This window comes from Macrotis lagotis, chromosome 1, assembly GCF_037893015.1.
Source record: "Macrotis lagotis isolate mMagLag1 chromosome 1, bilby.v1.9.chrom.fasta, whole genome shotgun sequence".
Classification (NCBI taxonomy): Eukaryota; Metazoa; Chordata; class Mammalia; order Peramelemorphia; family Peramelidae; genus Macrotis; species Macrotis lagotis.
The window spans coordinates 345,576,956-345,721,134 of record NC_133658.1 but is presented as its reverse complement, the minus strand read 5'-3'; the positions used below and the strand labels follow the sequence as shown (position 1 = coordinate 345,721,134).

The 144,179-nt window shown below is 35.9% G+C and overlaps 3 protein-coding genes and 1 pseudogene across 4 annotated transcripts; 1 reads left to right on the top strand and 3 right to left on the bottom strand.

Moving 5' to 3' along the window:
* Positions 1–32,430: 32,430 nt before the first annotated feature.
* LOC141505762 (BPI fold-containing family A member 5-like) lies at positions 32,431–40,085 on the bottom strand. Its single transcript, XM_074211900.1, has 9 exons — positions 39,957–40,085; positions 38,736–38,885; positions 37,221–37,350; positions 36,638–36,745; positions 35,639–35,782; positions 33,988–34,063; positions 33,554–33,617; positions 32,827–32,901; positions 32,431–32,648 (listed from the first exon to the last, which is right to left on the bottom strand). Exons 2-8 carry the CDS (start codon positions 38,881–38,883, stop codon positions 32,867–32,869), a joined length of 705 nt encoding a protein of 234 aa, XP_074068001.1. The 5' UTR covers positions 38,884–38,885; positions 39,957–40,085; the 3' UTR covers positions 32,431–32,648; positions 32,827–32,866.
* Positions 40,086–72,845: 32,760 nt separating this feature from the next.
* Positions 72,846–73,751, bottom strand: LOC141517686 (U2 small nuclear ribonucleoprotein A'-like; annotated as a pseudogene).
* A 19,214-nt stretch (positions 73,752–92,965) lies between these two features.
* LOC141517675 (BPI fold-containing family A member 3-like) lies at positions 92,966–103,779 on the bottom strand. 2 transcript variants are annotated; one of them, XM_074228954.1, is made up of 6 exons: positions 103,341–103,779; positions 101,193–101,328; positions 98,974–99,045; positions 97,419–97,568; positions 95,127–95,197; positions 92,966–93,168 (listed from the first exon to the last, which is right to left on the bottom strand). In XM_074228954.1, the coding sequence occupies exons 1-4, from the start codon at positions 103,573–103,575 to the stop codon at positions 97,421–97,423; spliced, it is 591 nt and encodes a 196-aa protein (XP_074085055.1). In that variant the 5' UTR covers positions 103,576–103,779; the 3' UTR covers positions 92,966–93,168; positions 95,127–95,197; positions 97,419–97,420. The 2 variants fall into 2 exon arrangements, with proteins under 2 accessions (XP_074085055.1, XP_074085045.1); XM_074228944.1 differs by having other exon boundaries at positions 98,974–99,081; positions 103,341–103,778.
* A 23,588-nt stretch (positions 103,780–127,367) lies between these two features.
* LOC141498498 (uncharacterized) lies at positions 127,368–141,777 on the top strand. The gene is made up of 9 exons (XM_074201737.1): positions 127,368–127,471; positions 129,976–131,330; positions 132,984–133,116; positions 134,625–134,723; positions 136,763–136,900; positions 138,798–138,867; positions 139,261–139,324; positions 139,996–140,070; positions 141,662–141,777. The coding sequence occupies exons 1-8, from the start codon at positions 127,368–127,370 to the stop codon at positions 140,028–140,030; spliced, it is 1,998 nt and encodes a 665-aa protein (XP_074057838.1). The 3' UTR covers positions 140,031–140,070; positions 141,662–141,777.
* Positions 141,778–144,179: the final 2,402 nt, after the last annotated feature.

Here is a 144,179-nt window from a genome sequence, read left to right as displayed (position 1 = left end):
AGTAAGGCTCACTCACGTCCCCCTCAACTCCTCCCTCTCCCACTCCACTGTAAAAACCTTTTCTTGTCTTTTTTATATAAAACAATTTACCCCATTCTACCTCCATCTTTCCCTTTCTCCCAGTATATTCCTCTCACCCTTTAACTCTTTTTAATATATTATCCCTTCATATTCAACTCCCACCTAAGCCTTGTCTATAAAAGCTCTTTCTAACTGCCCTAATAAATGAAATTGTTCACATGAGTTATCACTACTATCTTCCCATGCAGGAATATAAGCAGTTCAACATCATTAAGTCCCTTATAAAGCCTTTCCTGCTTGCCTTTTTATGCTTCACTTAAATTTCATATTTGAAAATTAAATTTTCTGTTCAACTCTGATATTTTTATCAGGAAAGTTTGGAAGACCCCTATTTAATTGAATGTCTATCTTTTCTCCAAATGAGTATGTTCAATTTTGCTGGGTAATTGATTCTTTTTTTTTTTTTTTTAGGTTTTTTTTGCAAGGCAAAATGGGATTAAGTGGCTTGCCCAAGGCCACACAGCTAGGTAATTATTAAGTGTCTGAGACCAGATTTGAACCCAGGTACTCCTGAATCCAAGGCTGGTGCTTTATCCACTATGCCACCTAGCCACCTCTGGGTAATTGATTCTTGATTGTAATCCAAGCTCTTTTGCCTTCCAGAATATCAAATTTCAAGCCCTACAATCCCTTAATGTAGAAGCTGTTAAACCTTAGGTCAACCTGACTGTGACTGCCCAATAATTGAATTGTTCCTATCTGGATGCTTGCATTATTTTCTCCTTGTCCTGGGAGCTCTAAAATCTGGCTATCACATTCCTGGGAGTTTTCATTTTGAGATCTCTTTCAGAAGGTGACCAGTGGATTCTTTCAATTTCTATTTTTCCCTGAGCTCCTAGAATATTTTCCTTGATAATGGCTTAAAAGATGATGGTTCGACTTTTTTGTTTTGATTATCTTCTTTGTTAAGGTGGGGCTCTGCTTTCCAAGGTAAAGGTGATAAACTTTTGGAGATTTTTGTAGCTGTTTTAAAGGTTACTTCAAGGGATCTCCAAGTTTTCAATTCTTCCAAGATGGTATGATCTAATGAGAGGGTTTTTTTTAACTATCTCCTGACCTGTGAGTGGCCACAAGCACTCCTTTTTGCCCTGGAGCTGTGAAAAGGGTCCCCTCTACTCCCCTACAGCAGCAACCTCTATTGTGCTAATGTTTCTCTTCTTCCTGGGTCTGCAAAGTGGGACTTTGATTCAGATCAGAGTATGGGCAAAGCAACAAAGCCCTGCCTCAAAGATAATAAAGAGACACCTGTATTCTCCTTCTGACCCTCTTACTATCTTTGGACTAAGAGTTCTGGAAGCAACTGCCTCTACTGAGTCAATGGTTCACAAGGACTGCTTCTGGTCAACTGAAGCTAGGTCTGCTCTGCTGAGGCCTGAACTGGATTATACTCCATTCTCACTCTGGTGTAGCATACTTTTCCTGCTGACCTTCCAAATTGTTCTTGTCAGTCTCTGAGCTGAGGGGTCTGGAAACCACCACCACTGTTATAGCCCTGCTTTGGTTCCTGGATAGCTGGCTCCAGCCCAGCCTGTGTGGCTCTGTGGTCCCTTCTTACCCTGGTGCAACATACATCAATCTTCTAAGTTGTCTTGGGCTCAAAAATTGTTTCACTCAGTTTTTTTAGTGGGTTCTAACACTCTAGATTTTGTTTAAAGTCATTATGTATTTGGAGTGGATTCGTGTAGGGCTCAAGTGAGTTCTTATTTTTACTCTGCAATCTTGGCTCTGCCCTCATTTATGTTTTCCAAGAAAACCTCAAAAGGAGTCTCAAAGTCAAACCCAACTGAAAAGCAACACAGATTGTTAGGAACCCTCTCCCCAAGTCTAAATTCACTTCTTAGCAAGTTTTACTTATTAGATTATACCTTTTGAACCAAACAGAAAAATCTAGTCCCTCTTTTGAATGGGAGTCCATCAATGATTTGAAAATAATGATCATGTTCTCCCACCCTGAATCTTTTTTTCACTATGCAAAACATATCAAGTTATTTTAGTTCATCTTTATATGGCATGGTTCCTTTGCCATGCTGATTGCATGCCACTGATCATTTGAACTTTCTTAAACTATAAAACTGAGAACTTAACAGAATGATATAGATGTGGTTTGATGAAGTAAGAGTACATAGGGAATATAATCTCCTTGTTCATGAAAGCTAGGACTCTCTTAATACAATCCAAAATTTCATTTGCTCTTTTAATTAATACATCAAATTGTTAAATCATAGTGAGCTTGGGGTTTATTAGACACTTAGCTGTTTATACACACAAACTCCTGGCTAATCATGTTTCTTCCATTTTGTTTGCCAAGTTGATGCAAGGTTGCTTTGGTTTATTGGTACCAAGGTGTAATTCTTGACATTTACCTCTACTGAATTTCATTAAATTCAATCCACTGATTGGATATCAATGTACTGATACATCAAGATGTTTTTGAATCCTAATTCGGTCACCCCCTGTCTTTGCTATACCCCAGCTTTTTGTCACTTGCAAATTTCAAAAACTAAATATCTATACCTTTATCCAAGCTACTGATTAAAAATTCAAAATAGTAGAGTACTGGATCCCTCAGATGATACAATGGAGACCTCCTATGACAATGACATTATATGATTACTTACTATCCTTTAAATCCAAGCAACTAACTAGGTCTAAATCTCTCTATTTGTATTATTATGTAGATGATAGTTCTCCATTTTTCTCCTCATGAATAGAGTGACATTCTTTAGAAAAGTTTTTTTAAATACACACACACACACACACACGCACACACACACACACACACACACACACACACACATATATATATATATATATATATATATATATATATATATATATAATATTTATATATGTGAGGTAGAAGGTATGCTTAAAGAAGACCAGGACCTCTACTATGAGGACTTCTGAACCCTTCCATTTGAACTACCTTTGGCTTCAAGAAGTTATAGCTTACCTAGAGCCCACATCCTGTAAACCTTTTCAGAAAAAAAAGGCTAAATCAGGTAGAAGGTAATCAAGAGATCTCAAGTCCATCAGTGAGTTAAAGGGATGTCTATCCCAAGTATATGAAGACTTCCTCTATAGGAATGTACAGATAAGTGCAATTTGCTCCAACATCCATGAAGACAGCTGAGGCAGGCACTGTGGAGCACTAGAGTTTGATTAGATATTAAAGACTCCAAGGTCATCCACTGCATCTAGAGCCATCACCAGTTGTCTTGATTCTGTCTTGACATTAGACTGGGATGACTCTAGAAGAGAGAGTGAGGCCAATGACTTTGTGCCTTACTTAAATCCAATTCATAATTCTTTTTTTTTCAAGGCAAGTGGGTTTAAGTGGCTTGCCCAAGGCCACACAGCTAGGTAATTATTAAGTGTCCGAGACCGGATTTGAACCCAGGTACTCCTGACTCCAGGGCCAATGCTTTATCCACTGTGCCACCTAGCTGCTCCAAATTCATAATTCCTTTTGCAGAATTTCTGAGTCTGCCTTGGCAGGTAGACTCCCAAGTATTTTATATTGTGTACTATTACTTTGGCTCAAAGAGGGAATAACATACATTCCAAATTGGATTTAACAATTTTTCCTACCCTACAGAGAAGTAGGGAGAAAGGGGAAAGAAATAAGAAGAAAGGACTGCTAAATGGAGAATTAAAGTAAAAGTAAAACCAAAAGTAGAGTTAAAGTTAAAAAAAAAAAGTTAAAGGGGAAATGAAGAAGCAAAGGAAAAGGGCTCATAGGAAAAAAAAATCATTAAGAGACAGAAGTCAGAAGCAAAACACTGATGAGGAGGGATAAGGGGAAAGGAAACAGAAAAATATAAATAGGGAAAGATAGCATGGAAGGAAATGCAGAATTAATAATCATAACTGCAAATGTGAATGGGATGAACTCTCCCATAAAATGGAAGTGGATACCTAAGTGGATTAAAAACTAGAATCCTACAATATGTAGAAAAACACACAAGGTAAAGGTAAAAGATGGAAGCAGACAATATTATTCTTCAAAAGAAGTAAAAAAAAATCAGGGATAGCAATCTTGCTCTCAGAAAATGCCCAACCTGTGGTGGAGCATTCAGAGCTCATGTTGGTCTGATCAGCCACAGTCAAACATAGTATACTTTGTCTCAAACATAGTGATGTTTCGGTCTTCTTCAATAACAAAGTACAAGAAACAATAAACCAACCAACCAATCAATATTGAAATATATTTTACATGATTGAACATGTACAATCTATATCAGACCACATAGAATAACTTAAAAAAGAATTTAAAAATCAAAGAAGAGAGGAAAAAGAAAAATGGAAAAAAGAAATGAGAACCATGCAGGAAATTTATGAAAAATCAACCAAAGATATCAACTCCCTTAAAAGTAAAAATAACCAACTGGAAAAGTAACTCTTCAAAAAATAAAATTGATCAACTGGAAAAGGAATGCAATCATCTAAAACTCAAATCAACCAATTGGAAAAGGAATGCAACTCAGCAAAAAGTAAAATTAACTAAATGGAAAAGGGAAACAGAAAAGTAAACTGAAGAAAATAAAACTTTAAAAATTGGAACTGGATTAATAGAAACCCATGAATCTATGAGACACCAAGATTACATGAAACAAAGTAAAAAGGATGATAAATTTGAAGAAAACATAAAGTACCTTTTAGGGAATGCTAACAATCTGGAAAATAGATCCAGAAAAGATAATTTACAAATTATGGGTCTACCAGAAAGCCTAGACCAAAAAGAAAAAAAAACCTGTAAAATATCTTTCAGGAAATTATCAGAGAAAATTATCCAAATATGCTAGACCAAGAAGACAAAATAATAATTGAAAGAATACATAAATCTCTTTCAGTAAGAGATTCCAGGATACAAACTTCAAGGACTATCATAGCCAAATCCCAGAATTCTCCAATAAATAAAGGAGAAAGTACTGTAGGCAACAAAAAAAAGAAATAATTTAAATAAAAATGAAACACAATCAGACTTACACAGAATTTATCAGCTTCATCCTTGAAGGATCTGAGAAACTAGAATATCTATTTTGGGGGGCAAAGGACCTTGGATTACAACCAAGAATTTACTACCTTGCAAAATTCAGCATACTCTGTCCACAGAAAAGATAGATGTTCAATGAAATAGATGAATTCCAAAATTCCCTGATATAAAGGCTGGACAGAGAATTCAATCTTCAAATACAAGCATCAAGAGATGCATAAAAAGGAAAATGGAGAGAGGAAAAGATAAAACAAATGTTAGACAATAGCATTAAACTGTATACAATCCTACATGGGAATATAACACTTGTAACTTTTCCTTTCATTGAAGAAGACCAAAATAATTTCACTATGTTTGAGACAAATTACAGAGCATCTGATTGTGACTGATCACATTAATATGAGCTGATAATGCTCCATCAGTTTTTGCACAAATAGTCCAGGTGAAAAGCCTGTCTTTTTCTAAACTTATGCAACTCACATTTCCTTTTACCTACTTTATTTCTGTCTTGCTCACAGAGTTCAGCACTTTCTCTGATTAGGGCATCCTATGCTGACTTTCCCATGTTAGTGTCTCCCATACCTTACAATCAGTTGTAAAGTTCTTAAGAGAGCCCTTCAGAGTGTCTCAGTACTTTAGAGACTCTATACTTAATTAAATCAGAAGTTAAAATGTAAAAGAAAAATTAAAGGGGAAAGGGAGCAAAACATTGGTGAGGAGGAATAAGAGGAAAGGAAAGAGAAAAGTAAAAATGGGGTAAGATAGCATGGAGGGGAAATACAGAATTATTAATAATAACTGTAAATGTGAAAAGGGATGGACTCTCCTCCAAAATGTAAGCAGATAACAGAGTGGATTAAAAAACAGAACCTTGCAATATGTTATTTGCAAGAAACATTTGAAGCAGAGAGATACACACAGGGTAACGATAAAAGAGTAGAAAAAATATATTATGCTTCAGCTGAAGTAAAAAAACCAAGAGTAGCTATCCTCATCTTAGACAAAGTGAAAGCAAAAATAGATCTCATTAAAAAGAATAAGGAAGGAAACTACATCCTCTCAAAGTACCACTGGCAACAAAGTGATATCATTATTAAACATATGTACACCTAGTGGTATATCATCCCAATTCTTAGATGAGAAGCTGAATGAATTACAAGGAGACATGGATAGGAAAAAACTAATAAAATAGGGGGCCTCAAATTCCCTCTCTCAGAACTAGACAAATCTAACCATAAAATAAACAAGAAGGAAGTTAAGAAGGTGAATAAGATCTTATAAAACTTAGATGTGATAGTCCTGAATGGGGTTAGAAAAATATACACTAGGGTGGCTAGGTGGCACAGTGGACAGAGCACCAACCCTGGATTCAGGAGTACCTGAGTTCAAATCTGGCCTCAGACACTTAATAATTGCCTAGTGTGTGGCCTTGGACAAGCCACTTAACCCCATTGCCTTGCAAAAAACATAAAGGAAAAAAAGTATACCCCTTTTTCTCTGCAGTACATGGTACCTCTACCAAAATGACCATGTACTAGAGCACAAAAAAACTTATAATCAAGTGAAGAAATATAAAAATATTTATATAATTTAAAAACATTCATATAATTTATATATAAATATAAAATTTTTAATATAAATATAAAATTTATATAATTTATAAAAATAATAAATAAATTTTTTCAGATTATGATGCAATAAAAATTGCATGTAATAAAGGACCATGAAAAATAAACCAAAAATTAATTTTTTTGGTTTTTTTCCTAATTACACACAAAAAGAATTTTCAGCATTCTTCCTTTTACAAGCTTTTGAGCTCCAGATTTTTCTATCACCTTCCCTTTCCTCCCCAATCCACATGGCAGGGAGTAATCTGATATAGTTTGCACATATACAGTCATGCTTAACATATTTCTACATTAGTCATGTTGTGAAAGAAGAATTAGAACTGGGGGGGGGAAGATGAGAGAGAAATAAACAACATAAAAGAAGTTTTAAAAAGTGAGCATAGTATACTTTGCTCTGCATTCAGACTCCATGGGTTTTTATTTAGACGTGGATAGAATTTTCCATAACAAGTATCTCAGTATTGTCCTTGATCACTGAACTCTTTTTTTAAATTTTAAAACACTGTGATTAAAGTTTAATTTGGGTATTCTATTCTTTTCTATAAAGATTTTTTATTTTGAGTTTTGCAATTTTTCCCCTGATCTTACTTCCCTCCCCCCCCACCCCCACAAAAGGTAATTTGTCAGTCTTTACATTGTTTCCATTGCATACATTGATCCAAATAGAATGTGGTGAGAGAGAAAACATATCCTTAAGGGAAAAAAACATAAAGGAATAGCAAGATCAGACAATAAAATATCAGGTTTTTTCTAAATTAAAGGTAATAGTCCTTGGTCTTTGTTCAAACTCCACAGTTCTTTCTCTGGATACAGATGGTATTCTCCATTGTAGAGAACTGCAAATTGTCCCTGATTGTTGCACTGATGGAATGAGTGAATCCATCAAGGTTGACCATAGCCACCATGTTGCTACTAGGGTATATAGTGTTTTTCTGGTTCTGCTCATCTCACTCAGCATCAGTTCATGCAAATCCATGCAGGCTTCCCTGAATTCCCATCCCTCCTGGTTTCTAATAGAACAATAGTGTTCCATGACATACATATATCACAGCTTGCTAAGTCATTTCCCAATTGAAGGACATTTACCTGATTTCTAATTCTTTGCCACCACATACAAAGTCGCTATGTATATTTTTGTACAAGTGATGTTTTTACCTTTTTTCATGATCTCTTCAGTGTATAAACCCAGTAGTGGTATTGCTGGATCAAAGGGTATGCACATTTTTGTTGCCCTTCAGGCATAGTTCCAAATTTCTCTCCAGAAAGGTTGGATGAGTTCATAGCTCCACCAACAATGAAATAGTGTCCCAGATTTCCCACAACCCTTCCAATAATGATCATTATCCTTTCTGGTCATATTGGCCAGTCTGAGAGATGTGAGGTGGTACCTCAGAGAAGCTTTAATTTGCATTTCTCTAATAAGTACTGATTTAGAGTAATTTTTCATATGAGTATGGATTGCCTTGATCTCCTCATCTGTAAATTACCCTTGCATATCCTATGACCATTTGTCAATTGAGGAATGGCTTTTTTTAAAAAAAAAATTTACTCAGGTCTCCGTATATTTTAAAAATGAGTCCTTTGTCAGAAACATTAGTTGTAAAGATTGTTCCCAATTTACTGCATTTCTTTTGATCTTGGTTACAGTGGTTTTGTCTGTGCAAAAGCTTTTTAATTTAATGTAATCAAAACTATCTAGTTTGTTTTTCATGATGTTCTACATCTCTTCCTCAGTCATATACTGCCTCCCTTTCCATAGATCTTCTCAATTTCCTCGTTTGTTTATATATTGTCTTTTATGTCTAAATCCTGTATTCATTTTGATCTTATGTTGGTATAGAGTGTAAGATGTTGTTCTAATCCAAGTTTCTGCCAATTTTCCATACTTCCTAACTTCTGATTTTTCAAACAGTTTTTATCGAGGAGAGAGTTTTTATCCCCAAAGCTAGACTTTTTGGGTTTATCAAACAGCAGATTACTATAATCGTTTCTTGCTATTGCACCTACTCTATTCCACTAATCCACCAATCTATTTCTTAGCCAATAGAAGACAGTTTTTTTAATTTATTTATCTTGAATTTTACAGTTTTCCCCCTAATCTCATTCCCCCCTCCACAGAAGGCAGTCTGTTAGTCTTTACATTATTTCCATGGTATTCATTGATCTAAATTGAATGTGATGTGAGAGAAATCATATCCTTAAAAAAAAAATAAAGCATAAGAGATAGCAAAATTACATAATAAGATAACTTTTTTAAAATTAAAGGTAATAGTTTGTTTTTTAGTGATGTTCTCTATCTCTTTCTTAGTCTTAAACTGCTTCCCTTTCCATAGATCTGATAGGTAAACTAGTCCACAATCTTCTAGTTTGCACATAGTATTGTTTTATATGTCTAAATGCTGTATCTATTTGGATCTTATCATGGTATAGGTTGTGAGTTGTTGGTCTAATCTAAGTTTCTTCCATACTAACTTCCAATTTTCCCAGAAGGTTTTATTGAAGAGAGTTATTTTTTATCCCAATAGCTGGACTCTTTGGGTTTATCAAATGGCAAATTACTATAATCATTTCCTGCTATTGCACATAGTCTATTCCACTGGTCCACAACTTTATTTCTTAGCCGATACAAGACAGTTTTGATGACTGATACTTTATAATATAATTTTAGATCTGATAGGGCTAAGACACCTTCTTTTGCATTTTTTTCATTAAATCCCTGGAAATTCTTGACTTTTTATTTTTCCATTTGAATTTACCTACAACTTTTACCTACAACTCACTAATGTAATTTTTTGGAATTTTGATTGGCGGGGCACTAAATAGATAGTTTAGTTTTGGTAGAATTGTTATTTTTATTATATTAGCTCTACCTATCAAAGAGCAGTTGATGTTTGCCCAGTTATTTAAATCTGATTTAATTTGTGTGAGAAGTGTCTTATAATTGTTTTCACAAAGTTTCTGAGTCTTCCTTGGCAAATAGACTCCCAGGTATTTATATTCTCTAAGGCTACTTTGAATGGGATTTCTCTTTCTAGCTCTTCCTGCTGTATCTTGCTAGTCATATATAGAAAAGTCGAGGATCTATGAGGGTTTATTTTATATCCTGCAACTTTTATGCTAAAATTGCTAATTGTTTCCAGTTGATTTTTGGATGATTTCTTGGGATTCTCTAGATATACCATCGTGTCATCTGCAAAGAATGAGAGTTTTGTCTTTTCCTTCTCAATTCTAATTCCTTCAATTTCTTTTTCTTCTCTTATTGCTGAAGCTAACATATTTAATATGATATTGAATACTAGTGGTAATAATGGGCATCCTTGTTTCACCCCTGATCTTATTGGGAATGCTTCTAGCCTCCCGCCATTGAATATAATGCTTGTTGATGGTTTCAGAAAGATACTACTTATTATTCTAAGGAATTTAGTAGGAATGCTGCTGTATTTTGTCAAAATCTTTGTCAGCATCTATTGATACAATCATATAATTTCTGATAGGTTTGTTGTTGATATAATTGATTATACTGACATTTTTCCTAATATTGAACCAACCCTGTATTCCTGGGATGAATCCTACTTGGTCAAAATGTATTATCCTAGTGATAACTTGTAATCATTTTGCTAAGATTTTATTCAAGATTTTTGCAGCTATATTCATCAGGGAGATAGGTCTATAATTTTCTTTCTCTATTTTAACTCTTCCTGGTTTAGGTATCATCACCATATTGGTGTCATAGAAAGAGTTAGGCAGAGTTCCGTCTTCCTATATTTTTCCAAAGAGTTTATATAGAATTGGAACTAATTGTTCCTTAAATGTTTGATAGAATTCACTTGTGAATCTATCTGGCCCTGGAGATTTTTTCTTAGGGAGTTTAATGATGGCTTGTTGAATTTCTTTTACTGAGATAGGGTTGTTTAGGTATTTAATCTTCTCTTCACTTAACCTGGGTAACTTATATTTTTGTAAATATTTATCCATTTCACTTAGATCATCAAATTTATTAGCATAAAGTTGGTCAAAATAATTCAAAAATATTACTTTAATTTCCTTCATTGATGGTGAGTTCACCTTTTTCATTTATGATACTAGTGATTTGGTTTTCTTCTTGTTTTTTTTAATCAAATTGACCAGAGGTTTATCAAGTGTACTGGTTTTATCATAAAACCAACTCTTGGTTTTATTTATTAATTCAATAGTTTTTTGCTTTTGATTTTATTAATTTCTCCTTTAATTTTTAGAATTTCTAATTTGGTATTTAATTGGGGATTTTAATTTGTTCTTTTTCTAAATTTTTTATTTGCATATTTAGTTAATTGATTTCCTCTTTCTCTAATTTATTCATGTAAGTATTTAAAGATATAATATATCCCCTGACAGCCACTTTAAGTGAATCCCATAGGTTCTGATATGTTGTTTCATCATTGTCATTATCTAGGATAAAATAATTAATTCTTTCTATAATTTGTTGTTTGATCCACTCGTTCTTTAAAATGAGGTTATTTCGTTTCAAATTAGTTCTGGGTCTATATCTCCCTGCCCCAATATTGCATATGATTTTTATTGCATTGTGATCTAAGATGAATTCACTATTTCTGCCTGTCTGCAATTGATCATTAGGTTTTTATGCCTTAGTACATGGTCAATTTTTGTATAAATGCCATGTACTGCAGAGAAAAAGGTATATTCCTTTCTATTACCATTCAATTTCTTCCATAAGTCTATCATATCTAATTTTTCTAACAATCTATTTACCTCCTTAACTTCTTTCTTGTTTTATGATTCGATTTATCTAGATATGAGAGTGGGAGGTTGAGGTCTCCCACTAGTAGAATTTTGCTGTCTATGTCCTCCTGTAGTTCTTTCAGCTTCTCCTCTAAGATTTTGGATGCTATTCCATTGGGTGCATATCTATTCAGTATTGAAATTACTTTATTGACTATGGTACCTTTTAGGAGGATATAGTTTCCTTCCTCATCTCTTTTAATGAGATTTATTTTTGGAGATGCTTTGTCTGAGATAAGGATTGCTACCCTTGCTTTTTTCACTTCAGTTGAAGCAAAATATATTTTGCTCTAACCTTTTACCTTTTCTGTGTATGTATTTTTCTGCTTCAAATGAGTTTCTTGTAAGCAGCATATTGTAGGATTCTGGTTTAAATCCATTTTGCTATTCACTTATGTTTTAAGGGAGAGTTCATCCCATTCACATTCAAAGTTATAATTACTAACTTTTTATTGCCCTCCATGCTATCTTTACTCTCTATTTTTCTCCTTCTACCCCCATTTATCCATTTTCCCCCACTATTTTGTTTCTGAATATCACCCCCTTCAGTGTGTTTGCCATCCTTTATCCATCCTTCCCCTTTCTTTCCCCGTTCACTTTTTCCCTTTCCCCTTCCCTTCCTTCTGTTAGTGCCCCTTTTTTCTCCCCCTCCCTGTCTCCATCCCCCCTCCCCTTTTCCCCTTTTAATACTTGAAAGGTAAGATATTTTTTAAGTTAAATAAGTATATTTATAAGTTAACTTTAAGCCAAGTCTGATGAGAGGAAGTTTCAGGTATTTCTCATCTCTGCCCTTTTTCCCCTCTATTACCATAGGTCTTTTGTACCTCTTAATGTAATGAGATTTACCCCATTCAATCCCCTCCCTCCTCCTGTCTCCTTCCTGTCCCTCTTTTTAAGGAGGAGGTGTTTTTAAATCATTATGAATCATAGAAAATTCTGAGTATCCATCACTTCTAGCTAAGTATATTCTTCTAATAGAGTTACAATTCTTGAAAGTTTAATATTAGAGTCTTTCTCCCAAGTAGAGCTATAACCAGTTTCATCCCATTGGAGAGCAGTCTCATGGATAAGTCATGTGTGTCCATCATTTCTGACTAGGTATAATCTTTATATTAAAGTTACAATTCTCAAGAGTTATGAGAATCTTTTTCCCATGCTGGGATGTAGCCAGTTTCATCTTATTGGATAGCAGTTTTTTCTTTATCCCCCCCTTTTTTACTTTTGTATGTGTCTCTTGAACCTCCTGTTTGATGTCCAAATTTTCTATCTAACTCTAGTCATTTCATCAGGAATTTTTGAAATTCTTCCATTTCATTAAATGTCCATCTTTTCCCCTGAAATGAAGGCTCAGCTTTGTGGGATAGTGGATTCATGGCTGCATTCCAACTCCCTTGCTCTTCAGAATATCTTGTTCCAGGCCCTTTGATCTATTAATATTGATGCAGTCACATCCTGCATAATCCTTACTGTTGCTCCTTGGTATTAAAATTGTTTCTTTCTTTCTCCCTTCTTTCTGATTTTCTCTTTTATCTGATAGTTCTGGAATTTGGCCACAACATTCCTAGGATCTCTTTCTGGAGGGGATTGATGTATTCTTGCAATAACTACTTTGCCCTCTGATTCCATGATATCGGGGCAATTTTGCATCACTAGACTCTATTATATTAAGTCCAGGCTTTTTTAAATCTTCAATGTTTTCAGGAAGTCCAATAATTCTCAGGTTGCCCCTCCTCGATCTATTCTCAAGGTCAGTGGTTTTGCTGATGAGGTATTATGTATTTTCTTATATTTTTTCTATTTTTTATTTTGTTTAACAGGCTCTTGCTGTCTCATGAAGTCATTAGTTCCTAGACTCCATTCTTTTTTTTAGAGAGGAGCTTTCTTCATTTACCCTTTGCAACTTCTTTTCAAATTCATCAATTCTATTTTTGAAAGAACTTTCCATTTGGCCAATTGAGGTTTTTGAGAGAATTATTTTCTTTTCGCATTTGCTCAATTGAGGATCTGAGAGAATTAGTCTTATTTTGTATTTGTCCAATTGTATTTCCAATGATTTGTTTTCTTGTTGCAAGATGATAATCTTCTCTTGGGTTTTTTCCCCCAAATTTTCCAATTGATTTTTAAACTCCTTCCTTATTTCTTCAAGGTAGTCTTTCTGTGATGGAGACCAAATCATATTCTCCTCAGATGTTCTAGGTCTCTCTGAGTTAGGGTCTTTTCCTGCCAAGAATTTTTCTTTGGATCTACCTTTCTGCTGACCTTTCTTCATTTTGCTAAGACCTTGAGTTGTGGAGGGGCTGGTTCACAGAGGTTTGGTGTTGGGATCCCTAGAGCCTTTACTCACTGAGTGCAATATATCCAGCTGGCCAGTAGTCACTGGTTGCTTTCTCTGGAGTGTCTTTAACCTTGATTGAGGTCTTCTCCCTTGACCTGGAGAGAGTGGTTGAAGTTGTTAAATACTTTTGTTTTCAATCAATGGTGGGCTTTACCCTGGGGTGAGGTCATCACTCTCCCTATTGTCAGCTGAGTTCGTTCTTCTGCTCACACACCTGTGCCTGGGGCAGAAGTAGCCCGAAGTAGCCCATAATTGTGTTTGTTTTAGGAAGAGGCTTCAACCTTAATGGAGGCTGGGCTTCAAGTTCTTCCTGACCAGAGGAGCCCAGGGATGATGTCTGCAGCTCTCCTGCACCAGAACTCTCCCCCCAGCCCTGTCGGCAGGCTCCAGATGGTCAGCACCAACACCAATGCCTCTGCTCCCTAGTTGACCCAAGCCCCATGGTCTAGCCCCACTGCTGATCAAGCAGGTTTGGTTCTCAGATCCTTAGGCTCCTGAACTCCAATCCCACTATAAATCAGGCTGATCTAGGGCTGATCCACCCTCTGTGCCCAGACTCACCCATGACTGTGGAAGACAAATGCTGAGGTGGATGTTCTTTCTCCTGGCTTTTCTTTCTAGGTTTTGTGGATTGGATTTCTCTTAAAAGGTTTGTTTCATATCATAGATGGGGAAAGATCAGGAGACTTTAGAACTGTGCCTGTCTTCTCTCCACCATCTTGGCTGGAAGTTGTCTGATCACTACTCTTGAGAGGAGTTACATGCACAATTTTCCAAGCTTCTCTAAAGTCTGACCATTCATGATTTTTTATAGAATAATAGCACTCCATAGCATTCAAATACCATAATTTGTTAATCCTTTCCCCAATTGATAGGCATTCTTTCAATTTTCAATTCTTTGATACTACTAAAAAGAGATTCTTTAAATATTTTTTAACATGGGGGCCTTTTTTCCCTTTTTTATGATCTCTTTGAGATTTAGACTAGTAGGAACATTGTTGTATGAAAGAGTATGCAGTTTTATTGCCCTTTGGGCATAGTTACAGGTTGCTTTCCAAAATGGTTGGATCAGTTCACAACCCAACCAACAGAGCATTAATGCCCTAATTTTCCCACATCTTCCTCAATATTGATCATTTTTCTTTTTTGTCATCTTAGTCAATCAGAGAGTTGTGAAATGGTACCTCAGAGTTGTTTTAACTTGCATTTTTCTAATAAGTTTGATTCATTTCTCTATATATTTTAGAAATAATCCTTCATCAGAAGCACTTATTGTGAAAGTTGTTTCTCAGTTTTCTTTATTCCTTCTAATCTTCATTGCACTGGTTTAGTTTGTGCAAAAACTTTTTTCCTCCAACCTGTTCCCTGTATATATATATATATATATATATATATATATATATATATATACATATATATATATTATTCCTTCTTTGAGCTAAATATGTTGAGAGCAAGATTTACTCAATGTTTATACTCTTGCTATTTTTCTTCTTCTATAATAGGTCTTTTGTGCCTCTTTATGTGGTGTTAATTATCACTAATGCTCCCACCTTCATCTCCTAGTACCATCTTTTTTTCCAGGTCTTAATTGCTTTACACTTGTCTTTTATTCATACCATCTGTCAAGATCTTATCCTTTCAACTATCCTGATAAAAGCACAGTTCTCAAGAACCACAAACATCATAACATCATAATCTATTTGTACTAATACTCTCCCTCCAATTGTCTCAATAGAAATGCCACCCTCATATAAGTGGTACAATGGGTAAAGTGTGGACCCTGGAGTCAGAAGGACCTGAGTACAAATCGGACCTCAGAAACTTAGTAATTACCTAACTATGTGACTTTAGGCAAATCTTAACCCCATTACCTTACAACAACCAAAACATAAAAATAAAAATAAAAATACAATCCTCATGAACAATTTATACCCACAGCTTATACCTAATTATGTACCTTGTTACATTTTATTAACTAACATTTTATTTTTCCTTAGTCTTCCTGACATTTTTTTCTTTTTTTACCTTTTTATGCATCTCTTGAGTCTTGTATTCGAAGATCACAAATTTTCTGTTTAGTTCTAGTCTTTTTATCAGGTAATTATGAAAGTCCTCTATTATGTTGAAAATCTTTTCCCCTGAGAGAATATACCAAATTTTTCAGGGTAATTGATTCTTGGTTGTAATCCAAACTCCTTTGCTTTCGAGAATATCATATTTCAGGTCTTCCAGTCCTTTAATCTTGAAGCTGATAAATCCTGTGTAATCCTTCCTGTGAGTCCCTAGTCTTTAATTTGCTTCTTTTTCATAACTTGCTATCTTCTCTCTTTCAGCTGAGAATTCTGAAACTTAACTACAATATTCTTTGGAGTTTTTATTTGGGGATCACTTTTAGGGGGTGATTGATGAATTGATAACAATTTTGTCCCCTTCTTCTGAATTATTAAGGCAGTTATCCATGATAATTTCTTGCAATATATTTTCAGGCTAGATTTCAGGTAGATTTCAGGTGGATCAATAATTTGTAAATTATCTCTTCTGGATCTATTTTCCAGATCAATAATTTTCCTCTAAGTAGTACTTTATATTTTCTTTTTATCTTTTGCCTTTGCTTTTCTTTGATGGAATACTGAAGTCTTATAGAGTCATTACTTTCCATTTGTCTTATTTTAATTTTTAGGATTTTGTTTTCTTCAGTTAACTTTTGTTTTTCTTTTAACAAATGGTTAATTCTACTTTTAAAGGAGTTTATTTCTTTTATCATTAAGTCAATTTTACTTTTAAAGGTATGGTTTCCCTCAGCCAATTTTTCATAATTCTGTAAGACTCTCATTTCTTTTCTCCATTTTTTTATTCTTCCTATATTCTTTGATTTTTTGAATTTGAGAACAATTAAAAGTTCCTTTTGAGGTGTCATATGCGGTCATTTTGTCACTTCTGAGGTGGCATTTTTATCATCTTCAGAACAATAGCTTTTAGTATTAGAATTTTTTATTACTTTTGGAGATTTTTGGTTCATTTTGATAGGTGAGCTCTGTTACTGGGGCAAAAGGGGCACACAGTGTCAAACTTTTGTGCTGATGCCAGGGGTTTGGTCCCTAGCTTACTGCTTGTCTATGGAATTGCCTATTGTGTTTCAAGTGCTAGTGGTTTGTTCCCTATATTTGGGTAACCCAACTCACTTTCACTTATTGCACCAGCATTCATGAGGCTCAAACTTTGCCTTCCAAGTTGAGGTTGGGACCCTCACTATTGGCCTGATGTACTGTTGGCTTGCTGAGCCTGGATCTTAGCTATGCTGTCGATAAGAACCTCTTGCTGGCTTCCCAGTTCTGCCATCCATACTGTGCTATACTCTCCTTGTACCCACATGAGACAGGTCTTTACTGAAGTTCCTCCATGATATCTTGTGTTGAGAACTTGATTTTACTCTGTTTTTTTGTTGGTTCTATTGCTTTAGCATCTGTTTAGAGTCTTCATTAAAAGTTGTTTTAAGAAAAACTCTAGGATTTTCTTAGCTACTTAATTGACTGTGTATGTTATTCCCTCTCTGAGTCAATTCCAATGAGAATAAGGCTCACTCACTCCTCCCCACCTTCCCCCTTCTTCCATTCGATTGCTAAAGATTTTTCTTGCCTCTTTTATGTAAAGTAACTTAGCCTTGAATGGGATTTTTTTTAAAAAGTTGCAAAATATAAAATGAGGTCCTCTGAGCAGGATGGGTTATTGTATAATGTAGGTGGTTTGAGGATAAAAAGTGAGAATAGATGGATCCTTTTAAAAACTTTTTTTAAAGGTTATTATGTGAGAGATTGTTTTAAAGTGTTTTTCCCTAGCAAATTCTTAGCTTCTTTAACATGAATATTTGTTGTAAACTGTCATTGCTGATGGACCAAGAGAAATTCCCTCTCTTCTGTCTAAACTCCTGCTGAAAATCCAATAGAGGAGAAAGTTGGAAAAAAAGGAAAAAAGATACAAAAGGATAAAGTCATTTTCAAAGCTCACTCTTGCAGACCATAGGGGGAGATATTCTTCTTATAAGTACATATATCCTGATTCTCAGTTGACAATCACGTATGAGTCATTTCCAATCATTGGAGAACAGTCAGTTTTTCTTTTTTTTAATTTATTTTTATTAAAGATATTATTTGAGTTTTACAATTTTCCCCCAATCTTGCTTCCCTCCCCCTGCCACATAGCACTCTGTCTGTCTTTACTTGGTTTCCATGTTGTACATTGATCCAAATTGGTGAGATGAGAGAGAAATCATATCCTTAAAGAGAAGAGAATTCTCAGAGGTAACAAAATCAGATAATAAGATATCTGTTTTTTTCTAAATTAAAGGGAATAGTCCTTGCACTTTGTTCACTCCACAGCTCCTTATCTGGATACAGATGGTACTCTCCTTTGCAGACAGCCTAAAGTTGTTCCCAATTGTTGCACTGATGGAATGAGCAAGTCCTTCAAGGTTGAACATCACTTCCATGTTGCTGTCAGGGTGCACAGTGTTTTTCTGGTTCTGCTCATCTCACTCAGCATCAGTTCATGCAAATACCTCCAGGTTTCCCTGAAATCCCATCCCTCCTGGTTTCTAATAGAACAATAGTGTTCCATGACACACATATACCACAGTTTGCTAAGTCATTCCCCAATTGAAGGACATTTCCTAGATTTCTAATTCTTTGCCACCACAAACAAGGCTGCTATAAATATTTTTGTACAAGTAATGTTTTTACCCTTTTTCCTCATCTCTTCAGGGTATAGACCCAGTAGTGTTATTGCTGGGTCAGAGGGAATGCACATTCTTGTTGCCCTTTGGGCATAGTTCCAAATAGCTCTTCAGAAGGGTTGGATGAGTTCACAGCTCCACCAACAGTGTAATAGTGTCCCAGATTTCCTACATCCCTTCCAACAATGATCATCATCCTTCCTGGTCATACTGGCCAATCTGAGAGGTGTGAGGTGATACCTCAGAGAAGCTTTAATTTGCATTTCTCTAATAATTAATGATTTAGAGCATTTTTTCATATGGCTATTGATTGCTTTGATCTCATCTGTAAATTGCCTTTGCATATCATTTGACCCTTTGTCAATTGGGGAATGGCTTTTTTTGTTTTAAAAATATGACTCAGTTCTCTGTATATTTTAGAAATGAGTCCTTTGTCAGAATCATTAGTTGTAAAGATTGTTTCCCAGTTGACTACATTTCTTTCGATCTTGATTACATTGGTTTTATCTGTGCAAAAGCTTTTTAATTTAATGTAATCGAAATTGTCTAATTGGTTTTTGGTGATGTTCTCCAACTCTTCCTTAGTCATAAACTGTTCCCCTTTCCATAGATCTGACAGGTAGACTAGTCCTTGATCTTCTAATTTGCTTATAGTATTGTTTTTCATGTCTATGTCCTGTAACCATTTGGATCTTACCTTGGTAAAGGGTGTGAGGTGTTGGTCTAGTCTAAGTTTCTTCCATACTAACTTCCAATTATCCCAGCAGTTTTTTATCAAAGAGGGAGTTTTTATCCCAATGGCTGGACTCTTTGGGTTTATCAAACAGCAGATTACTATAATCATCTCCTACTTTTACACCTAGTCTATTCCACTGGTCTACCACTCTATTTCTTAACCAATGCCAAACAGTTTTGATGACTGATGCTTTATAATATAATTTTATATCGGACAGGGCTAAGCCACCTTCATTTGCATTGTTTTCATTAAGCTCCTGGCAATTCTTGACTTTTTATATCTCCATATGAATTTACTTACAATTTTTTCTAACTCATTAAAGTAATTTTTTTGGTATTTTGATTGGTAGGGCACTAAACAGATAGTTTAGTTTTGGTAGAATTGTCATTTTTATTATATTAGCTCTACCTATCCATGAGCAGTTGATATTTGCCCAGTTATTTAAATCTAATTTAATTTGTATAAGAAGTGTTTTATAATTGTTTTCAAAAAGATTCTGAGTCTGTCTTGGCAAATAGACTCCCAAATATTTTACATTGTCTGAGGTTACTTTGAATAGGATTTCTCTTTCAAGCTCTTCCTGCTGTTTCTTGCTAGACATATATAGAAAAGTTGAGGATTTATGGGGTTTATTTTATAACCTGCAACTTTGCTAAAATTGCTAATTGTTTCCAGTAGTTTTTCAGATGATTTCTTGGGATTCTCTAGGTAGACCATCATGTCATCTGCTAAGAGTGAGAGTTTTGTCTCTTCATTCCCAATTCTAATTCCTTCAATTTCTTTTTCTTCTCTAATTGCTGATGCTAACATTTCTAATATGATTTTGAATAGTAGTGGTGATAATGGACACCCTTGTTTCACCCCTGATCTTATTGGGAATGCCTCTAGCCTCTCCCCATTGAGTATAATGCTTGTTGATGGTTTCAGATAGATACTGCTAATTATTTTAAGGAACAGTCCATTTATTCCTACACTCTCTAGTGTTTTTAATAGGAATGGATGCTGTATTTTGTCAAAAGCTTTTTCAGCATCTATTAATATGATCATATGATTTTTGATAGGTTTCTTGCTGATATAGTTGAGTATACTAACAGTTTTCCTAATATTGAACTAACCCTGCATTCCTGGAATAAATCCTACTTGATCATAATGTATTATCCTAGTGATGACTTGTTGTAGTCATTTTGCTAAGATTTTATTTAGGATTTTTGCATCTATATTCATCAGGGAAATAGGCCTATAATTTTAGTTCTCTGTTTTAATGCTTCCTGGTTTAGGTAACAGTACCATATTGGTTTCATAGAAAGAGTTAGGTAGAGTTCCATCTTTCCCTGTTTTTCCAAAGAGTTTATATAGCATTGGAACCAATTGTTCCTTAAATGTTTGGTAGAATTCACTTGTGAATCCATCAGGCCCTGGAGATTTTTTTTAGGGAGTTCAATCATGGCTTGTTGAATTTCTTTTTCTGAGATAGGGTTGTTTAGGTATTTAATCTCTTCTTCATTTAACCTGGACAACTTATATTTTTGTAAATATTCATCCATTTCATTTAGATTATCAAATTTATTGGCATAGAGTTGAGCAAAATAATTTTGAATTATTACTTTAATTTCCTCCTCATTGGTGGTGAGTTCACCTTTTTCATTTATAATACTAGCAATTTGGTTTTCTTCTTTCTTTTTTTTATCAAATTGACCAGAGGTTTATCAATTTTATTGGTTTTTTCATAATACCAACTTTTGGTTTTATTTATTAATTCAATATTTTTTTGCTTTTGCTTTTATTAATTTCTCCTTTAATTTTTAGAATTTCTAATTTGGTATTTGATTGGGGATTTTTGATTTGTTCTTTCTCTGATTTTTTTTAGTTGCATCTTTAGTTCATTGATTTCCTCTTTCTCCAATTTATTCATATAAGCATTTAGAGGTATAATATATCCCCTGAGAGTTGCTTTGAATGAATCCCATAGGTTTTGGTATGTTGTTTCATTATTATCATTATCTATGATAAAATGGTTAATTCTTTCTATAATTTGTTTTTTGGTCCACTCATTTTTTAAAATGAGGTTATTCAGTTTCCAATTTGTTCTGGGTCTATATCTCCTTGGCCCAGTATTGCATATGACTTTTATTGCATTGTGATCTGAGAAAGATGTATTCACTCTTTCTGCCTTTCTGCAGTTGATCATTAGGTTTTTATTTCCTAGTACATGGTCAATTTTTTTATAAGTTCCATGTACTTAAGAGAAAAAGGTATATTCCTTTCTATCCCCATTCAGTTTCCTCCATAGGTCTACCATATATAATTTTTCTAACAATCTATTTACCTCCCTAATTTCTTTCTTGTTTGTTTTATGATTGGATGTATATAGATGTGATAGCGGGAGGTTGAGATCTCCCACTATTAGATTTTTGCTGTCTATGTCTTCCTGCAGTTCTTTCAGCTTCTCCTCTAAGAATTTGGGTGCTGTCCCACTGGGTGCATATATATTCAATATTGAAATGACTTTATTGTCTATGGTACCTTTTAGGAGGATAAAGTTTCCTTCCTTATCTCTTTTAACGCTATCTATTTTTGCTGCTGCTTTGTCTGAGATAAGGATTGCTACCCCTACTTTTTTTACTTCAGCTGAAGCAAAATATATTTTGCTCCAACCTTTTACCTTTACTCTATATGTATCTCTCTGCTTCAAATGAGTTTCTTGTAAGCAGCATATTGTAGGATTCTGGTTTTTAATCCACTCTAATATTTGCTTACGTTTTAAGGGAGAGTTCATCCCATTCACATTCAAGGTTATGATTACTAATTCTTTATTGCCGTCTGTTTATATTTTCCCCCTTTCCCCCCCCCTTTTATCCATATTCACCAGTATTTTGTTTCTGAATACCACCCCCTTCAGTGTGTTTGCCCTCCTATATCACACCCTCCCCTTTCTTTCCCCTTTCCCTTTTCCCCTTTTCCCTTCCCTTCCTTTTGTTATTTCCCCTTATTTCCCCCACTCCCCTTCCCTTTCTCCATCTCCCCCCTCCCCTTTTCCCCTTTTAATACTTGAAAGGTTAGATGTTTTATAAGTTAACTGAGTATGTATAGGTTGACTTTAAGCCAAGTCTGATGAGAAGAAGATTCAGGTGTTTCTCCTCTGCTCCCTTCTTCCCCTCTATTACCATAGGTTTTTTGTACCTCTTAGTGTAATGAGATTTGTCCCATTCAGTCCCCTCCCTCCTCCTGTCTCTTTCCTGTCCCCCTTTTTAGGGAGGTAGTGTTTTTTTAGATCATTCTATCTAATTCATAGAAAATTCTGAGTGTCTGTCCCTTCTAGTTCAGTATATTCTATTGAATAGAGTCAAACTTCCTGAGAGTTATTAGAGTATTTCTCCCAAGTGGGGTTAAAGCCAGTTACATCCTATTAGATAGTAGTGTCATGGATAGGTCATGAATGTCCATCATTTCTGGCTAGGTATATTCTCTCTGTTAGAGTTACATTTCTCAAGGTTTATGAGAATCGTTTTTTTACCCCCACGCTGGGATACAGCCAGTTTCAACTAATTTACTGGACTGCATTTTTTTTCTTTTACCGCTCCCCCCCCTTTTTTTAACCTTTTTCATGTGTCTCTTGAACCTCCTGTTTGATGTCCAAATTTTCTGTTTAGCTCTGGTCTTTTCATCAGAAATTTTTGGAATTCTTCCATTTCGTTAAATGTCCATCTTTTTCCCTGGAAGAGAAGGCTCAGCTTTGCAGGAAAGTAGATTCTTGGCTGCATTCCAAGCTCCTGTGCTCTTCAAAATATCTTGTTCCAGGACATTCTATCCCTTGAAGTTGATGCAGCCAGGTCCTGCATGATCCTTACTGTGGCTCCTTGATATTTAAATTGTTTCTTTCTGGCTGCTTGCCAGATTTTCTCTTTTATCTGATAGTTCTGGAGTTTGGCCACAACATTCCTTGGTGTTTTCATTTTAGGATCTTTTTCTGGTGGGGATCGATGTACTCTTTCAATATCTACTTTGCCCTCTGATTCCATGATATCAGGACAGTGTTCCATCACTAGATCCTGTAATATTAAGTCCAGGCTTTTTTTCTCTTCAATGTTTTCAGGAAGTCCTATAATTTTCAGGTTGCCCCTCCTCAATCTATTCTCGAGGTCAGTGGTTTTGTTGATGAGATATTTTACATTTGCTTCTATTTTTCTATTTTTTGATTTTGTTTAACTGACTCTTGCTGTCTCATGGAGTCATTAGTTTCTGTAGACGCCATTCTTTTTTTGGGGGGAGGAGTTTTCTTCATTAACCTTTTGCAACTCCTTTTCCAATTGGTCAATTCTACTTTTGAAAGAGCTTTCCATTTGACCAGAGGTTTCAAGAGAATTAATTTCTTTTTGCATTTGTTCATTTGAGGATCTGAGAGAATTATTCTCATTTTGTAATTTTGGACAATTGATGATCTGAGAGATTTATTCTCCTTTTGTGTTTTGTCTAATTGCACTTTCTAAGGTTTGTTTTCCTGTTGCATGGTATTAATTGTCTCTCCCAAATTTTTAAGCTCCTTCCTTATTTCTTCAAGGAAGTCTTTCTGTGCTGGAGACCAGATTGTATTCTCCTCAGAGGTTCCAGGTTTCTCTGAGTTGGGGTCTTTCCCTTCCAGGAATTTTTCTATGGATCCACCTTTCTGCTGACCCTTCTTCATTATGCTAAGACCTTGAGTTGGGGGGGGAGGCTGGTTCACCTGGGCTTGAGATCTCTGAAGGCTTTACTGAGTGCAGTTTCTCTGGCTGGCCAGTAGGAGGTGCTGGTTGCTTTCTCTGGAGTGTCTGTGACCTTGGTTGAGAGGCCTTCTCCCTTAGCTTGAGGGGAGGAATTGGAGCTATTGAATTCTTTTGCCTTCAATCACTGGTGGGCTTTACCCTGAGGTCATTCCTCAGCTGGGCTGGTTCTTTTGCTCACACACCTGGGCCTGAGGCAGAAGTAGTTTGCAATTGTTTGTTTTGGAGGAGGCCTCAATGCAATGGAGGCGTGGACTCAGAGTTTCTCAGACTGGAGGAGCCCAGTGATGGTGTCCGCAGCTCTCCTGCACCAGACCTCTCCCCACAGCCGCATCTCCAAGCTCTAGGGGGACAGCACCAAAACCAGCGCCTCTGCTTCCCAGCAGACCCAAGCCCCTTTCATCCAGCCCCACTGCTGATCCAGCAGGTCCAGCTCTTGGGCCCTCAGACTCCCAGTTCCAATTCAGCTGTTAATCTGGCTGATCCAGGGCTGATCCTCCCTCTGAGCTCAGACTCACCCGTCCATACTCGCCCAAAGCTTTTGTGAGAGACAAATCCTGAGGTAAATGTTCTTTCTCCTGGCTTTTCTTTCTGGGTTTTTTGAGTTGGATTTCTTTTAAGAGGTTTGTTTCATGTGATAGATGGGGAAGAGATCAGGAGACTTTAGAAGTGTGCCTGTCTTCTCTCCGCCATCTTGGCCCACAGTCAGTTTTTTATGTCCTCCAAGAAATACTCTAGAGTAAATGTTTACTTCCATGAGAGGTCCTCTAAAATCTCATTAAATGGATGAATGAGGAAATATATCAAATTAAGCAAAGGTTCTTCTGATCACCTCCATTACAAAAAATATATGTCTTGTTTTAAAAATTGTTTCTATTCTGTTTTTCTATTCATTTTAAATCATCAAGGAATGCTATATTTTGTCAAAAATTTTTTGCATGTGATCTACATATAGTGTGATTTTTTTTGTTTATATGCTGTATTATGTTAATAATGTTGCTTATGTATATGCATTTCATTCTGGCAAAAAATCCTGTAATGTAGAAATTGAAAGAACCTAAATAACATGATATGAAGGTAATCCAGAAAAGGAAAACTCCCATTAATCTTACAGACAATTTTAGATCTCAAGTCAAAGAGAAAATACTACAAACAGAAAGAAACTTTTGAAGTATCATGGAGTCACAAAAGATTTAGCAACTACTACATTAAAGGAACAGAAAGCTTGCAATTATGATATTTCAGAAAGTGAAAAAGCTAGAATTATAATAACAATACCCAGAAAGGAGTATAATCATTTAAGAGGAAAAAAATGGAAGTTTAATGAAAAAAAACTTTTAATCCTCTTGATGAAAAGACCAGAGTTGAATTTTTAAAATGTAACTTTTTTATACAACACTCGAGAGAAGAAGAAAAGGGCAATCATGAAAGAAATCAGGGGAATTCAATAAAGTTAACAGTTTATCTTAGGTAGGGAATAAGTCTTTTAAGAGCTTTATCATTTTTAGGGCAATTAGAAGAACTTTAAATAGAAAGACAGTGCAAAAGTAATTTAATTATGTTGGGATGATATAAAAAATAGTTAGATGAGAAAAAATGATTCCCTTAAGACAAGGAGAAAAGGAGAGGAAGAATGAGGAAAATTATTTTATATAAGAGAGGCACACAAGGAAGAATTTCTATAGTGGAGAGGAAATTGTTGAGGAGGAGACAATGTTTGAACTTCACTTAGATCCAAACTGGTCAAAAGAAGAGAAATATATATATAGTCAATAGGTAAGAGAAATCTATCTTACCCAACAATGAACTAGAAGGGGAAAGAGATAAGAAAAATGGGGAAAAGGGATAAAAGGGATGGTAGAGTAAGAAAGATAATGTCATAAAAAAATAAACTTTAGAGGAAGAACAGAATAAAAAAATTGAGGATAAATAGAAGAAAATAGGATGAAGAAAAATTCAGTTAGTAATCATAACTATGAATGCAAGTGGGGTGAATTCATCCATTAAAACAGAATCATATGAAAGAACTAATTAGAAAATAAGATCCAATAATATGTCATTAAGAAATACACCTGAAACAGGGAACATACACAGTATTAAAATAAGAGTCTGTAACAGATTCTATTGGTCTTCAACTGAAGTAAAAAAGGCAGTGTTAGCAATCATGATCTCAAACAAAGCAAAAGCAAAAAACACACCTAATTAAATGGAATATGCAAGGAATCTACATCTTTCTACAAGACATCATAGACAATGAAGACAATCAATACAAAGCATATATGCAACCAGAGATATAGCTTACAAATTCTTCCAGGAAAAGTAAAATGAATTCTAGGAAGAAATAAACAGTAAAAATATCCTAGTGAGTTAATTTTCTCCTCTAAGAACTGCATAAATCTATCCAGCTAATAAATAAGAAAGCAGTTAATGAGATGAAAAGAACCTTATGACATAAGATATGAAAGACCTCCAAAGAAAACTGAATGGAAATAGGAATGAAAATATTTTTTCCTTAGTTCTATATGGCCCCTTCAAAAAATTAACCATGCATTAAGGCATTAAAAATCTCACAACCAAATACAGAAAAGCAGGTATATTAAATGCCCCCCTTTCAGAAGATAATATGATTAAAAACTTACATTTTTATGAAAATCCTTACATAATGGATCCTGGAAAAATAAATTAAAACTTAATTGGAAATTAACCATTTTAATCATAAAGAATGAGTGGATCAAAGCATAAATCATAAGAACAATAAATAAATTCATTAAAGAGGATGACAATAATGAGTAAACATTCCAAAATTTGTGCAATGAAGCCAAAGAAATATTTAGGAGAAAATCTATATCTCTTAAAGTATACATCAGTAAAATAGAGAAAGGGAATATCAGTGAATTGAGTGAATGAATCTAGATAAAAGCAAAATTAAAAATCTCCAATTTGGAATATCAAAATATAAATAATTAAAATCTAAGGAGAGATTAATGAAACTGAAGTTAAAAAACAGAATTAATGAATAGAACTAGGATCTGATTTAATGGGAAAAATAAAATAAACCATTGATTAACTTTAAAAAAGAAATAGAAAATCAAATTACCAATATCAAAAATAAGCAAAGTGAATATACCACCAAGAGAGATGAAATTAAAACACATATTGGGAGTTATTTTGCCCATTTAAATGGTAGTAAAACTGGCTAAGTAAAATCAATGAGTAATACATAAAATATAAGTTTCCTACTTTAACAAAAGAGAAAATAGAAAGTTTAAAACAAAATTGAAGAAGTAAAAAAATAAGCTTGCTAAGAAAAAATTTCTTTTGGATTAGATGGTTTCACAAGTTAATTCAACCAAATATTTAAGGAACAATTAAACAATTAAAGGAGTCCTATCAAATTCTTTCTAATGGCACAAATATGGGTTTGATACCAAAACCAGGGAGAACAAGAAAGAAGAAAAGAATTATAGAGCCATTTTCTCGATGAATACCAGTGCAAAAATTTTAAATGAAATATTAACAAGAAGATTACAATATATCATAAATTTCATAAAATATTACTATGAAAGCAGAGCTGGTTCAATATTAGGAAAATTAACAGCATAATGGACATATCAATAACAAAAACAACAAATATAATATGGTTATATTAAGAAACCCAGAAAAAGTTTTAGATAAACCAAAATTCTCATTCCTATTAAAAACACTAGAGATCTAGCATAGGAAACAAATGGACCTTTTTTCAAATGATAGGTTGATTAATCTAAAACCAAGAGTAAGAATTATCTTTAAGGAATAATCTTGAAGCATTCCTAATAAGATCAGGGATGAAACAAGGATGCCCATTATCACCACTACTATTCAATGGTAGAATACTAGAAAAGCTAGCTTTAAGAAAACAAAGGAATTGAAAGAATTAAAGGTAATGAGGAAACAAAACTATCACTCTTTGCAGATGATATGACAGATTTAGAAAACACTAGAGAATCAACTAAAAAACTAGTTGAGAGGGCAACTAGGTGGTGCAGTGGATAGAGCACTGGCCCTGGAGTCAGGAGGACCTGAGTTCAGATCCAACCTCAGACATTTGATAATCACCTAGCTGTGTGGCCTTAGGCAAGCCACTTAACCCCATTGCCTTGTAAAAATCTAAAATAAATAAAATAAAATAAAAACTACAGAAAATACAGAATTCTTGGAAATTTACAAGTCCAGATTCACACATAGGAACTAAGTGGACATTACTCCACTATATAGATAAAGGCTAAATAAAGGGAGAAATATTAATTTCTCCTGAATACACTGAGCCTAACTAATATTAAATGATAATACTACATAGTGAATTCATTTATTTAGTGCTATGGAAAGCACCAAATGATTGCTTTATAGAGAAAGAGGTCACAGAAGTTAAAAGACACAATTAATAGTATAAAATTTAAAAAAATATTGCACAAAGTCAATTCAACAAATCAAGAAGTAAAGCAAACAAATCTTTGCAGCAAGTTTCTCTGATTAGGATCTCATTTCTCAGAGATGGAGGGAATGGATTCAAATTTATAAAAAAGCAAGAACAATTTCCCCAGTGATAAATATGGGATCTTTTAGAGGAAGAAATCAAAGCTATCAGTCACAAGAAAATATTTTAAATCATTAATGAATATCTATTTCCAAATTAAAGCAATTCTTATGTTCTACTGTACAGATATCAGATTAGCAAAATTGACTGCAAACTGAAAAAAGCAAATCTTGAATGGGCTATGAGAAACCAGGTACTTTAAAGAACTTTTGCTTGAATTGTCAGCTGGTGAGATATTGTCAAAAGCAGTTTGCATCTGTGTCCCCAAATTATGAAAATGTGTGGCCCCTATGACTCAGTGTTATCAATATCAGGTATATATAACAAAGAAATAAAAGATTGCTGAAAATGACTCATATATTTAAAACAACTCATTCTGTAGTGGCAAAGAATTTATAAACTTTGGGAGTGCCCATCAATTGTGATGGGATTGAACAAGTGATGAAATATAAATTTGTGACCATATTATTTTCTTGTAAGAAATGATGAAAACAATACTTTTAGAAGAACCTGGAATGACTTCTACATATGAATTCCTTGTGAAACAGGAGAACCAGGAACAAACTGGGAAAAAACTCAAGAACTCTTACCAACATGGTAACAAATTCAAATTCCAGAAGGTTCATAATAAAATATACCACTCACATAATGTCTCAGAGCGCAGATTAAGCCTTTTTTTTAACAATGCCAATTACAGAAGTTGTTTGCTTTAGATATAGGAAATGCAAAGTCACATGTTATTTTTGTTTTCAAATGGAAACAGGATTAATGGGAGGGAGAGAAAGCATATCTTCATGAAAATAAAATAAAATTTGATTAATTCTTAAATGAAGAATAATTATAAAAGGGAAGGTTTATGAGAAATTCAGAAAGGCTTGTAGGAAAGGAAGAAGAATTTGTTCCAAAAGACTTCATCTTTGATAAAAGAATCTTGTTTCCTTACTTTCTGTCTCTCCCATCCTCTTTTCTTCATCCTTTTTTCTTTCCTCCAACTCAATCTTGCCATTTTCCCTAGTTCCCTTCACCTTTTCCTTTTTGTTCTATTCCTGTCTTCCTTCCTTCCTTCCTTCCTTTCTTCCTTCTAACTTCCCTACTTCCCTTCTTTCCTCTCCTTACTTATTTTCTCTTTCTTTCTGCCCTTACTCCCTCCTTCCCTCCCTACTTTTCTTGCTTCCTTCACACTATCTGCTTTTATCTACTCTTTTATAGTCCTTTTCTTCTTCCTCCCTCTTACTTTCCCCTTTTTTCAGGTGGCTGCAGGTAGGTTTAATCACTTGCCTCATCCAAGGAGTAAGAGAGATAGTCCTCGCATCAGAGAACTATTGAAATAGAGATTAGAGTGATGTTTGAAGTGATCTAGGAAAACTCCCTCAATTTACAGATTAGGAAATTGAGGCCCAAATAAATTACAGGTTTTAAGAGGGTGAAATAAATACTATTGGTTTTCTATTGAAATTAAGGAAACCCATAACAAATAAGGAAGACAGTTGCAATCAATTGTGATTAATAGCCCTGCTTTTCCAGGTGGTATTTAAGGAAAGGGAAAGGCAATGAATATTACTAATAGATGATCCTCTTGGTCAAAAACCTAATTGTTATGGGGGGGGTGAGATAAAAAGGATTGAGAAAAACAAACCAAAAATAGCCTTGAGAGTTCAGAGAAGTGAAGTCTGCACTGCATAAGCACCCCAAGAGGGTCCTGTCAGGTGGATTTTTCCCCTTGTGACCTACTACTGCTGCAAGAGAACAAGGAATTTGGGATGTTTGAGAAGAGAAATTGTGGGGCATTTATTTCTCTTTGTCCAGTGTCCAGTGTTCTTCTGTCATCAGTCAGAAAAGGGAGTCAAATTAAGAGGAGATCAAGATAATGAACAAATACCTTTTATTTCCTTGATGCAGACACTGGTCAGAGAGATTAAATGATTTATTGTAAGTAGTGCAACTTTTCATCACTAAGCAAGAACTCAGAAGTGAAATTAGTATAGAATAATCAGACTTCAGGGGCAGCAAGTAAATCTCTTGCCCTCCATTCACTCCTCCCAGGCTCTGCCCTCCATTGCCAGTACCTCTGCTGTAATTTCCACTAATCTATGATTGTACCAACCTTCTTCTTCTTCTTTTTTTTTGCTTTTGCAAGGTAATGGGGTTAAGTGACCTGCCCAAGGTCACACAGCTAAGTAATTATTAAGTCTCTGAGATCACATTTGAACACAGATCCTCCTGACTCCAGGGCTGATGCTCTATCTACTGCACCACCTCGCTGCCCCCGCAACCTTCTTCTGATAAATCTGCCAGGTCACCAATATTCCACCTGCTCTGGGGAAGTGTCATATATAGGACATTCTGCATAATAGGTGTTCAGTGAAAAATGTGAGCCTCCATGGCATCAAAGGGCAGTCACTATTTGCATCCTCAACCTTGATTCTCCTTAGACACTATCCTCTTCTGCCATCTCTTTACACCATGCCTTTAAGAAACTTTTTCTATGCTAAACATATTCTCCTTTGTTTTCCATTATTTCCCACTTATATTCTTTCAACATCTGGTGATCCCTGAGATTTTTCCTAAAGGTCCTTTTTTGGGGTACCCTCTTTAAAGATGACCCACCCTTCAACTGTCTCACATCTCCAGAATCATGAGATCAGTAAAAAAAGATTTGATAACCTTCATAAACTCCTCTGCCACCTTCCTGCCTCCCCTTTGCCATCACCACACCTCAGGAAAGGATATCTTCTTGATATTTGGATTTTACTAAGTCTTGTCCAGATATCAGGTATTGTTACCTGTAAAACTCCAAGTTCGTCATTCCCAGAAAATGGGAATGAGTCCATAAATTGTATAGTTTTTGAATATTCTCTCCCACATTGTTTCCCACCCTCCTTAACTTCCAGGATTTCCAGTCTTGTTTTGCCTTATATAGAAGCGAACATAATTTCAACCCTCATCTCCCACCAACCACACACACAAAATTAAACTGAATTTTTCCCAAGTGCCAGAATTTCTAGTTATAACTCAGACTTTGATGCAGAGTTATGGATATATGAGATGTGGTAATTGGAAACAAATATTGTAATCTTTTACACTGTTAAATTCTGACTGAGTAGGGAATATGTAGAAAGAGAAATATAGAAGAAATATCTGTCTACTAAGAAATGTGCCTGTGATGTAAATTGACTACTATTGTTCCACTGTTAAATATAAATTCTCAACCTCATCTCATTCCCCCAAGCTTCCATCTTTTTACCTGATTCAGTCATGTAGAGGGGGAAAGATTTCTGTCTTTGCCCATATTCTCCTGACGCCTTAATGACCAGCACATGGGCAAGACCATAAGTCTGGCCTGGACTCCCCGTGGTATACAGACTTGATCAAATCTCAGCCTAGCCATTTGTTCTGGCTGTCTTTCTGTGTCTATCTCTCTCAAACTTCACTTAACCTTCTATTATTCACTCCTGTCCTCATGGTGCTTGTAGACCCTCCAGGAGGAGGAAAGGTTTTAATCTGTAAACTTTGCAGGCTTGCATAATAAATCTGAGTGGTTTTAAAACCCCAGGGCTATATATGAATTCTTTCACCATCAAGACCTCTCGGTCTTAAATTGGTGACATCAATCCTCCAGTAACAACTTGACCACTACCCATAATTTATGATCCAAGTGCATCAAAGAAGTGCTCTAAGCTCATTCTGAGTGTCCAACCTTGACTCGGACCCTTCCTTTGAGAGCTTCCGTAAGAAATATAGACAAGTTCAGCCTCAATTAGAGGCTAGAGAGCATTTAACAGGGGCAGGGTAAATAAGAAGTGACCACTCCACTCATGCTGAAACAGTGGAAAGTTTATTGTAGGAGAAACCAGGGAGAAGGAACGCACTGTGCAAAGAGAATCTTCATGCAAGGAAAGTGGCTCCAGTAAGTCCAGCCAAGGAGATCATAGCAGGTATCAGCAGATGGAAAGGATTTTTTTCATTAGACCTTAGATCCAGCAATTTGTCCTTTGGCCTTAAATGGCCTCATACAGAAACAAGAGAGTCTTCTGTCAGATGAAAATAGAACAAATAGGACTATCATCTTTGTGACCAATTCTGATATTCAATATCTTCTATACTAATTCATTTCTTTCTTTTCCAACCAACCTCATCCTCCCCCAAGGAAAATTATTTGCAAATTCAGTAAATCAAATAGTAATATGATGCTTTCAATACAACACTTACATCTTTGGAGGGGGGAGGTTGTTGTCCATCCAATTAAGAATTATATGTTAACATTGAGGTTCCCGCCTATGACTTCTAAAAGAAAGAATTTGTCTCAGATGGGATGTAGTCAAAGGAAAGAAGAGAAATTGAGGGCTATTTCTAGTATTAGATAAGAAGGAAAAAGAATCTTATTTGAAGGACTGGTCTGAGGGAATTAGAAGATGTCTACATTGTCACAACTCATTCCCTTCCTGATACAGTGACTCTGATGAGAAAGAGTTAGGCCTCACAAAAGAAGCAAGTAGCAGTGGTTGATTGGACAGACCTCCCTAAATACTGACACAAGCAGTCTTTCATTAATTTGATTACTCAGTCATTGATTTTAGGAAAGGCAATATATTTGGGAGCAAGGGAGAATGTAGATCTCATGGTTCAGGAAGACTTTGAATACCATAGAATGGGAGTCAGAGAGGAGGAAATTCAAAGTCAGGATTTTCTTAGAAATTCTAGAAAGCTTAGGAGCAGTCATCCACGTGCTATTTTGACTCAGTTCTCAATCACTCCATCACTAATGGGAACAGATTAGAACTATGAGAAAAAATTAATGATAAGTAGCCAAGGTAATGATTTCTCCTTGGCAGGAAATCCTTAGACCTACAATTCAACAATGGCTCAAAGGAAATTAGTCTGGATAACTCAGCCAATTATAGATAGAGGAGAGAGATTGGAGATGATAGATACTTACTATCCACTTGTTCTACCAGTGCTGAAGGTATCAATAATGCTGCGTTACTGATTACAGGGCAGATCTGCGGAGAGGATGGATGAACATGAGGTCATCAGGCAAGGGAACAGGGCCCCAAGAGCAGTCATCACCAAGGCTAGCTCACCTAGAAGTTAACCTATGGCCCCAAAGAACTTGAGAATGTGGGGCTCTCAGACAAGAAGTTGCCCACAAGTTGTATGCCACAACAAAATAGAATTTTAGACATGATCTCAGCTAATTTCCCCACCATCTTAAAGAGGGGAAGAGCTTGCCCCAGTTCACACTCTAAATCAGACACCAAATATAGGCCAGTTCTCCAGTCTCTGAACTGCTAGTCTATTTCTCTTTGAACTGCCCAGAAATAACAAATGTGACTTTAAGTAATCAGATCATATCTGCATCTTTACACTTACCAGATCATTGGCCAGGAATCCAAAACTTGTATTAACAATGTCAGATATAAGATTCATAATATCTCCCAAAAGCTTTCTGAAAGAAGAAGAAACTCAGTCACAGAGTATTTCCATCTGGCTGAGGATTACAGGTAAATTCCCCTCCACCCAAAGAAGCTTCCTAATCCTATGGGAAACATATCAGCAGGCCCTGATGAAGGAGTATAGAGAAGGATTTCTCTGTCCCTATAAGAAGTCTGAGTACCTCAATAAGAAAACATAATCAAGACCTGAAGTTAGGTACTTCTGGACAGTCTGTTTCCATGCTAGAGAAGAAACCCTTTTATACCAGGGATATCTATTTATAAGAATTCTAATTAGAAGAACTTTTGAAAGTTATCTTGTCCAACCCTGCACTAGACACAGGGGAAATAAGAAATGCTTGGGGAATGAAACTACAGCCACTTCATTTCTATAGGTGAGGAAACTGATGGTTAGTGGTTCATCCAAAGTCATAGGAATGCTAAGTAGTCAAACAGAGTTTGGAGCTCACATGGTCTGACCCCAGATAGAGTTCCATTTCCACTCTTTCTGTGTTTGACCAAAGGGAATAGTTCATATTGAATGAAGTGACAGAATGTTCCATTATGTCTTTGGGACTGCTTTGCTGGAAAAACTGAAAGCCTTCCCAGACAATACAGAATGATTGTCACAAAATTCTATAATTCCAATGTCAGAGTTCCAGAGAAGCTTAATTCTTATTTTCAGAAAATAGTTTTAAAGTGCCTAACATGAGAAGAGAAATGTCTAGATCATGAAGGAACAATAAAGCCCCACATCCCTGAAGCTCACAATCTAATAGGATGTGACTCATGTCTTTGACTCCTAATGGAATAGAAAGTAAGGAAGATTCATGCATTGAGAATAGCAATCTCAGAGGTTGGATAGGGCTTGACAGTTATAGAAGGCACTGTCTCCAATGTGATGCATTTCAGAATAATCACAACTGCTTTGTGGCAAAAGTTGACCCTATTTTGGAGATCAGTCTTCCAGAGGGATTAATTATGGCTATGTTGATGTCATATGGACAAGGAATGACAAAAGTATAAGCACAGATCCAGAATTTATGACTCCCACTTCATTTTTTGTGCTGTCCCAGATACTTGCATCATTCCAAGGAACAGTTGCTAAAATCCTATTAGCATGGCTTTAAATCTTCTCATTTTGCAGTAGAATTTCTCCAATCTTGAAATCTCTCCTGTTAGTCTCTTGACCCTATCCTAGTTACATTCATGCTTCCATTACAGTCAGACAAGCCTTTATTCTTTTCCCTCCTTAGCAAGAAATTAGCTTTTCCTCAACAGTGTCCAGACCTCATACTCATCATATTCATGTTCCCAGTCCTCCCACTGCATATTATATAGTGCTCTCATTACTTATTTTCTCATTTTTGTTTCTCTGAGATAGAGAAGGTTCATTTTTCCAGGTACACTAGAAGCACTTTGGTGATTCAATTTCCCTAGAAGATGTCACCCAAATTTTCTGTGACCCAGGACACTGCCCATATGCCTGTGAGGGCAGTGGGACAAAAGAATGGAAACACACAAATACCTCTGCCAATCACAGGCACTAGATGCTACCATGGGGCCCCCAGTGTTTTTTGGTGACTCACATTTCACTGGATGTGATTTTAAGAACTGGAGAGCCTGCATGACATTGGGTAACAACAAGATGAGATTTTCCATCTTTATCCTTTTCAATTTTGATTTCAGCGGTTGTATCTATGTTTACAGACATCTTGACTGAGTCAAAGAATCTAAAGAGAAAAGATTTGATTTGTAGAGAAAACCCCACTATTTACTCAATGTCATCTTGAAAATCAAAGTGAGAAGAGGATAAAATGGGGACTAGAATTCAGGAAAACAGTAATGATCTTGGATATCTCCCATATTAACTCAGTTTGAAACTCCCTTTGCAAACCCTTCCTGCTTTAAGAAAGCACTTTCCCAGTCATTCTTTTTTTTTTTTTTTGGTTCTCATGAGAGACTTGCTTGATTGACAGACTAGATAATAATACAGACAAAAACAGGGAGGTTATGCAAATTGTTCAATATCAGAGGGAAAACCCATCCCTTGAGATTCTGTTCCTTCCTCTTGTATGGAAAGAAAGAACTATGATCAACTGCAGTTTCTGATTCCTAATGCAAACCAGAAATGGAGTACTGACCAGAGAAGTAGTGAGCATCACAATATAAATAAAATGAGATACTAATAATCATGATATTCCTACTCGTATACACAGTCATTTTAAAAACTTTTTTTCTGAAATTATCCTTAAAGCCAAAAAACAGGTTTCATCTTGTCATTAAATTGCTTTTCACTGATGTCAATCAAGAAAGAGGAGAATGAACTCACAGGAATAATATTAATTACCATAATTCTACAAACTTCCCTGTGATTTTAATTTTAGATTACTTTGCTTCCAGTAATTCTGTGAGGTTGTACAGCTCCCACCATTCTCTTTCCTTTGCCCACTTGTCAACTGCATGACATTGGATTTGCCCAGGAAACATTGGAACCATAGAGGTCTGGTTCTGCTAGGCTACTACAGGTCCTCCAGGATTCCACATTTCATTGATTAGAGCCTCCAGTACTCCAAAGAATCACTTACGTATTCGCAAGGACATCGAAGGCTAAAGGTAGTTTGACAGTTAAACTCTGTTTGTCTTTATTTACTTGAAGATCAACTTGCAGGAGCTTACCATTTATAACATTGATCCTGTACAGAGAAGCCACAGTGAGAGAGGAGAGAGAGATGTCAATAATGGATAACTTTCATAGACCCAACCTTTCTCAATACATCTTGAATCTCAAAACAAATCATCCCCAAATGTTACTTATCTCATAAATAGTTAAGTGATCTCTGAGGTCAGAAAAAGAGGATGTTTTTACCCAAATGATACATAGATTTTGAATTGATGTGTGGTCTGATTTATGCTCTCATAATGCTATTTCTAATATAGGAGATTGAGATAATCATGAGAAATGTCTACATAACTGAACAATTGAATGCCCTCCCCCTTTCTTCTTTGTCCTCTGCTGTTTGCCCCATTGCCCCATGGAGAGCTTCTTGAACAGACCCTTCTTTCATGTAAACTCTTTCCTAAATAGCACTATCCTCTTTTTCACTGTGTAGGACTGCCTAGTGCCTACATGTGAATTTGAGTGTGACTTAATAAGTAAGAGAAACTCACGAAACATTGCCCCAAAATAAATTACGCAATTTATAAATCAGCTTTCCCAAAACTGGGATGTTCTCAACGTATTTGAGCAGGTCCACATTCTGGATTTCCTTCAGAGCATTTTTCACCTCATTCTGTAAATCTGGAAAAGAATTTCAATTTTGACTCATGTACAGAGGAAGGAGGATAACCTAATGTTATATCAGCAGCCTTGAATGTGGAATCCAAAGAAATAGATTTGAATCTCAGCTCTATTTCCTACCTAGTTTACCACTTCTCTTTTCTGGGTCTTACTTCTCAACAAAGTGAGACATTGGATTATTTACCCACCACTGTCCCTCACAACTCTATTGACTTTTCTCCTATGATGATATAAATAAAGTGGTCTCATTTATTAAAAGGAGTAGTGTCCAGAGAGGGTTTATCTGCAAGATAGGGAAAAAACATTTCTACTTCCACAAAACTTCCTCATCCTAAAGGTTACAGGGCCTTCAGTTTCTATCTAGGGTTTCATTTCTTCTGATATTCTAGTTCCTTTGTTCCAAACATTCCCAGCCTATTCCTTTGACTGAAGAGTCAAGCTCAGTCCTTAAAAATTCCCATGGTTACCCTGGGAAAGATCTAACATTTAAATGTGAAGGACTCAGGCAAGTTGGTTTGCTCCAGACAATAGGAAGACCCTGAGTACCTTGATTCTGTAAATATCAGAGAACTGCTAAACAAACAGAAAATGTTACAAAGAGGAAGGGTTGACAAATCCCTTATTTCTGAAAATTACTCATTTCTTCCTACCATTCCTTATACCCTCACTCTGCCTTTCCTGGTATCTCTCTATGATTGAAGGAGGCAATGTATCATAGAGGAAAGAACACCAGCTTTGGAGTCAGAGGAGAGGGATTCCAATCTCAACTGGCATCTACCTTGATAACTTCCCCTCTCAGAGACTAAGTTTCCTCATCTAACTGGATGACCTCTATAACCCCTGGCTTGCTCTTCATTGATCTTGAGCTTCTCATCCCCTTCTTTCTTGGTCCAGCTAAGTGACTATCTCCTCGATGAAATCTTCCCTTTTCCTACCCAGGGGACTGCTCTCTTTTCTGCTGCCCTTTGTTTCTCTCTCTTTTGTTTTAAGGGATTTTTTTTGTAAGGCAAACGGGTTAAGTGGCTTGCCCAAGGCCACACAGCTAAGTAATTATTAAGTGTCTGAGACCGGATTTGAACCCAGGTACTCCTGACTCCAGGGCCAGTGCTTTATCCACTGTGCCACCTAGCCACCCCCCTTTGTTTCTCTCTTAACCCCTGCCACTTCCCACTTTTGGGGCCAGAATTTGGAATCAGAAAAAAGAAGAAAAAAGCATAAGCGTATCTAGAGTTGGGAAGGAAGAATACGATCCTTCCCTTTGCACAGGACCCAGGAGTGTGTTTGCATCTTCCTATCCAGGAGTACTTAGCCAATGTGGCCTTGAATTTGGAATCAGATAATATGGGTTCAATCTAGTCACTAGGCTGGAATTTACCCTTACTTACCCTGAGTAATTATTGAGATAATGTTTGAAAGGGTTTCTGTTTTAGTTCCTGTTTTTTCTGGTAGTGACACAGGATCAGAGACTTGCACCTCAGCCAAGCTCAGTGTGAACAGGCCACAAAAGAGTCCTAAAAGAAGTAAGGTCTTCATGTCTAAAAGGAAACAAAATTTTAGATGATATTTCAATTAAAACATACTTTGAAAATGACATTCTCCTATACATGCTTAGAATTGTCATAAGTTTCTGAATAATCTCATTGTAAGTTCCATTCAGACTAAGGAAAAGATAAAGGATTAAAACAATATGGTGAATAAAGAAGAGAAGAAATCCAGTGTCCCTCCATCTCCAAAACCCTCATACCTCTTCCTGTTGAGAACATTTTCTCTGTCTCCAAGTAGAATATTTGAGGGAATATGGTGGATATTGTTTACCTCTCCCCCATCTTATAGACTTCACACATGCCTGGGTTCTCTATGTGAATATATGCAAACCCCATAAGTTTATCAGTCTTTCTTGAATTCAGGGTATTGGATATGTTTAACCTAAGAGTCATAAGTGCTGGGAATCATCTACATCCCTAATACTGACTCTCTGCATGTAAAATAATGGTAATTCCTGGTCCAACTCTGACATTCTAGGATTCTACTGGCATACAGCACAAGATTTTGCACAAACATCTGGAAATCAAAGCCCAACCCAATGATTTTTATTCTGTTTGCAGCCCTTTCTGAAGATCCCAGAAAATGCTTCAGCTCCTGAAAACACTTGAGCCAAGTTAAGCTTTGGAGGTTCCATGCCCTATCTCAAAGACAAAGCAATTGTGCAGAAATTTTCCAGTTCTCTATTTCTAGTCATAAAAAATCTAAATTGAATTTTTGACAAAAACATCCAAATTGTGTGGGTGCTTAGAGAGAAGTCTTCTAGCCATCTTATTTTATAGAGAAAGGAACTGACGCTCAAGGAAGGAGAGGACTTGACCAAGGTGACCTAGTCAGTTTTAACAGTATCTGTTACTTACAAAGCAAAACTACTGATTAATTATTACATGTCCAGCAAAACTATTTTGTCCTTAGAATTCATCAACCCTATTAGATTTTAAAAAGAACCTCCCTAAGTTTCTTGCAGGTGACTGAATGATTCACAAGAAATTCTTTAAGAAAAAGTTACTCATTCTGATACCCTCCTGTTATCATCCGATATTGATATCAACTTGATATCTTACCTAGGAGCAGAGATCTGTAGAGATTTAGGCTAGAAAGGTCTTTAAAGAACCCCCTTGGGATGTGAGTGGCAGAGAGACTTTCTGTCCTCAGCCTAGGGTCCCAGGACAAAGTAGAACTTGGATGGTGGATCATACCTGTAACTCTCCAAGGAGTCTCAGCAGAAATCTGAGTTTCCTTCTCTACCTCCTCCTTTAAGACTCTGCCTACCAGGGGCTCTTTATATAGCAAGAACAGTCAGATAAAGCCAGAAACTCACACTCTGATGACAGATTTCAAGAAAGTGTTTTGGAAAATATTACTTGTGTTTCTTCTAAGCATCCTCCAAAGTCAATAATTGATGATCACATTGCCAGAAGGGAAAGGCAAACTAAGTAATAAGCAAATTAAAGATATGTCAATGTTAGCCTGTCTGTAATTTGAGATATGAAGCTTTAATGAAGAGGGATTTCTTACAATGAGAGGGATAAGATTTGGGACAGGGAAAGAGGGAACCTGAAAGATCTGGTCAGACAGGTCTCAGCCTCAAAGTTGAGAATTTCTTTTACATTTTTGATCTCTGTGTCTTTCTCTGAGGCAGGGTGCATGCTCATCATAAAAATGGAAAGTCAAACATTGACTGGAATGGATGCTTCAGAGCAGTAGATTGAGTATCAGGTGAAATGTCATCAAATTCTGCTTCTGACCACTTTTCAGCTGTGTGACTGCATCTTGCCAATTTTGGGAAAAGGTTAAGGTATACTTGCTTGTTGCATTTCTCAAAGATTTAACAGAGGGTAGGGAAGAGGAATTCCTACCCAAATCTCATAAGGAATTCTACACTGTTAGCCAGTGTTTCCTATGCTTACAAGACTCCATTCTCACTCCAGAAATTATTTACATAACTTACTTTGAACAATTCCAAAATAAGTTCTACAAAGGGATGCTAGAGGTCATATATTGCAATATGTACCCTACAGAGATCCCTGGGTTTGTGTATGTATGACTTTGACAAGTGTTCATCTAGCCCCAAATTGAAATGTAGAGTATAGGGGAAGCAACTACTCATGCAGCAACTCAATTCTACTTTTTTTTAAAGCTCTCATTATTAGGAAAATTTTCCTTAAGTCAAACCTCATTTTACCTATAAAATTTCAACTGCTCCTGATTCTGACTTCTAGAGTAAAACAGAACAAATGTATTTGCAATTCAGTTTCCTTAACTGTAAATTAAAGGGATTAGAATCTGTGGTTTCTTCCTCTGAGGTTCTTTTCAAACCTAAATCTCTGGTCCTCTGATCTAGCTTGAGGACTAGCTAGACAGAAATTATCTCTTTTGCCTCTTCCTTTTAGTTTAACATTCTTCTGATTGCATTTGCAAAATTCATTGAAAATGTATTCTTATAAGGGTTTATTAAATATTCTCTAGTACTTCAGTTATGTTCATAATTAGAAATATATTTGAATCAAGAAGAGCAATGTTTTAACTACTTATTTGAGTTTTGGATTCTTTTTTAAAAAATGTATTTATTAGAGCGACTAGGTGGCACAGTGGATGGAGCACTGACCCTGGAGTTAGGAGTACCTGAGTTCAAATTTAGATTTAAACACTTAATAATTACCTAGCTGTGTGGGGTACAGTCAACCCCATTACTTTGCAAAAAGAAACTTTAAAAAAGTATTTATTTATTTTTGAATTTTCGATTTTTCCCCTAATCTCACTTCCCTCTCCCCAACCCCCACAGAAGGAAGTCTGTTAGTCTTTATGTTGTTTCCATGCTAAACATTGATTTAAATTGAATGTGTTGAGAGAGAAATCATATCCTTAAGGGAAAAAAAATTAAATATGAGATATAGCAAAATTACATAATAAGATAATGGTTGTTGTTTTTTTTAAATTAAAGGTAACAGTCTTTGGTCTTTTTTCAAACTCCATAATTCTTTCTCTGAATAGAGACGATATTCTCCATCACAGATACCCCCAAATTTTCCCTGATTGTTGCACTTATGAAATGAACAAGTCCATTCAGATTGATTGTCAGCCCCATTTGCTATTATGGTTGTACACTGTTCTGATTCTGCACATCTCACTCAGCATCATTTCATACAAATCTTCTAGACTTCTCTGAATTCCCATCCCTCCTGGTTTCTAATAGAGCAATAGTGTTCAATAACATACATATACTACAATTTGTTCATCCATTCCTCAACTGATGGACATTCACTCAATTTCAAATTCTTTGCAACCACAACAGAGTTGCTATGAATATTTTTGTACAAGTGATGTTTTTACCCTTTTCCATGATTTCTTCAAGGTATAGACCCAGTAGTGGTACTGCTGGAACAAAGGGTATGCACATTTTTATTGCCCTTTGGGTGTAATTCCAAATTGCTCTCCAGAAAGGTTGGATGAGTTCACAGCTCCACCAGCAATATAATAGTGTACCAGATTTCCCACAACCCTTTCAATAATGATCATTATCCTTTCTGGTCATATTGGCCAGTCTGAGAGATATGAGGTGGTACCTCAGAGAAGCTTTAATTTGCATTTCTCTAATAAGTAATGATTTAGAGTAATTTTTCATATTACTATGGATTGCTTTGATCTCCACATCTGTAAATTGCCCTTGCATATCCTATGACCATTTGTCAATTGGGAAATGGCTCTTTTTAAAAAAAAAAATTTTACTCAGGTCTCTGTATATTTTAGAAATGAGTCCTTTGTCAGAAACATTAGTTGTAAAGATTGTTCCCAATTTACTGCATTTCTTTTTATCTTGATTACAGTGGTTTTGTCTCTGCAAAAGCTTTTTAATTTAGTATAATCAAAACTATCTAGTTTGTTTCCAGTAATGTTCTCCATTTCTTCCTTGGTCATAAACTGCTTCCCTTTCCATAGATCTCCTTGATCTCCTAGTCTGCTTATAATATTGTCTTTTATGTCTAAATCTTGTATCCATTTTGATCTTATCTTGGTATAGGATGTAAGGTGTTGGTGTAATCCAAGTTTCTGCCAATTTTCCAAACTTCTTAACTTCCAGTTTTCAAAACAGTTTTTATTGAAGAGAGAGTTTTTATCACCAAAGCAGGACTCTGGGTTTATCAAACAGCAGATTACTATAATCATTTCCTGCTATTGCACCTACTCTATTCCACTGAGCCACCACTCTATTTTGTAGCCAATAGCAGACAGTTTTTTTCAATTTATTTAATTATTGTGAATTTTACAGTTTTCCCCCTAATCTTGCTTCCCTCCTTCCACCCCCCACAGAAGGAAGTCTGTTAGTCTTTACATTATTTCCATGGTACACACTGATCTAAGTTGAATGTGATGAGAGAGAAATCATATCCTTAAGGAAAAAAAAATAAAGTATGAGAGATAGCAAAATTATATAATAAGATAACTTTTTAAAAAATTATAGTTGATAGTCTTTGGTTTTTGTTCAAACTCCACAATTCTTTAACTGGATACAGATGGTATTCTCCATCATGGATATCCCTAAATTGTGCCTGATTGTTGCACTGATGGAATGAGCAAGTCCATTAAGTTTGATCATCACCCCCATGTTGCTGTTAGGGATGTACAATGTTCTTCTGGTTCAATAGCATATAGGTTTGACGACTGATGCTTTATAATATAATTTTAGATCTGGTAAGGCTAAACCACCTTCTTTTGCATTTTTTTTCCTTTACATCCTTGGAAATTCTTGACTTTTTATTTCTCCATATGAATTTACTTACAATTTTTTTCAACTAATTAAAGTAATTTTTTGGAATTTTGATTGGTAGGGCATTAATAAGTAGTTTAATTTAGGTAGAATTGCCATTTTTATTATATTAGCTCAGCCTATCCACAAACAGTTGATATTTTCCCAGTTTTTTAAATCTGACTTTTATTTGTGTGAGAAGTATTTCGTAGTTGTTTTGGTAGAGTTTCTGAGTCTGCCATGGCAGGTAGACTCTCAAGTATTTTATATTGTCTGAAAATATTTTAAATGGGATTGCTCTTACTAGCTGTTGCTGCTGTATCTTGCTAGTAATATACAGAAATGCTGAGGATATATGAGGATTTATTTTATATCCTGTGACTTTGCTAAAGTTGCTGTTTGTTTCTAGGAGTTTTTTATATGACTTTTTAGGATTCTCTAGGTATACCATCATGTCATTTGCAAAGAGTGAGCATTTTGTTTCTTCCTTACCAATTCTAATTTCTTTTTCTTCTCTTATTACTGAAGCTAACATTTCTAACACAATATTGAATAGTAGTGGTGATAACAGTCATCCTTGTTTCAACCTAATCTTCTTGGCAATGCCTCTAGTTTATCCCCATTGCATATAATGCTTGTTGATGGTTTCAGATAGATGCTGCTTATTATTCTAAGGAACAATCCATTTATTCCTATGTTCTCTAGTGTTTTTAGTAGGAATGCATGTTGTATTTTGTTAAAGGCTTTTTCAGCATCTATTGAGATAATCATATGATTTCTGATAGAGTTATTATTGATATAGTTAATTTAACTAACAGTTTTCCTAGTATTGAAACAAACCTGCATTCCTGGGATAAATCCTGCTTGAGCATAGTATATTATCCTAGTGATAACTTGCTGTAATGGCTTTGCTAAGATTTTATTTAAGTTTTTTGCATCTATATTCATTAAGGAGATAGATCTATAATTTTCTTTCTCTGTTTTGACTCTTTCTGGTTTAGATAGATTGATGTCATAGAAAGAATTAGTCAGAGTTCCATCCTCACCTATTTTGTCAAAGAGTTTATATAGAATCGGAACCAATTGTTCCTTAAATATTTGATAGAATTCACTTGTGAATCCATCTGGCCCTGGAGATTTTTTCTTGGGGAGTTCAATAATGGTTTGTTGAATTTATTTTTTTGAGATAAGGTTATTTAGGCATTTAATTTCCTCTTCATTTAACCTGGGCAACTTGTATTTTTGTAAATATTCATCTATTTCTCTTAGATTATCCAATTTATTAACATACAGTTGGGCAAAATAATCCTGCAGTTACTTTTATTTCCTCCCCATTGGTAATGAGTTCACCTTTTTCATTTATGATGTAATTTGGTTTTATCATTTTTATTGATTTTTCTTTGTTTTTTAGGGGTTTTTTAGGGTTTTTTGCAGGCAAATGGGGTTAAGTGGCTTGCCCAAGGCCACACAGCTAGGTAATTATTAAGTGTCTGAGTCCGGATTTGAACCCAGGTACTCCTGACTCCAAGGCCAGTGCTTTATCCACTATGCCACCTAGCCGCCCCTTTATTGATTTTTCCATAAAATCAACTCTTGATCTTTTTTGTTATATAAATAATAGTCTAATTTGTTATTTAATTGGGGGGGTTTAATTTGTTCTTTCTCTAATTTTTTTAGTTGCATTTTTAGTTCATTAATTTCCTCTTTCACTAATTTCTTCATGTAAGCATTTAAAGATACAATATATCAGGGAGGCTAGATGGCACATGGATAGAGCCCTGGCACTGGAGTCAGGAGTACCTGAGTTCAAATCCAGCCTCAGACACTTAATAATAATTACCTAGCTGTGTGGCCTTGGGCAAGCCACTTAGCCCATTGCCTTGCAAAAACCTAAAAAAAAAAAAAAAAGATATACTATATCCCCTGACATCTACCTTGGTTGTATCCCATAAGTTTTGATATGTTGTCTTGTTATTGTCATTATCTAGGATGAAATCATTAACTCTTTTTATAATTTGTTGTTTGATCCACTCATTCTTTAAAATTAGGTTACTTAGTTTCCAATTAGTTTTAGGTCTATCTCTCCATGGCCCATTATTGCATGTGATTTTTATTGCATTATGATCTGAGAAGGATGTGTTCACTATTTCTGACTTTCTGCATTTGATTATAAGGTTTTTATGCCCTAATATATGGTCAATTTTTGTGTAAGTACCAGAAAAAAAAGTACATTCAAAGGTCTATCATGTCTAGATTTTCTAACATTCTATTTACCTCCTTAATACCTTTTGTTTATTTTATGGCTAGATTTATCTAAATCTGAGAGCAGGAGGTTGAGCTCTCCCACCAGTAGAGCTTTGCTGTCTATGTCTTCCTGTAACTCACTCAACTTCTCCTCTAAGAATTTGGATGGTATACCACTTAGTGCATACATATTTAGTATTGAAATTGCTTCACTGTCCATGGCACTTTTTAGGAGGATATAGTTTCCTTCCTTATCTCTTTTAATGAGATCTGTGTTTGCAGCTGCTTTGTCTGAGATAAGGATTGCTACCCCTGGTTTTTTTTTCACTTCAGCTGAAACAAAATATATTTTGTTCCAACCTTTTACCCTTACTTTGTATGTATCTCTATGCTTCAAATGAGTTTCTTGCAAGCAACATATTGTAGGATCCTGGTTTTTAATCCAGTCTGCTATTCACTTACATTTTATGGGAGAGTTTATCCCATTCACATTTAAAGCTATAATTACTATTTCTTTATTTTCCTTCATGCTATCTTCTCTCTGTTTATATTTTCCCCTTTTATCACTTTATCCTTCTTCTCCAGTATTTTGTTTCTGACAACTTTCAGTGTTTCCCCCCTTGTATCCAGTCCCCATCCTCTTTCTTTCCCCTTTCCCTTTGCCCCTTCTTCCTTCTATTAAGTTCCCTTTTCCTCCCCTCCCCCTTTCCCCTTTTAATACTTGAAAGGTAAGATAAGTTTCTCAACTTAACTGAGTGTGTGTATGTTAACTTTAGGCCTAATCTGATGAGAGTAAGATTCAGACAGTTCTCACCTACTCCTTTATTCCCCTCTATTGCAATAGATCCGTTGTACTGCTTTATGTAATGTGATTCACCCCATTCAATCTCCTCCATCCTCCCGTATCTTTACTTTCCCCCTTCTTTAAGGAGATATTATTTATAAATCATTCTATCAGAGTCACGGATAAGTCAGGAGTGTCCATAATTTCTGACTAATCATATTCTCTCTAATGGAGTTTTAATTCTTGAGAATTATAAGAATCTTTCTCCCAAGTGGGGATATAACCAGTTTCATCTTATTGGAAAGCATTTTTTCTTTACCTTTTTTTTAACTTTTCATGAATCTCTTGAATCTCCTATTTGATGTCCAAATTTTCTACTTAGTTCTGGTCTTTTCATCAGGAAAAGTTGGAAGTCTCCTAATTTGCTAAATATCCATCTTTTCCCCTGGAAGAGAAAGCTCAGTTTGGCTAGATAGTGGATTCTTGGCTGCATTCCAAGCTCCCTTGCTCTTTGGAATATCTCATTCCAGAACATTCAAACACTTAATGTTTATGCAGCCACATCCTGAGTAATGCTTACTGTGACTCCTTGGCATCTAAATTGTTTCTTTCTGTCTGCTTGCAGGATTTTTTCTTTTATTTGATGGTTCTGGAATTTGGCCACAATATTCCTTGGTGCTTTCAATTTAGGATCCCTTTTTTTTTTTAGGTTTTTGCAAGGCAATGAGGTCAAGTAGCTTTCCCAAGGCCACACAGCTAGGTAATTATTAAGTGTCTGAGGCCGGATTTGAACTCAGGTACTCCTGACTCCAGGGCCAGTACTCTATCCATTGTACCACCTAGCCGCCCCCAATGTATTCTTTAAATAACTATTGTGACCTCTGGTTCTGATACCAGGGCAGTTTTCCCTCACTAAATCCTGTAATATTAAGTCCAGGCTTTTCTTCTTTTCAATGGTTTCAGGAAGCCCAATGATTCTTAGGTTGTCTCTCTTGGTTGTATTATCAAGGTCAGTGATTTTGCCCTTGGGGTATTTTACATTTTTTTCTTTTTTTTTTTTCTTTTTTTTGGTTTTGTTTAGCAGATTCTTCTTGTCTCATAAAGTTATTAGTTTCCACAGATTCCATTCTGATTTTTTAGAGAAGAATATTCTTCATTTACCTTTTGCAACTCCTTTTCCAATTGGTCAATTCAATTTTTGAAGTTTTCCATTTGCCCAAGTGTACTTATGAGAAAATTATTTTCTTTTTTGCATTTGCCTAATTGAGGATTTGAAAGAATTATTTTCTTTTTGTATTTGTCCAATTGTATTTTCCAATGAATTATTTTCTTTTTGTGAGATGTAAATTTTCTCTTGCAAGGTGTTAATTTTCTATTGAATTTCATTTTCCCAATTTTTCCAATTGATATTTAAACTCCTTCCTAATTTTTTCTGAGAAGTCTTTCTGGACTAGAGACCAATTCATATTCTCCTCAGAAGTCCTACATCTTGCTGGGTTAGGATCTGTGATTTCAAAGTAGTTTTTTTTTAAAAATATATTTTATTTATTTTGAGTTTTACAATTTCCCCCCATTCTTGCTTTCCTCCCCCCACCCCCATAGAAGGCAGTCTGTTACTCTTTACATTGGTTCAATGTTATACACTGATCTCAGTTGAATGTGATGACAGAGAAGTCATATCCTTAAGGAAGAAAAATGGTAAAATTACTTAATAATTTAATTTTTTTTCTAATTTGATGGTAATAGTCTTTGGTATTTGTTCAAAGTCCATAATTCTTTCTCTGGCTACATATGGTGTTCTCCAGTGCAGATAGCCCAGAATTGTCCCTGATTGTTGCACTGAAAGAATGAGCAAGTCCATGAAAGCTAATCATCACCCCCATGTTGCTGTTAGGGTGTACAATGTTTTTCTGGTTCTGCTCATCTCAGTCAGCATCAGTTCATGCAAATCCTTCCAGACTTCCCTGAATTTCCATCTCTCCTTGCTTCTAATAGAAAAATAGTGTTCCATGAAATACATATACAACAGTTTGTTAAGCCATTCCCCAATTGAAGTACATTAATTTAATTTCCATTTTTTTGCCACCACATAGAGGGCTACTATAAATATTTTTGTACTAGTAATGTTTTTACCATTTTTCATAATATCCTCAGAGTATATACCCAGTAGTAGTATTGCTGGGTCAAAGAATATGCACATTTTTGTTTCTCTTTGGGCATAATCCCAAATTGTTCTGCAGAAAGATTGGATGAGTTCACACCTCCACCAACAATGTATTAGTGTCCTAGATTTCCCACATCCCTTCCAACATTTATCATTGTCTTTTCTGATCATATTAGCCAGTCTGAGAGGTGTAAGGTGATATCTCAGAGATGATTTAATTTGCATTTCTCTTATAAGTAAAGATTTGGAGCAATTTTTCATATGACTATGGATTGCTTTAATTTCATCAGCTGTAAATTGCCTTTGCATATCTTTTGAACATTTGCCAATTGAGGAATGGCTTGGTTTTTTGAAAATTTGACTCAGTTTTCTGTATATTTTAGAAATGAGAAGATGGTAACAAGAAGAGATCATGTCTTGGGCGCTCTCTCATAAAACTCATAAGCTAAGGACTCTAACTAAACTTTCAAGAGACAAAACCCACAGAGGGACCCAATGAGGAAGTTCTCCTACTTAAGGTAACCTGGAAAAGAGCAGAAAGGCTCTGCTCCCCAGGGTTGGAGGGGCAGCATGCCAGAGGGTGGCCCAACAGAGTGAAAGAGGCAGCCCCAGGGCGCTGGGAGCCAAGACTCACAGCATCAGGGGAGTCTCCTGAGCTACACCCCGGGGAAGCACCAGGCACAAAGTGGGGGAACAGTGGGGGACCTCTGCCAGAGCGAGCACTTGAAACCCAGCCCTCAGGGCACACAAGTCTTTTGGCAGCCCAGATCCAGGAACAGAAGCAGGCAGAGCCCATAAGCAGGAGCCCTCAGGGAACGAGCCCATTGAACCTAGGGAGGGGAGTGAAGAGAGAGACTGTGGAGCTCTGTCCTCTGCCCCTAGAACAGGACTCTGGGGCTCTGACCACATTCAGATCCTGATCACAGTCTAGCCCCCCCCCAATAGAACAGCAGAGGCCCCCTCCACCTCAGCCCCATAGCAGGGGTGGGGCACATATGGACATTCACAGACCAGGAGGGAGGAAAGAGCCTCACACACTGAAACCCTGGTGGGAGTGTCCCAAAAGCTTAGGGAGCACCCTAAAACCAGGCTCAGGCTGGGAAAATGAGCAAGCAGAGAAAAAAGAGGAACACCATTGAGAAATATTTTGCATATGAACCCAAGAAGGATCAAAATACTCAGTCTGAAGATGAGGAAGCACAAGCTCCTGCATCTAAAGACTCCAAGAAAAACAGAAATTGGGCTCAGGCTATGATAGAGATCAAAAAAGACTTTGAAAATCAAATGAGGGAGTTAGAAGAAAAACTGGGAAAAGAAATGACAGAGATGCAGGAAAAACATGAAAATGAAGTCCACAGCCTAGTCAAGGAAATCCAAAAAAAATGCTCAAGAAAATAGCATGTCAAAAACCAGCATAGGTCAAATGGATAAAACAGTTCAAAAAGTTATTGAGGAGAAGAATGCTTTAAAAAGCAAAATTGGCCAGATGGAAAAAGAGATAAGAAAACTCTGAGGAAAACAAATCCTTTAGACAAAAAATAGAACTCAGGGAGATTGATGAATTTACAAGAAACCAGGATTCATTACTTCAAAACCAAAAAAAAATGAAAAATTAGAAGAAAATGTGAAACATATCATTGAAAAAAACAACTGATATGGAAAAGAGACTTAGGAAAGATAATTTAAAAATTATTGGAATACCTCAAAGTCATGATCATGAAAAGAGCCTTGATATCATTTTCAAAGAATTACTACAGGAAAATTACCCTATTCTAGAAGCAGAGGGCAAAATAGAAATGGAGAGAATCCACCAATCCCCCCAAGAAAGAGATCACAAAAAACCTACCCCTAGGAATATTATAGCCAAATTCCAGAACTCCCAAGTCAAAGACAAAATATTACAAGCAGCCAGAAGGACACAGTTCAAATATCGTGGAGCTGCAGTCAGGATCACACAGGACTTAGCAGCAACTACATTGGAAGCTCATAGGGCTTGGAATATAATATACCAGAAGGCAAAAGAGCTTAGAATGCAACCGAGAATCAACTACCCAGCAAGGCTGAATGTCCTCTTCCAGGGAAAAAGATGGACTTTCAATGAACCAGGGGAATTTCAAATGTTCCTGTTGGAATGGCCAGAGCTGAACAGAAGGTTTGATCTTCAGATACAGGACTCAGGTGAAGCATGGAGATTGAAGGAGAGGAGGAAAATATAAGGGACTTAATGATGATGAACTGCATGTATTGCTGCATAGAAAAATGACACTGATAATACTCATATGAACCTTCTCAGTTAATAGAGCAGGTAGAGGGAGCTTTTATAGATGAAGCACAGAAGAAAGCTTAATTTGAAGATAAAATATGGTGTAAAAATGGAGTCAATAGAAAAAAAAGGGAAATGTAATGGGAGAAAGAAAAAGGAGAGGGGGAATAGGCCAAGATATTTCATAAAATAAGAATTTTCCTTATTACAATGAGCTATTGCAATGATATGGAAGGGGAGAAGGCAAGGGGGAATGAGGGAATCTTCGCTCTCATCAGAGGTGGTTAGGAGAGGAAACAGCATATATACTCAATGGGGTATAGGCATCTGGAGTAAGAAGTGGGGCACATGGGGAATGGGGGGATATGAGTGATGGAGGAGAGGATGGACCATGGGGGGAGAGTGGTCAGATATAACACATTTTCCTTTCTACTTCTTGCAAGGGGCTGGGATTGGATGGCCTGTCTGGGACCATGGGGCCAGGTGGATGCTGGGCCTAAGGGGTGGTGGTGAGGGGGACCAGGGATCTGTCTGCTGTACCACTCAGCTACCCTACATCAGAGTCAGAGCAAAAGGAGAGAGAAAATATAGTACATGGTAGTGGAGAAATACGAAAGGAGGGAGTTGCGATCAGCAATAGCAATGGTGGAAATATATGGAAGTAACTTTTGCGATGGACTTACCATAAAGAATGTGATCCACCTGTGACAGAGTTGTTGGTTTTGGAACAAAGACTGAAGCACATTTTTTAATTATTATTATTTGGAGGGGAGTGCAGTGCAAATGGGGCTGGGTGGCCTGCCTGGGGCCACATAGCAGGGTGATATGTTGAGTTGAGTGTCTGAGGCTGGATTTGGACCCGGGTGCTCCTGGCTCAAGGGCCAATGCTCTGTCCACCACCCAGCCACCCCTACTATTATTACTCTTTTATTTGATTTTTGGTCTTTTTTTTCTTTTTTTGTTTTTTTCAGGGCAGTGGGGTTGGGGTGGCTTTCATGTCTCATGGCTGGGTGATTGTTGGGTGTACGGGCCGGATATGGGCTTGGGTGCTCCTGGCTCCAGGGCTGGGGCTCTGTCCATTGCGCCACCTGGCCGTACCTACAATTATTACTATTTTTTTATTTTAATTTTTTCTCTCTCCTTTTCTTTATCGCTCAAGCGAGTCCATATTTTGTGGGGGAGGGGGTATTAATGTATAATGTATATGTATAATGTATTAATTTATTTATTTATTTATTTATTAAATTGATTAATTAATGTATAAAAACATTATTTGTACAAAAAGAATAAATCAATATTAAAAAATATAAAAAAAGAAATGAGTCCTGTGTCAGAAATACTAGTTGCAAAAATTGTTTCCCAATTTACTACATTTCTTTTGATCTTGGTTACAGTGGTTTTGTCTGTGCAAACCTTTTTAATTTAATGTAATCAAAATTATGCAGTTTGTTTTGAATGACATTCTCTATCTCTTCTTTGGTCATAAACTGTTTCCCTTTCCATAGATCTGACAGGTAAACTACTCCTTGATCTTCTAGTTTGCTTATAATATTTTTTTTGTCTAAATATTGTATCCATTTGGATCTTATCTTGGTATAGGGTGTGAGGTGTTGGTCTAATCAAAGTTTTTTTCATACTAACTTCCAATTTTCACAACATTTTTTATCGAAGACAGAGTTTTTAATCCCAATAGCTGCTTGGGTTTATCAAACAGAAGATTACTATAATACTTTCCTGCTATTGCACCTAGTTTATTCCACTGATCCATGACTCTGTTTCTAAGTTAATACCAGACAGTTTTGAGGACCGATGCTTTATAATATAATTTTAGATCCAGTAAGGCTAAGCTGCCTACTTTTGCATTTTATTTCATTGAATCCCTGGAAATTCTTGACTTTTTATTTCTCCATATAAATTTACTTACAACTTTTTCTAACTCATTAAAGTAATTTTTTTGGAATTTTGATTGGTAGGGTGCTAAACAAGTAGTTTAGTTTTAGTAGAATTGTCATTTTTTTAATATATTAACTTGACCTATCCATGGACAGTTGATGCTTGCCCAGGTATTTAAATCTGGTGTTATTTGTGTGAGAAGAGTTTTGTAATTGTTTTCAAAAAGTTTTTGAGTCTGCCTTGGAAGGTAGACTCCCAGGTATTTTATTTTGTGAGCTTACTTTGAATGGAATTTCTCTTTCTAGCTCTTTCTGCTGTATCTTGTTAATCATATATATATAAATGTTGAGGATTTTATGAGGGTTTATTTTATATCCTGCTACTTTGCTAAAGTTGCTAATTATTTCTAGTAGTTTTTGAGATGACTTTTTGGGATTCTTTTAGGTATACCATCATGTCATCTGCAAAGAGTGAGCGTTTTGTTTCCTTCTTACTTATTCTAATTCCTGCAATTTCTTTTTCTTCTCTTATTGCTGAGGCTAACATTTCTAATACAATATTGAATATTAGTGGTGATAATGGGCATCATTGTTTCACCCCTGATTTATAAGGAATACCTCAAGCCTATCCCCATTGTATATAATGTTTTGATGATTTCAGATAGATACTGTTTATTATTCTCAGGAACAAACCATTTATTCTTACACTCTCTAGTGTTTTTATTAGGAATGGGTGATATTTTGTCAAAAGCTTTTTCAGCATCTATTGATATGATCATATGATTTCTGATAGGTACGTTATTGATATAATTAATTATACTAACAGTTTTCCTTATACTGAACCAACCCTGCATTCCTGGGTTAAATTCTTCTTGATCATAATGCATTATCCTAGTGATAACTTGTTGTTAATCATTTTGCTAAGATTTTATTTAAGATTTTTGCATCTATATTCATCATGGAGATAGGTCTATAATTTTCTTTCTCTGTTTTATCTCTTAAAGAGTTAGGCAGAGTTCTGTCTTCACCTATTTTTCCAAAAGCATTTATGTAGAATTGGAACCAATTGTTCCTTAAATGTTTGATAGAATTCACTTGTGAATCCATTTGGCCCTTGAGATTTTTCTTAGGGAGTTCAAACAGGGCTTGTTCAATTTATTTTTCTGAGATAGGGTTATTTAGGTTTTTAATTTCCTCTTCATTTAATCTGGGCAACCTATATTTTTGTAAATATTCATCCATTTTACTTAGATTGTCAAATTTATTGGTATAGAATTGGGCAAAATAATTCTGAATGATTACTGTAATTTCTTCCTCATTGGTAGTGAGTTCACCTTGTTCATTTATGATACTAGCAATTTGGTTTTCTTCTTTCTTTTTTAATCAAATTGACCAGAGGTTTATCAATTTTATTGGTTTTTTGTTCATAAAACCAGCTCTTTGTTTTATTCATTAGTTCAATAGTTTTCTTGCTTTCAGTTTTATTAATTTCTCCTTTAATTTTTAGAATTTCTAATTTGGTATTTAATTGGGGGGGTTTAATTTGTACTTTCTCTAATTTTTTTAGTTGCATATTTACATCATTGATTTCTTCTTTCTCTAATTTATTTATGTAAGCATTTAAAGATATATTATATCCCTGACTGCCACCTTGAGTGTATCCCATAGGTTTTGATATGTTGTATCAATAATTTGGCAATAATTTGCCATTATCTAAGATGAAATAATTAATTCTTTCTATAATTTGTTGCTTGATCCACTCATTCTTTAAAATGAGGTTATCTAGTTTCCAATTAGTTCTGGGTCTTTATCTCCCTGGCCCAGTATTGCATAGGATTTTTATTACATTATGATCTGAGAAAGATGTATTCACTATTTCTTCCTTTCTGCAATTGATTATAAGGTTTTTACGCCCTAGTACATTTTTTGTGTAAGTGCCATGTACTGAAGAAAAAAAAAGTATATTCCTTTCTATCCCCATTCAGTTTCCTCCATAGGTCTATCATATCTAGGTTTTCTAACAAACTATTTCCCTCCTTAACTTCTTTCTTGTTCATTTTATGATTCAATTTAGTGTTTTACTGTCTATGTCTTTCTGTAGCTCTTTGAGTTTCTCCTCCTCTAAGAATATGGATGCTGTCCTATTGGGTGTTTACATATTTAATATTGAAATTATTTTATTGTCTATGGTACCTTTTAGGAAGATATAGTTCCCTTCCTTATCTCTTTTAATGAGATCTATTTTTGTAGCTGCTTTGTCTGAGATAAGGATTGCTGCCCCTGCTTTTTTCACTTCAGCTGAAGAAAAATATATTTTGCTCCAACCTTTTACCTTTACTCTACATATATCCCTCTGCTTCAAATGTGTTTCTTGTAAGCAGCATATTGTAGGATTCTGGTTTTTAATCCCCTCTGCTATCCTCTTACATTTTAAGGGAGAGTTCATCCCATTCACATTCAAAGTTATAATTACTAACTCTTTATTGCACTGAAATGCTATCTTCCTTCTGTTTGTACTTTCCCCCTCCCCCCCCCTTTATCCATATTCCTCGGTGTTTTGTTTCTGGATACCACCACCTTCAGTGTGTTTGCCCTCTTATATCAACCCCTCCCCCTTTTCCCCTTTCCCTTTACCCCTTCTTCCCTCCTTTCTGTTAGTTCCCCCTTTTCTCCCCCCTCTCCATCCCCCCTCCCCTTTTAATACTGGAAAGGTAAGATAAGTTTCTTAATTTGACTAAATGTATCTATGCTAACTTTAAGGTAAGTCTGATGAGTTGAAGATTCAGTTGGTTCTCACATTCTCTCTTCTTCCCCTCAATTACAATAAGTTTTTTGTACCTCTTGATGTAATGAGATTTACCCTATTCAGTCTCCCTCCAACCACCCTTGTCCTTACTGTCCCCCCACCTTTTTAAGGAGGTATTGTTTTTAAATCATTCTATCTGAGTCACAAAAAGTTATGAGTGTCTATCACTTCTGGCTATGTATATTCTCTCTAATAGAGTTACAATTCTCAAGAGATATGACACTCTCTCCCCCAAGTGGGTATATAGCCAGTTTCATCTTATTGTATAGCAGGGTTTTTTTTTACCTTTTCTTGTGTCTCTTGAACCTCCTGTTTGATGTCCAAATTTTCTATTTAGCTCTGGTATTTTCATCATGACATCTTGGAAGTCTCCCATTTTATTAAATGTCCATCATTTTCCCTGTATGAGAAGGGTCAACTTTGATGGGTAGTGGATTCTTGGCTGCATTCCAAGTTCCCTTGCTCTTCAGAATATTTCATCCCAGGCCTTTCAATCCCTTTATGTTGCTTTGGCCAGGTCCTGCATAATCCTTCCTATGACTTCTTGGCATTTAAATTTTTTCTTTCTGGCTGCTTGTAGGATTTTTTTTCTTTTATCTGATAGTCCTGGAATTTGGTCACAAAATTGCTTGGTGCTTTCATTTCTAGGATCTCTTTCCAAAGGGGATAGATGCATTCTTTCAATAACTATTTTGCCCTCTGGTTCCATGATATCAGGGCAATTTTTCCATCACTAAATCCTGTAATATTAAGTTTGGGCTTTTTTCCCCCTCTTCAATGTTTTCAGGAAGGCCAATAATTCTCAGATTCTCCCATCTTGATCTGTTCTCAAGGTCAGTGCTTTTGCTGATGAGTTATTTTACATTTTTTCTACTTTTTCGATCTTTTGGTTTTTTTAACACAATCTTGTTGTCTCATGAAGTCATTAGTTTCTGCTGATTCCATTCTTTTTTTTTAGAGAAGAAGATTTTTCCTCATTTATCTTTTGCAGCTCCTTTTCCAGTTGGTCCATTCTATTTTTGAAGGACTTTCTATTTGCCCAAATATAGTTTTGAGAAAATCGTTTCCTTTTTGCATTTGCCCAATTGAGGATTTGAGAAAAAAAATTTTCTTTTTGCATGTGCCCAATTGAAGATCTGACAGTTAGTCTCATTTTGTATTTGTCCAATTGTATTTTTCAAGGATTTGTTTTCTTGTTGCATGATGTTAACTTTCTCTTGCAATGTGTTAATTTTCTCTTGAGTTTCTTTTCTCAGTTTTTCCAAATGATTTTTAAACTCCTTCCTGATTTCTTCAAGGAAGTCTTTCTGGGCTGGACACCAATTCATATTCTTCTCAGCAGTGTTATATCTCTCTGGGTTAGAATCTGTCTTTGTAATTATTTCTCCATGGGCCCCCCTTTTCTCTGGCCTTTTTGCATCTTGTATTTTGGGGGGAGAAACTGGCTCTCAGAGGTTTGCTTTTGAAGATCCCAGAGACTTTGCTCATTTGGCTTACTAATTCCAAGGACCAGCTAGTAGGGGGTGCTGTTTGCTTTCTCTGTAGTGAGGTCCTCAGCAGCAGGGTATGAGTTGACCTTGAGCACTGGGTTGGACCCTGGGGGAAGAAGTTTATCTATTTCTTTTGAGTTAACTCTATTTCCCTGAGGGGATGGTAGTTGGGGGGTGTTTAATTGTTTATTAAGGGCTTTGCTGAAAGTATGGAGCTCCAGTCCCTAGCCCAGCTGGCTGTTCTCCAGGAGTTCTCTGAGACTCTGTGCTGGAACTCACCCTCCCATAGCTCCTCTCCCCCATGCCAAAGACTCTGCAGCTAAAGTTGAATCTCACACCGCCACTCACCAAGGTCTCTATGGCTGAGGCTCACCCTCCTTCTTCCCCCAGATGCTGTCCCTGCACTGATCCTCTGCTTTCAGCCTCCAGTTCACCCATAGTTCTCTGATACAGACTTTCTTGGTAGATGTTCTTCTCCTAGCTTCTCTTTCTGGGTTTCGTTGATCAAATTTCTGTTAAGAGGTTTCTCTCATGTTATTTCTGAGGGAAAGGAGAGAGTACTAATCACAGTGCCTGTCTTCTCTCCACCATCTTGGCCAGAAGTCTTCAAAGTAATTTTCAGTGGGTCCCCTTTTTCCTGGCCTTTCTTCATTTTCCTAGAATCTTGTGTTGGAGGAGGGCTTGCTCACAGAATTTTGGTTTTTGAAAACCCTAGAGACTTTGCTCACTGAGTTTAGTGGGCCGGCCAGTAGAGGGTGCTGTTTACTTTCTCTGGAGTGAGGCCCTCTCTCTAGGCCTGATAGGGGTTGGGGAGCAACAGGGTCTGAATTATCCTTGACCAATGTGGGCTGGGCCCTGGGGCAAGAATATTAATCTCCCTTTTCAGTTGAAGGACCTCTGCTACCCACATCTAAGCCTCGGGACAGGAGGGAGCTATTACTGTGTTTGTTCTGCGAAGAGAGGTCTGCTGAAAGTATGGAGCTCATGGCCCCAAGCCGAGTAGATCAATGTGCAGTTGTACTCTGCAACTCTCTGTGCTGAAACTCCCCCTCCAGCCCCACTGGGACTCCCCAGAACTCTGGTCCCATGGCCAAAGACTCCACAGCCTTGGATCCAGGCTCCCACAGTCAAACCTCCACATCTGATCTTAGGTTAGTCCTGGTCTCACCTGGCTCGCACTGGCTCTTTACTCCTGTTCCCAGCTCACCCACAATCCCTGAAGACAGACCTTGAGGTAGATGCTTTGTTCCTAGCTTTTCTTTCTGGGTTTTGTCAATCAGATTTCTGTTAAGAGGTTTCTTTCGTATTATTTCTGAGGGAAAACCAGGAGACCTTAGCACAGTGCCTCTCTTCTCTCCACCGTCTTAGCCAGAAGTCCCTTGTTTAGATCTTGAGTTTTGGATTCTAGAGATTTCAGGGGTTTCCCTTGTGAGTAGGTGAATTAGAATTTGACTCCAAGTCCTTACCATACAATAGCATGAATTATCTTCAATTCCAGAGAAGGGATTGTTTAGAGACTAGGGACAGTTTTAAAGTATTGAACATCAAAGTGCAAGAAATGTGTTAGAGCATACAAATCTTATTTACAAATTGTATGACATTGTATTTGTTATTTAACCTCACTGGGTCTCAGTTCCTTTATCTTTAAAATGGAGGGTTCTAAACATCATAGATACTGTTACCATTGAGTAATTATTACCATTGAAAAGCTAAGTTTTCAAGATCTCATTATGAATCAACTGAATCAAATTTTTCTTAAGACCCAAAGAATATTCTTTCCCTTATATGATGGTAGGGAAGGGAAAGAGAGAAAACAGGAAGAAAAATAACCTAAATACTCTTTTATGACAAAATGTCTTCATTTATATGCTCAATTCATATGATATTTCTTAAAAGAGGCAACTATTCAGATACCCATGATTATTTTAAATAGTTTTTTTCATATCTGATGAGTTTATGATTTTTTCTTTTATCTCTCCTTTTGGTTCAAGCAAGTCTTTCCATGATTTTCTAAATTATGGCTACTTCAGTTTTCTTACAGAATAACAGCATTCAATAGCATTCATTTACCATGACATATTCAATCACTCCCCTATTGATGGTTATCCTCTCGATTTCCAATTCCTTGCCACTATAAAAAAGAGCTGCTATAAATATTTTTGCACATGTGGGTCTTTTCCTGTTTTTTTAAATCATCTCTTTGATATATAGGCCTAGCAGTGACATTGCTGGATCAAAGGGCATACGCAGTTTTATTGCCCTTTGGGCATAATTCCAAAATGCTCTCCAGAATGCTTGAATAAATCATAGGTCTACCAAAGGGTCATTAGTGTTCCATTTTCCCATATCCTCTCCAACATTGATCATTTTCATTTGTTGTCGTCTTAGACAATCAAATAGATGTAAGTGATACATTAGAGTTGTTTCAATTTTTGTTTCTTTAATCAAAACTTATTTGTAGCATTTTCTTGTATGACTACAGATAGCTTTAATTTCTTCATTTAAAAACTGCCTATTCATATTCTTTGACTATCAATGGAAGAATGATTTGTAATCTTATAAATTTGATGCAGTTATCTATATATTTTAGAAATGATTCCTTTTTCAGAAGCACAAGTTTTGAAAATTGTTTCCCAGCTTTCTGAATTCCTTCTTATCTTGGCTACATTGGTTTTATTTATGCAAAAACTTTAAATTTAATATAGCCAAAATCAGCCATTTTGCAATTTATAATATTTTTTATCTCTTGTTTGATCACAAAATTCTCCCTTCTTCATAAATCAGACAAGTAGAGTATTACTTATTCTTTTATTTGGTCTATGATATTACCCTTTTTGTCTAAACCCTGTACCCATTTGAACTTTATTTTGGTATAGGGTGTGAGATGTGGGTCTATGATGAATTTTTGTCATGTTATTTCCAATTTTCCCAGCAGCTTTTGTCAAATAGTGAAATCTTATGCCAGGAGATAGTGTCTTTGAATTTATCAACAGTAGATGACCATAGACATTTAGTACTATTTCATATACCTAATCTATTCCACTGATCTCATTCATTGGGATAGATTATATATAAAAGCAGCAGCAGTAAATGTCTGTATTGCTTAACCATAACTGCTGCTTTATAATACAATTTCACATCTGATACAGCCAGGTCACCTTCCTTTGTATTTTTTTTTCAGTAATATTCTTGAAAATTTTGACATTTTGTTCCTCCAGATTAATTTTGCTGCTATTTTTTCTAGCTCTGTAAAATAGTTTTTTTGAAGTCCAATTGTCATAACACTGAATAATCAATTTAATTTTGGTAGAATTGTCATTTTTATTACATTAGCTTGTACTAACTGCAAGCAATTGATATCTTTACTGTTGCTTGGAACTAACTTTATTTGTGCAAAAAATATTTTGTTAATTGTGCTCATAAAGTTTCTGGGTAATCTAAACAAACCTAAAAGGGAAAACTAACAAAAAATAAAATAAAAAAGTATGCTCCATTTTGTATTCAGACACCATTATCTCTGTCTTTGGGATGAGCTATATTCTTTATCATAAGTCCCTCAGAGTTCTCTTGAGTCAAGCATTGCTGACAAAAGGTAAGTCATTCACAACTAATCATCCTGAAGTATTGCTGTTATATTCCCATTGCATCTTTTCATGTAAGTTTTATTTTTTTACTGAGAGCATCCTATTCAACATTCCCCTGATAGGCATTCCCCTGCTCAGTATGCAGCTCCCTGCCACCAGAAAGGAGTTGCTATAAACATCCTTATACATATAGATCATTTTCCTTCCTATTTTTCATCACTTCTGAAATATAGACCTAGAAGTATCTCTGCTAGTTCCAAATTGCTCTAAAGAACTATTGAATCATTTACAATTCCAGCAACAATGTATTAATCTGTCGTTTTCCCTACATCCCTTCCAACATTTGCCATTTTCTCTTTCTATCCTATTAGACATTCCAATAGGTAATAGACATCCCAATCAGGTAATCCCTCAGAATTGTTCCAATCCTTATTTCTATCAATAGTGAGGACATTTTAAAATGAATTAAATAGATATCATTGATGACTTTAACTGAAAACTGCTGGGATCTGGTCTGTGCTGCTGAGGTTTTTCATAATATTCCAAGTTGTCCTTGGCAATCCCTGAGATGAGAGGTCTGAAAACCAACACTACTACCACTAACTCAGTGACCTAGCTTCCTCTTCTTGGATGACTGGGGCATCCAGTATGGCTCAAGCTGCTCTAGGCTCCTCTCTCACCCTGGAGTAGCAGTTCCCTCCTGCTGATCTTCCAACTTGCCTTTGGCTAGAAAATCATTTCATTCTGTCTTTTTGCAGATTATGTCACCCCAAAATTTGGTTAGTCATTATTTACAGATATTTGGAGTGATTTGTGGAGAGATTGGATGAATCCATGAGAGAGTAAATCTCTCATCTTGGTTCTGCCCCCCTCTTACTTTCAATTTTATTAATTTCTCCTTTGATTTTCAGAATTTCTAATTTAGTATATTTAAACAGGAATTTTTAATTTGTTCTTTTTTTCTAGTTTTTTTAGTTCCATGCCCAATTCATTGATTGTCTCTATCTCCATTTTATTCATATGAGCATTTATAGATATAAAATTTCCCCTACTAACTGCTTTGACTGCATCCAACAAGTTTTAGCATATTGTCTCATCATTGTCATCATCTTGAATGAAATTAATGATTAATTCCATGGTTTGTTGTTGAGCCATTCATTTTTTAAAATTAGCTTCCTCAGTTTATAAGTAATTTTTAGTTTATCTTTCCTTTATTACATGTAATTTTTATTGCATCAAGATTTCAATAAGCATGCAGTTATTCCAATCTTTCTTCATTTGATTTTGAGGTTTTTATGCCCTAATACATGATCACATTTTGTGTGGGTTCCATGTAATGTAGAGAAAAAGGTATATTCCTTTCTATTCCCATTCAATTTTCTCCAGAGGTCTATCATATCTAATTTTCTAAATTTCTATTCACCTCCTTAATTTTCTTGTTTATTTTGTGAAAAGATTTATCAAATTCTTAGAGAGAGAGAGATTGACATCCCATTAATATAGTTTTACTATCTATGCCTTTATGCATCTCATTTGGCTTCTCCTGTTAGAATTTGTATGTTATGTCACTTGTTACATATATATTTAATATTAATATTACTTCATTGTGGGGTAGCTAGGTAGTGCAATGGATAGAGCATCACCCCTGGAGGCAGGAGGACTTGAGTTCAAATATGACCTCAGACACTTAATTAATTACCTAGCAGTGTGACCTTGGGCAAGTCACTTAACCCCATTGCCTTGCAAAAACCAAATACATTTTACTTCATTGTCTATGGTACCTTTAAAGAAACTTAGTTTCCTTCCTTATCCCTTTTAATTTGATCTATTTTTACTTTTGTTTTGTCTGAGATCTGGGTTGCTATCCCTGCTTTTTTTAACTTCAGCTGAAACATATATTCTGCTCTATCCTTTTTCCTTTACCTTGTGTATATCTCTTTGGTTCATATGAGTTTTTTGTAAAGAACATATTGTGGGATTCTGGTTTTTAATCCACTCTTGTTATCCACTTTTGTTTTATAGGAGAGTTCATTCCATTCACATTTACAGTTATGATTATATTTCTATGTTTCCCTCCATTCTATCTTCCTCCTTTTTGCTTTTTTCTGTTTCCTTTTACCCTTGTCCCTCCCCATCAATGTTTTGCTTTTGATTGCTGCCTCTCAATCAATGCTCCCTTCTATCAATCCTTTTCTCTTTCTTTTTCCCTTTCCTCTCTTTTATTTTTTTTACTTTTAACTTTAACTTTGCCTTTTTTGCCCCCCCTCTTGTTTATAAATCCATTCTTCCCCTTTCTTTCTCTTTCTTCCTCCCATCACTACATCCCTGTAGGATGAAAAAAAAATTAAACCCTATTAGGCATATATGTTACTCCCTCTTTGGGCCAAATCTGTTGAGAGTAAGATTTATTCATGCTCATACCTTTCCTTCTTTCCCTCTATAATAATGTCTTTGTGATTCTTCTTGATGTTTTATTTATCCTCTAATGCCTCATTTTATCCCAGTATAATCCTTCTTTTCTTGTTTTATTGTATACCTGTCTTATACCCACAACCTTTCTCAAGATATACTCCTTTTATCTGTTCTGATAAAACTAAAATTTTCAATTTTTGATTGATTGATTTATAAGCATCATTGTCTCATAAACACTTCATACCCCAGCCACTGTCCAAGTACACTCTCCTCAACTGTTTCATTAGAATTATGGTTCTCAAGAGCCATAATCATAATCAAATTTTAATAAATTTATATCATACCTTCTTTCCAAGTACCATCTATAGAAATACAACCTTTAAAAGACAAAGTATCATGTAAATCAAAATCACTTCAAGATCCATGTTGCAGCTTGCTTTACCTTGGGGCCCTGACAGCGACAACCTCCCTCCCGGAGGGGAGCTGAGAATAAGGAGTCAAGCCACACTGCCTTATGCTTCCAGCTTTATTACTACTTAGCTTCTACATATATATGTGTATATATATATATATATACACATATATATGTATATGTATATACTGTTAGGTCTTCAGGGGTAGAACAAAGAAAATGAGGAAACAAAGAAAATGAGGTAATGGGGGATGTCACAAGCAGGTCTATGTGCAGCATCTTGCATTACAGGATGAGGGGGTACATTGGGGGGAGGTGGTAAAACACAGCTGTGTCCTGTGCCCTTGGGCCATGGGGCAGAAAGACCAGTTCACAAGGACTCTGGTGCACCTTATCTCTCAGGGTGGCATGCCAGCTCCTGCCAGGTGGCAGTCCATTAGAATAGCCTGTGTTCCCACATCTCCTCCTTGTTTTTCATTAAGGACCTGGAGGACCTGTATAGTCATAATAAACACTGAGTTGGCAACCAACACAAAATGCATAGGAGTTTCTACACGGGGTCCAGGGGATCTGTGGGGACTAGAAGCAGGGGGAGTGTCCAGTGTCAGGGAGGTAAGGGCAGGGAGGGTCGTGTAGGGTTTGAGGTCATTCGTTAATCTTAGGTCCAGGGTACAAGGTTCTGAAATTCTGGGGCCAGTAAGCAGGGAAGAGAGACACATCATGACCCACAGGTAAAAGAGTGGGGGGAGATAAGTGCCCATCAAGGGGTGGCCTGTGCTTTGGAGATGTTCAGCAGGAACAGCATAGTAACAAGGAATTGGTGAAGAGAAAAGTTTCCTCTGGGTTTAAAGTCCATCACTCTTTTTGCCAAGGTGAGGGGCTCATCCTGAAGCACTGCGAGACATTAGGGAGATCATGCCTTCCCCCTCTGTCCTCTGCGTCTGGGGTCTCATCTATTGTTGTTTAGCGACATTCTCTGCATCTCTTTGGTCAGGGCTGCTATGCGGGGTGGTGCAATCTGTGGGAAAAACACAAGCAAGCCCTCTCCCTTGTGTTAGGATGGGGGAGGAAGGGAAGTGGGCAAGGACCAAGACCAGGGCTTGCAATTCTGCCCATTGCACAGACTTGGTGTGTGGGCTCCTGTGAGTGAATACAATGGATCCATTTTTGTAGATTACATAGCCCAAGCGCTTTCTGTTTGCGACTGTAAAGGCTCCATAAGCCTGTGGAATGGGTTGGGGGGAGGGAGATGAGAAGGGGAGCATGCTGATAGGAACCGCCAAGATCCCCTTGAGAAAGAGGGGAGGGTGGGTAATGGTTATCAATAGACCCAGCAAAAAACTCTCATCTGACAGGCATCTATGAAGTCATTAGCTGCTGCTGTGGGGGCAGGGGGGAGCATCTTGATGTTTCCTGAGGCAAGTCAGGATAGAGATGAGGAGGCTTTAGAAGGGGTGGTTTGTCAGGTGGGGGATCCAGGGAGGGCTCAGGAGGGGGGGGGTAAGTGGATTTCTCATCAGTTTGAGGGCTCTCATTGCAGACTTCAGTGAGGTGACATGGGCTATCTGCCTTGGCCTTTTCTGTGTCTAAGGCTGCCTGTAGAATGTTTTGAGGTTCCTCCTCTCTCCCTGAAAGGCAGGCATGTATTGCAGTGACAATAGGATAGAAGGGCAGCAGGGGAGAAAAGTTACTACTGACCTCAGCTCTGCAGGCAAGTGTCAAAAACGTGCCTCCAGATGTCAGGATCCATCACATGGCCAGCTTCAATCCAGGGGGCCAAAGCCAAAACCGCCTGGAGTGTTATCTTACATTCTCTTTCGGAACATTTCAGGTGATGGGATCTTAGGAGGTGTTTAAGAACCCGTACTTGGGTATCTTGGGAAGAAGGGGGAAGATTCCCCATTATGTTAAGGGACTACAGGGAGATCTAGAAGCCGTGGGGTTCCTGGGGCGGGGGGTGGGGGACCATCAGAGACCTGTCAATGTGGGGCACTTACCTTGGCCAGCAAGGAGGAGTGTAGTTCTGAGGAGTCCCTCAGATTGGAGGGATCTTGGGTTTTGGCACCATTTGTTGTGGCTTGCTTCACCTTGGGGCCCTAACAGCAACGACCTCCCTCCTGGAGGAGAGCAGAGAGTAAGGAGTCAAGCCACGCTGCTTTATGCCTCCAGCTCAAATGTATTACTGCTTAGTTTCTACATATATATTGTTAGGTCTTCAGGGGTAGAACAAAGAAAATGAGATAATGGGGGATGTCACAAGCAGGTCTATGTGCAACATCTTGCGTTACAGGATAAGGGGGTATGTTAGGGGGGAGGTGGTAAAACACAGCTGTGTCCTGTGACCTTGGGCCATGGGGCAGAAAGCCCAGCTCCCAAGGACTCTGGTGCATCTTTTCTCTCAGGGCAGCATTAGAATAGCCTCTGTTCCCACAGATCCATTCATACTGACACCCTCCATCTTCCTCCAACTGACCCAATAGAAATGCATCATGACTTTTATGATCAATCTGTACCTTTACTCTCTCTAAATTAGCTTCTTTTAACTATTGCAAGAGAAATAAAAATTTCAAGAGTTACACAAGTATAGTCTTCCCACTTAGGGATGTAGTTTAATGTAACTCTAACATTTTTCCTCTTTCCATTTACCTTTTTTGCATCTCTTAAATATTGTATTTGATGATCAAATTTTCTGTTCAATTCCAATCTTTTTATCAGATAAATTTGAATGTCTTCTATTTCATGAAAACCCATCTTTTCCCCTGAAAGTCTATGTGAATTTTTCAGGGTAATTGATTCTTGGTTGTAATCCAAGTTCCTCTGTCCTTTAGAATGTCATATTTCAGACCCTCCAATCCTTTAATGTTGAATCTGGTAAGTCCTACATAATCCTAACTGGCTCCTTGGTATTTAAATTGTCTCTTTTTGGCTACTTGCAGGCTGGCTCCTTTAGCTGAGAATTCTGAAATTTGGCTACAATATTCCTTAAAGTTGTCAATCTAGATTCTCTTTCTGGAGGTGATCAGTGGCATCTTTCAAGGACTATTTTGTCTTCTTGTTCTAGGATATCAGGACAGTTTTCCATGACAATTTCCTGCAAGGTATTGTTCAGTCTATTTTTCTGATAATGGCTTCCAAGTATACCAATAATTTGTATATTATTTCTCCTGGATACATTTTTCCAGGTCAATTATTTTTCCTAAGAGTTTCTTTACATTTTCTTATACTTTTTCAGCTTTTTCATTTTGAGTCATTAGCTTCCACTGAGTTATTAGTTTCTGTTTGTCCAAGTCTAATTTTTAGAGTTTTATTTTCTTCAATTAATTTTTGTATTTCCTTTTCCAATTGGTTAATTTTACTTTAAAATAAGTGGCTTTCCTTTTCTAGTGGTTAATTTTATTTTTTGATGAGTTACATTTTTTTCCAGCTGATTGGTTTTCCTTGTAAAGGAGTTGATTTCTTCAGTCAATTTTTCATAAATCTCTAGCATGACTTCTCATTTCTTTTCTCCATTTTTCTTCTTCCTCTCTTCTTGGTTTTTAAAATCCTTTTGATTTCTTCCAAGAGGTCTTTTTGGATTTGAGGCCAATTCATAAACTTCTTTGAAGCTTCAATTCAGGTATTTTGTCACTGCTTTCCCCTTCTGAAATGATATTTTTATTCTCTCTATCAGAATAGTAGCTATATATGGTTAGCACTTTCTGGGGTTTTTTTTGCTCATCTTGATAGTAGAATACTGTTCCTGTGGTGTAGATAGTATAATCCCAAATTTTGTCTGGTGTAAAAGATTTCTTTAAGCCTATTTCAGAAAAAGTTCTGGGCATTTCCTATCTTTATGCCAAAATCTTGACTCCAACATGGAAGTTTCAATACATATAACTCCCAAGAAAAGCATCTCTATTAGAGAGAGTATGCTTGTCAGAAGCTTTGGGCATAAATTAATTTTGATGGGATGATATAAGGATTATGCAATTAGAAAAAAGGGAATTGTATTGGGATAAAAGGGAAGGAAGATAAATTATATCACATGGTGTAATGGGTCTACTACAGTAGAGGGAAAGAAGAGAGGGTGGGAATTGCTTGAATTTTATTTTCCATTGAATTTGGCTGAAGGAGGGAATTTTAGACATAGTCAGTTGTTCATTGAAACTTAACTTGCCCTATGGGAATTAGAAGGGGAAAAGGGACGGACATGAGGAACTGATAGAAGAGAAGAAAAATGTAATATTCCATCACAAACATATACCACAACACTGTTCAGTCATTTCCTAATTGATGGACATTTCTGCAATTTCCAGTTCTTTGTCATAAAAATAGCTGCTATAAACATTTTAGCAAAACATTTTCCCTTAATCATCTTTGAAAGTAGAGCAAATAGTGAATTGCTGAGACAAAGGGTATAGGTAGATTAATAACACCTTGGGTATAATTCCAGATTACTCTCCAAAATGGCTAGGTCAGTTTACAATTCCACTAACAATGAATTAGTGTCCCAATTTTTCCACATCTCTTAAAATATTTGTTACTTTTCCCTTCCATCATTTTAGTCAATCTGGTAGGTATGAAATGATATGCCAAGGTCATTTTAATTTGAATTTGTCTAATCAATAGTAAGAGCATATTTTTCATATGGTTATAAATTGATTTTATTTCCTCATTGGAAATTTTCTTGTTCATATCCTTTGATCAGTTATCAATGATTTATATTCTTACAGCTTTTTGTGAAAAACTGTCTATAAATTTTTACCCCAAATTTTCTTTCTTTCTGATGTTGCCTGCATTTGTTTTGTTTGCATGAAATCTTTTTAATATAAATGAAATTATCTGTTTTACATCTAACTTTGTTCTCTGATTTTTGTGTATGCATAAATGATTTATAAAAATCATAAGTCTGGTGAGTAATATGTTTTGTTTTCGATTAATTTTCATGTAAATTTTCTCTTTGTGTTTAGGTCATGTCACCATTTGGTAAATGATATAGGATATTGGTCTATGCCTAGTTTGTGCCATATTTCTGTCCAGTTTTCCCAACTCATTACCAAATAATGAGATCTCTTTTTTAGGTTTTTGCAAGGCAAATGGGGTTAAGTGGCTTGCCCAAGGCCATACAGCTGGGTAATTATTAAGTGTCTGAGACCGGATTTGAACCCAGGTACTCCTGACTCTGGAGCCGGTGCTTTATCCACTACGCCACCTAGCCGCCCCATAATAAGTTCTTATCCCAAAATCTTAGGTCTTAAACCTTGTCAAATATAAGTATATTATGTTTATTTGCTTCTGTAATTTGCATGCTATTTTATTTTTATTTCTTCTATTTTTAGATGTTTTATTTTATTAGATATTTAGATATCTTATTCTATTTAGATAGAATATTATATCTATTTAGATATTTTATTCTATTTTTTATTTCTCAGTCAATAATAAATAATGATGATTAATGATTTGTAATATAGTTTAACGTCTGGTACTACCAAATCCCTATGCTTTGTATTTTTTTATTTTTTAAATTATTCCTAACTTTTTGCCTTTTCAAATAAATTTTATTATTTTTTCTAATTGAGTAAAAAGAATTTATAATTTAATTAGGATGATATTAAATATATAAATTAGTTTGTATAAAATTGTCATTTTTATATTGTCCCTATTATTCATGAAGAATTAATATTTCTCTAATTATTTAAATCTGAATTTATTTGCACAAATCCTTTTTATGATTTTTAAATAGTCCTGGTATTGTTTGGCAGGTGCACTTCCAGGTAATTTATACTGTTGAGGATTATTTTAAGTGAGTAATTTTTACTAACTCTTCTTTCAATTTTGCTTGTGACATAGGCATGCTGTTACTTTGCTAAAATTATCAATTGTTTCAATAACTTTTAGTTATTCTTTGGGATTTTCCAAGTATATCATTATATTATCTGCAAAAAGAAATAAATTTATCTACCCTATTCCTTTTTTTTTAAGGCAATGGGGTTAAGTGACTTAGCCATAATCAAACATTTAGGGGATTTTTAAATGTCTGAGGCCAGATTTAAACTAAGATCTTCCTGACTCCAGGGCCAGTGCTGTATCCACTGCGCCACCTAGCGGCCCCATATACCCCATTCCTAATTCTGATTCCTTCCATTTCTTTTACTTCTCTTACTACCATGCTACAATTCCCTATTGAATAATATTGAATATAATACAGGTGACAGTGAGCTTCCATGTTTCACACCTGATCTTACTGTGAAGGCTTTTAATTTATTCCCATTAAAATAATGCTTGTTGATTTTTTTATAATTTTTTAATAAATTTTATAAATTTTTATAAATTTTTTTCATTTAAAGAAAAAAATATTTGTACCAATACATTGTTTTTAGTAAAATGAGTGTTGAACTTTATCAAAAGCTTTTTTTCTGCATCTATTGATAACCAAAATGATTTTTAAAAGTTTTATTTTTTGATGTAATCAATTATGTTGTGATTTTTTATGTTATCTTTGCATGCCCACTTAACTATGATGTATAAACTTTGTAATATATTGTCGTACTCTTTCAGTTCAGATTATGTTTATGATTTTTGCATCCATAAGTCATTAATTTTTTGTGTGTATCTTTATTCATGCTGGTTTAGGTATCAGTAACATATGTGTTTCATTAAAAGAATTTGGTAGAATACCTACTTTACCAATTATTCAAAATAATTTATTTAATATTACAATTACTTGATCTTTATATGTTGATAGAATTCACCTGTAAACCCATATGGTCCTGATGCTTTTTTTAGGAAGCTCATTTATAGCTAATTCAATTTCTTTTTCTAAAATAGGTCTATTTAGATATACTATTTTCTATTCTGATAACTTAGGCAATTTGCATTTTTTAAAATATTCTTCCAATTCACTTAAATTTTTTAATTTATTGGTAAATGATTATGCAAAATAACTCCTTACAATTACTTTGAATTTTTTATTCATGATATATTCATCTTTTATATTTAATTTCATTCATACTAGTGATTTGATTTTCTTCTGTTTTTTTTAAATCAAATAAACCAACTGTTTACCAATTTTATTTTTTTATAAAATCAACTCAGTTTTATATTAACTCAATGATTCTCAATTTTTGAGAATAATTTTCTATTAATCACTCCTTTAACTTTTAGGATATCCTACTTATTAATTGGGGATTATTTTTTTAGGTTTTTGCAAGGCAAACAGGGTTAAGTGGCTTGCCCAAGGCCACACAGCTAGGTAATTATTAAGTGTCTGAGACTGGATTTGAACCCAGGTACTCCTGACTCCAGGGCTGGTGCTTTATCCACTATGCCACCTAGCCACCCCTTAACTGGGGATTTTGCATTTTTTCTTTTTCTAGTGTTTTATTAAATTGAATGCCTAATTTATTAGTCTGCTCTTTATCTTATTAATGAAGGATTTAAGATTTGATTTTTTTCCCTCTAATCCCTGCTTTTGCTATATCCCACAGATTTTTTAATGAACTTATTGTTTCTATGACTTGTTTCTTAACCCACTCACTATTTAAGGTTAGGATGTTGAATCTTCAATTAGTTTTTAATCTAAAGTTCCTTGGTCCCTTATTAAATACAATTTTTATTGAATTATCTGAAAAATATCCTTTTACTATTTTGTTTTCTGATTTTAACTATAACATTTTTAATGTGCCAACATGTGATCAACCTTTGTAAAGGTACCACTGAGGAAAAGATATTTCTATTCAATTCTTTACAGATATCTATGTTATCTAGTTTATTTAAAATTATATTCATCTTTTTTACTTCTTTCTTTTTATTTTTCTTAAGTGTATCTTAGTTTTGAGGGAAAATTAAAATCCTCCACTATTATAGTTTTGTTATCTATTTCCCTCAGTCATTCACTTGGTTTTCTTTTAAAAATCTGGATGTTATATAAATTTAGTATTTATATTATTTCATTATCTATGGTACCTTTTATCAAAAGTAGTTACTCTGTTTATCTCTAATTAAAATATTTTGTAGCCATAATTTTGTCTGAGATCATAAATACTGCCTCTGCTTTTTTGTGCATCATTTCAAACATAAAATGTTGAACTCCAACTCTGTATTTTAATTCTGTGACTCTCTCATTCTTAAAAGTGTTTCTTGTAAAAAATAAAATGTTGGATTATGATTTTTAATCCACTCTGCTATCAATTTCTGTTTTATTGGTGAGTTCAACCCATTCACATTCAAAGTTATAATTACTATTTATGAATTTCCTTCCATCTTATTTTTACTCATTTTTTTTTCTCCTCAGACTCTCTTTTTAGCATCATCTTTTTTTCTTTCTTTAGTTTTTGCAAAGCAATGGGGTTAAGTGACTTGCCTAAGGTCACATAGCTGGGTAATTATTATGTGTCTGAGACTGGATTCAAACTCAGGTCCTCCTGACTCCAGGACTGGTGCTCTATCCTCTACATCACCTAGCTTCCCCCTCAGACTCTTTTTTTACCATATCTCCATTACCTTGTCCTCTTCTTTATTTGATCTACTTCTCTTAAATCCTCCCCTTAGCTCCTCTCCACACCCACTTCATCTTCATTTATTATCTTCTAAAAGTTCCTCTCTCCCAGTTTTCTCACTTCTCTAGAAGTTCAGAAGACTTCTAAACCTTTTAAGATGTCCGTATTGTTTCTTCTTCAACTCAAATAAGAGTAATGTTCCATGATCAGGTCTCTATTCTCACCTGTATCCTTTCATGCTCTATTTTATGAGTTAATTTCTTCTTTTTTTCATGATCCTACCCAATTTTGAATTTTAAAAGAACCCTATCATAAACAACTCAGTCCCAACCTTTCTTTCAAACTATCTTGGTAATGATACTGTTTTTAACAATACTGATAATATTTTCATATATTACAAGTAAATGTGACTTTTGTTGGTTTCTTATTAATTAGTGTTTTTTTAATTTTATAACCATAGAAAAAGTTTGTTCAACTTCAAAAATGTACATTAAAAATTTACATTGGCATTTTTCAAATATTTTAGTAATGTGTCTGAACTCTGCTTTGCTGTAAGGAACAAGTATATTAACCTATTCCATGACAATCTCCCCTCCACCCCCAACCCTCAAACAAACAAAAATCTCTTGGTTTAAGGAGGTGACATTTTATATATACTCCAAAGACTAAATGCAAAATTCAAGATCCATTAGCAACTGTGTCTTCTTCCATCTCTTCTTCATCTGTGGATCCTGATTTATATTGTCCACCAGGTATTTGACCAGACTTTAACAATCCCTTATGTTGCTCTACTTCATCCAGAGTAGATGTATTAACAATGGCATTCTTAATTGCTTCAACATCTCCTGAGATAGTCCACTTTCTTTTTTATCAGTTGGTAAACCAGCTCCTGGATTAAAAGTTTTGGTTCTCCTGGCAATATCCTTTGTAAGCTGTGCACCCCATTTGCCCTTGAGCACTTTCTCTGCCTCTTGATGCTTTTTTTTTAGCTTTTTTGGCAAGGCAAAGGGGGTTAAGTGGCTTGCCCAAAGCCACACAGCTAGGTAATTATTAAGTGTCTGAGACCGGATTTGAACCCAGGTACTCCTGACTCCAGGGCTGTTGCTTTATGCACTAAGCCACCTAGCCGCCCCTCTTGATGCTCTTTTAGCTTTACTTTCTGGAAATCCAGTACTCTGACTTATGGACCTTTGTGGATTATATACAGTTGAAAATGTTTCATAAAATACTCAGATAAGTCAATGATTTGAGAATTGCCAAAGGATCCAGATCACCCAATTCTACAATACTGTTGTTGGTAAGAATATGTTCTCTCAGGCTAGGCAGGGCCTAGTCAAGACCCTCACCTATTTAGCATATTCTATTGTCATTCACCAATAATGTTTTCAATCTCTTCAATAAGGGAAGACCATCCAACTTTCTGATTTCATTATCAGAAAAATCAATAGCAACAAACTTATTCAGGGTAATCCCCAAGTTTTCAATTACAGGAATTTTGTGTCCTGGAAGACTGAGTTCCTGGTCCCACATGGCATTGGTATACTGAGTCAACTGCTCGATGAGCTCCACTGTGAGTTTCATCATCTTGTTGCCACAAGGCCTTATTAATTAGTTTTAATGAGTTCCTTACATTTCTACTGAATCTTTTATATCAAATTTTCAATTGAAATTTGGTCTTTTTGTTACAAATATCTGAAAGTCAGTTTGTCAAAATGTCTTTTTTATTCTTTCAGGATTATATTCAACTTTTGTTGGGTAAATTATTCTTGGGTGCAACCCCAGTTCTTTTACCCTTTGAAATATAATGTTCCATGACTACAAAGAAAAATGATCAGTGTTCGAGAGGATGTGGGAAAACTGGGATATGCATGCATTGTTGGTAGAGTTGTGAACTGATCCATTCTTTCTGGAGAGCAATTTGGAATTATTCTCAAAAGGCAATAAAATTGTGCATACCGTTTGAGCAATACAACTACTAGGTCTGAATCCTAAAGAGATTATGAAAAAGGGTAAAAAACCCACAGGTATAAAAGTATTTATAGCAACTCTTTTCATATTGTCAAGGAATTAAAAATTAAGGGGAAGATGCCCATCAACTGGGGAATGGCTGAATAAAAATGGATGATATATGAATGTGATAATTCTATTGTTCTATAAGAAATCATGAGAAATAGGACTTCAGAATAGCCTGAAAAGATTTGCATGAACTGATACTGAGTGAAGTGAATAGAAACAGAAGAACATTATATACACTAACAGCAACATTGGGTGATTGATCAACTATGATGGACTTGTTCACTTCAGAAGTATAATAAATCAAAGACAATTCTAAAGGACTTGTGATGGAAAATATCATCCATATTCAGAGAAAGAACTATGGATTTTAAATGTAGACCGGAGCATAATAATCTTCAATTTTGAAAAGCTGTCTTATGCGTTATGGTTTTTTCTCTCAATTATGTTTCCAATTTGATTTGATTCTTCTTTACATATATATCTTTCTATTGTGGAGAAGGGAAAAGAGGGAGGGAGAAAAATGTAAAACTCAAAACTGCTAAAAATTATTATTGAAAACCACGATCGCATGTAGTTGGAAAAATAAATTTTAAATGTTTTAAAAAGATTTGAGTTAAAAAAAAAAGATATTTTAAAAAAGGACTCTGGTCTTGTGAAAATCTAACTGGTTTTATTCATCATTTAAATTATATTTTTTGTTCCTTACAACATTTTCAGTTAACCTGGAAATTTGAAACTTGGCTATGACATTCATAGAAACTTTTCAAGGGAGGATAGAATATGTAAAAGTACAGGTATTTTGATATAAAATATATATTCACTTCAACAGAAAAATGGGAGAAAACATGGAGAAGGTGAAAATAAAAAAGGAAGAGAGAGTAGATATAAAGAGAGATTAATCATAAAGAATGATTTAAATAAACAATTTTTACAACCATATGAGCTTAGAGGAGAAATCATGATTAGCAAATTTTAAAAGAGGTAAAAATCTGTGATTTAGATTTAAAGGAAAGTTTAAGAAAAAGAGTAGAGGAGCAAGAACTGATTGCATCAATTGCAGATAATTGATGCTGAGCAGTCTCTTGTTCAATTGCCTTCTTGTTCCTCATAAAGAGGAAGGAGAAAGGAAAAGTTGGTTGGTTGTTGTCCAAAAAGGACAAAATAACATCCCAGTCTTGGGGTCAAGGTATAGCAAACTTACTTTGGTTGATCAATATGAGCTCAGAAGCCTCTACTATAAGCTGGAAAGAGATACTCCATATGAACATTTGGAGGGAAGATGTCTCTAAATTTGCATATCTCATATTTCTTTTAAGATCCTGAAATTCTAATTTGAACATAGAGCACATCACCTTTTTTAATGCAAGAACATCATGCTATGATGGTCCTGTGTTAGTGTCTACCATGTCTCACAATCAAGTGCAAATTTCTTCAGAGAGACTTTTAGATAGTCCTTGTATTACTTCTCCTCACCTCTGAATAAATTCATGCCTTGTGTGAGCTTTCTGTAAATAATCATTAAGGCAAATATACATTTGGCATAAAAATAATGTGGCCAATCCATCAGAGCTGCACTTACTGTAACAGAGTTTGAATTCTTGACAATTCACTTAGAGAAAGGATCTCAAGTGTCTAGTACCATAAACTACCAGACAATCTTCAGAACCTCCTAAGATAATATAAATGCAAACAATTCTGTTTTCTGGCATACTATTCAGGTTTTATAGACATAATAAGGTCAGGACAGCAGTTTCATAGACCTTCAGCTTGATGGGCAGTCTAATACCTCTTTTCCCCCTCACTTTTATGGAGCCTTCCAAACACTAAGCTGGCTCTGGCAACGTGTGTGTCAACCTTACCATCTATGTGAACATCCCTGGGAAGTATATTGTCAAGATGAGAACTTATTTACAACATTTAAAATGTCTTCATTTGCTATAACTGATGGTTCTATATATGTTTGTATGGTGTTGTACTGAATGATGGAGGCAAAGTTGAACAAAGTCATAGGCCTCACTCTTCTAGAGTCATCAGAGTCCAGTGATGAGACAAAAATGAAGGTGACTGGACATAATTTGGTATGTAGAGATTGACCTTGGCTAACCAAGCTCTAGGTTCTACATAATATCCTCTTCCCCTGCCCTCATGGCCTTTGGAAAAAAAATTTCTCATCCACCCAATCTACAGGAGGAAATCTTCACGTGTTTGATGTAGACAGCCCACTAACTCATTCATAAATTTAGTCCCCTCAATTATCCTGAAATGACATAAATGCCTTACTCAATAAAGTGGCATACAGCCAAGGCATCCTTGTTGCCATCTTTACTAGCAAAGTCCTGGTATGCTATATCAAAAATAGAAAAGAACTTTTGCTTTACAAGGGACATTTTTTTTCCACTGCTCAAGACAAGGATGGGTGTGTGTGTGTGTGTGTGTGTGTGTGTGTGTGTGTGTGTGTGTGTGTGTGATTATGAAAATGGGCATACAAAAGAAAAACACACTGCTCTCGGATTTTTGAAATGTATTCAATAGTTCCCATGAAGTCAAAACCCCATGTCCTGGGATTGTAGGAGTAGTAGCTGGAAAGACAGACATACTGGCTGAACTTAAAAAACTAAAGCAGAAAACTAGCTCCCTCCTTCAATGATCCAATTATATAAATGATCTATGTACTGATATTTCAATCTAATTTCAACTCTTTATTTTCACCCAGCACGAACTCTGACTATACTTTGCAAAATTCAATTGGTCCTGCAGCAGAAAAACACTCTTTATCCTAGGTCTTCAAAGTGACCCTTGAAAGAGCATAAGCTTCCTCGTTATCATTTTGAAAGGCCCCAACTTTCAGATTCACTTTATTGCTATTAATGTCTTCCTTAAATGCTTTTATAACTCTTAGAATAACATGGGTAAAGACCAATTCTAAATAGGTCTACTAGAAGCTTATGACAGCAGCAGTGGCTCAGATGGACAGATGCATAATAAATCTTTGTGCAATTGAATGCCACAGAATATAATCTATGGATGTTCCTTTTTTAAATATTAACTGACTGATTGAAATCTTTGTTTATTTATTTTCCAATTATATGCAAAGATAGTTTTCAACATTCATTCTTTTGCAAATTTTTGTATTCCACATTTTTCTATCACCTTCTCTTCCTTCCCCCTTTCCCATGGTGGCAAATGATTTGATATAGGTTGTACATGTACAATCAGTTTTAATGTATTTCCATAGTAGTCATATTATGAAAAAAGAATTGGAATTAAGGGGGAAAAACCATGAGAAAGAAAGAAAAAGATAAAGTAGTTTTGAAAAGTTAACACAATATGCTTTGCTTTGCATTCAGAATCCATAGATTTTTCTCTGGATATGAATGGTATTTTCCTTTAACAGACCTCCCAGAATAGTCCTTGTTCACTGCACTGCTGAGAGAAGTTGCTTCCATCATAGTTGATCAACCTTGCAATGTTGTGGCTACTGTGTACAGTGTTCTCACTCAGAATCAATTCATATTAGTTTCTTCATGTTTTTCCTGAAGTCCAGCCTTCATGATTTCTTACCAAAGACTACTACTCTATAACATTTGTATACCATAGCTTGTTCAGTCATTCCCCAATGATAGGCATTAGAAAGGAATATTTCACAAAATTTTACAAAAACAGTTATTTGTTAATCTTAGCTTTTCAATGCCTTTTCCTTCCTCATTCCTTTTAATTGGATCTATTTTTACTTTTGTATTGTCTGATATCAGAATTGCCACCCCTACTTTTTTTTTTACTTCAACTGGAACATTGATATTTCATTATTTCAGTCAGAATAATATATTCTGCTTCAGTCATTTACCTTTACCCTATGTGCATCTCCCTGCTTCAGATATGTTTCTTTGCCCTTTTACTTTACTTTTTTTATTTTAATTTTACCTTTACCTTTTTCTTTCCCCCTTCCCTTTTAATAACATCATCGTCTCCTTTCTTTCATTCCTTCCCTCCTCCCCCCACTTCTCTATAAGGCAGGATAAATCTCTAAACTCTGTTGGGAATATATGCTATTCTCATTTTGAGTCAAATCTGTTGAGAGTAAGATGTACCTAGTGCTCACAGTGCTTTTCCTTTTCTATAAAATGTCCCTTGTGCTTCATAATGTGATATTTATCCTCTAATGTCTCCTTCTCCTGGCATAATACTCTTTTTTCATGTCTTGTTTTATAACTGACTAGTACCTACATCCTCTGTCAAAGTACACACCTTTAATCTGTCCTGATAGAAATATAATTCTCAAAGATTAATTTATAAGCTTCTTCACATTTTAATCACTCCATACTGATACCTTTTGTCCAAGTGTCCTCCCCTCAAATGTCCCATTGGAAATGCAATTCTCAAGACCCACAAGCATCATTAATGAATTTATACCCATGCTCTTTTCCTAGGTATTCTACATTTAACTGTCCCAATAGAAATACAGACTCCAAAATTAAATATTTGATCACATCACAATTTCTATCCACACTCACTGTCTAAGTATGTTCCTTTCATGTCATCAGAGAAACATAGTTCTCAAGAGTTACAAGTAGATAATTTTTTCTTACTAACATTTTTCTCCTTTTGTTTTCTTTCGTATGCATCTTCTGAGCACTGTATTTGAAGCACAAATGTTCTGTTCAATTCTGGTCTTTTTAGGGAGGCAAGTTTGAAAGTCCTTTATTTCCTAGAAAATCCAACCTTTTCTCCTGGAAAAAAAAATTTGAATTTTACAGGGTAGTTGATTCTTGTTATAATGCAAGTTCTTTTTTTTCCTGGGACTCGAAATTTGTCTTCTGAGCTAGACTTGGGACTCTCACTGCTGGCTTGTTGCAATGTTGGATTTCCAGCTCTCCCAGCTTCACTGGGTTATATTCCCTTTTTACCCATCTGAGACAGATCTTTACTGAAGTTCCTCAATGATCTCAAGTTTAGAACTTGTTTCACTCTAGTTTTTGTAAGTTCTTATAGCATTAGAGTTTGCATAGAGGCTTCATTTAAAGTTGATTAGGGGAAAAACTCCAGGAGCTTCCTAGCTTTGACTCCGCCCCCCGATTCACTATGGTTGTACACCATTTACTCCAAATGTTTCCAGTACAGACTCAGTGACAGTCCCTTTGTTGCTGTGGCAAATCTAGATAAGTCCAGAGAGAGCCTTGTTCAAAAGGATGACCACCAGATAATATTTCTCAGCTCTTATATCTTTCTTTCCGTCTCTCTCTCCCTCTCTGTTTCTCTCTTTGTTGTCTGTCACACACACACACACACACACACACACACACACACACACACACACACACACATATACAGACTCAAACACAGAGCTTGTGATCATATCTCAAAGACATTTAAGGGTAAACCCAGATCTAAATCCTTTGACCCCATAATAACCAATAATAAATGAGGAAACAGATGTGGAGGTAAAGTGAAGTGCCCACAATCACAAAGTTCAGACATTTTAGATTCAACCTTTAATCACATCTATATTCTCATTACCCATTAATGAGTTCTCCATGGCAAGTCTAGACCTCTTTCATTACTGTTTTATTTCTCTTATTCTCTTACCTGTTAAGCTTTCCTCCCCCCTTTTAGTGTACCTCTCTTATCTTCTCTCTCTCTTGATCTAAACTCTATTCAAACTTTAGTATTCTGTTCTTCATTATTTTGTTAAGAAGTAAGCAGTGATTAGGAAACTGAGCATTGTGGATTTTGCTAAGCTTCTATGGTAAAATTCATTGGGTGCAGCATGCCATCTGCCAGAATCTAAGACAAAAATGAGTGTGTTTGCTTTAGGTTTCCATTTAGATAACCTCACTGGTCTTCTAGGTCAGTGTCTTCTCAACTGTGGTCAGTCACAGCCTCTCACATTCTGAATAAAGTACTTTTAGGAGAGAAGCAAAGGGCCTCTTCTAATTTGGGCAAACAAGCCTGTTATTTATCCAGATTTTGAAGATATGCTGGAAAACACAGGGTTTTTTCATCTAAAAAAATAGCCAGTGATATTACATTTGGAAGAACAATTCTCATAATGGAAGCACTTTATAAACTTTTATGAATTACAGAAATATTTTCTATTGACTTTTCTTTCTTCTCTCCCTCACAGAGCAGGTCCATTTACTTACCACATCCTCTCAAGGGCATTTCTGTATCATCTCTCTTCCTGACCATTCCCATAGCCATTACCATAGGATGGACCCTCATCACTATTCACATGGATAATTGTTTTGTTTATTCTTTGAAAAAAAGTTTTGTTGATTCCTTTTCTCCTTAATACTTCATAGCAACCAAATGGAATCATCCCTAGTTCCCCCAAAAACATTTAAGGAAACAAATAACTTCATCTCAGCATGTAAGCAATATCCTGCCCCTGCAGTCCCCATTGAGATGTGGGAAGTAGGAATTTTTCTTCTGTTCCCTGAAATTGATTGGCTTTATAATTACTGGGTTTCATTCATTTTCATTGTTCTTACTGATATTGTCAATATAGTCTATAGTATTCTTCTGAGTTTTATTTCACCCTGAATACAAATATTCAGTTGTTTATTGAAAATCATCATTTTGGGCAGCTAGGTAGTACAAAGGATAGAGCATCAACCCTAGAGTCAGGAGAACCTAAGTTCAAATCCAGCCTCAGACACTTAATAACTGCCCAGCTGTGTGACCTTGGGCAAGTCACTAAACCCCTTTACCTTGCAAAAAAAAATCCTCATGTTGATGTTACTTTCCCATTTAGTCTACTTTGTTCTTCCGATTCCCAAATCAGTGGAATATTCTTTTCTTCCTCTACTTTTTTCACTATCACAGAAAATACTGTTGGGAATGTGTTGGTTTTTGAAGGTTTTTTCCCTCCCTTTGGCCTTTTGGGATATGTTCACATGAGTGAGATAACTGATTTAAAGTATATGAACAGTCATGCTAACTGTGGGGTGGCTAGGTGGTGCAGTGGACAGAGCACTGGCCCTGGAGTCAGGAGTACCTGAGTTCAAATATGGCCTCAGACACTTAATAATTACCTAGCTGTGTGGCCTTGGGCAAGTCACTTAACCCCATTTGCCTTGCAAATAACCCTATAAAAAACAAATAAAGTATATGAACAGATTAGTCATTCATGATGTTTGTCCTTCATTCTCAAAGAAGACTATGACACCAGGGAGGTGATGCCATGACATGCAAGTGAACTGAATTTGGGTGAGACGGTGCTATGCTATGTCACCAGTCTCAATTTTCTTTCTAGTGCTATCTGAGTTCATATATGGATCCGGATGACTACAGATGTCTCTCTAGATATAGTGCGAGACCTTTTCTTTAAAAACAGGTCACAGTTTGACTGAGGCAATGCCCATTTAGTCAATAAGGTTAGGTAAGAGAGAAATGAGGAGAAAAGGCCAAAAATGATTGCTTCCAAAAAAATTAAACTGGGAGGGTAAAATTGAGAGGGTTTTTAGTGATCAAGGGAGAAAGGAAACAAAAGAAGAAGGAAATAAGGAAAGGAATAAATGAGAGAAGAAGAAGAAGAAGAAGAAGAAGAAGAAGAAGAAGAAGAAGAAGAAGAAGAAGAAGAAGAAAGAAAGAAAGAAAGAAAGAAAGAAAGAAAGAAAGAAAGAAAGAAAGAAAGAAAGAAAGAAAGAAAGGAAGGAAGGAAGAAAAATGAAAGAAAGAAAGAAAAAAGGAAGGAAGGAAGGAAGGAAGGAAGGAAGGAAGAAAAAAGAAAAAAGCACAAAAAACAAATTAAAAAAAAGAGAGATGAAGACAGAGCAGCTGTTTAGCCCAGCATGCCAGTAATGGAATCATTCCTATTACACATAGTGGTTGATGTTTTTCCTTCATTTTCAAAGCATGTCATGACAACAGGAAGATAATGCCATGGCTTGCAAGTGAATTGGATTTGAGTAAGGGAATATTTTACAAGTCACCAGCCTTACTTTTGCTTCCAGGGTCATCAGTTTGACAAAGGCAATGCCTATTCAGTCATTAATGTTAGATAAGAGAAAGATGAGAAAAAGTCACTTTCACATTAATTCCAACATGTTTTACAGAAAAATTTGAATCAATATATTCAAAGGTATATTTTTGTATTCATTTCCATTTCTCTTTCTATTAGCGATTGGGAGTATGTTTTTGTATATTCATTGACAGTTTACAATCTGCCACATTGTTCATATTCTTTGATTATTTGCACATTGCCACTAGATTTTTGGTCTTTTATGTCTGTCTGTCCATTCTTTATAGATTTTTAGTTCTCAGATTTTTATTTTTTGTGAGAAGATTTTCTTTCCTACCTCAAGGTTTCTCTTCTTGTTTCTATCTGTTCATGCAAAAGATTTTGTTTTGGGTTTTTTTTTTGTTTGTTTTTGCAAGGCAGTAGACAAGTGACTTGCCCAAGGTCACAAAGCTAGGTAATTATTAAATGTCTGAGACTGGATATATTTTGTATTTTTAGGATCAGTTCAATCTCTTGTTTGAAAATTCATTCTCCTAGTCAAAGTTGTGAAAGATGCTACCTTCTGTTTTCCATATAGATTATTGTAACAAACTTCTAAGAGAGGTCTCCCTGCCTCTATTCTTTATGCCCTTCAATTCAAACCAGTTGTCAGGTTTATCTTCCAGAAGCCAAAGATTCTGTCAGTAAACATCATTCTCCTTTTTAAAATGTTACAAAGGCTCCATTCAACATGTGACCTTTGGGACTGCATCTTCCTTTAGAACTGAGTAGCACAGGTCAATTTTCTATTTTGATTTGTCTATTGGGACAAGTAGAATTTCCCAATGAGCCTCTGACTTCAGTAATGTGATCACACAACTCCAAGCTATTATCTTGAAATCCAACATTAAATGTTGTGTTTCCTTATTTCTCTGTATAGTAGTATTGAATATTATTGATGGTTTCATGGCCACCACTGTTTCTTTTCACTCATCTCTCCTCATAGGCGTAAGTTCATAGGGTCAAAGAACTTATAACTAAAAGAGAAGGGAGTATATAGACTAGCTAAAGTACAAATAATCAAGACAATCTATAACTTTTAAAAATGATATTACCAAAGTTAAAATTTTAATATTTGATAAATCAAACTACCAAAAATACTTTACAGAACTAGATATAATAATAAAAAATTCATTTAGAGGAACAAAAGATCTAGAATGACAAGGATAGAAAAAAGGTACAAATGAAAGGGGAAGAGAGTTACAGACTTCTAACTATGTTGTAAAGCAACAATCATCAAAACTATTTGCTACTTTCTAAAACACAGAAAAGCAAATGCGTGAAGTAGGAACAATCAGTAATAATGGTATGCAATTGGCCATTATTTGATAAACTCCAAAACAAACATTACTGATTAAAGAGTTCCCTATATTTGATAAGATAGAAAACTAGAAAACAGTCCAGCAAAAATTAATATCTCACAATAAAATGAAAATGAATATAGAAAATTAGAAAAGAAATAAATTGGAGTTCTAGGGCAAAGCCAAGACAGCAATGTAAAGCTAGCATGCTCCCAGAGCTTTTCCCTATACAACATTAAATGAAGCCTCTACTGACCCATTGAAGCTATAGATCCCTCTAAAAAAATATAAGAGCAAAACAAGTTCTCAACTGTAGCCATTATGGAGGAACTTCAGTGAAAGTCTATTTCTTCCGGGGGGGAAAGGAGGAAATAGAACTTATCTAGGAAGAGCTGATAAGACAGTAGAGGGCAGCTAGGTGGCACAATGGATAGGGCACCAGCCTTGGCATCAGGAGTACCTGAGTTCAACCAGTTATTAATTACCTAGCTGTGTGAACTTGGGCAAGTCACTTTAACCCCATTGTCTTGCAAAAAAAAAAAAAAAGACAGCAGGAGGCTTCTAACCACGGTGCAGCTCAGGTCTTTGATCAATTAAGTAACAGGCCTGCAGGGAAGGTCACAACCCCAGACAAAGTCTTAGTCCTGGGAACGCTGGGGCATCAGACAGGACTGGGTTGGGAACAAACCACTGCATAGGAAGAGCCTGTACATAAAGGAGGATATAAACCTCTGCCAAAGCAATACCTGGGCTGAATACCTGGGCTGCGCTGGCAACATGTCCTCAAGTGATAAGCCAGGGCCCAGACCCCCAGTCCCAGCACAAAAAAGTTCAGAAATTGAAAGAATCAGAATTGGCAACAATGAAGCAAAACTATCACTCTTTGCAGATGGTATGATGCAAATAACAAATTCAGCAAAGTAGTAGGATATAAAATAAACTCACATAAACCATCAGTATTTCTATATATGGACAACAAAGCAAAGCCCAAGAGCAAGAGGTAGAAAGAGAAATTCCATTTAAAGTAACTATAGACAACATTAAATACTTGGGAATCTACCTCCCAAGACAAACCCAGAATCTGTATGAACACAATTATAAAATGTCAATTGCTCATGATTAGGTCAAGCTAATATAATAAAAATAATAATTCTACCCAAATTAAATTACTTATTCAGTGTCATCCTAATCCAACTACCGAAAACCTATTTTACAAAGTTAGAAAAAAATAGGAATAAAAATTCATCTGGAGCCACAAAAAGTCAAGATTATCAAGGGAATTGATGAAAAAAATGAAAGAAAGGTGGCCTAGCTTTTCCAGATCTAAAATTATACTATAAAGCAACAGTCATCAAAAACTGCCTGATAGTAGTTAAGAAATAGAGAACTGGGGGAGGGGGGGAGGCAGCTAGGTGGCGCAGTGAATGTAGCACCAGCCCTGGAGTCAGGAAGTCCTGAATTCAAATCTGATTTCAGACACTTAATAATTACCTAGCTGTGTGACCTTGGGCAAGTCACTTGACCCCATTGCCATACAAAAAAACCCCCTAAAAACAAATAGAGAACTGGACCAGTGGTTAGGATAGGTACAAAAGAAACAGTAGTAAATGACTATAGTAATTTTATTGTTCAACAAACCCAAAGACACTAGCTTCTGGGATAAGAACTCACTATTCAATAAAAACTACTGGGAAAACTGAAAAATACCATGGCAAAAGCTGGACATAGACTCCCATACCAAAATAAAGTTAAAATGAGTATAGTATTTAGACATAAAGGGCAATACCATAGACCAATTAACAGATCAAAAAATATTCTGTCTGAGCTATAGAAAGGTGAGAAATTTGTGATCAAACAAGAAATAGAGTACATTCCCCAACTGACAAATGGTCTAAGAATATGCAAAAGCAATTTGCAGATGAGGAAATCAAAGCTATCCAAAGTCATATGAATAATTGCTCTAAATCATTACTGATTAGAGAAAAGTAAATTAAAGTATCTCTGAGGTACCATCTCACACCTCTCAGATTGGCCAATATGTCCAGAAAGAACAATGATCAATGTTGGAAGGGATGTGGGAAATCTGTGAATTAGGGCACTGTTGGTGGAGCTATGAACTGATCCAACCTTTCTAGAAAGCAATTGGAATTATGCCCAAAGGGCAATAAAATGGGCATGCCCTTTGATCTAGAAATACTGAGTCTGTTTCCTGAAGAGATCATGAAAAAGGGTAAAAACATTACTTGTACAAAAATATTCATGGCAGCACTGTTTGTGGTGGCAAAGAATTGAAAATCGAGTGAAATTTCCATTCATTGGGGAATGGCTTAGCAAACTGTGGTATATGTACATTATGGAACATTATTGTTCTATTAGAAACCAGGAGGGATGGAAACTTAGAGAAGCCTGAAAAAACTTGCATGAACCGATGCTGAGTGAAATGAGCAGAACCAGAAGAACATTGTACAACACTGCAACATGGGGATGATGATCAACTTTAATGGACTTGCTCATTCCATCAGTGAAATAATCAAAGACAATTTTATTGTATCTGCCATGAAGAATGTCATCTGTATCCAGAGAAAGAACTGTGGAATTTAAACAAAGACCAAAGATTATTACCTGCAATTTAAAAAAATTGTCTTTTTTGTTATCTCTAATATTTTATTTTTGCCTCAAGAATAGCATTGTTCTCTCAACACATTCAATATTGATCAAGGTATAGCATGGAAACAAGTAAAGATTATTGCCTTCTGTGTGGGGAAGGAGGAAGAAGGGAGGGTGGGTATATGTGTAAAATTCAAACCCTTACCAAAAATGATAGTTAGAAACTACTTTTGTATTTAATTGGAAAAGAAAATATTTATATAATAAAACCAAAAACAACAAGAAATAGAGTACATTATAAAATGCAAAATAGATGATTTTGACTACATTAAATTAAAAAGGTTTAGTACTTATAAAACTAATGCAGTCAAGATTAGAAGAAAAACAGAAAGCTGGGAAATAATTTTCACAGATAGGAGTACTGATAAAGGTCTTTCTTTTTTTGTGCTTATTTTTTAAATTATATTTATGTTATTTTTTGTACAAATGATTTTTTATACAATACTAAAATATTCTTGTTTAAGAGTAAACATAATACCCCCCTCCCCCCCAAAAAATATAGACCCTCATGAGCAATAAAGGAAAGAGAAAAAAATTAAAAAAAAAATAATAATAATGGAAGCCAGGTAGTGCAGTGGATAGAGCACCAGCCCTGGAGTCAGGAGCACCTGGGTTCAAATCCAACCTCAGACACCCAAGTATCACCCAACTCTGCATACCTGGGCAAGCCACCCAACCCCATCTGCCCCACAACCCCCCCCCAAATAATAATAATAATAATAATAATTGCGCTTCAGTCTGTTCCAATACCACCATCAGTCACAGTTGGATCACATTCTTTAGGATAAGTCCATCACAAAAGCTACTTCCATATTTTTCCACAGTTGCCATTGCTGATCGCAACTCCCTCCATTCGTACTTCCCCACTACCATACACTATATTTTCTCTCTCCTTTTACTCTGTACCTCTTCTTAAATGTGCTGTAGGGTAGCTAAGTGACACAGCAGACTGATAACCAGCCATGGGTCTAAGAGGACCTGAGCCTACATACCACCGGTAAAACCCAGCAACCACCCAGTTCTGTGGTTCTGGGGAGGCCATCCAATTCCAGCCCCTTGCAAGAAGTAAAAAAGAAAATGGCCACTCTCCCCCACAGTCCCCCCTCTCCTCCATCACTCACATTCCCTCCTTCCCACTGTCCCCCTTCTCTCCTTCTTACTCTAGTTGTCTATACCCCATTGAGTATATATGCTGTTTCCTCTCCTCGCCACCTCTGATGAGAGCAAAGATTCCCTCATTCCCCCTCGCCTTCCCCTTCCCATGTCATTGCAATAGCGCAATGTAATAAAAAAAATCTTACTATATGAAATATTTTAGCCTATTCCACCTCTTCTTTCTCTTACTCCCATTACATTTCCCTTTTAGCCATTGACTCCATTTTTACATTATATCTTCAAATTCAGCTCTCTCCTGTGCTTCATCTATAAAAGTTCCTTCTTCCTGCTCTATTAAATGAGAAGTTTCTTATGAGTAATATCAGTATCATTTTTCTATGCAGGAAAACATGTAGCTCATCATCATTAAGTCCCTCATATTTTACCCTTTTTCCTCCACTCTCTATGCTTCACCTGAGTCCTGTATTTGAAGATCAAACCTTCTGTTCAGTTCTGACCATTTTAACAGGAACATTTGAAATTCCTCTGGTTCATTGAAAATCCATCTTTTTCCTGGAAGAGAATGTTCAGTTTTGCTGGGTAGTTGATTCTCAGTTGCATTCTAAGCTCTTTTGTCTCCCGGAATATTATATTCCAAGCTGTAAGAGCCTTTAATGTAGTTGCTGCTAAGTCCTATGTGATCCTGACTGCAGCTCCATGATATTTGAATTGTGTCCTTTTGGCTGCTTGTAATATTTTCTCTTTGACTTGGGAGTTATGGAACTTGGCTATAATATTCCTGGGGGGGTGGATTTTTTTGGATCTCTTTCCAGGGGAGATTGGTGGATTCTCTCGATTTCTAATTTTACCCTCTGCTTCTAGGATATCTGGGCAATTTTCCTATAGGAATTCTTTAAAAATGATAACAAGGCTCTTTTCCTGATCATGACTTTCAGATATCCTAATAATTTTAAAATTATCTTTCCTGAATCTGTTTTCCAGATCAGTTGTTTTTTCAATGAGATGTTTCACATTTTCTTCTAATTTTTCATTCTTTTGGTTTTGAATTTTGTCTTGACTTCTAGTAAAATCATCATCTTCCTTCAGCTCCATTCTAGATCTGAAGAATTTGTTTCCCTCAGAGAGCTTTCTTATCTCTTTTTCCATCTGGCCAATTCTGCTTTTTAAAGCATTCTTCTCCTCAATAACTTTTTGAACTGTTTTATCCATTTGACCTATGCTGGTTTTTAACATGCTATTTTCTTCAGTATTTTTTTGGATCTACTTGACTAAGCTGCTGACTTCTTTTTCATGTTTTTCCTGCATCTTTCTCATTTCTTTTCCCAATTTTTCTTCTATTTCCCTCACTTGATTTTCAAAATCTTTTTTGAGCTCTGTCATATCCTGAACCCAATTTCTGTTTTTCTTGGAGTCTTTAGATGCAGGAGTTTGTACTTCCTCATCTTCAGATTGAGTATTTTGATCTTCTTGGGATCATAGACAATGTATTTCTCAATGGTATTCCTCTTTATTCTCTGTTTACTCATTTCCCCAGCCTGTGCTTGGTCTTGGGGTGCTTCCTGAGCTTTTGAGTATTACTGGGACACTCCTTCCCACAAGGATCTCAGTGGGTGAAGCTCTGTCTTCCCTCCTAGTCTGTGAATGACCACAAATGTACCCTCTGCCATGGGGCTGAGGTGGGGGGGGGGGCTGCTGTTCTATGGGGCCCTAGACTGTGATCAGGATCTGAATGTGGTCAGAGCCCCAGAGTTCTGTTCCAGGCACAGAGGACAGACCTCAGAAGTCTCTCTCCACTCCCTTACCTAGGCTGAGCACTCAAGATTCAGTTGCCTGGGGGCTCCTGCTTACCAGCTCTGCCTACTTCCATTTCCTGTATCTAGGCTGCCTTGGCAACACTGCTCATTGAGTGCCCTGAGGGCTGTGCTTTATGCACTTGCTCTGGGAGAGGTCTCCCAGCTTTTCTTCCAAGTTGTGCCTGGTGCTCCCCGGGGTGTAGATCAGGACACTGTCCCTGCTGCCATGATCCATGGCTCCCAGGTGCCCGAGGCTACCTACAGGAGGATAAAGTCTCTTCACTCTGGCAGCCGCCCCTCCAACCCCTTTCCACTATTTTCCAGGTTACCTTGTGCTGAATAATTGCCTCACTGGATCCCTCTGTGGGTTCTGTCTCTTGAAAATTTAGTTAGAGTCCTTATTTTATAAGTTTTGAGAGAGAGCATCTAAGAGAGGCTCTTCTGTCACCATCTTGGCTCCGCCCCCTCAAAGGTCTCCCTTCTAAGCTATATAGAGAATTGAAACAATTTTATAAGATTATAAGTCATTCCCCATTTGATAAATGGTCAAAGGATATGAACAGGTAATTTTCCAACAAAGAATTCTAAGTGATATTATGTGAAAAAATGCTCCAAATCTTTATTATTTAGAGAAACACAAATTAAAAAACTATAAGGTACCATACTTCACACCTATCATATTGGCTAAAATGACTAAAAAGGAAAATGATCAGTGTTGGACAGGTTATGGGAAGATTGGAACATTGATGCATTTTTGGTGGAGTTGTGAACTGTTCCAACCATTCTAGAGACCAATATGGAACTATGGTCAAAGATCAATAAAACTGATTATAACCTTTGACCCAACAATATCATTACTATGTCTATATCCAAAAGAGATTTTTAAAAATGGGAAAAGTCCCACATGTTCAAAAATATTTATAGCAGCTCTTTTTATAATGATAAAGAATTGAAAATTGAGGGAATACCCAACAAGTGGGGAATGGCTGATCAACTTGTGACATATGAATGTTGCGGAATACTATCGTTATTTAAAAATTATTAATAGTTAGACTTTAGAGAAGCATGGAAAGAATTACATGATGCTGAGCAAACGATGAACCACCAAGAGAACATTGTACACATTAACAACAAATGTTGAACATCTATATGAACAACATAGTTGAACAATTATGATAAATGTAGCTCCTCTCAGCAGTTCAGAGATCTAGGGCATGCCTGGGAGACCTGTTATGGACAACAGTATCCTCATGTAGAGGAAAACATAAAACAAACAACAAAAAATTTGAATGGATACTATGTTCACTTTTTTTTAAAAAGCATCTAGTATTTTTCCTTCCTATCCCAGGATTTTCTTTCTTTTCCTTAGTCCTAATTCCTCATACACAAAATGAATAATATGTAAATATATTAAACACAAATGTGTATAGACAACTTCTACTAGACAGTTAGCCACTGAGGATAGGGGTTATGAAGGGAGGGTGGTTAAAGAAATGTATAACATAAATATACAAATGGATAAATGTTGAAAAACTTTCATAACTTGTAATTGGAAAAATAAAATTAAAAAATTAAAAATTTTAAAATAAGTAAATCATATAATTTTCATAGCTATGGGTAAGAAAACCATTCCTAATGAAACAGGGGTTAAAGGCAATTACAAATTATACAATAGATACTATATGTTACATGAAATTGAAGTGTTTCTATACGGACAAAATGAATGCATCTAGGTTGAGAAGGAAAGTGGCTGCCTAGGACAAAAAAAAGTCCTTACTAATGTCTTAGATTAAGGGTTTGGAATTCAAGATATATAGACACTTAACAGAAGTATATGAGAACAGAGAGTAACTAAAATATAATGGTAGTTCTCAATAAAATTGCAAACCATTCCCAACAGAATGGGAGAAAAGCCTCTAATAACTAAAGAATAATCAATCACTAACAACTAAGAGAAACAAAAATCAAAACCTCTCTCACACCAAGTAAATTAACAAACATGACAAAAGATAGGAAATAGTCAATGGTGGAAGGATTGTACAAAGATAGGCACAGGAATCCATTGTTGGTATTACTATGAATTAATACAAACATTATAGTACAAACTTTTAAAATATACAAATAAAGAGATAAAATGTTCATAATCTTTGATCAAGTTATGCTGCTGCTAGGTATCTTACAAGGGAGACAGTGACAAAAAGAGTTTCATATACACCAAAAAATTTGGAGCATTATTTTTTGGGATAGAAGAAGAAACTATGTATATAAAAATGCAAAGTGAAGCAAGCAGAGTCAAGAAGCTAAAATATACAAGAGCCACAATAATGTAAATGGAGATAATAAATACTTCCAAAATAAAAATAAATGAATCTTTTGAAATTATAAAGAATGACCTTGGCCATAAAGAATGAGCTTGGCCTTAAAGAAAAGTTATGAGAAAATACCTCACACACTTCTTTGCAGAAGCTGTGGGGATGTTGGAGGGAGAACTTCTTCAATATGGAGCACTGCATATGATGACATACTTTTTTTCTATTTTTTCCCTCTTTTTCTTAAAAAAAAATCTGTTATAATGGATCTCTGGGAGAAATAAAGAGGAAGGACATAGGGACAAATTTAGGTAATATTAAAAGAGAAAAAAAATTAAGACATTTTATAAAGTAAAACAACCCATCAACAGGCATTTATTACCTACCAGGAACAGTAGATCTTATGGGAGGGAGGTGGACAGTTATAGTCCCTAGAATATAACCCAGATGGGTTTTTCTTTAGGGAATCACAAGATGTACATGTATAAATATACACTTAAGAAATATAAAATAATTCACAGTGGAGAGGTAGTAGTAGTAAGAGACAGCTAGGTGGTACAGTGGATAAAGCACTGGAGTCAGGAAGATTTGAGTTCAAATTTAACCCCAAACACCAGCTGTATGACTTTGAACAAGTCACTTAACTTCCATTTTCTTAGTTCCTGCAACTGCTAAATGAAGAGAATAATAGCATCTTCCTCTCAGGGTTGTTGTGAGAATCAAAGTCAAATGGATTGTTTCAAGTGATCAAGTCACTTGAAATTTTATTTGTCAAATTCTTAGAGCAGAGCTGGCAAGTAACAGACACTGTATAGATGCTAATAGTAGTAGCAGCAGCAGCAGCAGCAACAGCTAGGGAAAGATTTCATTTTAAAGGTGCTGTTTTAGCTGAATTTTGAAGAGACTAGGGATCCTAAGAGACCAAAGAGAGGCCACCATTCTTTCCAGGCAATCTTAATCATATCATGGGTAAAGTGAGGATGCTGGGGATCCTAAATGTCTTCACTAGTTCTAAATCTAAGATCTTATAAACATAGAATGCAATGTCCTTAAGGTTTTGGATAGATATACAATGTGATAGAGATAGCTACATAGAGATTTTTAAAATTTTGGTTTTTGCTTTGTCTTCCAACTTCAGCAGTTCACAACAAAATAACATTTGTTGAATTTAATTGAATATCAACTCTGGGGCTGCCCATAAAACCTCTGGTAACAGCTTAGTATCTTCTACTATGTGAGTCAGAATCTCATCTCCATCTCTTCCTAACAGCTCCCTCTTCCCCATCGACATTTGATCTATCTCTAGTCCTTAATTGCAAGGGAAAGGGACTGAAAAAGAGACATCAAACATTTCTAATATTCTTTATTTCAAAGTAGGCTTTATGCCATTTTAGAAACACCAGCTATCTGAAATCTTCAGGTAGGATCACAATACTCTTTCAAAAATGATATGATTCATTTCTCTGGTATTTCTAAGTCCAATGGTTAGCAGTGAATTCCATGGACACAATGGGACCACCATTGTGACCATGGGGGACCACCAGTTGCCCACTCAAGGGCACTTAACCAGTGCAGGTAAGGAATGAAGACCACTATATCAGGTTCAAAGAGAGTAGTTTATTGTAAGAGGAGCACCAACAGGAGAACATATTTGAAATCCAGAGGAGATGACAGCTTTAGTTTCAACCCAAGAAATGTATGCAGCAATCTAATCATTATGGATATCCAGAAGTTAACAGCAAAGCCCTGGGGTCTGGAAAGTCTTCCAAGATGGAGAAGAAATGATGAGCAGAAAAAAATCTGTATAAAGGAAAATGATCAGAGCTTATGACATTCACTATCTATTTGATCCAATCCCTAAGGGATCAGAGTATCTGAGCTCATATCTTAACTCTTCTATTTAAGTACTTTGTGTGACCCTGAGAATCAAGAGGGAGAGACAAAATTGGCAGTCTTGAAATATCACTAAGAACCACCACAGACATAGTCAGAACTATTATGACAGGTATGGAACCCTTGAAGGTATGGAGAAAAACCATCACAGTGTATTAAGACTTGTAAGCAAGTGTAATGATACTAGGTCTTATATCTAGGGTTATATTCTAGGGACTAAAACTGTCCCCCCACCCCCACCACCCATAAGATCTACTGTTCTGGTGGGTAATAAATGCTTGTTGATGGGTTGTTTTATTTTATAAAATTAATTTTTTCTCTTTTAATATTACCTAAATTTGTCCTTATGCCCTTCCTCTTTATTTCTCCCAGAGATCCATTATAATAAAGATTTTTTTTAAGAAAAAGAGGAAAAAAAATCAGGAAAAAAATAGAAAAGAATTCTGTCATATGCAGTGTTCCATACTGAAGTTCTCTCTCCAAGCCCTTTACAATTCACAGAATCCTTTCCTCCTAACAATTCTGCAAAGTAGGCTGTATAAGTATTAGTATGACCACTTTAAAGAACTAAAGCTCTGAGAGATTAAATGATGTTCCCAACTTCACAGTAAATGAGAATGTTCTAGGTTGAATGCTAATTCCTATACCCAGTAGTTTCAATTGCAGTGAAGGGTTTTTGGAGCAGATGAAATGAGAGCAAATCCACAAGATCTGTGCCTTCCATTTAAGACTCAATTAAAAGTTAACTGCAAGGAATCCTTTCCCCTGATTATCTGTGTTAGTCCTAAACTCCAATCACTTATGTATTTATTGTGAAATGCACCTTTGCTATCTTTGGAATGTGACTTTGTAATTTTGGGACAAGTCTAGAATGAATTATAGATCTCATTTTACTGTCTCCAAGCAGTCTAAGAATCTGATTTCTCTGAAAGGGGTAGAAGACATGGAAATTAATAAGAATTCTTCACATTTGCATAACATTTTTAGATAGAATTTCCAAAGCATTTTCAACTTTTGTTCAATCATTGCAGTAGTGTCCGAATCTCTATGACTGCAATTGGGTTTTCTTGGTTGAAATACTGGAGTTATTTGTCATTTCCTTCTCCAATTCATTTGATAGATGAGAAACTGAGGCAAACAGTTTTAAGTGATTTGCCCAGGGTCAAACAGTTAATAACTATCTGAGACCAGAACTGAACTCAGATCTTCCTGATTCCAGACCTGGCACAGTTATCTCATCTCATTTGAATCTCTGAGATAAACTGGACAGGGGCTTATTGTTCCTATTAACTGAGACCCAGAGAAGGGAATCTGCCCAAAGTGGTATAATCAGTGGCTAAAACCAAAGTCTCAGTATTCATTCATTTAACATTATCAACATCTATTTATAGGTAAGAGAGACCATTGCATATATTCCAGTACTGGAGATCTGGATTCTATTTAACGATCTGTGATGAGACCAATAAACCTCAAACAGGCAGAACCTCTGAACATGAATTGCCCTAAGATCTCAAACAAAGTAGAAGTTTATGGGCCAATGCTTATAATGCCTCCTCTTGCATCTTCTATTGATTCATGTCATATAAATTTACCAGTTGTGTATCACTGTTTCTTTGATGTTCTAATGTGTATGGGAGACCATAGATCAAAAAAACTTCAGATAAAATCACAGAAGCAAATAGAAGGTGATAAATGGATCCAGGAATGTAATCTGATGGGAAGCATTCTAGGAAGATTCTCCACAATAAGAATACCTCTCCTGAGAGATGACCTATCACCTAGTCTCAGAAAATGTTTTTAGTTCTGTCTCATTCTCCTGTTATCTAAAAATTGCTAGGCAACCCAGAAGAAATCATTACACTTACTATTTTTACATACTATTTGGAACATGTGAAGTCATGCATGGAGGCCATTTTCCTGAGTCATTTGAACATTACTAAAAGAGAATATAAAAAAATTATAGAAACAGAAAAATAACCCCTATCCCCTCTCCCCCCAAACTACTTTTATCCTGTCACTTTCCAACTACTTGCAATGGTTCCCTTTCACCAGTTAGATACATACCAGCATCCCCATTCTTAAATTTAATTTCTTTCACAATCTGGTCCCACCTTCATTCTAAAGCTTTCTCAGAATCCCTTTATATAACACACACACACACACACACACACACACACACACACACACACACACACACAGACACACACACACACACACCCCTCCCTCTGCATTCTCCATTTCAATTGTTTCTCATTGAATCCTGTACCCCAGCTTGCAGAAGGTAGTCTCAGTTTTACTTCTTTGTTCCCACAGCATGAAATGCCCCACTCCCTTCAAATTTCCTAAATATAGAAATACTTCAAGATCCAGCTCAATTCCCATCCCATTCTCCCCCCACATTTAATTATCAATGATTTTATGTCCAGATTTCATTTGATCTTCACACCAATCCTATAAAATCTGTGACTCCAAATCACCCCCCCTCTTCTCTGGTTGTCTTCATTTAGACTTGACATCATAACATTTGCTAGTTCAAGTATTATGTACAGTATATTTTTTATTATTTTGTAATGATTTGTAAATTCCCTAAAACCAAGGATATGTCTTTGACTCCTTATGTCCCTTATGATAAACAAAGGGTCAGGTCTCTGTGAATACCTCTTCCTAGACCCATAGTGTAACCCCTTCTCATCCAAGTTCTTGGGTGAGTTGTTATAGCCAAGAACAGTCATCAATGGGCAACCAACCTTCTAGCAGTAAGCATCCCAACCTCTGACTTAGCTGGATTGGTCATTAGATGACATAGTCTGTGCTAGGCCAGATAAGAGACCTCAGCAAATATTGCAGGCAAAAAAAAAAACAAGATATACTTGACTGAAAAAATATTAGCATTTTCTCCTAGATCTCATGTAGGAAGCAAATATTACTGAGTTAAGTGAACTAACAGTGGCTAACACAATGAATAGAGTGCCATATAGACATGGAGTCAGGATGTCTCATTTGCATGAATTCAAATCTGGTCTCAGATACTATCTGTGGGACCCTGGGCAAATCACTAAATCCTATTTGCCTCAGTTTCCTCATCTGGAAAATGAACTGGAGAAGGAAATGACAAAACTGCCCCAGTATTTTGCCAAGAAAAGTCCAAATGGGATCACAAAGAGTCAGATACTCATGAAAAATGATAATGACAAGTGAACTAGTTAGAATAACAGAAATTGTAGATTTAGAACACAAAATATAATGCCAAAAGCTGAGATTAAACCTTTATTGTTAAAAATAAGAATACTGGGGCCCAAAGGGGAAATGTCAGCAGCAGAGCCAGGACTAAAAACCAATTCTCCAATCTATCAACCATTCTTGTTGCTTTTTCCTTGACCATAGCAGGCAACTATTTAAACAATGCCAAATGTATTGTCTTTGTCACAGACAATTAGGCTGCATGTAAACTTGGTAATTTTTCTTCACAGATCTTTTTTTGGGATGGGGAAAAAAAAATGTAACTTGTTGTGCGTATGTGAATCCACCCTTGCTTTCATGTTATATCATAGGATTAATGTAAAATATCTCTCCATCTACAAACTTGCATCATTATCATGAGACTAAAGACAGCTAATCAGGAATTTCCCAAGGAAGGTGGCAAACTCACAACCAAATCCATAGCATATAATAATCCTATTCACAAGAACTCTTATATCAATAGCTCTTTTAGTATTACAAAACATTACCTGTGAGGTAAATGCTACTACTTTTATGGAAGAAGAAACCAAAACTAGAAGGAGTTTACACAGCTAGAGAGACATAAAGCCAGGACTCAGGACTGTCCTCAGATCTCAAATTCAGCATTCTAGTTCTACCTGAGGCAGCCAGGTGGCACCAGGGACAGTGATGGTCCTGGAGTTAGGAAGACTTGAGTTCAAATTTGACCTCAGACACTGACAAGTAATGTCACTCTGAGCAAGACACTTAACTTCAGTCTGCCTCAGTTTCCTCAGCTGTAAAATGGGGATAATAACATCACCTACCTCCTAGGGTTGTTGTGAGGATCAAATGAGATCATATTTGTAAAGGTGGAACATAGTAGTTGCTTAATAAAAATGCTTATTCCATTCCATCCTACCACTCCAATCTAAAGAAATTATGTTTTTTGCATTCACATTTAAGTGATTAAGATGTTTAAATTGTTGTCCTCAGTGATACAGGAGCACAGGGCCAGGTGGATTTTATTCTTCTTGTCTTTTTCTGCTTTGATTTCAGCTGGCATTATAATGGTCACGTGTAGCAGGATCATGTGTTTAGTAATTGGCCTAAAGAAAAAGAAACATCATCATTCCCCTATTCCTTCCAATAATCCTTGGCAATGATTCAGTCATCCATGCTTTTTCAGAGCACTTATTCCTTTGCCTGGTCTCTAATCACCAATGCACATTGCCATGAAGAACTGGAAACTAGTTAAGACACAGGGGGGAAAAAAAGGAACAATGCCTCCACAAAGGGTCAGAAAGATCTTGGAAAAGCTTCTAAAAGTCAGAGATTTCTACTCTGAGACAGATTATGATCCTGGGGGGAGGGGGGGGATTGTGCACAGGCCCAGGATTGCTGTTTCAGGTCCAGGTCCTTAAGCAGCGAGTTAACTCAGAGAGTCATCCTGAATATGCCCATCTCTGGTCTCAGACTGGCAAACTGATGGTATCTATCCTTAGCAATGACCACCTTTGCTTTGGTGGTTCTTACCTCCTCTTTCTGTCACTAAGATATCAAAGGGCTAGAAGAGACCTTCAACTCAACTCAGTGTATCCTCATCGTTTTAGAGAGGAAGAAACTGAGAAACTGAATGGTAAAAATTTTCCCTAAAGTTCTTATCTCAGCCAGGATGTGAACCCTTATCTTCTATCACTGACACAGAAGGCACTAGAAAAGAAAATTTGGACAAGGAAATGCTAAACCCATAAGCAAAACTTTTACAGTTTGGAGTCAAAAAGTTACTTATTATCTCTGTGACTTTGGTTAACTCACTTCTCTTTTCTGATTCTACCTCTATAAAGTGAGTCCCTGTGCTACCTAAATTCTTTGAACAAATGTCATTCTCCTACTTAAAACCCTTCACGAGCTAACTTGTCTCTAGGATATAATATAAAATCTCCTGAGTTTTAATTTAAGGCCTTCAACTCTCTAGTTCAAATCTGCCTTTCCAAATTTATTTCCTATTGTCTCCCCCAATTCCACCTTTAATGTGCCCTCCAGATCCCTGCCATATTGGGTTGCTATCTTTCCTGAGATTCAACATTCCATCTCTTCACTCAAATTCACTCAAGCCATTTTCCATCATGCTTCTTCAAACCCTGATCCTTCCTTCTTCAAGATCCAACTTAGCTGCTTTGTCTTGAAGCCTTTCTGGTTTCTCTAATAGTCAATAATCTGTCCTTCCTCACATAATTTTATTCTTACTCCTTTACATTCTTACATTCCCCAATAAAATACATACTTCTAGGGGGATGAACTAAACAAATCTGACCTATGAGTAGGTTTATAGTGGATATTGGGAAGAGAAGAGGGAAGAAGAAGCAAGAGACTGCCTTCAAGCTTGCTGGATATAGATCAGTTGTGTTAAGATGGGCAGGAATCATTGGCTATACCTGAAAGTTTATCATAGGAGAGGAAGATTATCAAACCATGGCCTCAGGACCATATTTCTTCTTTTTTTGTACTCACACTTTGAATTCCATATTGAATCTGATCAGAATTGTTGAAGAGAGACGGTGTTGTTCCTTAGTTGTCTGAATTCTAATGTGGAAAAATTCAATATTGGTAATATTAAGCCTGTGAAACAAACCACCAATGGGAGAAATTAGCTTATGCAAGACCTTGCTTTGTAGGTCACAGAGGCAGAACTTTACAAAATTGTCTTCCAGTTGGCATTTTGTCAATTAAATTATCCATCGGGGCGGCTAGGTGGCATAGTGGATAAAGCACCGGCCTTGGAGTCAGGAGTACCTGGGTTCAAATCCGGTCTCAGACACTTAATAATTACCTAGCTGTGTGGCCTTGAGCAAGCCACTTAACCCCATTTGCCTTGCAAAAAAAATTATCCATCAGGATTTCCCAGTCCTTTCCCAACCAAATGATAATAACCATTCAATTAGTATATGTTGCTTTAAAAATGCTTGATTACATAATTCTTCATTGAATTTAGAATGTTTTTAAGTGAACTTGTAGTTTATTCCTCATGTAAGGATCTACAAATATTTGTAAAATAGTTTTATATATATATGTATATATATATATATATATGACCTACTCTGTATTCAGTCAAGAGAAGAAATATTTACTTATCCATTTCACTGAATCACTTGTTAAAGAAGTTCATCATATAGATTCAAAAACCTCTTACAATGTTGTCCCTGCCCGTGCCTATCCTATAGTGAACCATAATCAATAACTCATCTATTATCAGTCAATGAGCATTCATAGTACTATGGTTAGACGCTGTCCTAGCGGCTGCAGATTAATAAATATGATAGGATATCCAAAATGGATAAATAAATTCAGAATGTATACAAAATAAATGCAGATAATTGGAGAACTTATGGAAAGTCTTCGTGAAAGAGGCATACTTGGGCAGCTAGGTTGCTCAGTGGATAGAGCACTGGCCCTGGAGTCAGGAGTACCTGAGTTCAAATTTGACCTCAGAAACTTAATAATTACCTAGCTATGTGGCCTTGGGCAAGTCACTTAACCCCATTGCTTTGCAACCTCCCCCAAAAAAAACCAAAAACAAAACAAAATGAAAGAAGCATACTTGATGTGAATTGTAAGGGGAATTTAGGAGTTCAGGGAGTTGGATTCTAGGGACAGATGATCTGTGGTGAAGAAATGCAAGGAGGTAGAAGAATATATAAGACCATTCATTCTTTGACTGTAAATATAAGAATGAATGTTCAAAGTTTTGCATGACTTCATATGTATAATTTGTATTTTTCAGTGGATGGAGGAGGGAAGGAAAGGATAGTGAAAGCTTAGAACTGAAAAAGGACTTTAAAGAATTGAATTTGTGGTTTAAATTAAATTAATATTTTTAAGTTAAAATTAAAATTTTAAACTCCTTAAATGAAGTTAAATTAAAGGAATGAAGGTTCACATCATAAGCTCATCTATAAAGTTGAAGATGAATTATGAAAGCACAAGACATGCAATTTGCCAACTTTTGGATGACTCTAAGTCTTTTGTGGGCCAACCCTATCATGAAACCTGGGGTTCCTCAAAAAATTCAGCTAAACCCCAGAAGGCCAGGACAAGAGTGGAAGCATTAAAAAAAGAACTGAATGGAAGATATGAGACTGATGTAAATTGATGAGATTGCAAATTCTTTGAAGAAACAGAATGTGTCATTTCACTTTTCCAAGTTCCAAAACCTGACATGGAGACTCAGCTTACAAATGCTTAAGAAATGATGGCTATTCTTGCTTCTGAGTTTCTCTGACCTTTTCTGTGTTCCAAATTAATGAAATGTAAGCTGCTTGAGGGGCAGATAGATGGCACAATGGATAGAGGTCTGGGTCTGGAGTCAGGAAGACTCATCTTCCTGAATTAAAATCCAGTATTCATCATATACTAGTTGGATGACCCTGAGTAAGTCATTTCATTCTGTTTACCTCAGTTTCTTCAACTGTAAAATGAGCTGGAGAAGAAAATGGCAAACAAGTCCAATGTCTTTGCCAAGAAAATTCCAAATGGGATCATGAAGGGTTGGACACAACTGAATAAACTCCCTAGGAGAAAAGTTCATTTCACACTTAATATTTGTTTCTCCAGTGCCACCGTGCCTGAGGAGCTTAATATATTCGAGTTTATTGAATACTTGATAGAATTCTCTATCTATGTTTGGCTAATACCATTACCTACATTTGAAGGTAATATAACTGAAAACTCACTCAAGGAATTCCTGAAGGTTTGATTGTGCTCTCTCCATCAACTTCCCAGTAATGATAGTAGAAGGCGTTTTCACAATCTTTGAAGCATCCAAGAGGGGTGTGACAATACTCAGAGGTCCCATAAACTTGTGGAGATCTGAAAAAATGGCCTAAGTGTCTGATTTCACTTTTAATCTGTCCAGAATCATTCTCAATACAACCGTAATCCTCCCTCTAGATTTAGATGATCACAAGAGTACAGGTTATTCTTATAGTGCACAGAAATTATAAAAGCAGTGTTCTACAACAAGGTGACTCCCTAATGCAGAGTATAGTGAACCATGCCAGGGAATATAGTTTAGATAACACATGAATCTTCCTCATAGAGTTTCCAATTTTGTATAGGGATGTTACAAACACAGACAACTAGAAAATACAAAAGGTCATGTACTAAATGAAGAATAGCAATGCAGATGCAGGTGGGTGTGTTTAGAACATGCCCAGCCAGATGCCTCAGACCATAGAAAGCTAAGCCTGGAGTCAGAAACACCTGGGTTTGAAAATCCTCCTTCAGATGACTAACTGTGTATCCCCAAAGCAAGTAACAACTTCTCTTAGCCTCAGTTTCCTCATTTACCTATAAAATGGGGAAAGGGAAAGCTCCTATATCATAGGGTTGTTGCATCAAATAAGATAAACATACCTAGTGCTTTGAAAACCTTAAAGCATTATATAAACTCTAGTTATCATTATTATTATTACTGATCCCCTCAGCTCATATTTTCCATGCACATCTGAGAGGGAGGGGGAGGGAGGGAGGGAGAGAGAGAGAGAGAGAGAGAGAGAGAGACAGAGAGAGAGAGAGAGAGAGAGAGAGAGAGAGAGAGAGAGAGAGAGCTATCATATGAGATCTGAGAGAAAATCTGGTCATTGCCAACTAAAAGACCTTTAAGTCTCTTAAGCTCCCTGATGTAATTTCATAAACACCCTACTACCTCATCTGTTTGCCTCAATTTCTTCATCTGTAAAATGAACTGGAAAAGGAAATGGCAAACCACTCCAGTAATTTTGTCAAGAAAATCCCAGATGAAGTTAAAGAGGCAGACACAACTAAAAAATGACTGAACAAGAACAAAAACCTCAGCTCAGACCAAAATGTTGCTTCTTCCTTGAAATAAACTCTGATGACTCCAGTCAGATCCAATCTTTGCTTTTGTTCCACTTTTGTTTGCACTGCTATTCCTCACATTCTCTCCTGTTTGGTCTTCCTCCTTGAAGGCAGGGATTGTCTTTAGTTTTGCTTTTGTCTGTGACCCCAGGATATTGAGTTCAGGGTCTAGCACAGATAGACTAAACACATAATAAATGCTTGTTGGTTAAATTGACTTACTGGTGAGTCCTGAGTATATGAAAGTCTTGAACTAAATGTACATTCTTCAAGGAGAGTAGCAACCTTGTCTTATTAGTACACCTTTAAATTCCTTATCCTGCCTCCTGCCCCACAGAACAGAAGGATGAAAGTATGTGCTTAATAAATGTTGACATAAACATCTAGTGAAAATAAAAAGAAGCCTAATTTTGAGAATGCTACTTAAAGGAAAAAATAGAAATTTATAGTATAGAATCACAGATTTCAAACAGGAAAGAACCTTAGAGATCAGCTTGTCCAATCATCTCCTTTTACAAAAGAAACTGAGACTCAAGAAATTAAATGATTCACCTAAAGTCACACAGGTTATCAGTAAAAGATCCAGGATTCAAACCTGACTCCTCTGAGTCCAAGTCCAATGTTTGCTCCACTATGCCATGATTGCCTACCAAATAGCTCTGGCAAATCAAAAAGGGTAGGGTTTGAGAAAGTCTGGGAGGTCCTTGAGCTCTAAGAGTTGATGATATTTGGTGAGGACAACTGAGGAAGCATTTAAGGTTTTGAAAAGGAAAAGACTTTGTGTACAAACCCTATTATAAAGGAGGAATTTGAAACTCAGAAATAGGCCAGAGGAGTCTCCTTGAGAAGGTGGGCCTAGAATTAGCTAAGATAACAAAACAAGTACAATTATAAGATCATAAATCTAGCTAGGTGTGAAAGATGGACTAGAAACCATCTAGTTCATTTTACAGATGAGGAAACTGAAGGGCAGGGAAGTAGAGTGACTCAGCCATACTCACACAAAGAATAAGCCTCCAAGATGGCTTTAGAATCCAAATCTTTGGCTTTTTCTGCTTTACTAGGCTTGTCCTTCCAACAATAGCCCAAATGCTTCTTGCCTGCTTGCAGGTTACTTAGGGTGTTTTCAGGTTGTTGGGCTGGAGTCAAGGTGAGTAGGCAACAGAAAAGTATAAGACCCGAGAGGTGAAGCATCTTCATTCCAGGTAGCTTGATAGAGAAGGGCCAGGCAAGCATGGCAGAAATGGGAAAGGCATGCACAGGCTTCCACTGTTGAGTTTCTGTGGCTGTTCAAAATTAAGTTATATGATCATTGGAAGCATATTATTGATGTTAAACTAAATCCAGTTCCACCGAATTTTCATCTCTTCAACCAAACTCTCCTGTGGCAAAAGTTGGGCTCAAAAGGTGCTCTTGTTACATGGTTAGTAAAGGGCAGTCACAGAGTTTGGTTACTTAGGAATGGGAGAAGGAGCCATTGTTGAGTCATCCAAGTCTAGATGGGGGAAGGGGAAAAAAAGTAAACCAGGAGCAGTAAGTATAAAGGGACAGCCATTGGGCCAGAGCACAGTGGCTCTTAATTCACCAAGAGTTTCTGGAGCATGTAAAAGGCAGCTTGTGCCTCTTTGCTCATGTAATGAAGGGACCCATGTTGCATCTGCAGTGTCCACTATCTTGAGGAAGAAGTTCATAGACTCATAGTGATTCAGAGTTAGAAGGGATCTTAGAAACCACCTAGCCCTATACTCTGCCCTATATATACTTTTACAGAAGGAGAAACCAAGGCTCAAAATAGCAGAGCCAGAATTCCATTTCTGAGGCTTTAAGTGCAGGATTTTAATTCAAAGCAGTTCCCATTATAGAAGGAAGCCAGAGATCTTTCATCAACTGATAGGGTTTTAGAGATGGAAAGAAATCTATTTAATTTTATGAAAAAGGTGGAAGAGACTTAACTGATCATTCAGCACATTAGATCATAAAACTTGAACCCAGAATTCCTAATTCCTAATTTGATTCTCTCATTTGACCAGAACAGAAGGAAAAAAACAATCTAATTAGATTATGTATCAAAGGAACATTCTTATATTCATTAAATTAAGGAGAAGAATTTTATTTTGTTTTTCCTGGTTCAGAGAAATAAAAAGGAAGATCTCTCCCCACTAATCTCTCTCAGCTCAGCTAGAAAAAGCAGATAGATAAAGCTCAACTGTTATGACCAGTTTGGATCCATTCATTTCCTCTGGGTCTTGATTCTAAATCCCTAAAATATGGTATATAATTTTATAACCCATGCTCTCCAAAGTCACAGATGACCTCCTAATTGCTCAATCTAATGGCCTTTTCTCAAACTTCATCCTTCTTTATCATTATGTAGCAAATATTTGATCCTTTTGATCACCACTTGAATCCTTACTCTCTGAATTGGGGGGGGCAGTTTTCTTAGTTCTTGTCCTCTTTATCTGGCCCAGTGTCAACAGCCACAACATACCCCCTAATTTTGAAGACATGTACTGCTCTGTTTTCCTCTCTTCTGCTTCTCTCTCCTTCCTTTCCCTCCTCTCTGTTCTCTCCTCTCCCCCCCTCCCCTCCTTTTCTCTCCCTTCCCTCCTTCTTCTCTATTCCATCCTTTCTCTCTCTATCTTCTCCTTTCTCCTCTTCTGTCTCTTAGAGACTGCATCAATTCCCATGTTTTAATTATCCTCTCTGCCAAGAATATCTAGATTTGCCTTTCCATCTCTAGTCATCCTTCTGGGTTGGAACCTTGTCCCATGTTACTAATTGCCTACTGGACTTTTTTGAACAAAATTTTGCTCAGATCTAACTGTCCAAAACAAAAGTAAATATCTCCTCCATTTTCTCTTTTTAACTGATATTTTATTTTTCCAAATACATGTTATGAAGTTTTTTCAACATTCAACCATAATCATATGTAAATTCCTAAATTACAAAATTTCCTTCCACCCTCTCTTCCCACCCCACTCCCCTTAGAGGCAAATAGTCAGGTTAATATCAGACATACAAACACATTTCTGTTAAGTATGTTTACAGATTAGTCCTTTTTGGTATTAGGAATTAGGATTGAGAGAAAGAAATACATAAGAGATTTAAAAAAAAGTGAACGTATGGTTCATCAGATTCTGAACGATTTTTGTTTTGTTTGTTTTGTTTTGCTTTTCTTCCTCTGGATGGGGATAGCATTGTCCATAGATGCTCTAATAGGGTTGTCCTGGCTCTCTGAACTGCTGAGAGCAGCCACATCCATCAGGGTTGATCATCTCACAATATTGTTGTTAATGTGTACATTGTTTTCTTGGTTCTGTTCCCTTCACTCACCAACAGATTACATAAGTCATTCCATGCGTCTCTAGAGTCTGACCATTTATGGTTTCTAAAAGAACAAGAATATTCCATAGTATTCATGTACCGTAATGTGTTTAGCAATTCCCCCATTGATGGGCATCCCCTCAATTTCCAATTCTTTGCCACTACAAAAGGAGCTACTATGAATATTTTAGAACATGTGGAACTTTTTCCATTGTTATGATTTCTTCTGGATATAGGCCTAGTCTTGGAATTGCTGGGTCAAAGGGTATGAACAGTTTTATTGCTCTTTGGACATAGTTCCATATTGCTCTCCAGCAATGGTTGGATCAGTTCAAAACTCCACCAGCAATGTATTAATGTCCTAATCCTCCCACAACCTCTCCAACATTGATCATTGTTCTTTTTTGTCATCTTAGCCAATCTGATAGGTGTGAGGGTACCTCAGAGTTGTTTTAATTTGCATTTCTCTAATCAGTAATGATTTGGAGTATTTTTCATATGATATAGATAGATAGATAGATAGATAGATAGATAGATAGATAGATAGATAGATAGCTTTAATTTCATTTGAAAACCATCAATTCATATCATTTGACCATTTATCAATTGGGAATGACTTGCAACCTTATAAATTTGATGCAGTTCACTACATATTTTAGAAATGAGACCTTTATCAGAACTAGTTGTGAAGTTGTTTCCCAGCTTTCTGCTTTCCTTTTAATTTTGGCAGCATTGATTTTATTAGTGTAAAAACTCTTTAATAATCAAAATCATTCATTTTACAGTTTATAATATATTCTCTTTCTTGTTTGGTCATAATTTTGTCCTTTTCCATACATTTGATAAGAGAGTATTTCTTGGTCTATTTATTTCTATGGTAACATCCTTTATGTCTAAATCTTGTAGCCATGTTGACCTTTACTTTGATATAGAATGTGAGATGTGGGTCTATACCTAGTTTTTGCCATACTATTTTCTAGTTTTCCAAACAATTTTTTGTCAAAGAGTGAATTCTTTTCCCAGAAGCTAATGTCTTTAGGTTTGTCAAACATTAGATTACTATAGTCATTTACTTCTATCCTAATCCTAATCCATTTATATCTTAACCAGCACCAGTCAATTTTGATGACTGCTGCTTTATAGTATAGTTTGTTTATTTTTTTCAAGGTAATTGGGTTATAAGTGGCTTGCCCAAGGCCACACAGCTAAGTAGTTATTAAGTGTCTGAGGCCAAATGTGAACTCAGGTCTTCCTGACTCCAGGGCCGGTGCTCTATCCACTGCACCATCTAGCCTCCCCAATAGTATGGTTTTGCATTGGTAGAGCTAGGTCACCTTTCTTCCCTTTTTTTCATCAGTTCCCTTGCTATTCTTGATCTTTTGTTGCTCCAGATGAATTTTGTTACTATTTTTTCTAGCTCAGTAAAATAATTATTTGGTAGTTTGATTGGTATGTCACTCTCCTCCCCTTTCCTCAGCACAATATCCCATCTCTCTTCTGACTTTTCCCTATTTCTGCAAAAATTACTACAGTCCTTCTAGTGTTTACCCAGATTCACACCTTCCAGGTTATTCTTGCCTCAGCCTCCCTCATCCTACATACCCACTCAGTTGCCAAGTCTTGGTATTTCTACCCTTACATCTGATTCCCTCTATCAATTCAGTCAACATCTTAGCTTAGATAATGAGCTAATCTCACAGGAATAGACTCTTCTCACCTCTATCTCTTAGAATCTTTTGCTTTCTTCAAGTGTTACATTCTACATGAAGCCTTTCTTGATTCTCCAGCTGCAAATACTTTTCTTCTTAACCAGCCATATCACTTTGTGTCTCATTTATAAGTCTGAAGATATCCACCTCTTATAGATATATGTTGTGTTTCCCCCCCACCCACCCACCCAGCTAGACTTAAACTTCTTAAGGGCAAGGATTATTTTTGCTTTTGTCTTTATGGCCTTAGCATATGATAATTTATAAAAAGAGGAAAACTTTAAACGATTTGAGAATTCAGAATTCAATGACCTAAGAATCTATGAAGAAGCATATTAGACTCCCTGACAGGGAGCTAATATTTACAAGATGCAGATAGATGCATACTTTTTTTATACATGCCTACCAAGTGAGTTTGTCTTGTTTGTCTATGCTTGTTACAAGCTTTTTTTTTCTTTCTTTCCCTTTTAAATCCCTAGGGTTTTAATTAAGGAATGGTATGGAGGGTGTTTGAATTAGAAACAATGATGAGGGAAAAGAAAAAAAAAAAACAAGTGAAACATTTTTAAACCATAGAAGAGAACAGAAGTTCAGTAAAAAAGAACAAGTAAAAGGATAGTTTTGAAAGACCATGTAGAACCTAGCATATGCTTTTTAAAAAAAGCAAGCAATGTGAAAGGAAGATTTAGTTTCATATAGAATCTTCTTTTGAATTCTCCTAGATTAGAGAAATGCTCTTCTTCAGTCTTTAAATTTATATTTTAAAAATAAAATAAAGTCAGTGAGAGAGTGAAACTAAAAAAGACCCATTTACACCATTGTAAATGATCATAGTAGTCTAGTGTTTGACAAGCCTTCAAATCCAAGCTTTTGGGACAAGAACTCACTATTTGATAAAATCGCTGGGGAAACTGGAAAACTGGGCAGAAACTGAATGCAGAACAATATCTCCCACCATATTGCAAGTTAAGGTCAAAATGAGTACGTGGGTTAAACATAAAAGGTGATAGATACCGAAGTATAGATGTCAGATCTATGGAGAAGAGTAGAATTTAAAACTAAATATGAGAGCATTATGGGATGAGAAGTGGATAATTTTGATAATATTAAATTAAAAAGGCTTTACCCAACCAAAATCCATATAGCTAAGATCAAAAGAAAAGCAGAAAGCAAGGGAAATTTTACAGTAAATATCTCTGATAAAGACCTCATTCCTCTAATATGTAGAGAACTGAGTCAAAATTATAAAAATACTAATCCTTCTCCATATGATAATGGGTCAAATGATAAAAATAGGCTCCAGAAGAAGAAATCAAAACTATCAATAATCACATGGAAAAAAATGTTCTAAATTGGTATTGATTAGAAAAATACGAATTAAAACAACTCTGAAGTACCTTCACACTTATCAGATTTACTTTGTGCGTAGTGCTTGGAAAAAAAAGATGAAAGAAAAAAAGTACCACAAAATGCCAATCAATGTCTAGAGGATCATTGAGAACATTGACTGCTACTTCCACATTTTAAAGGTAAAGTAACTGAGATTCAATAAATTTAAATGATCTCTTCAAGTCTATATATAAAAGAGCAAAACCAGTATGTTAATCTAGGTCCTCTTGCTCTAAAATCTACACCATAGATACTTTCTGAACTTGGACAACTATATCTTAATGTCCTTTTCTGGTCATAAATTCTGTGAACCTATGTCCTGAAGAGAGAATTGTGTAAGGAGACCAGGGGGCAATCAATGTTGTTTATGAGATCACCAATAATACTCCTGACCTTAATAAAAATAAGGAAATAATAACTGATGATGGATTTCAAGATTATAGTTTGGAATAATGCAGTTATGTTTTCTCCAAAAGCAATAAATGAGGATCATATTGCCAAGGAGAAATGCTTGGATAGTCCATTTTTTTAGACAAATTAAAACAGAATATTGACCTGTTCTAATCAAGCCTGAAAGAAATAGCAGCCCTAAAGGTCACATACTGAGTTGAGTCATTGTAAGATTTTGAACAAAAGAGTGATATGAGTGGACAAGACCTTTACTTTTGGAAGATGAGTCTGCCAATGTGTCCATTATGGATTGAAGGGATTAGAGAATGCAAGCAGGAAGATCTATTAGGAGACTGATGCAATATTCTATATAGAGAACAGAAATAGCTACCACACCTTGCATAACTATATCTAGTACCTAGTATTTAGACAAACAAAGGATAATAATAGACATAAGATGCAAAATAAATTATTTTGGAAATCTACAGAAATTCATAATATATAATTTTGTACAGATTCTTAAAATATTTTGGATGTTAAACTTTTATTGGTACTATTTGATGCAAATATTTTACCACTCCAGTATTTTTCTTAGTTATCTATATTGTTTATGCTCATTTAAAAGATCTTTAAATTTTTTCCCAGACTTCCAGGGCAGAGCCAAGATGGCAACATGAAGCTCACATGCTCCTGGAGCTTTCCCCTACACAACGCTAAATGAAGCCTCTGCACAGACATTAAAACTACAGATCTCACCAAAAAAAAGACAGATCAAAAGAAGTTTTCAATGGTAGACATTGTGGAGAATCTTCAGTGAAAATCTGTCTCTTTGAAGGAAAAGGAGAAATAAAATCCAGCTAGGCAGGAAAATGGGGAAACCAGCAGGAGGTTTTTAGCCACAGTGCAGTCAATGTCCCAACAATTTGACAACAACATAGGTATCCTCAGCTATATAGCAAGCCAGCAGGGAGGGTCCCAACCACAAACAAAATCTGAACCTTAGGAACACTAGAGCAAAAGATAGGACTGGACTGGGAACAAAGCACTGCCCAGGCAGAACCTGAACATAAAGGAACAAACAAACCTTTGCAAAGGCAATACCTGGACTGCACAGGCAACATCTTGGCCAGTGACAAGCCAAAGACAAGACCCCAGCTCCAACATAAAAAATCCTCACTCCCTATACCCAGGTATAGTGTTCAGATATTTTAAGATGAGCAAAAAAGCTAAAAGAGCACTCACTATGGAAAGCTACTATGCAGATAAAGATGATTAACAATGACACATCAGAAAAGAAAACAATGAAAAATTACTCATGGGGGAAATCTCAAAAGAATCTATAAATTGGACTCAAATTTAAAAGCTTATTTTTCTCAGGTAAGAACAAAATTGATGAGATATCTGTTAATTTTATAATTTTTATAAAAATTTATAAATGTATAAAATTTATAAAAATTTTATAATTTTTTTCCTGTCCAGTTCCAAGTAGAAGGAATGGTATGATAATCTTCTGATTAAGATAGATAATAAGAAATAATTTCAGCTCTCCCACATTAACAGAAGTAATGAACAGGAAGGAAGGAAGGAAGGAAGGAAGGAAGGAAGGAAGGAAGGAAGGACAAGAAGGAGGAAGGAGAGAGGGAGGAAGGGAAGAAGGAAAAGAGGAAGGTAGAAGAAAGGAAGGGGAGAAGGAAGAGTTTTTAAGTTTCTATGAGTGTAATAGATACTGTGCTAAGTTCTTTATAAATATTATTTCATTTGATCTTCACAACATCCCTAGGAAATAGGTATCATTTATTATACCCATTTTATAGCTGAGAAAATTGAGACAGAAATTAAGTGATTTGTTCCAAGTCACAAAGCTATTGAGAGTCTGAGACTAGATTTGAAATCAGGTCCTCTTGGGTAGCTAAGTGACACAATGAATAGAGCACTGGACTGGGGTTAGGTAAACCTGACTTGAGATTTCAGTCTAAGAAAGTAATGAGAGTGACAGGTAAATTTATAAAGCATTTATTACTTTAAAAAAATTAAAGTATTAAAACTTAAGTGCAGACTAAATAATTGAATGCATAAGAATTGGTATTTCAAAGAATAAAAATTAGAAATTTAATTCATTTAATCAATGAAGATTATAACAATGAGACAATACATCAAAAGAATCATCCTTTTGAGCAATCAAAAGAAAATTCTATGAGGAAGAGTAATAACTCAAAATGTTTTTAGCAACATCAACATAAAAGAAATGAAGTGTGCTCTACCTGGGCTGTTAGCATTCTATCTTGCATCAGTACTTACCTAGAGAATTAAAGAAAAGAGGGAAACAAATGGAATAGAATGACTGTGAGTAAGAGAGGTGAACCACATGTAAAGGAAGGTGACTGGAATCCAATGGAGTTCAATTCATTCTCCCTAATAGTCAGGAATTCAGATTGGTGAAAAGTTAATTCCTCATCTTGGCTGAGACAGCTTTGAGGTCCAGCCCTGAGATATAAAGATATAAAGAGATATAAAGGAGTAGAGACAGAAATAAGAATTTTCAGGAGAAAGAAAATTCAGTTAAAAATCTTAAACATAAGCAGTAAATCAAAAGTAAAATATTAAAATTAAAAGATTACTGTAATCTAAATGAATCTAAGCAAAATCCAAGAAATATGTGAGAAAAGAATACAAATAGTACCTCAAGAAGTCCTAAAGGATTCCTAAGAGTGTATGAAATTGTAACATCATGAGTCAAACAGACAATTCTGTTCAGAAACAAGAATTCTGAAAACAGAATTTATGGCATGAATAGCAGAAATAATTGGAAAAGTTGAAAAAACTTAAATCCATTTCAGTGAGTCTCTCCAAGGAAATGAAAGAGAGATTGGCTAATTGGGAATACAAATATTCAGAAATGAAGGACAATTTGGAAGAAGAAAAAAAACAGTAAGATTACAAAGAACACATACTCTCTATACAAGCAAAACATTGATCATGAAGATAGGATACACAGAAACAATATAAGAGTTCTTAGGACAATAAATTTAAGCACAGAAGAACTTTAGTCTGGGGAGAACAACACAATTAAGAAAGAGTGGAAAAGGGGAAGGGACAAGCCATGAGACAGTGATTGGGCTTAGATTAACATGGATCCAGCTGCATGATGAAGGTGGTGGTTTGGTTTGGGGATAATACTTCCCAAGAGCAGGTTGACCTCCAAAGGAGAGGAGCATGCTGGGATAGATAGTAAAGAAGTACATAGGGGAATAAGAGGTTATTTGGGGAATTATGCTCCTTCAAAGCAGGCTGATCTTCCCAAGTAAATCAAGAAACTCAACTAAGTGAGCAAACTTTCAAAGAGGACCTGAAGGCCAGTAGCTCAGGGAGTAGATGGGGTAATTTGGTTATTTGTGCAGAGATTTAATCTTTTCAGGCTAAGGCAGGATTCATTGTTTAGTTGATAGAGGCTTGTTTTGTGCCTGGGGACTAGGGTTTACAAGAGTTCTTTCTTGCCAGTTTGCAACAAGGTACTTTACTAAAAGTTCTTTGACTTCATCTTATAACCTGGACAATTGAGATGGTAGTGGGATCAGTGTTAATGGAAAGTATATGGGGGATGCAGAGGGAACAGATTAAAGAATAGATTTTTCTTAACATTTCCCCTATGTGCAGGTACTTTTATATTCCCTGTGACCAGTATATTCTTTTCTCTGAGGCTCTACTTAGATTTCTTGTAGCATTCTTTTTCTTTTCGGGTTACCATTTGATTTTCTCTTAAGCCATAGTAGTTCTTCATTATGTCCCAGCATTTTCATCTGTTTACTAATATCCTCAGCCTTGATTTCTCTATTGGAGCTTTGTGCTTTGATTATTCTTTATTCATTTCATTCTCTTGTTTTTATAGGTTGACAGGTAATACTTGGTCCTGGATATTCTGCCTAATACCAGGCTCAGGCTTCTGGGAATTTCTGTTTTAGCTCTGCTTCCTGGTGACTCAACATAGGTTTTGTCTTTGGTTCTTTCTTTGTCTCCTATATTCTGGAGTTAACTCCTTACTGGGAATTTGATAAGCTCTAATGACATACTATTGATTGTATTGATAAGGTATTCTCTTTTAAGACGCCAGCTACTTCTCTTTCCAGGTGACACATGGACCCTTTTCTCCTCAGCTTCTGCTCTGGGTTGTCAGGTCTATCCTATCTCCACTGAGGATACCTAGTGACATCCTCTGTGTGTTTAGCCTGCCACATCCATGGTTATCCTAGTTTCAATCATAATGACAGAAAGGGTGGGAACCAGACCGAACCCATGAGGACACTAGGACACTAGAAGACAAGAGTTCTGTCAAATTGTCTATGCTGCAGCAGAACAGATCCAGATGAAAATAGTACTATACATGAAAGTTCTATTAATAAGTCATTTTTCCTGACACTCCAGATTACACTGAGGCCAAACAGTGTTACCAAGTTTTACAAAGCTTCTTGTTGAAGTCTTGAAAGACAGTCAGACAGACAGACAGACAGACAAAGAGACTGAGACTTAGAGGAAAGAAGAAAAGGAAAGAGAGAGAGAGAGACTTAGAGGATAAAAGAGAGAAGAAAAGTGGCAGGGAGCCCAGGAAAGGAAAAGAGATGAAAAGCTTTGAGATTCAACCACATGGTGCTGAGGTCAATATTGTTCCAGTGGAATGTTCAGAGTTTCTAGCTTAGAGAGAGAAAAAGTTGCAGCCCTATGAGAATCCAGGGGGTGGGGGGAAGCACTTGCATATTTATGTTACACATTTTTCTACCACCCTCTTTTCCCAGCCCCTTCCTTCAGTGGCAGACAGTCTAGTAAAAGTTGTACATGTTCACTTGTGTTTAATATGTTTACATATTAACCATTTTGTGTATGAGGAGTAAGGGTTAAGGGAAAACAAAGAAAACCATGAGATAGGAAGGAAAAACATAAGAGAAGTTTTTTTTAAAAAAAAAAAGTGAACATGGTATTCGTTCAGATTCTATGGGTTTGTTTGATGCTTTTTTGTTTTGTTTCATTTTGTTTTCATCTGGATGTGGATAGTGCTTTCCATAACACATCTCCCAGGGATATCCTAGATCTCTGAATAACTGAGAGGAGCTGCATCCATCATCGTTGGTCAACACAAATGGGTACAGGATTTAGACATAAAAGGTGATAGCATAAGCCAATTAGGAGAGTAAGAAATAGTTTAGCTGTCAAATCTATGAAAAGGGGAGCAGTTTATGACCAAAGAAGAGATAGAGAACATTACAAAAGACAAAATGGATCATTTTTATTACATTAATAGTTTTACATAACAAAACCAATGCAGTCAAGATTAAAAGGAATGCATTAAATTGGGAGATAATTTTTACAACTACTGTTTCTGATAAAGGACTCATTTCTAAAATAATATAGAAAATTATAGACAAATTTATAAGAAAACAAGTCATTCCCCATTTGTTAAATTGTAAAAGGATTTGGAAAGACAATTCTTAAATGAAGAAATTAAAGCTATCCATAGTCATTTGAAAATTTGTTCTAAATCATTATTGATTAAGGAAATGCAAATTAAAGCAACTCTGAGGTATCACCTCACACCTATCAGATTGGCCAATATGATCAAAAAATAAAATGATCAATTCTGGAAGGGATATAGGGAACACTAGAGTATTAATGCATTATAGGTAAAGTTGTAACCTGATCAAAACTTTCTAGAGAGAAATTTGGAATTACACCCAAAGGACAATAAAACTGTGCATAGCCTTTGACCCAGAAAATACCACTACTAGGTCTGTATCCAAAAGAGATCATGAAAAAGGGTAAAAAACCCATGTACAAAAATATTCATAGCAGCTTTTTTCGTGGTGGCAAAAGATTAATAAGGAGATACATATCGATTGGGGGATGGCTGAATAAATTGTGGTATATGAATGTGATGGAAGTTTTGTTCTATAAGAATTCATGAGGGACAGAAAGAGTCTGGAAGGACTTACACGAACTGTTGCTGAATGAAATTAGAACCAGAAGAGCATTATACACACTAGTAACAACATTGGGTGATGATCAGCTATGATGGACTTGTTCATTTCAGCAGTACAATAATCAAAGACAACTCTAAAAGACTTGTGATAGAAAACACCATTCACATCCAGAGAGAGAACTGAGAAGTTTAAATGCAGACCAAAGTTTACTATCTTCAATTTTTAAAAGTTATCTAATGATTATGTCTTTTATTATCTCTAATATTTTCCCCTTCCATTTAAATTTGATTCTTCTTTCCCAACAAGACTAATATGAATCTATATTTAGCATGATATATAGAAGGGAAGGGAGGAAGGGAGAAAAATGTAAAACTCAAAACCTTGCAAAAAATGATTGGCAAAATCTATTGTTGCATGCTGTTTGAAAAACAAATAAAATATAAGAAAAAGAAAGCAGATCTTAAATAGAAAGTATGATGATGAAGTTACAGATCTGAAACACTATAAACTTAATTTCATAATAATTAGTCTATAAATAAAATAATGTTTTTCTTTGTTTTTCTTTTGTTTTTTTGTTGTTGTTGTTGTTGTTTTTGCCAGACTAGACTGCAGAATAGAGGAAAAAATAAAATGGAAGAGGAAAGGAAGAAGATAGAAGCTAAAATGTGATACACCCTAATCAAATCAATTATTTAACAATGAAGGGAAAATTACTCCTATAGTCCCCTCAGGACAAAGAGGATCCATGGGATAATGCAAATGGACAGATTAATACCTAGGGTAATCTTAATTCATTTGGGGGGAGGAAAAACTCATTGAAAAATTCTCCCATGCTAAGAGAGAAATATACTATAATTTTATGATGACAAAAATCTGCAGGATTTAGGAGCTTAGAAAGAAAACTACATGTGCAAAAAGTGTGCTTCTATGGATAGTATTCTTTCTTGAGAGAAGTGGAACTGAAAATCAGAGAGCAACAATGTGGACACAGAAAACATATTTCATGGAAAATGAAAAAAATAATTCTGAGGAGGGTAGGAGGACTGAAGTGAACTGCAAAATCAAGAACATAGAAACATTTCTACCATAAGGCAATATTTCTGATACAGGACACAGGAAATGACTTATGTTGGACTTAAAGGTCCTTTTGGGACAGGAATGATTAGTGCATAGAATGACACTCCTGTACAATAAGTACCATCTTAGCCACTCCCTGAAGGGTCACCCCTGTGGCATACATATTGGAGAATAGCTGGAGTCAGGTGCTAAACCACTTCTCAAGCTCCACCCTTGTCCAACTCACTATGGAAATGCATTTAAGTAAAGCCTCCCAGAAAAGAGCCCTTTTTTTTCTTTCATTCTTCTCTTTAAAGGATGGTCACTTTTCTAAGCTAGAACCACTGAAGAATTCTGGCCTCTACTCCATGTGACCAAACTCTCTCGGCTCTGAGCCCAGCCAACTCTTACGACTGCTTTCCTTTCTTTCCTGCAGACATTAGACTTTTATTATTCATCCTGTCCTCAAGCTACATACTGTCCTCTCCTGGAAAAAAAAAAAGTTTAAATCTGTGAACTTTGCAGGCTTGTGAAATAAAACTCCTGAGCTTTCCTACCTCCAAGGCTACCCTGAGTTTTTCACTTCAAGGACTTTCATCTTTGTGACTGTGACACCAATTTTTTCCACAACACTTCTACCAAATCTGTTGAAAGAATTGATACTTATTTAAGTGAGACACCACAGGGGAAAAAAAGCAGAAGGGGAAAATCTTCAAGTAATTTCCATCAGAATTCAAAGGGAGAACTCAAAAATAGATACTTTAAAAAAATAGATATTTTAGATACCTTAATTCTACTAAGAAAATAAAGACTAGGTATAAAGACAAAGACTCAAAAAAGTCTAGAATGCACAGAAAGGGAAAAGAATGAAGAAAGTGAGGGAGAAAAATTCTTTTCAGAAAATGGCATGCAAAATAAAAAGAAACTGAAAGAGGAATGGGGATTTTAATTAATTATTTAGAAGAAAAAGATGGGAAGATTTAGATTGGATAAGACAGAAAAGGAAAAGGAATGAATAAGTTAAGTTAAATTCAAAAAAAACAGGGAAAGGGGATTGAAGGAAAGAGGAAGGGAGTTTATGGAATAGAGTGGTTCTAAATCAGATCAAGTAAAAATAACTGAAGAACCAATAGGCAGAAATTTAATAATTCAAAGTTATTTTGCCCAAATCTATGCCAATAAATCTGACAATGTAAGGGAAATGCATGAATAGTTACAAAAAATGTAAACTGCCCAGATTAACAGAAGAGGAAATAAAATACTTAACCCCATTTCAGAAAAGGAATTTGAACAAGTCATCAATAAGCTCCCTAAAGAAAAAAACTCCCAGGCCAAATGGATTTACAAGTGAATTCAATCGAATATTTAAAGATCAATAACTCTAATTCTGTATAAACTATTTGAAGAAATAGGTGAAAAAGGAGTTCTGCCAAATTCTTTTTATGACACTGCTGATACCTAAACCTGGAAGAACCAAGCAGGCAAAGAAAATTAAGGGGCAATCTCCCTAATGAATATTAATATAAAAATTTGAATAAAATTTTAGCAAAGAGATTAGAATAAGTTGTGACTAGGATAACATAGCATGATGAGGTAGGATTTATACTAGATATGCAGAGATAGTTCAATATACACAAAACAATCAGGATAATAGATGTTATTAATAACAAAGTTAACAGAAATCATTTGATTATTCCAATAGATGCTAAAAAAGCCTTAGAAGAAATACAGTTTTTAAAAACACTGTAGAGAAAAGAAATAAATGGAGTTTTCCTTAAAATGATAAGCATTATCCATCTAAAACTATCAGCATGCATTATATGTAATAAGGATGAACTAGAAGCATTCCCAAAAAGATGAGGGGTGACACAAGATGCTCATTATTGTAACTAGTATTCAATATTATATTAGAAAAGTTAGGTTTAGCAATAAGAAAAATAAATTGAAGGAATTAGACTTTGTGGATATTAGATTTAGAGAACCCTAGAAAAACAACTAAAAAAACTTCATGAAATGATTAATAACTTTATCAAAGTAGCAAGATATAAAATAAACCCACATAAGTCATTAGCATTTCTATATAATACTAACAAAACCCACAGATAGAGGTAAAAAGATAAATTCCATTTAAAGTAACATGAAGTACTTGGAAATCTACCCCCCAAGACAAACCCAGACACTATATGAACACAATTACAAAACACTTCACACAAATAAAGTCAAATCTAAGCAACTGGAAAAATGTCAATTGCTAATATAATAAAAATGACAATTCTATTTAAATTAATTTACTTATTCAATGCCATATCACACAAACTATCAAAAAGTACTTTACAGAGCCATAAAAAATAATAATAAAATTCACCTGGAGCCACAAAATGTCAAGAATATCAAGGGAATCAATGAAAAAAAAATACAAAGGACAGTAGCCTAAGTATACCAGATCTAAAATAATATCATAAAGCACAGTCACCAAAATTGTCTGGTACTGACTAAGAAAGAGAAAAGTGGATCAGTGGAACAGGTTAGGTACAAAAGAAACAACAATAAATGACTTTAGTAATCTATTGTTTGATAAACTCAAAGACTCCAGTTTCTGAGATAAGAACTCACTATTTGACAAACACTTCAGGGAAAATTGGAAAATAGTAAGTAAAAAACTAGGCATAGACCAAAATCTCATACTCTATTCAAGATAAAGTTGAAATGGAGATAAAATTTAAAAATAAAGGGTGATATAATAAGCCAATTAGTAGAACTAGGAATAGTCTATCTGTCATATTTATGGACAGGGAAGGATTTTATGACCAAACAAGAGATAGAGAAAATTATAAATTACAAAATGGATAATTTTGACTACATTAAATTTAAAATTTTTGCACCAACAAAACCAATGCAACCAAGACTAGAAGCAATACAGAAAGCTAAGAAACAATTTTCACAAATACTGTTTCTATAATAAAGGACTCATTTCTAAGATATAGAGAGAACTGGGATGAATGTATAAGAAAATAAATCGATCTACCAAAACTAAACTGTTTAGTGCCCTGCCAATCAAAATTCCAAAAAAATTACTTTAATGAGTTAGAAAAAGTTGTAAGTAAATTCATATGGAAAAATAAAAAGTAAAGAATTTCCAGGGATTCAATGAAAAAAAAAGTGTCAAAGAAGGTGGTTTAGCCCTACCAGATCTAAAATTATATTATAAAGCATTAATCATCAAAACTGTCTGGTATTAGTTAAGAAATAGAGTGGTGGACCAGTGGAATAGACTGGGTGCAAAAGCAGGAAATGATTATAGTAATCTGCTGTTTGATAAACTCAAAGAGTCCAGCTATTGGGATAAAAACTCTCTTCAATAAAAACCGCTGGGAAAAGTGGAAGTTAGTATGGAAGAAACTTAGGTTAGACCAACACCTCACACCCTATACCAAGATAAGATACAAATGGATACAGGATTTAGACATAAAAAACAATATTATAAGCAAACTAGAAGATCAAGGTAGTTTACCTGTCAGATCTATGGAAAAGGAAGCAGTTTATGACTAAGGTAGAGATGGAGAACATCACTAAAAACAAACTAGATAATTTTGATTACATTAAATTAAAAAGCTTTTGCACAGACAAAACCACTGTAACCAAGATCAAAAGAAATGTAGTAAACTGGGAAACAATCTTTACAACTAGTATTTCTGACAAAGAATTTATTTCTAAAATATACAGAGAACTGAGTAAAATTAAAAAAAAACAAGCCATTCCCCAATAGACAAATGGTCAAAGGATATGCAAAGGCAATTTAAAGATGAGGAAATCAAAGCAATCCCTAATTATATGAAAAACAGCTGTAAATCATTACTTATTAGAGAAATGTAAATTAAAGTATCTCTGAGGTACCACCTCACACCTCTCAGACTGGTCAATATGACCAGAAAGTACAATGATTAATGTTGGAAGGGATATGGGAAATCTGGGACACTAATACATTGTTCATGGAGATGTGAACTCATCCAACCTTTCTGGAGAGCAATTTGGAATTACACCCAAAGGGCAACAAAAATGTGCATACCTTTTGATCCAGCAATACCACTATACCCTGAAAAGATGATAAAAAAAGGGTTAAAAACATCACTTGTACAAAAATATTCATAGCAGCCTTGTTTGTAGTGGCAAAGAATTGGAAATCAAGTAAATATCCTTCAATTGGGGAATGGCTTAAGAAACCGTGCTATATGTATGTCATGGAGCACTATTGTTCCATTAGAAACCAGGAGGGATGGGAATTCAGGGAAGCCTGGAAGGATTTGAACTGATGCTAAGAGAGATGAGCAGAACTAGATAGCAAGAGAAGAACCTAATATCACCTGGGGGTGATGATCAACCTTGATGGACTCGCTCATTCTATCAGTGCAACAATCAGGGACAATTTGGGGCTATCTGTGATAGAGAATACCATCTGTATCCAAAGAAAGAATTGTGGAGTTTGAACAAAGGCCAAGGACTATTACCTTTAATTTGGAAAAAAACTGATATCCAATTATGTAATCTTGCCATCTCATACTTTATTTTTCTTCCTTAATGATATTATTTCTCTCTCATCACATTCAATTGGGATCAATGTATATCATGGAAACAATGTAAAGACTGGAAAATTGCCTTCTGTGCAGTGTGAAGGGTGGGAAGTAAGATTAGGGGGAAAATTGTAAAACTCAAAATAAAATCTTCAAAAAAAAGAAAATGAAAATAAATTGTTCTCCAATTAATAGGTGGCCAAAAGACAAGAACAGACAGTTTTAAGATGAAGAAATTAAAGCTCTCTATAGTCATATGAAAAAATGCTCCAATTCATTATTGATTAGAGAAATGCCAATTAAAACAACCTTTAGGTACTACCTCACACCTATCAGATTGAATAAGATGACAAAAAAGAAAAATGATCAATGTTGGAGAGGATGTGGGAACACTGGGAAACTCATAAATTCTTGGTGCCTAAAGAACAATAAAACTGCACATACCCTATGTTCCAGTAATGCCACTCTAGGTCCATATTCCAAAGAGATTATAAAAGGGGGGGCGGGGAAGACCCATTGTACAAAAATATATATAGCAGCAACTTTTGTAGTTTTAAAGATGAGGTGCCCATTGATTGCAGGATGGTTGAACAGGTTATGATGATACATGAATATGATGAAGGAAGTGTTATTTAAGTTCCATAAGAAATCAGGAGCAGGCAGACATCAGAAAAACCTGAAAAGACTTACATAAACTGATCTGAAAGAAGTGAGTCGAACCAGGGAAACTTTGTACACATTAATAGCAACATTGTAAGATTATCAGTTCTGATGGATGCATCTCTTCTCAGCAGTTCAGTGATCAAGGACAATCCTGAGAGTCCTGTTATGGAAAATGTCGTCCACTTCTAGAGGAAAAACTAAGGAGTCTGAATGCAGACTTTTTTTATGTTGTTTCTCATTGCAGAGCCGCTCAGGTAAGTCTGGGTGAAAGGTCACCCAGGCTTAGGTGACCCTGGAGCTGAAGGCTCTGCACAGAAATCTACTGTGATAACACAACTATATCATCACATGACCTCACCTGGTGATAGGCTTGTACTGAACTTCTTGACCTAGGTTACATCCTGTGCAAGTTTGAGAAACATCATTGTTTTGTGTTATATGCTAATTTTTGTGGTTTTCTCCTATAAAGAACTGTCTGATACTGTTGAATAAGCAGTTCTGCTAGTTGTTCTGTTAGAATACCCATCAGTGAGTACACATTTCATTTCTCTCCTGGGCCAGATTAATTCCCCTGCTGGTTGGGGGGAGAGCCCTATTAGTTTTTCTTTCTTGTGGTTTTTTTCCTCCTTGGTCTTAAATCTTCTTTCACAACATGACTATTATGGAATATGTTAAAAAATGATTGTATAGCAGAATGTTCACAGCCATTATGAGGGAGGGAGGGAAGAATGTGGTAGAAAAATGTGGAACTCAAAAGCATGCACAAGAATGAATATTGAAGACTATCTTTGCATGTATCTGTAAAAAAATAAAATTTGAAACTGGGGGAAAATAGGTAAAGAGCTGAAGTGTTATCTTTGCAGAAGAAGAGGAACAAAAATATCAACAGAAAAACCTTAATTGATAAAAACATTACAGACGAATAAAGGAAAATACAAACTTAACTCATAACTTTAAATGTAATGGTTTAAGCAATATAATAAAACCTAAAAGTGACATATTAAATAAGGGGGGAAACCTATAATTTGTTGCTTACAGGACATGAAACTAAAATATGAAGACATATATGGAACAAAATTTACCATACATTGGATGAATCTAAAAGAACAGAAGTTGTAATCATGCTTTAGATAAAGCAAAACAAAAATTCACAATCTAAAATTTGAAAGAATTCTATACTAAAAAGATCCATAGATAACAAATGAGTAATAATATTAATCTTGCATGCTCCATATGCTTTAGCATCTAAACATATACAGGAAAAAAAATTAATGGAATTAGTAGACATAAATGGAATAAAACAAATACTTTAATACTGCTTTTTCAGTTCTAGACATATATAAAAGCAAGATAAATAAAAAGAAAATATAGATGAACAAATTGGTGAAGAAACTAGAGCTAAATGATTTATGACATTTGCTAAATAGAACTGTTAAAGATTATGCATATTTCTTACAATTTCACCATCTTACATACAACTCTTATAAAATTGATCATTTATTTGGGTGGGCACAGAGATATTGCAAATAAATATACAAAGTCATATTTCAGGAAACATTTCAAATTATAACACCATTAAATCGCAATTACTTCAAAGATTACAAAGAAAATAAATGACCCAAATGGAGATTCAACAATGACTAAATAATGAGAAGTCCAAAGAATAAATAATAGAAATAATAATTATATAAGAGAAAAAGATAATTTTGATTAAATAAAATCAGTATTTCTTGGATACAGCTGAAGCAGTTTTGGGGGAAAATTTTTCTCTAAAATACATTGAAAAAATAGAAAAGTGAAGAATTGATGATCTTAATGTGCATTTAAAAATTTAAAAACCAACAAATAAACCCAAAATGCTCAGAAAAAATATTTTGAAAATTAACAAAAAAGATTTTGAAAATTAAAAATAAATTTCAAAACCAAAAAATATAACAATAACAAACAAAATCAAAGTCAGTTCTTTGAAAAGACTAAGGAAATCTATAAATTTAACAAATCTTATTAAATAGAAAAAGAGATCAAATCAATAAAATGGCAAATGAACAAGAAAATATCACAACAAAATAAGAAAGAATAAAAAACTTTGATAAGACCTACTGTGCAAAGTTATATGCTAACTTAACTAAGGACAGAAAAGAAACCTTGAAAAATATAATATAACCAAATCAATAGAAGAGCATAGAGAGTTCTTAACTATCTAATATGAAAAAAAGAAAAAGAAAAAAATAGTACTGACTATAAAGAAACTGCCAAAAGAAAAAAAAATCTTGATCTTGATGGATTAACAAGGGAATTTTATAAAAAAAATTTTTAAAATTCCAACACTATACAAATTACAAAAAAATTAAGGCCAAAGACATTAAATCTTTCTCCTTTTATAAACATACCTATATTCCAAATAATTAGGTCAGAGAAGGAATAAGCAAGAATGATCTGTAGACCAATATAATTAATGAATATAATTCAATAAATTTGACTTTGGTCTTTTGTTGTCAAATTGCTCAAAACAATTTATTTAAAAACTCACTCAACAACTTGAATTTATATCAAGGAGGCAAAGATAGTTCAACATTAGGAAAATGATCTGCATAATTGATCACATTATTTAAAATTTTGATTATTTCAAGAGATGCAGGGAGGGGAAGGTTAACACTAATTTTTTAGAAACCCTGCAAAGTATAAGCATAAAGGGAACCTTTTAAATATCATAAAGATATCTTTATAAAATCAAAAACAAACATCATATGACCTAGGAATATGTTAGTTTTACCCAGAAATATAGGAATAAAACAAGGCTGCCTGTTCTCCTTGCTATTATTTGATATAATTCTAGAAATAATAGCTAGAAAAAATAACCATTTACAATACTGTAATTATTGTGTATTTTATTTTCCTGGCATGTAAATTAAAGATATCTTTTTTAGAAAAAAAGCCTTTCAGACAGCAATTTTCCTTCCCTGCTATCTATCGAACCCTTATCCTTGTCCCAATACTATCTCAGGACAAAGAATTTCCTTAGTTCGTAAGAGAAATCTGATTCAAATAATTCATATTTAGGTTATTAATACTTGAACTTCTATGCAATAGAGTCTATGGTATTTAGAACTGCAAAAGATAGTGAATAGCATATAATGCTAGCTTTTTGCTTAAAGATAACAAAACTAGAGCCCAGTGAGTTTAAAAGATTCATACAAAGTCACACAAGTAGAAAATAAATCTTATATGACCTAACCTTTTCCTTCTACTTTGACATTAAATCTTAACTCTTAAGTTAAAATCTCAAACTCTCCAAGACTAAGAAAGAAATACTATCTCTGCAAACATAGATTCTTCTTAGCATTGCATAGTAAAGACTCTAGTTCAAATTTTGATTCTCCTCTCATAGAGGAAGCTTCTATAACCTATAACTATAGGATCTCAAGCTCATCTCTGCCTACCTGCTATTCAAGCTAGATTAGAAGACCAAATTTTTAAAAAGAATCTTGAAAGAGTTCAAATACTTCAATTTTCAGAAAAGTAAAGTGGATCTCATTCCAGTAGTAATGGAAATTGCAAAGAGGCAAGATGAGACTTGATGTCAGGGAAAAGATTAGAATTGTTCAAAAGAACCATTCTTTGCTTCATGAAATGGTGGCTTTCCCCACTTTAGAGACCTACAAGAAGAGGTTGGAAAACCACTTATCATAGTTTTATGTCATGATATTAGCATTATTGGAATTCTTGTAAAATATGGACTGGCCTAGACAGCCTCCAATTTCTCTTTCAACACTCATATTCTAGGGTTCTTTGAACTGAGTGACATACATAATTTCTAAATGATCCTGGAGCAAAGGAGATATTGATTAACTGCAGAGAAACATTTGGGTGAGAATCATTCTGCTTCACTCCCTCTTTCAGCTCTGGAAAATATGAAAACGGAGGCAAACTTCCTTGCTCCAAGCTCTTTCCCACCCTGTCCTCAAAATCAGTCAGGATCAAGTTATAAGCAAAGAAGTGATCAGGGCTAGAAGGTGAACCTAATTTCCCTGATGCCCAGTCCCTGCTCCAAGAGACTTAACCATTCTAAACAATGTGAAATATCCTCTCTCCATGAGGAATTCTCATCCCATCATTTTTACAAGGATAAAAGAATCAGAATGTATCTCTTTTGGGATGTGGAGATTCCCTAACCAACTCCGTCAGGCCCCCTTTCTTCATGATCCAAATCTAATCTTTCTCACTTAAAGAAACTCACTCATAACAAGGATCCTTCAACTTGGGGCCTGTTCATTAAAGCTTCCTTACTTAAATGGTAGACTGACATGACATCTATTTAATTTGTTTCCCTCTCCCTTGTGGCAGTATGATCATTGATTATTGACTTTGGAGGACGCTTAGAGGCAAATATCTTCCAAACCATTTTTTTGAAATCCATCATCAGTTCTGAGTTTCCTGCTTTCTGTGGTTGGTTTTGTTATATAAGTAACTCTCCAGTGCAGATAAAGAGGAGATAAAGGAGGAGGAGCTAAAAAGAACTTGGATTCCTGCTGTGATTCCTCCAAAAGATCCAGGTAAGACCTATAAGCCAAGTTTCAAGTCCCCCTGGGGTTCCAGAGCTGTGTACATCCTTAAGGGACTTTTCAGACACTTCCTCAAATTTCTGCAGATCCTTGATCCCAGATTGTACAATTAAGCTGATGTTAGAGAATTCTATTTTGATCAAGTATATAAAGCAAATTTTAGTTAGAATTTTTTAAAATTGTTATATTGCTTTCATTTCTGAGTTGAAGTCCTCTCTTCTCTCCTACTTAGGGAGCTATTCCTTGAAACAAAGATTAAGGGGCGGGGAAGAATAAGAATGAATTCAGCAAGTCTAACTAACACATCTACCAAGTCTGATAGGATCTACAATGTTCCATAGTCACATTCCTACATACAAAATAGGTAAAAACATACATATAGATATATTAGATACATATATATATTCACCTAATTATACACATAAACATGGGTATACACATATATAAACACATTATATACATTTAACACAGATATACATATAATGGTACATTTATACATGTAGTTGTTATATATGTCCATATATATGCATATCTACATTTTCTCCTTTCTTCTTCATGTTCAACTTTGATCATTTATAACTACATAGTATTCAGATTGAAAAGTTTTTTTTTATTATTCTTTTTATTTGCATAGTTTTAGTCATTGTGTACACTATTTTCCTGATTCTGCTTACTTCACTTTGCATCAGTTTGCATCCTACATCTTTCATGTTCATCATTTTTATGGTACAGTAGCATTCTATTACACATTTTTACCACAATCAGTTTAATTATTCTCCAAATGATGCCCATTAACTTCATTTCCAATTCTTTGCTACTACAAAAAATATGACTATTAAATATTTCATTTATCTCAGACATTTCTTTATATCTTTAATCTCAATAAATTAATAAATAGTATCTATTATGCATCTGCTAAGTACTAAGAATATAAAAACAAAGGTGAGATAGTATCCATTCTCAAGAAACTTAATCTCTACTGGAGAAGATGACAGGAATATTGATAGATTTGTTGTTAACTTATTTCAGTTGTATCCAACTTTTCATGACCCCATTTGAGATTTTCATGGCAAAAATACTAGACTTGCCATTTTCTTCTCCAGCTCATTTGACAAATGAGTAAACTGATACAAATAAGTTAAGAATTTTCCTAGGCTCACTCAACTATCTGTGTGTGAGGCTTAATTTGAGTTCATTTAGAAGAGTCTTCTAACTTCACTCCTGGCACTCTATCCTCTGTGCCTCTTATCTGCCCTAAATGATAGGAATAGACAAAATAGACATAAGCTGATTCTGGGGGAGTGTGCCAGTTACTTAGGGGATGGGCATTATGAAAGATTATTTATCAAATGTTATGCTTGATGTAGGTCTTGAAGAAAACTAGACTTCCTAAGAGTAGAAATGAAGAGAATGCATAATCCAGATATAGTAAAGAAATATAAAGGTCCAGAATGCAAATCCAAGGAAGAAGAAAGTGAAGAAGAAAAGTTTAAATGGACCAGAAAGTGAATAAAGAGGAATAATTTGTAATTGGGATAAACATTGATTGGAGAAAGTTACATATAAAAATGTTTTTTAAAGTTTATATTTGCTCCCAGATGTATCAGGGACAATTAAAGGTCACTGAGAAGAGCAGTGACATGGTGATACCTGAACTTTAAGAAAGTTTGTTCTTTGTAAATTTTGTAAAAGATTGGGTAGAAGAGAATATCAATTAAGAGATTGTTGTAATAGTACAGGCAAATGATTATGAGGGTTAGAAATAGTGATGGTAGCTATCTAAAGAAGGTGTCACATGGGAGAGAAGTTAGGAGACAAGAGGTTTGACAACTGCTTGGCTTATGAAGTGAGGGAGAAGGAGGATATGAAAATAACACTGAGGTTTTAAACGTGAGGAGAATAAGAAGAGTGATGTGATTCACATTAGGAGAAATAGTGAAGTTTGGAAAGTGGATAGTTTTGAAGGGTTGAGACACCAAGATGTGATTCCACAGTTTAGAGGACCCCTTTCTACAAGGAGAGGGAGAGGAGAGGGAGAGGAGAGAGAGAGGAGAGGGAGAGGGAGGGAGAGGAGAGGAGAGGGAGAGGAGAGATCATTATCGATAATGTGCTAGTGTGACTGCCTTTCTATATTCTTTAGTAAGGTCATTTAAACTTGTTCAATAGACCAACTCTCCTACTAACAGGTAGTATGACCCTAATCAAGTTTCTTAATCTCTCTGGGACCTTTTCTTCCTTTTCAAAAGCAGGTAGACTAGAGACCAAGCAGTCAGGGGCACAATGGATAGAGTGCCAAGGCTGGAGTCAAGAAGACCTGAGTGTAGCCCTGGGTAATTCGCTTGATCTCTGTTTGCCTCACTTTTCTCAACTGTAACATAGGAATAGGAATAGGAATAGTATCTACCTCACAGGTGATTGCTAAGTGTCAAATGAGATAATATCTATAAAACATTTAACACAATGCCAACCAAAAGCAGATCCCCTATAAATGCTTTTTTCCTTCTCTTCCCTTCCTCTCCCTCTAGAGGATCTTGATGATTTCTTAAATGGAGCATTCGAGGTGCTAAAATCATTTAATAATAGAGATAAATTTTGGAAAGAGACAGCATGGTTTAGTTGGATAGAGCTGTCTGAAATTCAAGAATACCTGAATTCAAGGCCTGCTTCTAACTTATTTTAGCTTGGTGATCCTGGACAAGCTACTTACCCTCTCAGTGGCCCCAGGCAACTCCCTATTACTGCTTTTTGAATTTAGGGGTGATCAATTTGGTAGTAAAATCACATATTCAATCAAAATATCATGAAACTGTTGAGTTTAGAATTGACTCAATGTGGTTATTTCCAATATAAACTAAATTTTCTGTTTTATTAAATTGTCTAATCAACATACTCAATTAACTGTTTTGATTGAAGCCTGAATATTTGCTGAGTATTATAAAAAATAAAACCAAAAGCATTAGGCTATGTCATGGTTTTCCAGGCACTTAGTGGGTCTACTTTGGGAATCAGAGAATATTAAAGCTAAGTTGAATGTAAAATTTCAGAGCTGGAAGGAGTCTTAGAATTATAGAAAAGATAATAAATGAGTAGCATAATTAAGGTTGGCAGTCTGTCTTGCTAAGGTCCATTCCAGAGTTCTTTGCCTTATACTATGCTGCCTTTCTGAATGCATAGCTCTAAGGATAATGTGACCTCAGAAGAACTAGAAAAGTTTCAAAGGAGATGGGTACCTAGTATACTAGAAGGGACTATCAGGGAATTAATAAAATGTAGTTTTAGGGAAAAGAAGCAAAAGAAATGATATCTTGTACTGCAAATAACAACCTCAAAGATTTTTAGAAACAAAAAAGTATTAATTGAAGAAAAACTTGAAATAAATCCAATGGTTACCACAAGTTGAGTATATGTAAGACTCAGATTTAACCTAGGAAGAAATAATGCCCTGCCCCTCATAATCCTTTAAACACATATTTTGGGAACACAGAAGAAAAATACCATCCTTAGCTAAAGAGTTCATGGAATGAAGTACCAGATTTCTTCTCTTACCTATTCACTTGTCTATAAATTTTCCTTTCCTGAAAGGAAGAAAAAGTGAGAATATTTAAGTAATAGTGACCATTACAAGCAAGTCTGGAAGGAAAATTTTACCTTCCCTTCATGTTTAATTTAAATGATTATCTGAAATGTTGATTTATTCTTTTAATATTAGGTATGAAGGTCCTTCTAATTTTGGGCCTCATGTTCTTTGGTGGCCTGTTCACACAAAGTTTGGCCCAGCAGGAAACCTCTAACCCCGTCCAGTCACCAGCAGTCCCAGAAAAATCATTTGCAGAAAAAATTGCCTCATTCTATAACTTGTGGTTAAAATTTACAAACGACGTACGGGAACTATTCCAAACAAATCGTCAGACAGAAGCTCCAACAGTTACCCCAACAGAAGCACCAACAGCTGCCCCAACAGAAGCACTAACAGAGGCCCCAACAGATGTCCCATCAGTTGCCCCAACAGAAGCATCCACAGATGCCCCAGTAGAAGTACCATCAGCTGCCCCAACAGAGGCACCAACAGATGCCCCAACAGAGGCCCCAACAGATGCCCCATCAGTTGCCCCAACAGAAGCACCCACAGATGCCCCAGTAGAGGTACCATCAGCTGCCCCAACAGAGGCACCAACAGATGCCCCAACAGAGGCACCAACAGATGCCCCAACAGAGGCACCAACAGATGCCCCAACAGAGGCCCCAACAGAAGCACCAACAGAGGCCCCAACAGATGCCCCATCAGCTGCCCCAACAGAAGCACCAACAGATGCCCCATCAGCTGCCCCAACAGAAGCACCAACAGATGCCCCAACAGCTGTCCCAACAGAAGCACCAACAGAGGCCCCAACAGATGTGTTGCCCCAACAGAAACACCCACAGATGCCCCAGTAGAAGTACCATCAGCTGCCCCAACAGAGGCACCAACAGATGCCCCAACAGAGGCACCAACAGATGCCCCAACAGAGGCACCAACAGATGCCCCAACAGAGGCCCCAACAGAAGCACCAACAGAGGCCCCAACAGATGCCCCATCAGCTGCCCCAACAGAAGCACCAACAGATGCCCCATCAGCTGCCCCAACAGAAGCACCAACAGATGTCCCAACAGAAGCACCAACAGAGGCCCCAACAGATGTCCCATCAGTTGCCCCAACAGAAACACCCACAGATGCCCCAGTAGAAGTACCATCAGCTGCCCCAACAGAGGCACCAACAGATGCCCCAACAGAGGCCCCAACAGATGCCCCAACAGAGGCCCCAACAGATGTCCCATCAGTTGCCCCAACAGAAGCACCCACAGATGCCCCAGTAGAGGTACCATCAGCTGCCCCAACAGAGGCACCAACAGATGCCCCAACAGATGCCCCAGTAGAGGTACCATCAGCTGCCCCAACAGAGGCACCAACAGATGCCCCAACAGAGGCACCAACAGATGCCCCAACAGAAGCACCAACAGAAGCATCATCAGCTGCCCCAACAGAAGCACCAACAGATGCCCCAACAGAGGCACCAACAGAAGCACCATCAGCTGCCCCAACAGAAGCACCAACAGATGCCCCAACAGAAGTACCATCAGCTGCCCCAACAGAGACACCAACAGATGCCCCAACAGAGGCACCAACAGAAGCACCAACAGATGCCCCAACAGAAGCACCAACAGATGCCCCAACAGAGGCACCAACAGAAGCACCATCAGCTGCCCCAACAGAAGCACCCATAATAGCTTCCACAACAACATCTCAGACAGGATTGACAACTCATTCCACAAAACCAACAACTCAGAAAGTTCCTCTTACAAAACCATTGTTATCTTTTGCTCAGAGTAAGTTCTTCTTTGATCCAAGCCCCAAACTTTTCCAGGATATCCCTAATCTGAAATAGAAATTCCACTGGGAGGAAGGGTGATAGTATGTTCTGGACTGTAGGAGATGATAATGTGTAGAGTGGCTACCCCTTTGAGGTCAATTAGGTATAGAAAGAGAGAGTATACCATTCTAGAATATGCAATCTTGACAATGCATTCCTTTCCCAAAATTTTATAAGCATTTCCAGTAGGGAGGGACCTTAAACTATTCCCACTAATAATTCCCAGGATTGTGTCTATAGTCACCAAGTAATGACAATGTAATAAACTACTAGCATAGGTTTGGACCCAGATAATTTTGACTGGGCTAACTAGAACTTGTGTGATTTTAAATTATTTGTTATTTCCCCACTTGGGTCTTAGTACCTCACCCATTACATGAAGGGACTGTGCTATAGAGACAATTTGGTGAAATAAAAAGACCAGTAATTTGAATCACTGGATAATATCTTTTTAATACAATTTACTCTCTGTGTGATCTTGAGCAAGTCATGATCAATTCCTTATCAATATGATAAGGTGAGCATGTTATTCATTCAGCCTGTGACCCTAGGAATTATTATGAATGGAAATGAGGATGTTTCCTATTCCCTTCATAACTACTTTTGTCTGAGGGGAGTAAGGAAAAGGCAAATACCTAAACGTGTGTGAGAATACTTGGCCTCCAAGTTTGATGCTGACAGAACTGGAAAGTAGAACCAGGTCCCAAGAACCTGAGAGAGACATTATGTCTGATGGTAGTTAAGGGTTATCAAACAGCAACCAGCCTACATCTCCAGCTGAATATGATCGAATGTAATTTTAGAAGGGACCTGAAATAATTGAATGAGACAAGAAAGGCTCTAGAGTCCAAATTCATCAATAGAGAGATGAAGAAACTCAGGCCTTAGAGATTTGTAAAAACTTGTCCTGAGTCACATAAGGAGTAAGTTATCACAGGTGGGATTGAAAGCCAAGTTTTCTGACTCCCAAGTTTGCACTCTTTCTAATGAGCTATACCCTTGCTCTCCATTAATGAGTGATCTTAGTCAAGTAGAAGAGATGTCACTGGTCTTTCGAATGGCAATTCTGAGCAGTCAGGGAAATCTCCTTATTCTTTCTAAATCTCTCTTTGAAGAGCTCTCTCCTCTTTGTAGTGTCCTAGGTATTCTGGAGAAATCAACTTGGCAGGTTCCTTAATATTGAAATTTGATCCTTATTCATTTGTATTTTAAAGGATGACATTTCAGACAATGGTTCAATGTCTGGAACAAAAAGAGGTGGGAAGAATTTGATATAGGATTTGGAGGTGCTGCTGTTTTGGGTTTGAAGAAGTTCTGTTCAGATAGGAATGATTTTCCAAAGCTATGAAGATAACTCTTGGTAGGTCACTATACCTCTTAATGGAAGAGACCAACTTATTTATAAATTATTAGTCCAGTCTCCTCACTGTGCTTATAAGAAAACTGGTATCCAAAAGGGGAACTTATCATATGGGTGGGCAGTAACAAAGCAAAGTTGTGATTTGAACCTGAACCCTCTGACTCCAAATCCATAACAGTGTCATGACATCAAACTTTCCATCTTCCTCATTATGAATAAGGTCTCAAAACCCCTTTTCTCCCCCCACAGGTATACAGAGGACCTTGATGGGAATGCATTTGGGAAATGTTTGTCAAGAACGTTTCAAAAAAATAGTGATGGACCCACCAACCAATATTAAAAATTTAGTTAAACCAGTGAAGAAAGAGTTATTATCTGTTTTGTGAGTACTCCCCTTGCTTAAAAAGTTGGTCTCAAATCCACATGCAAAAATCAGACATACTGAGGTGGTGGCAAAGATTTAGATAATGTCAGTAAAGTGTATAGAGGACTAGTTAGATAGGGTGAAGGGGGACATATGTTGGGAACTTTGTAGGAAAGAGATTTAGAAGATGGACCTTTCTGCTTCTTTAGTGAAAATCATGTGGTGGAGATACAGGAGTGGGATGGAAAAAGGATATGATGAGGCGGGAGAGATAACAACCAAGGTGGGGGCTCCAAACAGAGGTTTAAATTTGCATATAAGAGCAGAGAAGGAATCTTAGATTTAAAAAATACTCTCTCTCTCTCTCTATATATATATATACATATATATATGTATGTATATATATATATATATATATATATATATATATATATACATACCCTATTGTAGAAGCTATGATAAAAAGGAATGCAATGACCTTTGAAAGACTTAACCTGGAGATACATGAGGGTGCTCCAAGAGCACAAAGCAAAAAATAGAGCAAAAACAATGATTCTTTTCTCCATTGCTCCTTGTCCATTGCCTGGACAAATCACTCCTTCAGAGTCTGGTTGGATCTTCATCTTAGAGAACCCAGCTGTATTCTTGTTTAGGCTTTGTGTAAATGAGCTACAAAATTTTCTTATAGCTTAGCTGATATTTCTGTAGAGTCTACTGAGTTCCTTCTGCCCTGAACAAGACTGGCTTGGCTACCATGTCTCCCCCACCCACAAATATACACTGTGAACTCCCTAAAGGCAGAAAATGAGGTTTGACCTTCTCTGTTACTCCCACCCCCACAGTGCCTTCCTAGTAGCTGGACCCAGAGCAAAAGATCATAAGCAGTTGATTGATGAATTCATTGATAATCAAAACATATGCGGAAGGTAATAGAGTTAATGATAAAAGGGAGGTGCTGCTGCTACTCAGATGTCAGAAAACTATAGAAGACAAGACTAATATAGAGGAATGAGCCTTGGATAATAATTGTGATCCAATTCCTTTTGTATCACTGTATCTAGAAGATTAGCTAAATTATTATTAGCTAATAATTAAATTAGCTAAATTCTAAACCTGTGTAAACCTAAACCAGAAACCTGTTTCCCTTGTCATGAAAAGGGACATCAGATGTCCTGTCATTCATGGCTCTCACTGATTTATGTACCCAGAATAAAATTTCATGACTATCTGGTCACATCTCCATGGGACAGTATTGCAGATTAGAAAGGACATGGAGACCAGAATCTTCTCATTCCCTCAAATCATGCCTCCATTTCCCATGATTGTCAAACTCTTTCAATTACAGAGCTAGAAGGATCAATCAAATTGAAGGTGAAAATGGCTTCCCTGCCCTTACAGGCTAGATAAAGAGGAAAGGGATTTGGAGATGGTTTAGTTTGGGATTCAAGATACATTGACACAAGTTTAAGATCTTTAAACAATATTATTTGTAAACATTTCTCCTTCAATGTGACTTCTCTGTGCAGGATATATCTATCACCATTCAAAATTGGTGTTCAACAAAGTAAAGATATGCGTCAGCTCTCAACTTTCAATCCTATGTCTTTGAAAGCATCCATAAAAACGTGAGTGATTCATGGTAACTTTAAAAGCTCTATTTAGTGACATTAGATGTATGGGGGGGGGCAAAAGAGAGATTATTACAAGATGGAACCAGATCCCCACAATTCCAGTGTTTTGTGAGCTTATCTAATGTAAGAAAGATGATGAGTAGGCATGGGAAAGGAAATAGAGGAAAGCAACCCATTACTCCATTGTAGCTCCCCTGGATCTTTGACACACTGTATACATAGTTCTGTCCCTGAATGACTATGGACACCAGTCATGGACAGCCCTGAGAGAAGTAAAAGTCTTCCCTTTATGGACATAGTATTTCTTTTTCTAGTCTTTTCCTGCCTAGATTTCCACTCTCTTCATGACTAGAAGCTCCACCTTACAACCAGAGACAACAGATCTTTTTCTGACTTTCTAATCTTTTAGGGCACTCCCATAGATCCATTGATACAATTCTGAGGCAGTAGGAACTGACCTTCAGTTTCTGATTTACCAGTTCTGACAAGTGTGAATAATCATACTCATCTGACCTTTTCAGAATTATTGGGAGTGAAGTGCTTCATAAATTGTGAATAACCAGAGAAGAATGAAGAATTATTGTTATTTATATTATTCCTATGAGATAATTTTTCTTATCTTTTAAAAAAACTTTTACAAAGTGACACTTTGCTTTAATATTTACTCTAGAAGAGATGTACAAATATTCCCCACCCTGAAAAACACTGGTGGCACACAATTCCCTAAACTAATTCAATCAAAAGTGATTCCATATTTAGCAAAGTTTCTAATCTCATTTAGTTCATATCCAAATGTGATGTTGCTTTTAAAGGAATTCCATTTAGGGGTGGCTAGGTGGCACAGTGGATAAAGCACCTGCCCTGGAGTCAAGAGTACCTGGGTTCAAATCCCATCACACTTAATAATTACCTAGATGTGTGGCCTTGGGCAAGCCACTTAACCCCATTTGCCTTGCAAAAAAAAAAAAAAACTAAAAAAAAAAAAGAATTCCATTCTCTACTATCATTGAAATGGGTTCCAAAAGTTGTTTCTTGTTCTTCAGAACACTCATGCTGAGCTGCCTTCAAAAAAAGCCATGGACTTCCAGACTCTTGGCATTCAGGATTCTAAATGGTTTACTCCCTTGATCTTTATTTTTTAAAGTTTTTAATTGCTTTAATTTGCCAATAGCCACCTGCTTATTTCTCCCACCTCAACTCCTAACCTTCAATTAAGAATACAAGAAAAAAACATATGTATTCAATCAAAGTAAATTTTCACATAGGTCATGATAAAAATAATGTCTCCTACATTTTTGATGAGATTTTTTGATGAGATTCAGATGGAAATTATTAAAAAGATTTTCTTCTTTTATATTATTCTGAAGACCATTCATGAGGATATGATATTCTTCATAGGCATTCTTTGTTAGGAGTATTACTGTTCCTCATCTCATTCTACTATATTGTCATAATGATAAATCATTTTACATCATATTGTGCATCAGGGTTTGAGATTGATTGTATATCTTTATTAACTGGTTGAAGGGGAGGGAGCACAATATGGAGAAGTGTTTGTTTTGTATAAGTGAATAATTTGTTTATCCTTTCTGTGCCCCTGTTTTCTTCCTGTAAAATGGAGGCAATAATGCCTGGTCTATTCAGTGTTAAAATCTCTTATGAAAATGAAATGAAGCAATGTGCAAGAAAGCATTTTGGAAAGGAAGAGGTGATTAGAAAGACCATTTACAATGAGGACATATCCTGGGTTCAGTTTTCCATTTATCCTCCTCCCTTATTATTTACAATCCTCTTAGTGACTAGAATCTCCTGAAAAACAGCTTGAGACTACTGCTCTTTTCTGACATTAACATTAGAATTTTTACAGAAATTCATTTACACAATTTTGGGACAGAAGTGGCTAAGCCTCACTTTCCTGTTCTGTCAAATATGGATCATATTTGTGTAAAAAGTGTATTCCTCTATACATTTCCATGATGGGATGATTCTGTAAATAACAACTTTTTTCTCCTAACCATATCCTTTTTCTCTAGACCTGCTGGACTAATTAAGGCTGAGGTACACCTTAACAGCAAATGTGACATCAGAGCTAGAATGGAAAAGAAAAGAAAGCCTCAACTGCTCCTTCACAGTTGTGAAACTAACCTTAGACTTATTAAATCTAATAAAATGTGAGTAATCAAAGAGGTCTAAAGTTCCTATGATAGAAGTGAATTTCCATGTTTGGCACAGATGGTTGTTTAATACTATTCCTTTGACCCACAGGAGTACATTGTCCAAAAAAAAAAAAGGATGGAACACTGTCCTGAATCACTGAAAACCTGAGTTTACTTGATATGTGTGACCTAAAATCACATTTCATTGTATGGTTAGGAGATAGGTCTCCACTAGTTCAGTTAAGGAAAGCTTCCATTAAGAAGTATAGACTATGAATTATGACATGGGAGAATTAGGGAAAGAGGTAAGATATATTGAGTATGGTGATATGACTGAGTGAATGACATGAGCCAGACTAGGGAACAAGGACTGAGATGAGAGCTTTCAAATATGGGATGGAGAATTTATAATCCAAATGATATATTTATATCCACAGGGGACTGAAAGGACAGTGTAAGGGGAGGTGGGGGGGTAGGGAGAGATGGACAAAAGCAGCTGTTCTTTGAATTGATGGAAAGGTCTGGGATAGTGAAAAAAAGGATGAATTAAAAGTCATAATCCCTGGAGTCTTCATCACAGCTCTATCATTTCCTTTCCATTGAAACTCATATTTCTGCAAGCCAATTTTGCCTTGTAACATAGCTATTGTGAACATTCTGAATTAAGTCAAATAAAAAAAAGTGCTTTATCACTACCTAGGTCTTCCTAAATCTGAAAGATTGTTATTAGCATACATGGATTTGCCTTTCTTACTTTCTTCTTCAGTATGAGAGGGGCAGCTAGGTGGTACAATGAATAGAGCACTAGTCCTGGAATCAGGAAGACTTGAGTTCAAATCCAGCCTCAGACACTGAATAATTACCTAGCTATGTGATCTTAGGCAAGTCGCTTAACCACATTGCCTTAAATAAATAAAATTAATGGAAAAAAGAAATGAATATTAGCTACCTACTATTAGGTAGTGAGGGGAGAAGGGGGAAGGGGGGACAGAACACAGTAGGCACTTCATAGACATTTGTTGAACTTAAGAAGAATAAAGTTTATCTGGAATTCTGGGGCTGGAGTTTTCAACTTCTGGGAAAATCATTCTGTTATATAGCTGGGGAGGTCAGCTCTTCAGACCTCTCAACCCCAAAAACAGGAGAGACCTATCTCCTCATCTTTACAATGAAGTTTTACATGATTCTAGGTCATAGATGGCAAATAAATCCAAGTCACTAGTGATTCAGGACAGAGTTGCATCCTTTTTTATGCCAATGTACTGGAGTAGGTCAAAGTTATAGTTCTTCTAATTATCTATGAGTTCATGGCTGAATTATTTAACCTCACCTGTAAAAAGAAAGTGTGGGGAGGGGGTTGTGATCAAATTTAATTCAAGTTAACAGTAACTCATTAAGCCTCTTCTATATTTCAGGGCTTGACTTGGACTAAATAATCCTGACTATCCTTTATAATTTTAAAACCCTTTTATAAATATTTCTAGTTATGCAAAACAATTTTCCTTATTAGCCATGTTCCCCCAAAAAATCAACAAAGAATTAAATAGAAATAAATATGCTTCAGTCTACCCTCTGAATTTATCAGTTCTCTATCTAGAGATGGATAGTATGTTTTATTATGAGTCTATGGGAGATACGTTAGACCATTATGTGGATCAGCATTACTAAGTCTTTCATAGTTGATTATCTTTGCAATATTGGTGTTCCTGTGTAGATTGTCCTCTCAGTTCTAGTCATTTCACTTTGCATTAGTTCATACAGGTTTCAAAGTTTTTCTGAAACCATACCCTTCATTATTTCTTACAGTATTGTAGTATTCTGTCACATTCACGTACCATAAGTTTTCTTTGCCTCCACAAAAAGAACTACTAGAAATATTTTTGTACATATGCCTTTTTCCTCTTTCTTTCAGACCATACAAGCAAATGTATCAAATTATGAATAGCCTAAAAATGATTTTACCTCTTGCGATGAATCAAGAAGTAAGTGTGGAGATACAATTCCTTCTGGGTACATAAAGTCAAATTACTAAGTCTAGCCAATACAAAAAGATCCAAATTTCCAGTTCAAAGCCTGGGGAACTGACCTATGTTTGGTGTCTGGCTTGCTATGTGAACTTGGATGATCCTTTTCTCCTCTTTAAAATATGGAGTTTTGGAAAATATGATATCTATAATTCTTTCTAGTTTGGGCATTCATTTTTTGGGCTAAGTCTTCTTTATGAGGTCAGATTGAGTAAGCATTCCTAAGTATTTTGGGACCATAGGTCAACTCCAAGATCAGATATCTCTGGTAGTGATTGCTCTTGGAATCTTCCCCGATGGCCTCACATTCATTCATTCACCCTCCCCCCCCCCCCCGTATTTATGTTTCAGCTCCACCGTTTGATGAAGCCCTCCTTAAAGTCAGTAGAACCTAGACTCCAAAATTTCTTGGCTTGTAAGTACATACTCTCAGCAATCTCTCACCTCCACCTACAAGTGACTGAGTTTTCCAGGCCATTTATATTTTTTGCCATTGTTACCCTAGAGGTTTAAGTAGTTCAAGAAGAACAAATAGATGCCTTGGTTGCTAAATGTTAAATTCTGCTTCTAATTCTAATCTGGAATCATCCCCCATGAAATGACTGAGTACTAAGTCAAAGTTACTTGGAATTCCTAGGGAATCCCTGGCTCAGAGGTGCTACTCTTCTCATACCCAATGGCCTGGGCACAGCCCATGGTATACATTGGTCCTTGCTATGGTACTAGGTTAATACCTGCTCTCTAGTATTATGCCTTACTCAGAATTGAATGATTGATGCATTGAATAGATGAATGAAAGCATCAGTCAATGAAGTGAGTACATAAATAAATAAATTTGGGGGATGCTAACACCCCAACCAGATAGAAATCTCTCCAACCACATCTTATATATCTTTTCTCTGGTGAAGTCAAGCTACCTTTCATTAAAGCCATCAAACAGAATGAATAGCAGTGTCCCTCAGTTTCTCTTCTAGTGCTCTTTAGTCCTATTCTCCATGTTCCAAAATTATAATTTTTTGAGTGGAAGTCACCAAAAGTATCTCTAATTTTTATTGACTACCAATTTTGAGACACATTCCCTTTTAGGGCACCTACTCAAGGGGCGTCAGATTCATTACTAAGTCTTCAATGAAAGGACAGCAAGCTTTTCCTCACAAACAGGTAAGTACAATATTTTCCTTTGTTTACCAAGTTAACAGAGAATTTTTCTGGAACAGGAGAATTCTTGAATCTAAAATGTCAAATCCTAGAATCTGGATCAAAGCATACAAGAGTCCCAAAGTTACATAGGATCTCAAAAAAAGATACCAGATCAACATTCACCAATCTCATGGTCTAAAATACTTTCAATAGATGAAAATTTGAGACTTGGATATTGGAGGGGAGAAAAATGAAATAAAAGGCAAGATCAAAATGGCTTTTTTTTAAAAAAATAGATATTTCTCCTTCCCCTTGGCCTCAGTTTCCCTTTACAATTTAATATTGCTATTCTGGGAAGTGTTTAGGTCAAAGGTAAAATAAAAACAACACATATCATGAGCCATTCAAGGATTCTATTTAGAATGAACACTGAAGTAGGAATCAGTGAAATACAATATCAATATGTGTGTGATCCCTGCATAGAAGGAGTCCTTGACACCTTTCTGGGCCCCAAGAAACTCCTTAGAAATATAAGTTTGGCTAGGCGCCTTTGGGTCTGAAAATAATCTGACAGGACCCAAATGCTTGACTCTGGAACTCACAGATATACCCTAAATTTGTCTAAGATTCACAAAGCACCTTTGTTAGCCTAATTATCTTGCTGTATCTATAAAATCCCAGCTTCCTCCCAGGACTGCCTGCCCTTCTCCAGATATGGCTGGAACCATAAGATACTAAATTTCACTCCCTCAAACCTGTGGGAAGCCCGTGAATATGTGACTCCCTCTGTCTTGGGAAACATGTTCAGATATAACACAAAGATCCTGACCCTTTCCAATTTTCTAGTCCTCTATCTATACTGAACCATATGTTTATATATGTTTGTAGTAGTATGACAAGAAAATATATCTAACTGTTGTCTTTGTTTCTGTATCCTGCTTACTCTTAGTACCATCCCACCAAAACACTATAAAAACCCTATCCCCTGAAAACTCAGGTACTGTCTGATGTGTGTACTCTTCATCCCCAGGCAGTCCCTGGGAAATTAAAGATCTCCAAACTTATCAAATTTTGGTCTCCATCTCCCTCTTTGGGTTCAGCATCAGGAGGCCTTGATTCTAATCCTGGCTCTATCCTTACCTGGCTATGTGACTTTGGGGAAAGATGAATCTCAGTTTCTTACTTGTAAACTCAGTAGGCTGGACTACATGTTCTTAATGAATCTTTCTAGCTCTTATGCTCTATGTTCTAGTGTGTTTTCTCAAGGCTCAACTAGTTCTACCATTCTAACAAAGTATTCTAGGTATGTATGTGTGGCTGCCCTGATTCTGATTCCTGAAATTGTTTTTAATCTCATTAGGTTCTGTGCTCACTTTGAGGACAGATGGGTAGTATCTGGGTAGAAATCTGGCAGAAATTGTGGATGGAGTTAGGGGACAATGTAAACAAGAATCAAGACTTCTACTTTCAGTTTTTGGCCAGAGGAAGAAGATGATAATCTCCTATGCTGAATTTTTCTCCTGCTTCTCTCATCCTACTTGAAGAATCTCGAGATCAGAGGACAAATTCCTGGATTCAGTGTCAAATAAGATGCAATGTTTTCACTTTGCAGGGATCTTCATGGCATTCTTTTCCTGAGTTTGGAGTCTCTTTCCACACATGAATTTTCTCTGGATAACATTTTCCTTCCTCCTGATATCTTTGACAATAAACTACTTACTCTCTCAATATTAATGGAGTGATCATTGTTTCTTCACCCTACCACCAATCTAATTCCCTCAAGTTAGTGATAATTAGTTCTCTGTGTGTGTGTGTGTATGTGTGTGTGTGATAGTAAAGCTCGCAAAAGTAGGATCTGAGCCCAGACAGGAGTCCACTGAATGTGCTTAGTTCATTGGACTTAGTAAGTTAAGGGTAGTGGCCAATGTAAAGATCATCCATAACATTAATAACTCCAAAAGCAAATTTATTTTATGAAGAGCATATTGCATAAATGTTTAGTTGAAGTAATCTAGTGGCAAGAAATTATATGAGTTGAGTGGCTAAGAAACTCAGAGGAAATCAAGTGACTTCAGAGGTCAGAATAGCAGAAGTGGAGAAAAAGATATTGAATCAGAGACTGGATTTATTTGCAGAAAGAGATTAACCTCAAAATACAATAATTATAGCAACACACACCTAGAAAATATCAAGCGTATTGTAAAGAAAAAAGTTTCTAAGTGATGATGGCAGAGAAAAAGAACAAAAGTGACTGTAGGGAATTAGAAGAATGCCAACTCTTTGACCTGACCCCATTTATCTAGTGTTCTGTTCTAGGGAAAAATAAATAATCAGTCTAGGAGAGGGTGTCAAAAGATATGGCATCTTCAGGAAAAAGCTAAGCTTTAGTGAACACCTGAAATTAAGAGAATGTGAGAAAAAGAGATCTAGGATAGAGGGCATATGTATCCTGCAAAGGATGGCTTCTGAGAACACAGTTCCCTTAGGAAGAACCAAGGAGCATGATACAGGGAAGAGTTATGTGGTAGATAATTATTTTTTTTTATTTAAGTCAATGGGGTTAAAAGCGACTTGCCCAAGGTCACACAGCTAGGTAATTATTAAGTGTCTGAGGCTAGATCCAAACCCAGGTCCTCCCAACTCCAGGGCCAGTGTTCTATCTACTGTGCCACCTAGCTGCCCCCTATGTGGTAGACAATTAATAACTGAGAAAAAAATTTAAGCTATATAACTTAATAGCAAAATAGGCATAATAAATCAGTCAATAGATCCCTCAGTCAGTCCAAAGACCTTGAATACAGAGACAGATATTTATATAATAAAAACAGTCAGGAACAAAAATGTAGAGAGAAGGTAGGAAGTTGACTGAGCTCTCCCCAGTTTCCCCTCAGAAAAATCAAGAAGAATATGAAATAGTCTCAAGCCCAAAAAGTCCTCTTGGAAGAACTTAAAAAGGATACTAAAAATCAAATAAAAGAGATAGAAGAAAAATTGGGAAGAGAAAAATGAGAGATATGTGGAAGAATTGTGAAAAAAGTCAACAATTTAGAAAAAGAAGCACAAAAATAGACTGAAGAAAACAACTTTTAAGGAAGAAAACTATATCTTGCTCAAAGGTACCATGGGCAAAGAAGTAAGATTAATACTAAAGATAAATGCTCCATAGCATCTAAATTCTTAGAGGAGAAAGTGAGTTACAGGAAGAAATAGACAGCAAAACTGCACTAGTAGAGGAGTTCGACCTCTAACTAAAAGAATTAGACAAATCAAATCACAAAATAAATAAGTCAGGGATGTGAATAGAAATTTTTGAAAGATATGATAGACTTCTGGAGAAAATTGAATTGAATAGAGAAGAATACACCTTTTTCTTAGTGGCACTTGGCATTTATCACAAAAAATTGATCATGTCAAAAAAACCTCATAATCAAAAGCAAAAAGGAAGAACATTAAATTCATCCTTTGCAGATCATGATACAATAAAAATAACATGTAATAAAGGGCCATGGAAAGAGAGATTAAGAATTAATTAAAAAATAAATATTCTAACCCTAAAGAATGAGTTGGCCAAACCACAAATCATAGAAACCATCAATAATTTCATCAAAGAAAATAACAATATTAAGATAACATACCAAAACTTATGAGATGCAGCCAATGAAGTCTCAGGGGAAATTTTAAATCTTTAAATGCTTACATGAATAAAAGTGAGAAAGAAGAGATCAATGATTTGGGCATGCAACTAAAAAAAAGTTAGAAAAAGTTAAAAAAAAATCTGCAATTAAATACTAAATTAAAAAGCAAAGGAGAAGTTAATAAAATTGAAAGTAAGAAAATTAATTAATAAATAAAACTAAGAGAGCTTTATTAAAAAAACAATAAAATAGATAAACATTTGGCTAATTTGATTTAAAAAAAGAAAGAAGAAAACTAAATTGCCAGTAAGAAAAACAAGAAAGGGTGAATTCACTAGTGAATAGGAAATTAAAGTAATAGTTCAGAACAATTTTGCCCAACAATATGCCAATAAATCTGCTAATCTAATGATAGGAATAACTATTTATGAAAAATAAATTTCCACATTTAACACAAGAGGAAACAAAATACTTAAATAGGTACATTTTTAGAAA

Coding starts and splice junctions, on each gene's coding strand:
- LOC141505762 (XM_074211900.1), bottom strand. CDS start 38,883: ATGAAGACCTTACTTCTTTTAGGACTCTTTTGTGGCCTGTTCACACTG. Junction 34,064..35,638: donor AAAATCACATCCAGTGAAAT/GTGAGTCACCAA, acceptor TTCTTCTTTCAG/AAAGCTTTTGGGAGATATTA. Junction 33,618..33,987: donor GATTCCTGGCCAATGATCTG/GTAAGTGTAAAG, acceptor TCCTCTCCGCAG/ATCTGCCCTGTAATCAGTAA.
- LOC141517675 (XM_074228944.1), bottom strand. CDS start 103,575: ATGCTTGCCTGGCCCTTCTCTATCAAGCTACCTGGAATGAAGATGCTT. Junction 101,329..103,340: donor CTTGGAGGCTTATTCTTTGT/GTGAGTATGGCT, acceptor CCATTTTTTCAG/ATCTCCACAAGTTTATGGGA. Junction 99,082..101,192: donor AACCTTCAGGAATTCCTTGA/GTGAGTTTTCAG, acceptor TTTGTTTCACAG/GCTTAATATTACCAATATTG.
- LOC141498498 (XM_074201737.1), top strand. CDS start 127,368: ATGAAGAGAATGCATAATCCAGATATAGTAAAGAAATATAAAGGTCCA. Junction 133,117..134,624: donor AAAGAGTTATTATCTGTTTT/GTGAGTACTCCC, acceptor TTCTCTGTGCAG/GATATATCTATCACCATTCA. Junction 138,868..139,260: donor CTCTTGCGATGAATCAAGAA/GTAAGTGTGGAG, acceptor TTTATGTTTCAG/CTCCACCGTTTGATGAAGCC.